This window comes from Amblyomma maculatum, chromosome 3 (genome assembly GCF_055883805.1).
Source record: "Amblyomma maculatum isolate TAMU_Amacu chromosome 3, ASM5588380v1, whole genome shotgun sequence".
In the NCBI taxonomy this organism is placed as follows: Eukaryota; Metazoa; Arthropoda; class Arachnida; order Ixodida; family Ixodidae; genus Amblyomma; species Amblyomma maculatum.
The window spans coordinates 94840277-94984455 of NC_139346.1; the positions used below are offsets into that span (position 1 = coordinate 94840277).

The 144179-nt window shown below is 45.3% G+C and overlaps 3 protein-coding genes, 1 non-coding gene and 1 pseudogene across 7 annotated transcripts in view; 4 read left to right on the forward strand and 1 right to left on the reverse strand.

The window, feature by feature from the left end:
• Positions 1–20267: 20267 nt before the first annotated feature.
• TRNAM-CAU (transfer RNA methionine (anticodon CAU)) lies at positions 20268–20340 on the forward strand. Its single transcript has one exon. It is a non-coding gene; the product is annotated as a tRNA-Met (tRNA).
• A 321-nt stretch (positions 20341–20661) lies between these two features.
• On the forward strand, positions 20662–62703 carry LOC146195365 (caspase-2-like). Of its 2 annotated transcripts, none has more exons than XM_084597796.1 (6): positions 20662–21178; positions 23957–24200; positions 28686–28762; positions 31177–31347; positions 33422–33644; positions 56577–62703. In XM_084597796.1, the coding sequence occupies exons 1-6, from the start codon at positions 21041–21043 to the stop codon at positions 56972–56974; spliced, it is 1251 nt and encodes a 416-aa protein (XP_084453922.1). In that variant the 5' UTR covers positions 20662–21040; the 3' UTR covers positions 56975–62703. The 2 variants fall into 2 exon arrangements, with proteins under 2 accessions (XP_084453922.1, XP_084453923.1); XM_084597797.1 differs by lacking the exon at positions 20662–21178 and adding an exon at positions 21476–21623.
• Positions 38617–40455, reverse strand: LOC146195366 (uncharacterized; annotated as a pseudogene).
• Positions 62704–99516: 36813 nt separating the features above from the next.
• Positions 99517–117555, forward strand: LOC146195367 (uncharacterized). Of its 2 annotated transcripts, none has more exons than XM_084596219.1 (4): positions 99517–99682; positions 110064–110231; positions 114056–114160; positions 117017–117555. In XM_084596219.1, the coding sequence occupies exons 1-4, from the start codon at positions 99620–99622 to the stop codon at positions 117155–117157; spliced, it is 477 nt and encodes a 158-aa protein (XP_084452345.1). In that variant the 5' UTR covers positions 99517–99619; the 3' UTR covers positions 117158–117555. The 2 variants fall into 2 exon arrangements, with proteins under 2 accessions (XP_084452345.1, XP_084452346.1); XM_084596220.1 differs by having other exon boundaries at positions 110064–110120.
• Positions 117556–131031: 13476 nt separating this feature from the next.
• LOC146195368 (uncharacterized) overlaps positions 131032–144179 on the forward strand; it is a 24997-nt gene continuing 11849 nt past the window's right edge. For both annotated transcript variants that reach the window (XM_084596221.1, XM_084596222.1), the window contains exon 1: positions 131032–131316. In XM_084596221.1, coding sequence (XP_084452347.1) covers positions 131149–131316 — 168 coding nt within the window. In that variant the 5' untranslated portion in view covers positions 131032–131148. The remainder of the gene's footprint in view (positions 131317–144179) is intronic.

A 144179-nucleotide genomic window follows, 5' to 3' on the forward strand; every position in this document is an offset into this window, starting at 1 on the left:
TCTCTCGAAAACCTTCGTGCTTCGTACAGACGCATCCACCATAAGTCTCGGAGCAGTACTCTTGCAAACGGGCAACAATAGTATTTTACATCCAGTTGCCTACGCTAGTCGCAATCTGCTGCCCCGAGAAACACGCTATTCAACGATTGAGCGAGAATGTCTAGCTCTTGTCTGGGCAGTGCAGAAGTTTCATATTTATGTGTATGGCAAACATTTCACCATCCAATCTGATCACCAGCCGCTCCAGTACCTGCAATCCGCGAAGCATATGAACAATCGAGTGTTGCGGTGGAGTTTATTCCTCCAGGAATACAACTTCAGCATAGACTACATAAAAGGGAGCGATAACGTTGGTGCCGATTACATGAGCCGTGTGTGAAAGGTGTAGTAGTGTGTTTTGCTGACTGGAACGGGATTTAGAAAAAAAAAACGAACTCGTGTGTTGCATTGTGGATTGTGAATGGTGTGTGGATTGTGACGAATTTTTGTGTGTTTCTGCTTTGTGGTTATTTGTGTAGTTTGTGCATTTATTTCCGCCACGTCTCCCCCCTCCCGGCGCCAGAACAGTTGCAAGAAACTGTCTTGGAACGGGGGGAGGTTGTGATGATGGTGATTGTGGCGAGTGTGCGGGTGGCTCGAAAGGAAGTGAAGTGTGGCCGCGTGCGGGGCGGGCCAGTGTGCGTGAGTTTGTTCCGACAAGCGAACGGGTCGGACGTTCCTGGGCGTCGCTGGCGGCGGAGTTCATCGTCCTGGACCTGGCGTACAAGGCCGGCTCGCCAGCACCTGCCGGGCACCTGGTCCGGGTCTGGTACTGCCCAGCTCCATCGTGCCTGGCCGCCACACTTGTGCTGCCGCACTGGTGCCGCACTTTGCAGTACCCGGGCGTGACGCGGTACCCCGCGGTACACCGCAGTACCCCGGACTGTGAAGCAGACGCCGGACACAGACGCCGGAGCGTGGCCTGCCGCGCTACCGAGTCCTCGGGCGACTGGCGTGAACGGAGCACCGGCGGACTCGCCTGCACCGGCATCTAGTCCACGAGCGGAAAACCAGAAGTAGGACGGTTTTGTGTTGGGACATATCCTATTAGGATAAGCTAGGCTGTATGCATGTCTGTTGCCAGTTACGTTAATTGGTCAAGAAAAGAAAAGCGTCCATGTGTCTGTGAACCTGCTCTGCTACCTGCCCAGAGCTCCTGAACGGACCTGGGCCCATATATAACATCACAAGCACCCTTCGTTATCGGACACCATGATCTCAAGGCCGCTGGATGACACGAAGTCCACAAGTGTCTTCACGCTTTGGTTGTTTCCTTCTTTTAACTTAGTCAACTAGAGATAAAAGCGGAAATAAAAAGGAAAGTGGAGATAAAAGCCAAGGGAACAAACACAAAAAAGAAAAAAGATCAGTGGTTGCCAGATCAACTACCAGATTCGCATTATACCATGCAGTGTGGGAATGGTGTACAGGATACGCTGGACTTGTGGAGCTGTTTACGTAAGCCAGACGGGGCGATGCATAAATGTTCGTCTGAGGGAGCATTATATTTACCTGTAGTTAATTTTGTATATCGATGATGTGGTGTTTCTAATTGTTCGTTGATCCGGGGACACGTTGCAGGAAACAGACGGGACAACTTTTCGACCGTTCAACCGCGGCGACTTTGTCTGCCTCCTAAGACTGCGTGTCGGTTGTGTGTGGACTCCGGAGAGAATGTTCTGCCTCCGTCGTGCAGCCAGTGCTGTGTGTGTCCTGTGTGGTGCCCCGCGAGAAACGCTCGAGCACTTGCTCTGTGTCTGCCCCTCCCTACAACAGCATCGAGCCGCCCTTTAACTGGGATACCGACACCTAGGACTTCCATCTGCGGCCATCGATGACGTGTTGTACCCGAACTGTGCATCAGCGAAACAAACTGCTGCCCTCAGGTTGCGTTTTGCTTTTATGGGAGACACCCACCTTCGCCCCCACCTATCACCGCGTATCACCTCCCCGCTATCTGCCCCTTGCCCATCCCTCCCTCTACTTATCTCTTCTTCCCCTTCCAATGCACAGCCATGTTGTGGTGGTCCCTAAAATCTACTAGGAGACAGTTATAGGGTTGTGCCCCCAATTCTTCACATTCCTTATTTCCCCCCCCCCAAAAAAGAACCTCAAATCTTTCAAAATCAGGGTCGAGACAAAACAAATTACCAAACATACATGAACGCCACTTTCCCCAGCAATATATACACGTGCAAGGGCACACATGGCAGTACGATATACGAGGTTGGTGTCCAGACTCCGCTGGCCGTAAGCAGAGCGGGAAAAAAATTCATTGCTACCGCGCTCATCAACACGAAAACCGTGTGCGGTGGCGATGTTTCCGTCAACTTTAGAACCGACAATGCGGGATGTGCCTTACTGTTCGCCCGCATCTTGGCCGGCTCGGCGACAGCGCCGTGGGGATGTTCACTCGGGAGCCGACGGTGTTTCAAATGCCGGCAAGCCGTCTCTGGTTCACCAGTGTACTAAACTTTTGCATCCTAATTACTGCCTAACTATCAAATCAACTGTTCAGCATATCTTTACCTTTTATTATTTTGGCCTTCTAGGTATTCTCTGCATTTCTAAAAAGGCAGGAGTGTAATTTCATATGGCCTTTTTTTATGGGAAAAAATGAAATTGAAAAAATAGTAAAATTTAAAAAAACCATCTTGCGAAATCAACTGAGACATAACACTTCTTGAATTGATATTCAGCTGTAAGCAAGTTTTCTGGTGCTTTGAACTACAGTAATTGGTACCAATATTTTCTCTTTTTTTATTCACCGAATTACGAAGTCATTGATAACTCCTTTTTCTTCTACAAAACCAAGGGTCGGAATAGCTTAAAGGTGGTGTAATTTCATTTCTGAAGTCGTTTATGTACGTACGTGAGATGTACGTGAGATCTGCCTAGCAAACCAGGGGCATTAGTGGAGGCCACATGCGAAGCCGTGCAGCCGATCCTGACGGATGACGACGACATCGAGCAAATTCTGTCTAGAAGCAATGGACCCCGTCATCCAACTGGTTCAGCGAGTCAGCGACCCCAGTGCCCCCGTGTACCACCCAAGCGACTGCTAGATTATGAATTTACATTGGTCGACTAATGTTATAGTATACAAGAGGACGGACTTACGTGCAAAATGAGAAATGAGATACAAGTCTCTCGCCGTTAGGAGCAGTCTGGCAACCTTGCCTGGTTGTGCGGATCCAGGGACACCAGAAGAGCTACAGAGACTACTGGACATTTGTGCTGCGGGAATGAGCGAGCGTCGACTGAAGTTCAGCCCAGCAAAGTGTGTAGTGATGGCATGGGGCGAAAGGGACAAGCTGAGCGGGCGCAGGTGGGAACTTCAGGGAAATCAGATAGAGAGGGTGGATTCCGCCAAATACCTCGGCGTCCGGTTGTCGGCAGGGGCAAACTAACTCGGGCAACACGAGAGGGAAATGCGGGGGAAAACGGCACGCTGTAGGGGTATGTTGGGCCGTCGGTCGCTCTGGGCGTTTAACCGCTACGAGGTGACGAGAGCCTTATGGAAAATGGTGGCGGTGCCAGCGCTAACATACTCAAATGCAGTTCTGTGCATCTCCGCCGGCACCCGGGAGTTTCTTGAGCGACAGCAGAGGGCAGTCGGCCGGGTAGCTTTAGGGGTGCCCAAACACATAACGGTGGAGGGAATCCAGGGCGAGATCGGATGGTCCTCTTTCTCAGCGAGAGAGGCGGCGGCCAAAGCAAAATATGAGGACCGACTGATGCGCCTCCCGGCAAGTAACCTGGCACATCAGACGCTAATCCACCTGGTGTATGCTGGAATAGCAACGAAGTGGACAAGGCGGCTAGCGAGGCTGCAGAGACGGTACCATCTGCCAACAGTATGCCTCTCGGATGTACCGGCGGTGAGCCAGGGAAAGAAGCTCAAGCTGAAGGTGAAGGAAGCTGAGACAGCTGAGTGGATGCGCAGGGCAAAGGAGAAGTCATCCTTGGCATTGTACAGCGCGCAGAAGACAGGGATTAGTCCTGAATCATGGTATGACAACTCCGTGGGGAGCGGGCTACTGGCTGAAGCCAGGTGTGGAGCCTTGAGGACGCGGCAGTGGCGATCTAGGTTCACTAGCAAGTGCGTATCCGACTGCGCCCTCAGCGGAGCGGAGGAGGAAACTGTGGAGCACGTGACACTTGGATGTGTTGCGATTTCTCCCGCCCCTCGCACGGCGTCGCGGCCGGTCGCCCTTGGCTTCGCAGGAAACACGGCTGACACGGCAGAGGGAAGCACCGACGGGGCCGCGGCGTCACATGAAGAGGGGAGCGGAGCGTTATCCCTTGGTGCAGTCGTGGAATGTACGAAGAGGCGCCTGGAGTTCTGGTGGACACGAGGAGCAGTGCGGCCAGAGCGGCGTAAAGACGTGGAGTGAACTAACATCTGTACTCTCCTTTTTCCTTTTTTTGTGTGTGTGTGTGTCTTTTTTTTCTGGTCAGATCCCACTGGGTGATAGCCCGTTCAAAAGGGTACGACCATATCGCCATCGCCATCGCCTTGGGCGGGAGCACATGGAAGGAGGAGAGCTTCGGCGCCATGACACTCAGCGAGCCGAGATTCAAGAACTTTGTTTTGTAACGTTTGTTACCCAGTTATTGATCGTCTAAAATAAATTAACACGTGCTCACAATACACCAAGAAACTGTACAGGTGAATTCACACTAATACACAAGGTTCTTCAAAGCCAAGGCAAGCATGCAACTAAAGAGAATCTAATGCAAACACAGACTCAGAGTAAAACGGGCTTGTTATAAAATGCATTTAGGCTGTAATGTCGCATGAAAACACTAAATGACCCGCTCAAAGTGAATGCGTGAACACAGATATGAATAGATAGAAGAGATAGATAGATGGATTTATTGAAAGGAAAAGGCAGAGAGGTTGGCCCGAATAATTCAAATCTGGCCTGCTACTCTGCACTGGGGAAGGGGAAGGAGAGAAGAAAGAAGGTCATGATGGGTGACGATGTGGGAGAAGGCATATGAAATATATATACAGACACAGCAGCTTGCTTTACAAACGTGAATCAAGTCCGCTGGCGCTCAAATAACGGCAAAGAGCGCGCACTGCCTGGACGCCCTTCCCCTTGTCCTGCCAAGCGCCCAGCAGCAGTTCCTCCGACAGAGGCCTCTTGTCTAAACGCTTCAAGGAAGCAGCTAGCACATTTCTTTCGTTCGCATACTCTGGGCACACCAATAATACATGGTCCACAGTCTCTGGGATGCCGCAAGTTAAGCATTCCGGTGAGTCCAGCTGTCCAATTAAATGTAAGTACTTGCGCGTGAAAGCCACGTTTACACGAAGTCGATGTATCAAGCATGTCTGATGACGCGGAATATCACGCGGAACATAAAATTTAAATGTTCGATCAAGCCTTCTTAGACGGATGTGTCGGGAGTCTGGTTGAGCCCAGTAAGCTGCTGTAGCAATATTCATATAACTCTTTAGAAGACACGTCGTATCCGCTCTTGAAAAAGGCACAGCTGTTTGGAAGCCATTGATGAGTGCGCTTTTCGCTTCAACATCGGCCTGCTCATTCCCATGGAGGCCGCAGTGGGCAGGAATCCATTGAAACATTATCGTGTGGCCTTGCAGCTGGGCAGATGTGATGAGATCCATAATGTTTAGTGCCAGGGACTGATAGGCAGTGTGGCGTAAGAAGTTTTCCAAAATTTGTAATGCAGTCTTCGAGTCCGTGAATATACACCATTTTTGAGGTGGTTCCCCACATATATAGCGAATAGATTCTCGAATGGCTACAAGTTCGGCAGCGGTTGATGTAGAGGTATGTCCCAAAAGGAAATGCAGAGTCGTTTTCCGAGCTGGTATGACCACAGCTGCAGCGGATGCCTGTGCTGACACAGATCCATCAGTGTATATGTGAATATAACTGGGATATTCTGACCAGATGTGTGCCAGAGTGAGTTGTTTGAGTCCACTAATTGGTACCATTGATTTCTTTAGTATTCCGGGAACACGAAGGTGCACAAAAGGTTTATCCATCGTCCATGGTGGTTGGGTGGCGTAGTAGTGACGTCACCGCCCACTGTGCGCAATTTTGATGTTCGTCGGGCATTGGTCGCGTAGCGCAGCTGTCTGCACGTGCGTACGTGTCTCGCCGTATTTTTGTAGTGCGTCCGCGCTCACTGTTCCTCTTTTGATGAGATCAAAGCTAGGAAACCTGCCTCCAACCCCTTATCAGTCTATTCGGCAAGTTTGTGCGACGCAGATAAGGAGAGGTATGCTGCCAATAGAGGCGTGCGGCGTGGAACCGTTTTCGCTCGACGCTCGGGACAGCGCTGTGGACGTCGATTTGTGGCCGCGGATCAACATGTGTGACATTCACGACTATCTCGTTTTGAAGACGTTTTGTTTATCGCAAAAACAATTGAAAACATACAAGCCGCCGGAGGCCCATAATTACGTTACCAGTGGCTGGGTGAAGGAGCCATGGCTGAAGAAAGTTGGCCAGGGCACTGTCATCGTTTTAACGAGGGTAAACATTCAACATTTTAGTTACGATTCTGTTAATCGTTGCATTTTCTCGCTTTATTACCTGCATAGGGCAACCATTCCCAAAGCCTGTCAACCCATTCTATGAAAGCATGGATTTTGGCTGACAACAACGGGGAAGGCCTGACGGCGCATTATGTGTGCATGGCAGGCAACGGAGAGACATATGTTCGCGCAGCCCTGGTCTTCTTGCTCTTCTATATCGAACACAACCAGCGGGTACGGGAAGAACGCTTGTGCGCAGGCGGGGCAAACCAGTGGCTCCTACCACATGTCCGTAATATTCAAGAGCGACCCATCACAGAGATGAATTTCGCATCGTCGACAATGAAGAAGCGCCGATTAGATGGCGATGTTTCCGCGAGATGTACCACGAGCGACCCATCGAAATCGTCAGCTCCTCCTACAAGCATAGAAGAATTAAACAAATTCTTCGACGACATGGTCGGATCTGGGCGGATGTCTGTTATGCTGAGGATAGATAGCAAGTATACAGTCACCTGTACAAACCAGCTCTTCTAGCGTGCACTGGGACGTATCTCCAACTGCTGTACGATCGCAGTGCATGCAGGATTAAGCTATGGTGCCGTTCTTCAGAAGTGCGACGAGATATTCAACACCTTGAGGATTAGTACCGAAGTCATCAAGAGCATCGAGAGAAGTGAGGCAGCCAAGTCTTGGTTGCACTCATCGAACAGACTGGAAGGGAGTGCCTGCGTCGTACGAGCAACGGTACATTATATCTCCAAAATAATCATCAAGACTGAGTACCCATTGACTCGGTGGTTGGCGCAAAGTCAACCAGCGCAAACAATCAGAACTTAGCTTTTACGCGCTTCGTAAGTGGGCACAGGACCATAGCCGATGTGACGGCGGCCGTCTGAACGCTATTGTAAGCCTTTGTGCGATGCCGCACGCACTTTCTACATTTTTTGTGCTCTTCACGTTCGTTAATAAACATCGCAGACTTAGCTGACAAGAAGTGCCGGGCACACAAGTGGTACTTGTCGGGAGCTGCACTGTTGTTTTGCCTGCTAATATTGTGGACCATAAACCCTGACTGCTCATTGGAGGGTCAAATTCTAAAGTTAATTAGCTCAGCTACTTTGGTCATCTGATGAGAAGAGAGGAGTCGCTGGAGAAAGATTTGATGTTGGGAAAGGTTGAGGGTCGCCGGAGAAGAGGTATAGGCAGCGAACGCGATGGTTAGATGGCATCCTCGAGGCACTGCAGATGAAGTTATGTGATGTTAGGAAGATAATGAGAGACCGGAAAGCGTGCCGTGACATGGTCCATAGGGTCACGAAGAGTCGGACACGACTGAACGACTGAACTGAACTGATTACCAAAAAAGACAGGTGCAGCATCTTTTTCATTTTACATGAACGCTGACCATTACAACTACCACTATTACGGCGCCACCGCTACACGGCTCGGCGGTATTTGATCTTCAGACAGGTTTTGACTATAGACCTAATATAAGATGGACGCGCAGTGCAGGCGCAATTCCCGTCTTCGAAGTTGCCTTAACAAGTGCCTAACGAAGGTGTTCCTAGCGCATGGTGAAATCACGCGCGCAGCATTTTCGAGTATATAACAGAAATACCATGCGCCGGGCTGTTTCAAAAAAAAAAAAAAATACGCACGCCCTGCGGAGAACGGCCCTTTTCTTTTTCAAGATTTCCCGGTCAAAAGATACTCATTGCGATTACTCAAAGCAGCTCAAAGCTCTCAAAGCCACACCGAAAAACGACGGGTAGGGACAGGCTCAAAAAAGCCTCGCAGAACGGACACGACTGCGCCGCTCAGCTGCCGCGGCACTCCGCTGTTTCGGCACTCCTCTGCGAGCGGCGCTGTTCCACCGAGGCGACGGTGGCGCCATACAACGGGCTTCAGGTCCCTATAGCACTTCGCATATAGAGACAATGCTTGTCACTTTTCATTTTTTTTTATTTTTACATTTTTTACTGATCAATACTTAGCATCTGCTAAAATTATCTTTCCATTCTGTGCAGTACACATCTTAACGTAGGTTTCATTTTTTAACTATTTCAATTATTTAATTGATCAATTGCACACTCTGAATTTTACTTATTTAGCATCATAGAGCATTGGCTTCCAATCTGAGCATCCTGACATCATTGAACCCACTTTTTCATACTTTTTTTTTTCAATTCCCCTAATTCCCCGCTCAGTCAGCTTCAGTGATTTCGTTAACTCACTATCGTCCACCACAAACCAATCTGTCATCAATCTAAAGATTACCACGGTACGATTTCTTTTACTCAGGCCCCCTATTATTTCCGAAGCGCGGTGCGGTCTACAACTACTACGCCGACGAATTTTCGACCGGAGTACTATAACCTGTCGGCCTTCTCACGTACTTCTAAAACCTGCTGGTTCCAATATATGACTCACTGTCTCGGTAGTTTTTCAGTGACACTCCTGAATACTTCACTGTGGTTGTTACCCAAGACATGTTTACGAAATTCGCAGGGGTTGTGTGCCACTCTCCATGCCAGAAACCTAGACACTTATTCCAGTTCACAGCACTACCACTCACAGAAGTCCTTCACCAATTTGACAACACTGCGAATGCTTTCGTAGTCGGTACAGAAGGCGACAATGTCATCGGCATACGCGAGTATGCGGACCTCTTCTGCATGCAAACGAAAACCTTGGATACTGCTGCTCTCGATAATGCTCAGACAAAATGGTTCAATATATACAAGCAGAAAAGCAATGGCGACAGGGGGCCGCCTTGACGTAGCGTTGCACTTGCGTTGCGCTCACCCACCTTCTGTTTACTATCAGGCGAGTCGTGTACCCTCTGTACGCCATTGCAACTCCTTTGCAAATAACTGAACCCACATTTGCATGCTCTAAAATTGATAACAAGACATCATGCGGCACTTTGTCGAAGGCTTTCTCAGGTCAAGCTGGAGCGTGGCAACGCTCGGCGTAGCAACCACTCGGCCACACCACTTTTGTGTTTGTTGCCTAATTCATTATCAGATTTTACGCATACGGAACGTTACTCTACACACACACACACAAACAAACACACACACACACACATTGATATGAGCACCCGTATGTCAATTTTGATTACAGGCACTCCACTGATGGGGCTGGGACAGGCAGGTCACAGCCGCTTGCGGCGGGTGCTGGCCTGCCACCGAATTTTTATCGGTTGTAGGCCGTCATTGCACCCGCCACCGCTTCGGTGCTGGACGACGGCTGTTGTTGCGGCGCGCGTCTTTCTCCCCCTCTTCCTTTTCTTTCTTCTCTATTTTCTCTTCTCTCTGCACGAGGCAGCGGAGGTGGATCAGCTACAGAGCCATGGGTGTCAGGCCCGTGCATTTCTTTTCCTTCCACCTGCCCTTGGTGCGATGCCACACCTACACTTTATCATATCACGTGGGAATGCGAACGCAACAAAGCATTCCACCAACACGAAGACCCGAGTGCGGAGCAATGGGAGAGTCGGCTCACCAGCGGCGAGCTCGCGACCCAAAGGGCCTTAGTGCAGCACGCGACTGATGCAGCACGACTCAGTGGAGCCTTGGAATAGGGGCCCACCCTTGCTGACGAGAAGCCTCAAGTCGCCAGCGTCAGAGAAGACGACGGAGACTTCACAACCGCGAAACCCTTGAAATATCCAATAAAGTTTTCATCCCTCACTCACTCCTTCTTCCTACAGCCACAACAACAATTACAAGGCCAGGTTTATAATGGCACGGTGTACAAGCCATTGCTACCGCTCTAAAAATTACAACTTTTTGGCCATCAGAGCTGCCTGCTCTCAGGACTTGCATCTAATGTTCTGGATACCTATGCTCAATATATTGTGCACTGGAATCATTTTAACATCTGGAGTTTCACAGCGCTGGTAAATTTAGGAGCGCCGGCTCTTCGGTCCTGCTCTGCTACCGTGGACGTAATTTTCGCTGAACACGGAGCTGTAGCACAAACATTCAAGGAAAAAAAGGCGACGAAGCTTCAAGACTGGCAAGCGCAGCAGCGAGGGCATTGTAAACATTTCGAGAAGCGCGTTGCGATGACCGAGAAATTGGTCCGTTTATACGCAATGCAAGAAGGAGCGCTAAAGCTTGCGAAACACGCAAAGTATTGTGCATTATAAGCACTCTATGTTGTTATTTTTTCTTTCATGGGCCCATCACTCGATAAATTACTCTCTTGCTCGTTTTATCTATTTTTTTTTCCTGCTGTTTCACGGTGCGGGCTACGCTCTCTGATGCGTTGGCCTTATTTTGAGCCTGCAGTGAACATTTTGGCAGTAATCATAGATAAGCGGCCTCAAGAACAGCTGGGAAGATTGTTATGCATGTAGACCACATTATTTAATTCCAGATTTAGTTGTACGTTAATCGTCAGTTTGCTATGAGCGAGAGCGTATGATCGTTTCATCGTTTCTCTCGAAACGCTAGAAACGACGTAACGAAACGTGGAAACTCTCGAAAAAAAGATACCGCCGAAAAAAGATGTTGGCCCCTGAGGGATGCTAACCGCGGTCGACGCTGCTGGCCGCGCCGGCTGGTGTAGCCAACGTTTAAAGATGAAATTCAACAGAATGGCAAAGCGGGCGAGTTGGTGATACATGGTTTAAAAATAAAACAGCGCAAAACACACAGACGAAAGAATAGAAACAGACACCACAAGCGCTGTGGTGTCTATTCTTTCTATTGTCTAGTGTCTATTTCTTTCTATCTATCTTCTTTCTATTTCTAGTGTCTATTTCTTTCTATCTATCTTCTTTCTATTTCTAGTGTCTATTGTTTCTATTCTTTCGTCTGTGTGTTTTGCGCTGTTTTATTTTTAAACCATGTTTAAAGATGGCTGTGGCTAAAGGTACGTCGGACGGACCCGATCGATGGTCTTAAAGGTACGTCCGACGGACTCGGTGCGTTTTTCTTCGGGATACGACGGACGGATCCGGGAAATATTTTTCAGAGGTACGGCTGACGGACCCGATCGGTAGGGTTCTTCCGACGGATCCAACGCATTTTTCTCCGATATGGGCCTTGGGATCCGTCGGGAAAGCCGGACAGATCCGAGACAAGGTCAATGTACAACTGGTCGCGCAACTTGGAAGAAAACGCGTGCAGCTGCCTACTGCCAGCGGCATCAACTCGATGATGAGGGCTCCTGCGAACTGTGAGGCAAATTACTAGCGCACAGAAAATAAGATCTGCCAGAACTCCAAAGAACTAGAAAGTAAACATAATATTCTCACTCAGGAATGAATGCAGTTTTTGTTTCTTGCGTAAGAAAAAACGTGTCACATTTTTAATAATATTTTAACTTGTTTCTAACGGCCTCTCTCGGCCACTTATTATCCGCTGCGTAGTTGCCCAAAGCTCAGACATGGCGGCTTTTTTCATCCGCCGGGTGGGTGCGTCATCGGCCCCGGTTCAACGTTCATCGTTGCGCGCTGCGTACAGAGTGGGATATCTGTAACAAACAGTCAGTATTTTATTACGCTGGTTGTGGTAGAGCTTTACAGCAAGGCGAAGACTGTGTGTGCTCGATGAGAAACTGATTGCCGCTGCATGTGCGCATTTCCGGACGATGGGACAATGCTGCGTCACAGCTCGGCGGTTCGGCTCGGCCTCCCAGGCATGTCGCAAAAGTGGTGGCTTAATTGTTTTACGGATACCCGTCTGCATGAGCGGCGTATCGCTGCATGTTTTAATTGAACGGTGAAGGTGAGATTTTATTGCCCCCAAGATGCGTGTCGCATTGCTCAAAGCCTTCCGTTCCGCTCCCTTTGCTGCGTGTTTTGCTTACTGCGTCGTATTACCGCACCAACGTTCGCTGAACGTGCTTTAGCTGTTATTACAGTAATGTTCCTATTGTCAATGGGATCTTTCTCATGAACATGTTAAATGCTTAAGTTGCAAATTTGTAACCTCACATTGACTCCTCTCAGTGGCAAATGAAGCGCGAGTAAAATAATGGAATCATGAACAGGGCGAGATTTATTGGAGAAAAGCTATATCGTAGATATTTTGACTTCTCAGCCGCATTAACTTCTAAATACTAGTAATCCCAATTTGAATTGCTTACCTAAGCTCTTACAGGTTGGCGTTCTAGCGCTAGCGTTAGTTATTCCGTTCGTTTGTTTTTGTTGTTCTTTGACACTGATATGTACTTTGTTAGCAAGATTTTTTACCCTTTTATAATCTCACCGCGTCTCGTTAGGAGACCTACGCTGAGGTTATTTTGTTATCACGAGGATTTCATGAAGACCGTGACGAATGAGCGGTGGTCGCTTTCCTACACTTAAAGATTTCATTGTCGTGAATCATCCATGTAAGTAATCGTGAATTAATAAAGCCTGGCTTTCTATGCAGCACAGCTTCACTCATTTATGCCCTTAGTGAATTGCCTCAAGCCATGTGGTTCTATCCATGTGCTTGCCGAAGCCCCAGAATGCGTTTACATGACGCGCGACGAAAGACTAGGCTAACGACGACGGAGGCAGAACGATGCCATGATAAGGTGGTTAAAGATGCCGTAACATTTCAGTTAACGTAAAACTTGACTGTAGAAATCCATGTCAAGTTGGCTGAACAGTTACGGTGTCCATTTTTCTGCCTTATCTGAGCATCGTTCTGCCTCCGTCGTCGTTTGCCTTGTTTTTCGTTTACAAGTAAAAAGACGATCAAATTCCCCGCCAAAATCACGTCGCTGTGACGTCACAAGCAACGTCACGTGTTTGTTGTGCCTCACAGTTCGCAGGGGGCGCTGGGAAACTAAAGCCTCGCTCAGAGTCGACACGCAGGCTTCTATGGGAGTTACGCTACCATTTGTTCTACCATGTCCGAGATCCCCAGATGTGGTTGTAGCAACTAGTAACGTTGGTAGCAACAACATGGTAGCCATATGTAGCCAAATCGAAGTTGGTATGAGGTGTAGTACGTGCGAGGTGCAAGAAGTATGTACTACATACTGCATGCGTGAAATGTGGAATTACAAATAATAGTACAGTGGCAAAAATAGTGCCTAGAATGGGTGATATACTACGTGATAGCATGATGACAGGTTTACGTGAGTTGGACCGCGGCAGGGTGGCAAGCGCATGTAATCGCGGTGTTGATGGCCAGCCCGGCCGCGGCCCGCACGCCCGCTCATTTGGTCCTCGTTTTCATGTGGATTAACGTCTACGACGGTCGTTATGTAGTTATGCAGTTTTGATTCTTCAAAGTTTCGTCACTTCCATCTGTGATAAGATGCGTCACGTAACTCATCGCTTTCTGCTCGCATTGAGGTTTGGTGCTGCAAGTTCTACGTAGTAGGCGCTGAAAAAGCTGGGTGCCGCCGGCGTGTCTCTAGCCCAAGCATCGCGTCATTCGTGTTTGTTGGAGGTGTGGTTTGTGCTTACCGTGAGATGCTGTGATGTACGGATTACGTCCTACTAGAGTGCTGTGTGAGACTACGAAGAGTGCTGTGATGAGTGCGCCGATGTCCGGACGGACATCAGTGTGTCCGTTTATGATCGGCGATGTTGCACGTGCATATCAGTGTTTATTAGGTGCAGTGGTAATTTATTTACACGCGCTGTGCAACAATCAGACGAAAATAAGTCATCGACAATTTGTTAGCCTGCACTACAGAGCTCAAAACTCGGAAAATGGGAATGCACATGATGCAGTTTTCGCATGTTGGAGTGGAACAGAGCTCAAAACTCGGAAAATGGGAATGCACATGATGCAGTTTTCGCATGTTGGAGTGGACCGAAAAATAAGTGCCCAGCCCACACCGCCGGGATGCGCATTACTACAGGTGAAATGGTTCAGGTTTCTGTAAAATAGCTGCCTGGCACAGCACCTTCCTAAATGTTCAGGCTTTGTACTATTGTTGAAGGCCACTTTATCATAATAAAGGAACGAATATGCTTTATGTGTTAATGACTAGTGCTTTTTCAACATCTGTTCATTTTGCCTTTTTTTTTTCTTCGTTTTTCCTTAGTTTCCTTTGTTTTTCATGCTAGACAAACACAAATAGTACACTTTTAAACTTGTCAGTCCAAAGCTGAACATGAATATCTGCCATGCATGTGACAGCTTTAATGCTAGAAAGGTTGACGTGTATAGCATGCACGTAGATGCTGCGACATCTTAGTGGCACGTTCCGCTACTTGCCCCAATGTCGTGATGTTTAATGCCGGTGATGGTAGTCGCACTTTGGTGCAGGTGAAATGCAAATACTTCTGTTTCCTGCAAGATGTCAACGCAAAGTACAAAGTCCGGGCAGTCAAATTAGTCTGGAGCTCTCCACTACGGTATTTTTCATAGCTACGTATGTCACTTTAGGATGTGAAACCCTACATGCCACAGGTAGGCTGCATTGGTTTTTAGATTTTGTAACCTCTCATCTATGTTTTGCAACATTTGGCTAATTTTAGTTCTCAAACAGTTGTTAAAGATGAAACCGAAGCAGTTCTTTGCATGGTTTCCTGCTTGGATTAATTTGCTAATTGCAGTTCTTTGAAACTTGCATCAATGCTGGACAGTTCAAATAGCAGGCAGTTGAATTACAGAAATGATGTGGATCGTGCATTTCAGTTCTGACAATTGGAAAGTAACGGTCCCCTCCTTGCATGCATAGGTGCCCTTAAACAAATACATACTCGGGTGTGTGATTGTGACGCATATCAAGGGTCAACAGAAGGCCATGTGGAGCCAGTGTGATATTCTTCATGAAGGCTAAAGTAAAATTGTACAACAGCTGCTGTACCATGCAGAAAAAAATTGATCATTTAGTGTATGATTAACTGACCATGAATAGCATCTTACTCAGAGTATAATGTGATATATATCTGGTTTAGCATCCCAAAATAACTACGGCTATGAGGAACACAACAGTTGATGGCTGCGGTATAATTTCGACCACCTGGGGTTCTTTTACATGCACTGACACCGCACGGTGCATGACGGCCTATTGTTTTGCCTCTATTGAAATGCCCCTGCTGTGGCTGGAACCAAATCTGCACCTTTCGGTTCAGCAGCCAAGCACTCTAACTACTGAGCCAGCACAACGGGGCCAAGTATCAAAATGCATGCCATTACATTTCCTTCTAGCCGGTGGTTTTCTTCACAGAACTAATGTATACAAGGAAAAGTAAATAGAAAGAAAACACTAGTTTTATTGCACATTATATTCACATTTCAGCAAACATTTTCTAGGAAAAAATTTCTCATAATGTTTGCATGGAAACCATGAACATCTTACAAAAACAAAAGAGTGCACTTACTCCACTCCAATTATTAATGGGCAAGGTTGCATCTATGCTACTACACTGCACTTATCACAAAACCACAAGCCCCATCTGCTTTGGCCAATCACTTGATGAAACTAACGGAGACAGATGTCGCACACCACAGACTGGTCGTCTCGCAACATATCTCTGCATATGTTGCATTTCAATTTCATGCCTTTCCACTTAGCTTCAACTGTTGTCAGCATTACTAGTCACCCATCTTTTCTGAAGTTCCTTTTTACGCTGTTGGGATCAGCATCCTTGTTAACGATGGTCTCTGGAATTTTCGATGCTATCATTTTCACATCTTCCTCATCTGGAAGAACGAAGGAAATGACACGCTTTGAGCAGAAAAAAAATTAGGGAGACTCCTGATCTCCACCTGTAAGGGTATGGTGTGCCAGCGTTAATGGTTCTTGTCTGCAGATCCCACTGTGGATTCCTGTTAATTTACATGCCGTTTGCTACAAACATAATTACTAATTCCTTAATTCATGTCTCTGTTATCTCAGATATACTCATTAGCATACGGTCGTAGGCTGCCCTGTTAGGTGATAGACAACCTGGCATAGACCTCTGTAAGCCTCAACCTTTCTTAATTGAAGCTGAAACCTCCCAGAACATATTTCAAACATAACTTTGTAAGCTTGACTTAACAGCTCCTGCCATGTCGCGTGGCCTCGTGACATTTGGCTCGTGGCACTTTTGGCTTGTGCACAGGGGTCATTTGGTAAATACTGGTTAACATGCATGAAAAATACATTTTCACACAAACTGGTGGCAAATGGTCAAGTGGTGCACTTCAGATTCTGAAATGTATACCTATATGCATGCAAGGATCGCATCATCACATAACATGATCAAGAGTTCTATCAGTACCTGTAGTTACATAGCATTTCAATGCCCATTAAAGGACCACCTCAGACAATGGTTGTTGTTACCACAAGACCGGTTCTAACAGCGTACTGACACCATTCCACTGAGCGATGGACATGTATGTGCATACCCTAGATAGCTCATGATTGTGGATCTCATTTATTTCTATGACTTCCAAGGAGTTCCTGTCGTCAGAAACCCTACATTTTATGAAATCGGGACAGTTGTCTTGAAAGGTGATGAAAAGAAATAACCAGATTACCTTGACACAATACTAAACTACAGAGGGTGAATATGCTGCATGAAGATACCAAGAAGCTTGTACAAAGAAAAGTGAGAGTGAAATGGCAGGATTTTTGAAACATTGAAATAAACTACAAACTATACTTGTCAAACCTGTCATTAAGGAATGGAAATCATGCAGTAATCAAAAACGCAACATGGAGGCCATTTTAGGTCATCTTCACAAAACACATACCCACACCTCACACACAGCTTCAGACTTATGAAAGAGGACAAACCAATATGCAAGGAGTGTGGAGATGAACTAACAATAAACCATATCTTACATGTGCGCCAGAGTCGAGAAAATAAGGGGAAACATTTTGTACAATTTTTCAACAGATCCCTTTCCATCCCAGCATGATCCTAGGAGAGACGTGCAAATTTCCTGCATTTTTGGTTTCCTAAAATGTTCTTAAACAATCTACATCCTAAAGAACATTTTAGTCATTACACACAAAATAAATATGTTAAACCTTGTTCTTGGTGCATGGCAGCATTAGTCGCTTATGCACCATAAAAATCAACACAATGCTGTAAGGTATACCTTGGTTAGCTATGTTCTATGAGACAAGCTTTCGGTTTGGTGTGGTCCTTATTCACGTAACAGTGCTGTCATGAGGGTCTATGTTCCAGCGATCGGAAAGTGACCTATTCCAATAATTTTACAAACTGAAGGCGATTCTACAGATTTCTAAAGACTGGAGTGCTCAAATGTTTTATCAACGTCCGCCTGCTTTGACAGCCTGGAGTGAAACTATTGAAGAGAATACATTTTTGAACATTTAACGCGTTTCTGAAGGCGTTGCTTTCAATTACGGGGCCCACAAAAATCAGCTGAATGTCAAACGCCGCCTAGGTAGGCTTTCTAGCAAGACAGCGGTGTAGTGTGGAAAATCGCTCCGCCGGTCCATCGCTGGCGCCGCTGACTTGACAGGCGAACTGTTCAAACTTATAGCTACTGACCACACCTGAAACACTGAATTGCGCATGATCAAGGCATAATTTCTCTAACACTGAGCACTAGTAGCTATCGATTTCGCGCCCAATATTGTGAAAATCTGTCCTCTCTTAGATCATTGATACGTCCACGGTTGAACATTTATGCGCCTCGGGGTAGGCCAGCCGTTGGAACATGGATGTGTGGTTGTAGCAACGATCACTTGCATGTCACACTCTGCAAAATTCCAAGAGTCAGCTTCTGCAACGAAATGTGCAGCGCACATTTTCTACCGCGTACCTAAGTCCGGCGATGCATGCATGTCGACGCCATCGTTTCAAAGCTGCACGGCCGTTCAGTCGGGTCACGCTAACCTCAAGCATGCGGGGGTTTAAACTACATGTACGCAAAATTCAACAAGAAAAAGATGCAGGCTAAGCACTTTAGTCTAGTCTTCCCCTAAACACCAAAGAACATTGCTGTTCACAGGGAATTCGGATCATTCGCGCTTCCGGCTTTCCGGTTGTGCACTCTTGCGGTGCGGTGCAGTAGGTCTTCGCCTCGACGAGTCGATGTGCAGCTCGCCGCAGTAGCAGCGCAGGCCTCTAGTAGATTCGGCATGTCTTCTGCCACGGCTCTGAAGTAGAATTTAAATGAAGAATTTAGCTAGAAACATCCTGTTTCCTCGGTCTGAATGTGAGGAATGAGCATAATGCCATTTCACATACATACTTTGGACTGCCGAATGTTCTGCACGGCGAGGTGTGTGTGTGTTGTGCCGGCGCTAGATCTTCGGAGGTCGATGCAGGACCTAAGACAGCGTAAATGCTAGGAATAGCTCGCTCGCATTACGGGCAGATCGAGGAGATAGTTTAGTACGAAGCGAAAGCTGCTCGTGAATGCACTCTTCGTAGCACCTCATCGAGAGTCGCGGCTAGCTGATATCATAGAGGATAAAATTCAGCGTAGCAAGCGGAATGTGGCCGCGTTCGACGTGCATATAGCCATGAGCCTATATATCGACGTCCGCCGTATCTTTACGAGAATCGAATGGATACGTCGGACGTACCTTTAAGGCCCGTTCACACTTGCGACTAGCAGCGGTCGCGCGACCGTTTTGGTCGAAAAGCGACAGTCGCAAATGGTCGCATCGGTCGAAAAGCGACTGCCGCGGGCCGATCGGTCACTGCTCGAATTTCTAGTCGCGCGACTACTAGTCGCAAACCATTTCTCCAATCAGCGAGGTCCCGGAGTACTAGATCGAGCACCTTCTCAATGCAATTAAAGGATACCCCTACCTTTTCAACAAACGGCATCCGGAATTCAAAGGCATGCAGGGAGAAGGATATGGCCTGGGAGGAGATTGGAAAGATATTCGTACTATCCGGTAAGCACTATGAACTTTAGAGAAATGGGTTTTTCACGCAGGCGCAACATTTTATATTGACACCGTCTATTCGTCGTTGGCGTTATCGTCTGAAAAAGCTGAAGTGTCTGGCAAGCGGCTGCTACCGACGTTCGCTGTCATCGCGCTGCAGCTTTCCTACTCCCAACTCGTTTTTCGAGAAGGCGACAGTCGCAAGTGTGAACATAGCTCCTCTCCTCTGGTCGCGCGACTACCAGTCGCGCGACTTCATCTAGTCGCAAGTGTGAATAGATTAGACACTTCGTTTAAAAATACTCTATGGTCCTTGGTATGAGCGGCAAATATGCCCCTTTTGTTTACTAGGCCTGCAAATAGCACTTTGAAGCTCTTGTTCCACATTGCGTGGGTCAAATGTGCCATGATTTAGTGAAGAATTGAATGATTGTTTTTCCTTAGCTGTATATGCTTTTCGATCGTGGCATCCGTATCTGCAGTCGAGCTGTCAGGTCAGGGTTAACGGGAGCTCGCAGTCGAAGCGGCGAAGGCGGCGATATGTTGGCTCAGAAATGTGAACGAAGGAGCGTGTCGGCGGTAGCCGATTTCGCTCGCTCGCTCCGCCGAATGCTCAAGTGCGAGGCATCAAAATGCCGGCTGCAAAGAGTCGGCGAGCGGAAAGCATTGCTCAGGTGCTGCATGCATATTTGAGAGGTAGATCGCCGCGCTGTGAGAATTAACAAAGGCATAGAAAACAAGCGCGGTTCTACACGGAGCGATGGCCTCGCTCGGCGCCTCTGCTCTCATCCCCACAACCGAATGCGCATTGTTTGTTCCAGTAACGTTGGTTGAGGCACCGTACCAAGGGTCGTCGACCACTGAACTCAGCAGTGTCAGGATGAACACGTATAACACTTTATATAGCCAAACATTGCCCTCCCAACCATCCGCCTCGGTAGCGCAGTAGGCAGCGCGTCAGTCTCATAATCTGAAGGTCGTGAGTTCGATCCTCACCCGGGGCAAGGCGGTTGTATTTTTGGTAAGCTTGCTTTTGTAATGTTTTTATTATTTCACATTACAAAATTTTTTTGTTATGTTGCTATTATGTTTACGAACACATATTCTTTCGTTCTTCTGCCTTTAGCATGCCTTATGATTTGGCCGTCATTGCGGTAACAGCGCCAGTTGCCAGTTGATACAGAAATGAAATAAATAGCGCTGCCTCACGTTTGAAACATTAAGAACGAAAGCAGGACATGACAGCAAAAGCTCACAGCTCTGTTTATTAGAACACGATCAACAACTTACAAAAGCGTGTAGCGTGGGCAACGTTATTCTAGTAACAGTGAGCGTGGGACACTAGCTGCCGTGTCATTTGGCAACGTTACGTTGGCCATTGGCACCTACAGCAGTTTGAGTAGAACATTTCAGCTCATTAATTTTATCATTAGTTCCTACCTTAGTGATCAGCAAGATGAGCTCTATGGCAAGATGGGAACAAATGATAGAAGTAATGAGCCTAAAAACAAGTCGCTTTAAATTGTTTAGGCTGTGGCAGTTCTTATTTTCACGGCTAGACAACGCTCTCTCTGGCTTTTTTCCCCTTCCCAATGCTCTTCCTGTCCTTTCCACATTGTTGCGTGTTGGTGTTACGTGTTGTGCCGTGCGACCTTTTCGTGGCCCGTTCTGTTGTAGAAAGTGCTGCAATTTTATGCTCGCGTTATGGATCCGGAGCACCGAAGAAAGTTCAGAGATCCCGAATTGGTCAGCGCTCTAGCGGCGTGCATCGATTTCAATGTTCTGGCGCCGAGTTTGCAAACGGGGGGCATCCTGACGACCGCTATGGTAGCCGACATTCAGGTGAGATCATCGGTGTTGCTTATTTGATGTGTTCGTGAGCTGCAGTCAGCTGTGCAAGTTCATACGCGAAACTCTGCTTACGCGAGTTGCTCTTTCTCAAGCGCTGAGATCGCCTGGACGTCGCGGTTTAATTGTGCCCGCGTAGAAATTGCTTGTCAGTTCATGTAACGACGTGCTCTGAATCTTCCTTGCTTGTCTGTTCTTTTCTTGTTTTTTTTTTTTTTTTTTTTTTGTATGAGGTAACGGAAATAGCATAAATATTGGTATTTTGATGTTCTCGAGCATCGCACAGCGACAACTTGTAAACGCACGGACGGAAGTATGCTGTTCCGTTTACAGCCGCACGAATCATGTAGACCGTTGTTTTCTAAATGTATTTACGTTTTCAATGCATTAGCTGTCAGCTGTGGCGCTTGATAAGAGTGGCGATCTGGGTGTATTACCGGTAACGATTTTTTATATTTAGTGTACATGTACAGGGAAAACGCGCAAAAAGCTGCATTCCTGGCGTCAACCTTCAAAAGCGTTCGGAAAAGCGATAGCATGGCTTGATAGCATGGCTCCCTGTAATTTAATGAAACGCTTTACAGTTCAGTATCCACAGGTGTATGATTAGTGCAGTTTAAAACGACTCTGTGAGTCACTTTGACTGACCCATGTATACCAATATGAGCAGTGAGTGAATTATTGCGAAGGAATGGCAGCTCTGCTAGTGTTTTTTGTAAGTTTCGCAGCTACTGAATCCCAGCACACTCCCTCCACTAGCGCAGTATTGTGAGAAACTTAATTACTGCAGCTTTACATCTGTCTATTATGGTAGCGTACTTGGAATCTCTCATTGCCTTGCTCAATTTTTATTTGTAGGCAAGCAGTGTGGCTTTAAAAGAAAGGCTAAACCAACTAGCCAGACTGTGACTGCCTTTTTAAACGAGTTCTTGGTAGTGGCTTCTGCCTTAAAAAGGCATTATTACTATGTTCTTGTATAGTTGCTCAGTATCTATGCAAAAAATAGACAGTTTTCTGTGAAAGAATTGCTGTATTGAACAGTGCGGGCTAGTAAAAAGGGGACCAGACATGGCCTACACTTTCTGTCAGTCAACATGTTTAACGATGCGGGCTACACCAGCAGCCACAGTGCAGAATGTGCCACCATGAACCAAGCCAATAATTTAGCGATAGCTAAAGGAGAGTCAGTATGATTCTTACTGACATACCATTATGTGAATTTAGCTGTGGGTTGACTGATTGTGTGATGGTATAATCTTTCATTCCTTATCAGGTGGTGCACATTCATTCCAGTCCTGCTACTTGCACGTTATTAAACCCTTCGTGTGACGGCAAGAGACGCATGTCCTAATTGTTTCAAATGTCGGCAAGCCGTCTCTGGTCCACCAGTGTACTAAAGTTTTGCTTCCTAATTACTGCCTAACTATCAAACCGACTGTTCAGTGTATCTTTACCTTTCATTATTTTGGCCTTCTTGGTGTTCTCTCCATTTCTGAAAATGCAGGTGTGTAGTTTCACTTGGCCTTTTTTGATGGGGAGAAACAGTTGAAAAAAAAGTAAGCTTTTTAAAAAAGCCTTCTTCTGAAGTCAAATGAGTCATTACACTTCTTCAATTGATATTCAGTTCTAAGCAGGTTTTCTGATGCATTGAGTTACAGTCATTGGTACCAGTATTTTCTCCTTTCTTATTTATCGAATTACAAAATCATTGATATTGATACCTCTTCTTTTCTTGTACAAAACCATGGGTCGAAGTAGCTTAAAATGTAATTTCATGACTTCTCCTTTCTTATTTATCGAATTACAAAGTCATTGATATTGATACCTCTTCTCTTCTTCTACAAAACCATGGGTCGAAGTAGCGTAAAATTAATTTCATATCTGAAGTCGTTCTAAGTGCGATTTTACCATTTTTATGTGTGCAAGACCTGCCTATAAATTGTGTCTTGTAATGGTCTGTAAATATGGCCTTCAACATGCAGATAGTATTTCCCAGTTGTAAAGTGAGAGAGTTGAAGTCCCAATTCTTCAGCAAATCGGGCATTGGCGTCAGTGTTGTTATCATTGTCACTATTGCGAGTGAAAATTTGTTGGGCAACAGTAGCCGGGCACTAATAGGGTGGCGTGTTGCATGTCTTCAGGAAACCATGGGACATGGCTGTATTGGCAGGAGGTGCCAAGTTTGACCCATTCCTTTAAAATGGGAGAGTGAGAGGGTAACCTAGCCCTCTCGAACTGTTGAGTCCTGAGCCAGACATGCTACACAAATAGCAAAGTGATTGGACGCAAATCAGGATAACACTGTCACATCGTACCCTTAAATACAGAGCATATGTGCTCCTGAATATTGCATCTTTTTTTGTCTTCATGCTTTGCATTTTTCTGTCTACAGTACCAACCGATCCATCATTTTGACAGTGCAAGTGACCGTCTTTTTACACCCTGTGTAAATGGAAGGATGGACCAAGGAGAGAGGAAAGCTCAATGCACATAATGTCACATCCTTGATTAGTAGTGCCAAACAGTGGAGCCAAAGCACATATCAGTACCTCCTTTATTTCAGTGCAAGCTCCACCACCTGCTTCTCATTGGAATCTACTTGTATGCCTGGATTCGTTTACTTACCACAGTGTAGCGCTACTTACCTAGGGTGACTAAAGCCCCTCAGTAAACTGAGGGGCTTTTGTGGGCGACTCATAGCACTAGTGACGGAACCGTTCACCCCAGAATCATTGCTTCTTCTTCGCATGTCACCCCTCTGGTCTTGCACAGGAGAAACAAGGTCTGGAAGAGCGAAACTTATGCCTCCTGCAGCGTCTGCCCAGACGTGGGCCGCTAGCCTTCGACCGCTTCGTTAACATTCTCCGTGAAAACCGCATGTCCGACGCTGTCAGGCTGCTCACTGGGGAGGCCCCACCAGAACAGCCCGCCGCATATATGGCACCAGTGGATTCCCGTGCGGACAGGGTCTTTGGTGGTGGTGATGCTCGATTCGTCATCGATTCTACTCCTACCAGTACGTATTATTCTGATCTGTGGGCCACTGCATTTTCATTGAATGGGTACCGTGAAAAAAAGCAAAAGAAAAAGAAAGAAGAAATTACTTTACTGCTGTTGAGCTCCTAGAAAAACTGTGCGTTATTTTTTCTTCTGCTTTGCATTTAATATTCCTTATGCCTGAAAATCATCATAAGACTAATTCTTCTCAATGACAACAACAGAATACATAAAAAAAAAGAAAACATATCCTCAACATTTGCCTTGGACTCGTAGACTGTTGGCCCCTTTCAGTTCTATAATAACGAGCCCCTCATTTTCCCTTCAATTTTCTGCGTAATGCTTGCAGCAAAATAAGTTAACATTGCTACTGCATGACTTTTGCAACCCCTGTAAAGATTCAGACGCAAGAAAACATTTCTGGTGACCTATTGAGTCAAAAGTTGTGCCAATAGTTGCTGTAGTGCACGTTGGATTTTCTTTTGGTGCACCTTTAACTGTGTGAGAAGCCTGCAGTGATAGTTTATATCAAATGTGCTTATAAACTATGTGGCAGGAAATCAAAGCATACTTGATCTGCCCATTCCGTTCACTTTATGTGTCTACACTTTGCACGCGCTTTTGATCTACCATCTGTGCATGGAACGCTTCCAGTAGCTGTGTGATGTTACTATACAGGACAGGATTGCAAGATGACAGAACTTTTCTTATTCTATTAGATGATGTGGTTTCGTTTGGAAGAAAAAAAAATTGTAAGTGCAACAGCAGCCTGTACACTGGTGTACACTACAGCTGTAGTTAAGGTGTGCGTCCAGCATAATACAAAGGAGTTATTTTGTATAGCACTTTTAGTGAATAAAAAATTGTAAATTATAGGGTTTGTTGTCCGGAAAGTGACATGTTCTGTCAGGAATGCCGTCGAAAGCTTAGCATTAGCTTTACCAGATGGCTACAGCCGTAGATAGTAGATAGCCAAATTGACCTTCCTTGTGGCTGAAGCAGAGCCAAGTGCAAAACTTTCTAGCAGTAGCCCAAAATTAGAAAAAAGCTTTGCTTGATTTTTAACTGATTCGTTAGGTGTATTAAATTAATATTCCACAAGCATATCTATGTATTAGTTCTTCATGGTTTTCCTGCAATGCGCGCACCATCACGGAGACTGCAAGTCGTGAAAAGCAGATGCTGCATCAGTTCAAGTGTTCTTTTTTTTTTTTTTTTTTTTCAGTGTACTTTGTTATAATACAGCACATAGGCATGCTTTCGTTTCATCTCTATCAAAACATGGCTGCTCTGACTGGGATTGAACCTGAGTTCTCTGGCTGAGTAGATGAATACTATAAGTGCCGAGCCACTCCAGTGGGTGCTGTGTAACATTTGATGTTGCTGCACACAGCTTTCATTAACCCATTTCCTTCCAAAGCCTGGGATTCGCTGGATGACACGAGACAAAATGGGCATAGCGCAGCCTTTGCACATGAGAGACTACAATCTTCTATAATTACTATGCAAGAAGCAGTGTCCTACATATTGGACACTGGGCATAAACTATAGGTTGAAGCTACTGAACTAACATGCTTTCATGACTCATGTCAGTTATTACTGTGCAGGATGATTACATGGCTCTACTACTCAGATGTTTTTGTAAAAAGATGTTTTTCTAGCCCTGGAGATGGTTTATACTGCAGTTTTATTATGTAAGAATGTATACTCATTTTTTACATACAAACCAAAGTTCACTGGTTTTTCAATACTGCTTAATTATTACACATGTTGATGGCAGTCTTTGTGGATTGTGTCACTTTTTTTTGTCTACTTAAGGTGGGTCTACAGCCATGGTCTTTTATTGAACTTCATGGAGCAGTCATGACATAGTTTTAGCTGTTTGTGTGAGCGTGCAGCAGTATTTTCGATCGCAAACCAAGCAAAACATTCAGTGGAAGCGTCCACATGGTTTTTCAGAAAACAGTTTTTGCTTGTATAGTGCCAACTTGCTCTCTTTAGCTGCATATGCTGTAAAGTGCTGTGAACGAGATTCTGGCAACAGCAGTTGCCAGCATTGAGCATGATGATTGTGAAGAAAAAAATTGGTGGCACTCCTAAGCTTCGCTTTTAAAGGTATGACGCGGTCATTTGTGTACATGCACCTTGTTATTCGCTTAGGCAGTGACCCTTTATCTGTGCATCTGTTATCTCACACATATTCATTAGCATACAGTCATGTACTGTGAAAGCTTATCCAGCTACCATATACCGAGCCCTGCTGTGGTGGTGCAGTGATTAGGGCGCTCGACTGCTGTGCTCATGGTTGTGGGATCGAATACGACCGTGGCGGCCGCTTTTCGATGGAGGCAAAGAAAGAGTAAGGTGCCCTTGTGCTGTGCGATGCCAGTGCATGGTAAAGAACCTCAGATGGGTGAAATTTCTGGAGCCCTCCACTATGGCATCTCATAGCCTCAGTTGCTTTGAGACGTTAAACCCCATAAAAAACCAAACCTTATACTGAAGCCATGTCCATGATTTTCACTGACAGCACCGAATTTTTTTAGAAGGGGGCTTTTAATGTTATCGCATTAAAAAGTGAAGACAGATGACAAAGTTGAGGGAATGTTGCTTGATGTAAGAACCTTATTGTGTTGTAAAAAATGGCTTTGTGGTGCGTTAAAATTGAGCACTGCAGCCAATTGTAAAAGGCAGAATATAGGTCGTACTGTGCTTTTGGTGAAACCCTAACTTACGTGTTGTAAAAACGGAAACAGTAGTGAATAGCTAAAGTAGTAAGAAACACCCTTACCTTGAAATAAAACCGACACAACCATATCGACATACTGATGACACTATTTATTTCTAATTTACAATTAAATGCTGCTCATATGTACTACGTTCTGTGCAAGAAGACCATGGACTGTGTAAGTGTTGCTTGGACTCATGTAAGTGTGCTTGGACTTGTCCTGTGTACCATGCATCGTGTTACAGAGGCTGCATTTCCGAAAATATTTATGCACCATCTCTCCGCGGAGAGACTGCCATTCCAACAATACCCAAGTACACCCAGTCAGATACAGTCGATATCACAGTCTCCCAGCCAGGGTGGCCTAAATTCCTAAACTTTATTTGAGCCTTTGTTTAGTGTCACCATATCACATTGTTGATGATGGTGATGGTGACGAGGGCTGTTTACTTCAGCAGCTCATTGTTGCAAGGTTTACGTAGTTTCTCCACCAATGGTCATTGTGACATCATCTTGTGTGCATGCTTGTTCCACATTTTTTTTTTCTTTTTTTTTTTCATTTTTCGTAAAGTTGCCCTGCAAAGTGCATTGACGGAGCACCATACATACTAGACAGAGGGCCTTTGTTTATCTTTTCGGTGCGGGGTTTGGGCGCCTTTGCTAGATAGGCCATGTGCTCCACCCTTTTTGCTGGGTATATTTGTTTGTAGGGTGATCCCAACTTCGCGTGAAGTATGCATTGTACTCCTGTGCTTTGGTTTTGTTTCTGTTTTTGTAACAGACTTTGGGGGACCACTCATCGTAAATTTTGTGTACCTCTGTGAGAATGGTTTATTAACGTAGCGGGCCAGGGGTCTGATGCCTCAGCAAGCCCAGCCTTGCCTGCTGTATGCAATGTGTGACACTATGGCAATGTGCCCTGTTAGAACGTGGGAGAGTTGCTTCAATAATTGCTTCCTTGGGAGGCACTGTGGGATGGTTGCAAGTAGTGGTGAGTATATGTGGTCGGGACAAAGGAAAGAAATGGACTTTCTCCCGTCCCACATGTTTGCTTAGGATGACAGTGTCCTAAGCCTAAGGGTGGCCCAGTGCAGTATTTCTCATGCTATTGTCATTTTTGTAATTGTGTTGCACTGTTTATTTTCTATATCAACCCATTCAGTTCAGTTAATTTTTCGATTCAATAAGGTGTAATCGAGAGAGTCATTTAGCGAAGCAAGGACACTGGACCTAGCACGAAGAAAGAACGACAGCACCAAGTCGAACAATACACCATTAAAAATTTACTACCATTGTATAAGATGCGGTGGACTCTTCAGGCTGTTCTTGAAAAACATTTCAACATATATATTCTCGTTTTTAGGGTAAGACTAGAGTGCAGCTTTGCTCTTCACCAGGCACCAATTTCTTTTGCAGCAAGCAAGCTAGGCTTTCTGATTGGTGTTTTGTAGCAGTAAGCTTTAGTCACGGGCGGAATACTGCAGTTATTCAGCAGGATAAATAACGCGCTCAAACTGTGATAAAGTCTTGCTTTGGCAGAGCGGTGTTACATGTTTACATGCGCCATCCCAACAGGAAGGACTCACCACAGTCACAGATGGGAGATAATAAACGGATGCTTAACAGAGTGAGATGATCAGCTTGTTGCTAAGATTACATTATATAATGTAAGTATATCGAACAGTTCCTGTATTGAATGCTGAGCGTGCTAGCCCTAAAGCCAGTGCAGTGGGGGGCCTTTCATGTCTCACAGGCCTATGCGTCGTCCTTTTGCAGGTCACAGCACAGTGGGCGAGGCCAGTAATGCCGAGCTGAGGGTGACTCCAGCCGAGGATTGGAAACTTGGAGAGGATGTAAGGTCTTGTTTTGCTGTGTTTGCCAGTGTTATCGTGCTGTGCTCCCTCAGTGTTGACGTTTTGTCTTTTTGCGCGACTCCATCTATATTTGGGTATTCGTAGACCAGGGAGCCATTTTGTGCAAAGAAAAAGCAGTTAATTGGTCACAAAAAGACCTGCAGATTATGCAGCTGGATAATGAGCAGAGAATCATTATTGCTTTTGGGGTAGCTGTCTTCCAAATTTTGGGAAAAAGTAGAATCGATAGCAGACAAGCGGTGCGGTCAGGTGTACACAGAACAAGTGTGACAGATACTGCGCCTTTCCTTTCCTATGAACCAGTTATTATTATTACTGTTATCATTATTATTATCTCATTGAGTGCTGTAGTTTCTGTCCTTGGTTGTAAGTTCGAGCGTTGGAAGCCACATTTTTTTAATCGTAAAATGTGACAGGCAGTGGCAGTCACATGTGATTCGACTCCTTTAGAGCCAAATCCAGGAATGGTCCATGGCATGTCATCCAGTGAGAAATGTCAAGATATACCAGGAAACAAACTCTCGATCTCTCTATCTCAAGTCTAGATTATACCTGTTTAGCCTCTGGCACTCATTCAGCTGAGCTGATGCTGCCATCGTCAAGACCCAAGAAAATGCTCACATTTGAAGCTAGGAAGTAAACGTAGCAGTAAACATGCATTTAGTGACAGCAATGGATTGGGATTCTTTATATATATGTAGATCATTCTTCATTTTACACGATTAGAATGGGCCATGATATGATTTTTCGGACCGCGAAAATGTCCGAAAATTCAGGCAGTCCGAAAAATCGAATTTTGCATAGGAAATCACTTTACATAAACTGCTGATTGCCACTATGGTGGAGGAAGGGGTCACTAGGCCAGTTTGATGTTTGACGGTCTCACTGGGCAGTGCTTACTCAGATAATGGGGCAAATGCACTGGCTTAGATGAAGTCCAGACATAAAAACGAATCTGTCTCTGAGAGTTCACTGAACTGCCGCATTTTGACACCCACATAATCGTATTTACTGTGCAATGAAGCATCATTGAAATGCGGTTTGTAGCTACTGCGCCTGCACTGAGGGGCCCAGCACTGCGTACCAGGCCCCATATTTCTAGCTTAAAATTTGCTTTATATAATCACATTTTGGACCCCCTTGAGCTATGGATTAACGACGTCCTACAAAAAAGAATTGGGGGACACTTAATCTTCGCCTTTAAGATTTCAGTGTGATATCTCCACTGTTCTTGAACCCCAGTGCTTTGAAGATGCAGATGGATGCATAAGGGTTTAAATCAGGAAGCTGCCTGCACCATCTGTTGTTGCAGCACCATACGATCGAAGGAATTTTCCAATGAGTGCCGCATTGCAGGTAATCAAAGCAGAAATGTCCTTTGCTGCTCGCTTAACCATTACTTCCGTAATTAGTTTCTTTCTAATGATGCACCTAAACATTAGCCGACAGCCGAGAAAAGCAATGTAGTTCTGTGGCAGAGTAGTTGTGTGCTCACTTCACACTTCAAAAGAACCGTGTTCGACTCTGCGGGTTCCCGTAAAACATTTATTGCTTCTTTACTTTCTTCTGATTGTCTTCTTTACTTTCTTCTGATTGTCATGTCACAACCATAACGCCGACACCGACTTTTTTGCAATACGGGGCCCTTAATACTATTCTGTTAATACCTGCTATTGGAGGCTTGGCTATTGGCAGTGGTGCTGCGGCGAATTTGAGTGAAGCCCAAAAAATCGACCAATTGGAATTTTTGCGTGGAAGCTCAATATACATTTTATGCAGGATGTCCGAAAAATCAGGTGTCTGAATTTTCGGTCGTCGACCATATTTCGTTATAGAAAGTAGCAATGTGAACCAGTAAATACGCTAATATTGCAGTAGGTACTACTGTGCTCAGTATGAGCTGCAGCGCACGAGATGCAGTAAGAGCTTTGTTCTCGACGCTCAGTAACCACAACTGTGGTCAAAATATATACATTTAGCTTTTGGAAGAGGGTATAAATACCCATTAATTTCATATAAAGTGGAAACCTCAGTTTGTTCCTGCCAGATGCATTGCAACTCATGTTGAGCATGATGGTACGTTGAACTCCCAGTGCGCAGTTTGCCTTAGTGGGCAAGCAAGCAGTGGTGACGCTCCTGCTGGAGGGGAACGGCGAAAACAGTGCTTACTGACGGGACAGCAGAGAAGGCGAACACGTGCTGCTGTCGTTCTCTGCTGTCCTATCTGTAAGTCCTGTTTTTGTCGTTCGCTTCCAATATGAACCAACCTAGCCTGACTCTACCTTCTTCTTTGGAAGCTCCTGGTGCTTCTTTTATGCCACAAGGGCCAACCTAGCGGTTATGCATAAAGTATTGTGTGCTTACTATTTTTTTACCTCTTTCTGCCGTTGCAGATATACAGCATGGTACATTCCCCAAGGGGCATGTGCCTTATCATCAACAACTGTGAATTCGGGGGCTTCGCTGAGCGACGAGAGGGCTCTGAGCATGATGTACGACGCATGGAAGCCCTCTTCAAGGCATTCCACTTCAACTGCATTGTGCGGTCAAACTTGCGTGCACGCGTAAGTAGCCAGATTGGGCGCTGCGCTTTTCTTCTGGATTTTACCTCCTCCTTACGTATAGATTTATTAGCTACAGATTCAACCAGTAGAATTTTTTTTGGTCCGTATCTCCTACTGCCAAGTGTAGCCTCAATTGCAGGCAAAATTACATCTGATCACGGAGTCGAGCCACAAGATTTATGACTGAAAGCCAGATTCAATAGAGTGTGCTTAATCTGGCAAATTGTGGTACTGATTGCATGTGCTTGATGACGCCCACTAATAAATAAGGGTTTGCCTATTGGCGCACCACTATTCATTAGCAAAATTTCCTATTTATTAGTGAAATTTCGAATACGGACCAAATATGCTTGTTATTCAATTCATATCCTAAAAAAACTCGTATTTGGAATATATTCAAATATTCGAAAATTTTCGAATTTGCCTGTTTCACCGCCCTGCTTGCTTGACCGTGTGGATTATGCAGTGAAACATCATCAAAATGTGACGGGGCTGTTTAGTTAAGAGTGACCTTCACTTTTTTAAAGACGGCCTTCCCGACAGTGTGCACAAGTTGAAGCTCTTGATGAAACTGGGAAGAAACTTCATTCTCACCATGGTTTAATCTAAAAAATGCGGACAACCATAGTGCAGGTGTTCATCAAATAAAGTTAGCTTGATGCAAACGGTATTCACCAGTCTTTATGTTTTTTCTCAGGCCCCTTTGAAAATTCAAGGTTTCGATTAATTTGGACATAGTTTTCTGGTCTGATAATTGAATTAGTGAGAGTTTACTGTATTCGGAACTAATGTACCAGCTCATCCGGTTTCGTGCAGGTCCTTCCTGTACTAAATAATGCCATACAGGACCCTTTATAAAATTTATACTAGATTTTCAGTTGGCCATACACTTCGGTGCAATTATAGTTTAATATTGAGCACCATGTGAATTTTGAAACAAACCAGGGAGCAATGATTGCTATTTTTTAAACTTTTAAAATTTAAATTAGACATTTGATTTCTATTTGAAAATTTCAGTATTCGTGCATTTCTACTAATAAACAATAGCTGTTTGATTTGGTGGGGAAATGCCTTTTGTATCCAGATGCACCGTACTACCTATCGTTATCGCTGTGAGCTACTGACAATACATTCTGAAGGTTAATTATTGCGAAAATGTTAATCCGGATGTCCAGAATCTAGCAAAGTTGTCTAACATTTGCATGTAGGCATGTAGGGCTTTCACACTAAAAAAAATAAGAGAGCAGAGTGGAGCAAATTAGAACTGGTCAGTGCTTTTTCTCGTTATAGACAGGTTTAAGTAGGGTTAAAACTGTGCCATTTTTTCATACAAATTCTTCACAGGCTCCGTGCAATCGGAACAAAAACGCGGGAAGAAATAATGAGCAACATGCGAAGGAAACAATGGAAGAACTGGGAAGAACTGGTAAGACTGAGAAACTAATGTCATCGTGAAAAATCAGCTAGAAATACGACATTGATAATTGTGGGTGCAGTTTTCTGTGTCATCCTTTAACTGTTGCGTGTCACAATGACCAAAATGAAAGAAATGAGTCACTGATTGCTTTCCTAAAGCTGGCTAAGTCGCATATATGCATCGGTAACATGGTTACGAAGAGTATGGTGGGAGCGCCAGCAGCAAACGTGGTCACGCATGCCTTCCTACATTGGTTCTGAGAGCTTCCGCCGTGTTCGAGGCCATTTGCCATGGTCTTCCATGTTCCTTCCCTCTCATATTGCTCACTGTAGAACATAGTCCGGTGTATGGGTACGAAGCTTTGAAGGCTTCAGTTCTTGCAATTCGGCGTTGGGATTTTTTTTTTTTCCATCCATAGTTATTTGGAGTGACTCAGATTCATTTAATCAAATTTCTGTATTTGCGCATTGTGTTAATGTTTTGAAATGCTCTTTTAAATGTTGAATTCGTTCCTTAAACTGCCCACTGAGCGTCATCCGGGGCGAACGCCTTTGTCAGGCTCTGTAGTCTTTAGCTTTCGCTGCGGCTTTCTGTAATGGAAAGGAGCAAAGAAAGGAAGAAAGAACTAATGCCCTGCTTCCTACTGTTGGGGCCCAGGACATGAAAGCGCTGCTGTCGTGGGCAGCCCAGCCAGAGCAACAGCGTGGCGCAGACTGCCTAGTGGTGATCCTCATGTCGCATGGGAAGAGGGACCTGATTGATGGCAGTGATGGGGAGCAGCTGCACCTAGTTGATGACGTCTACGCTCTGTTCAACAACGACAACTGCCCTGCCCTCCAAGGGAAACCGAAGCTGTTCTTTATCCAGGCTTGCCGAGGAGGTGTGGGCTTTTTGCGTCATTCTTATTGCTGCCTCACTGCTTTAATGGTGTTGTATTCCTTTCAGTGTTATGTAGCAGGCAGAATTAAGCATAGTGACTTGCTTTTACCTTAATACAGCTTAGTATATAGCAGCTGCGTACTTTCAGCAACAATTTTGTCTATTGCCTCTCTTGTATATTACGTTACTGTTGTGCAAGATAAGCAGTTGGAAGTCCTGGCTTACCATGTGCATGTAAGGGCCTACGCGAATGAAATCTCGTGTGACATGCAGCAAGAATGAAATAATTTAGTTTGATTTGTGGGTTCTAACATACCAAAATGGCTCAGGCGGTGAGGGGTGCTGTCATTGTTTTATAGCGATCAATGTCCGCCTGCTGTAGTAGAGTAGTCCATATAATTTCGACCACCTGAGGTTCTTTTACGTGCACTAACACTGCACAGTGTATCAGGCACTCAACAGCATGATGTCCGTGACAAGAACAATGGTCTGTTGCTCAGCATCATATTTATCGGTTCGCAGTAGCATGGCACATCTACTGGGCATGTCAGGTACACAGTCATCAAGCTACTGCATCAGTCTTTTACATATTTTCATGCAACCTGGGATTATTTGTCCTTAAGACAGTTTGATCTCAAGTCATTCATTTGTGCAGTCTTTCTATGTTACAGTGAGTTGCTTATTTCTTGATCTCGCGGATGAATTTTTCATACGACTCTCCATCTCTTTCTGTTTCTTAAACGAACTGTGTAATATTCATGGACTTCTTTGCGGGGGACACGATGAAAATTCGCGAAAAAAATCTATTTTTTGAAACTGACATTTTCAGAATCTGTAGCTATTATTCCTTTAATTCGCCAGGTTTTATATCTCGCGGTGCAGTATTTGGGCCACAGAATCAATTTATAGCATCACTGTCAGCTGAAATCCGCCAAGAAACGTTTTTTTCTGAGGCGCTTAGGTCGTTTTCTACACGCGCGATCTCAGCCATCTTGGTCTCGTTGGAAAGAGCGGCTTTTCTTTTCCCATTTCCCGCCACAAGTGCCTCTGCCGGCTTACTGGTGACGTTGAAATTCGAGCATAAAAAGAGTCCAAACGCGCGGTTCTATTCGTCGAGCTAGCACACGTGATTGAAAAGCGCACTGTGATTGGCCGCGCAAAGTTCCCGTCGTCTGCTCCTCCGCAGGCGACGCGTCTATCCTTGTTCAGTCGTAGAGTTGTGACGAGTGCGGCACGATGTCGGAAGCAACGCTGAAGTTTGCCACAAGTCACAAGTTTGGCAAAAAGAAGAAACTATCGGCCTACAACTTCAAGAAGCGCTCAGTTCCTTCGGCCGCCACAAGTCACCAAGTTTGGCTAAAAGAAGAAACTATCGGCCTACAACTTCAAGAAGCGCTCAGTTCCTTCGACCGTCGTCAAGAATAGTCCGCCGCCAACAGCAAGTGATGCCGAAGCCGCGGACAGTACCGAAGTGGACTTAGGCCTAACCGGATCGTCGACGAGTGAATGCATTCCGGACAGCAGCGGCATTGGGCGCGACACCGAAATATTGCAGCATACGGAGTTGTTGCAGAGAGAAATGGAAGCCCAAGAAAAGCTACAAGTTCTTTCTTCAATACCGGCCACCAAGCAAGCGAAAGATGGATTTTTTCACTCGCACTGACTATGTTGCGGCCGCGCCATCAGACATCGAGACAGGCTTCGTTGTCGTCAGTTTGGACTCAATGAACGCGTCAATGTCGTTTGTGAAGTGCAAGGTGTGCGGCGGTAGCGTCACGGTAGGGAAAGGTGAACGTGAATATGGCCTCGCCATATAGATTATTATCGAGTGTGCTTGCTGCAGTGATGTTGCGTCGGCATGGAGCTCGCCCCGTGTGAACGGAAAAGAGAAGTGCAACCCGTTCGTTGTGAACGTCCTTGCTGCGCACGCGATGCAAGCCACCGGGAATCAACAAACGGCACTCAATGACGTTTTTACGACCATGAACATTTCGCACCGTGGCCTCCACAACAAAACTTGGCAAAGGTATGTGAAAAAGAAGCTGGCGCCCGCGGCAGCTCTTGCTGCCGAGATGTAAACGTCTCTGTGCGTGCAATCGGTCCGGGATCTATATGATAAATTGCAGGTTGCAAATCCCGGAAACATTGCTGTGTCATACGACGGTGCCTGGATGACGCGCGGCCACTCGTCCCATATCGGCATCGACACGGTCATCGAGCTGTTTACAGGACTAGTTCTCGATTACGTGGTCCTGAGTAATTTTTGCGCTGGTTGCGAGCGTGACCCAAGCGAAGATGACCCGGCATAGCAGGCTTGGAAGGAGACCCATGCATGCCAGAAAAGCACCACCAAGAAGGCTGGTGAAATGGAAGTTGAGGCTGCTCTCACCCTCTTCCAGAGATCACTGCAACGGCACAACCCACCCTACTCTCAGATGGTGACAGACCACCGTCGAGCAGTGGCATCTGCAAACAAGTGCAAGACCACTGCGGACATGCAGCACGCTTTCAAAAAACACCATTTGAGTGGCCATAGTCAGTCTGACTACATCCCTGGTGCCTTCTAGTCACTTACATTGGAAAATATTGCAATATTTTCTCTACATTTTTGATTAAAAGAGAGCCAATCTCTTTTTTCTCGTTTTCTCAAAACACTGATTCTTGACTTCTTGCTTATTTGCAGAAGCGATATCTCTGCCTTCAATGGAGGTAGAACCATAATTTTTGTTGTGGCATGTAGCTAAAAGTGCAAAGCACACAATGTTAGGAGAAGATTTTGCAGTTTACGTTTAAAAAATTTTTAAATTTAAAAATTTGTAAATTTTGCTCTGGGTCAGACAGTAGGGCACCCACATTTGAATGGACTTCGAAATGCTATAACATTGCTAATATTTCCTTTATCAAAAAAGTGCTAACATTGTATACATTATGCTTTATAGTACCTAGCAAAGTGTCAATATGAATTTTTATTTAGTGTGGTTATTTTTTCATTGTTTCTGCAAATTGTGAACAATTAATTTCATCTATCTTTTGAAGTAATTGGCCAATTGGAAAAGTAGTTACATACAGTCAAACCTCATTATAGCGAAGTCTCATTTTGCGCGGAAATTCGTTCGTTATATCCGATATTCGTTGTAAAAGTGCACACAAATTCCTACAAAAAAAAAAATTCTGTTCATAAACCCAAGTAAAGGCTACCCTAAAATGGAAAGCACAGAGCTGAAAAAAAAGCATTTTTTTTCTTTAAAGCGTGGTATAAGCACGCGAAACCTTACCTTTCATTTTGCACTGCCAAGCAAAAATGAGCACACAAATCGGGATTTAGGCCACGCAGAACTGATTTATTTAAAAAACGACGTAATCTTCATTTGGCGGCACTTCACACTATTCGATAGAATAAATTTCTCAACGAAATCGACACTGTGCAGCGCTTTCCCAATGTCAGCTGATTTGGCCACAGGTAGGTTCTCAAGGTACCTTCTCAATTTCCTCGCCATATCGGCGGCCTCGGTGCTACTGAGAGCTCGCCCTTTGCCTTCTTCTTCACTCTCATTGCTGCTCGTAGCATCATCTGTAGGAAGCAGCTGATCGACAATTTCTTGGTCGGTCAATTCGGGCGCCACAGCCAAGTTGTCATCGGCAGCAATAAAGTCCTCGAACGTAACATTCGGAACCGCCAGTTGACGCCATGTCGTCTTGTCGAAATTGTCCGCTTCACCTTCAGAATCGTGGGCGTCGTTGGGCTCAGTCTCGCTGGTGGATGGGGCTAGGCCATCATCAACAAAGCAATTTCTTATTATCGACTGTGCCGCCATGCTGCAAGACGACGGCACGACCTCGAGGAAAGTGAGCACACGCGCGGGTCGGCAAAAAGGGGCAGGGGCACGCGGGCGGTGGTTCGATCACGTGCCGGTCACATGCCAGGCAGCCGTTGATGCTAGATTCATTCGCGGTCCCTAGATGGCGTGGCGTGCGAAAGCGCGGGTGATTCAAACACATTTTAGGTGGAGGCGATTGATAAAACCGAAATTTAGCGTTTTGAAAATTTATTTTTTTTGCTTCTTTGCAGATTTTGAGTCGTGTGAATACGAAATATGCTTCATTATAATCGAATTAGTGTCAAATTTTCAGTTTTTCATTTCGTTATAGATAGAACTCCCATAGAAATAAAGCACAGCCAATCAAACTTTGCTTTTACTTCGTTACATCCGATAATTCGCTGTATCCGTGTTCATTATAACGAGGTTTGACTGTATTTGAAATCAGCGCAAGAAACTGAATCAGACTACCTAGTTTTATCAAGTTTGGTCGAAAATTAAGAAAAATATCTTTAAGAGCCATGTCCCCCCTTAAGGGGAGACGCTCCTCGAAAAAACTTTTTTTTTAATAATGAAGTTAGAAGGCTGAAATTCACACAGCTGGTATAAATTGAGCTCCTGTTTCTATATATGTAATCAGTTTTTTGATAGCTATAGTAGTTCAATTTATATGCTCTATGAAATTTATAATTATCACCTTTCTTGTGCACACAATTTTTGTTAGTAATTATTATGACAGAGCATTTTAAAATACCCTGTGTAGTTCATTACAAGCCACAGAGTGTTGAAATCTAGGTGAAATAATTTTTATCTGCATATTTTTTAACAAAATAATTTTTTGAAATTAGGTTGTCATTTTCTTTTGTTAGTCAGTACTTCGTTATGAAATTATAATACATATATGATGAGACTAGATATATAAACAAGATTTCAGCTTTCTATACACTCCAAGGAACATCTGTGCAAAATTTCATTGTGATCCAAGAACTACAAGAGGAAAAAATTGTGTGCACAAACTTCAAAAATGGGCAAAAACACCAATTTGAGAAAAACGCAATTGAAAGTTTATTTGCATGTGAATGCCAAAGTTCTCGTTCATATCACTTCAAACTTGGTGCAAATGTAGCTCAAAGTGTTCACTACTGCACTAAAACACTAGAATTCCCCTGCTGCATATGTTTTGCCCTCACGGTTCTTGCGAACTGAGTCCTCCGTACGGGCTCGCTTCACCTGGTTGCGGCGATGAGACTGCGCTTCAGCAGTCAGCTTGGTTGACATCTTCTTGATCCTTTTTTGGTCGCTTTCCAAGCTGAGTCTGATCAGCTGCTTTGAAGGGAGGACACCCAGTTCTTCCAGCACTTTTTCAAAGCTGGAGTGACCCCTATTAAACCACAGCACTGCAATGGCGGTGGCAGTCTCCACTGCAGTCCGTGAGGCAAACCGAGTCTTTGGACACAACATCCAAATCTTGCTGTACAGGGATTCAGCAACATTCTGAGTTTTCCCTTGCAAACAGCGGGCAAGCAGTTTGGCATCTGTCAAACGTTTGTAAATTGGCAGCACTGCCTTTCCTTGCGCTTTGGTCAGGAGGGGGGTGTGGTTTGGAGCTGGTTCTCCCAGAGCTTGGGCTCTCTTTTGCTTGCACCACGACTCATTCCCATCAGGGCAAAACTTGTGGCTGTTCGCTTCATTGGTGGAGCACGAATGGAAGTAGGATGCCCAGATTGCACAGAACATGCCCCTTACATTGCCCCGGTTGCTTGTTATTGCGATTTTATAATAGTTTTGTAGCTTTTGAATTTACTTGTCAGTGAGCTTCTGTCCACGTGGGAGCGGAGTCTTCAGCTTTCTTAGGGCGGTACCAAGACTTTTGGCAACGTGGTTGGTACAGTCTTCTTTGGTAACTTCCTTCGACCCATAAACCTGCGCTTCACAGACTGCAGCATATGCCTTGCTGTCGCCGTCACTAAGGAATGTTGTAAACTGCATGTTGTACGACTGCGTCCTGCTCCAGATGCGTAGCGCTGCTTCACTTTCCATTGCATGTGACGTGCAGTCCACATTTTTTTCACACACAGGAGAATGGAATGCACGCCATACTTCCTCCTCTTCATCATCAAGTACTTTGTGGCTGCTACAACCTTGACAATAGTTTGTCGGCACCTCAAAATCTAGGCAGAAGCCAGTGTCCACAGAAATGGCAGTGCCAACACCATTGTGGCCGCGCTTCTGCCAGGTCCCATCAAACATTACAGCAACGTCAGTGTGGTCAGCTTGCAATGCAGTAATTCGCCTCGCTTCTGCAAGGTTGTCAGAGGCTGCTTTGGTGGCTGCAATATGCACTTTCTTCGCAATGTTGTGGAATGTCTTGTGGTACAGTGGCTTTGCTAACCCAAGAATGCCACAAAACCTCGTCAGTTGGTCGTGTCCAACACCAATCGAACGCGCACCAAGCACCACTTTCACATTGATCGCGAAGCTATCGCGGGGGCTTCCACTGGACCGCTCCACGTCGCAGCCTTCACGGCCGTCGGCATCGGTGCGTTGCGACGTATACACAGCCGAAACTACTGTTGCTGGGCATGCACCATTCGTACACCTGAGCTCCAGGAGAGAAGCGAGGCCCTTGCGCTTGTTCACGACCTCTACCACCGCGAGTTCGGACTTCCCGCACGTTCCGCACAAGGCACCGCGCACGAGTCGGGTCAGCTCTTCAAGTTCGCAGATAACGACGCTTGCGCCGCTTCTGCTGCCGGCTCTCTCTCCATTCTGGAACGCTGCCAACTTCCTCTCCGACGCGCTCACGAAAACGAAAGCGTCAGTTATGAAATCGGACGCCGCGCTGCAAGACGGGCTGCCGTTCTGCTGGTGTAGGGGGCTTGCAGCGTCCGCCGCGTTCGTGGCTCTCTTACGCTTCTGTTTGCGCTTCCCCCTGTACGGGCACGCAGTCCGGTTCTTGCGGAGACGAAAGTTGCGTTTCTTCTCGTCGTTCATTACGGAAAACTTCCGATAAAAAAAACGAACGCAGGCTAGTCCTAAGAGGCGATGCGATGCGAGCGGATACGAAACTGCTGGGATGGCTCTACTGCACGGCGGCAGCCAATGGCGGTCTCGAGTTCGCGTCACGTGACGGAAAACACGCTCGGAAGACCGCGGGAAAAGCATTTTTTTTTATATTTTCCCGTGCAGATACGAAACTGATGGATGTACCAGTCGAAAGAAGAAGGCTTTGGCCACATTTTGCAAATAGCCGCAATGGCGGCAAGCGCCGATGCGCTGAGCGGCGGCAGCTCAAAGATGGCCAAAATTTGGCAGCACTCACGATTTTTTCGGTCACTGCGAGTCATTTGGACGTGTTTTTAACTAATTTCTCGTACAAATTTAGTTTTCATATTTCGCTGCATGAAAGTAGGATGTTCAAAGATGATAGTGCAAGCAAAAACAGAAAATCGAAAAATTTCGAAATAATGCCGGTTTTTCGACCCGCGTCTCCCCTTAACTCAGCATAGTTGGCTTCGAAATTTGTGACAAGGGTATCATAATCCTCCTAGTCTCGCTCGGCCTCAAACTTTAGAGCAAGTTGAAGGCGTCAAAAGCTTCCTCCCCAGCAACACTCAACAGGAATGCATCTTTCACCACTCTTCTTCTTGGATGCTCCTTTAATGTGGTTGCTTAGATGAACAGCTCCAGTTTCCATTTAAACCATTTCCAGTACTGAGAGACATTACCAGAGAGCAGCAATTCAGGGACTTTCAGCAGGTCCATGGCCATTCATTTCTATGCCCCGCCCAGCTGGCCACTTCTGACACCATGTATAAGGAATGCACTCGGCAGGGGGATGTTCTGAATGTCGGTTTATTGCTTGGCATTGTATATGTAGGTTCTTGATAGTGTGGCACATGGAGTGTGCATATCCGGTCGCCAACTGATTTTTGGGATGCCCGATTTTCTGGGCCTTCCTGGTTATTCGGGCTCTGCAATGGCGCCATCACGCGCTCTGTATAGCACCGGCCAAAATTTTGGGCATCTGAAACTTTTCTAGTTTGATTTTCTGGACCTTGTATCTTGATCTCTGGCCAAAACCAATTAAAAATTGCCAAACATTGCTGCCATTATGTTATTTATATCCTTAAACCCACCCACATTGCAAGCAACCCGCCGTACCCCTACACTCTCGATAGCATGTACTGCTATCTGTAGCGAGTCAGTGGACCCATTACTACCCAAAATCAAGCGACCTTTGCCATGAGTCCCTACTCCATCCTTCCGATGAGCGGTGGCGATGGAGGTCTGCTCCATGGACAAGCGCCAGTAAGCGCGAACATGCTTCTGCCGCGTGACTTATGTCACAAGTTGCATTTAGCTGCAAGCGAGAGAGCCAGCGACGCAACTCGCTACAGCAACTGCAAACGGAGTCGCGATAACAACACGAGTCCACTTGCAGATGATGATGTGCGAGTATGGAGGGAAAAAAAATGGCACGCCTGTATTGTTTCCTGAAAAGTGCCTGCTGTCTACTGACAACAAATGCTGGTTTTACTTTAGTTTGCAATACACTGGGTGTCCCTACTAAATGACCTCCGAGAGAGCTCATGAGATGGTGTTGCTTTCGTAGCGAAAGCTACACTGCGCTAGGTTTTCAAGCCGTTGATATGGCACCGTGTTGCCGTGGCACCTTGGAAGACGAAGAAGACTAAGAAGAAGAAGAAAAGCTAGAGGAAGAAGGAGAGAAAGAAGAAATAAAAGAGGAAGAGGAGGACAGATAACTCGGTAGTTGGTAGAGGCGAACGACAACAGAGAGTCTCTAGGACAGAAGGTTCGTTCGAACGTTGTGATGGCGGCACATTAAATCCAAGTGTCCGCAGAAAAATTTGCTCCAACACTCGCAGCTTTCGCTCTATCACTAGGTTCAAGACGTGCTTAAACCCCCACAGTTTTTTTTTTAAACACCACTAGCTGCACACACAACTTCCATCGTTCTTGTGTGCCACTTTATATTTTTCTTTTTCCATTTTACATAGGGGAGAGGGAAAAAAAAGGCACTGTGATGTAGAGTCACGTGGGAGCAGCGAGGCTCCGTCTGAACTGGTTTGCCAGTGTCCCGTGCCTCTTATTGTTTGAACATCATACTGCTCCAACCGGTGCGCTGTTTTACCTACCGTCGCCACCGCGCCCGAGAGCAGACCGGCTGTGAGAATGAGGAGATTGACACAGAAACAGGCTGACCAGTTTTTAAAATCGCTCGGTTGTGAAGGGTTGTTTTTGTACTGAATTTGTTTTTTCGGACTGCCTGGTTTTCTAGACGCTTTTTCTACTCCTTGAGGCTCCAAAAAATCTGTTGGCCACTGTCAGGTACACAGTCGTCGATCAGTGGCATGGAACTTGCACATAAAGTACACGAGTGCCTTGCGTGTGACTACTGCCGCTGGGATAGAGCCTGAGTCTCCCAGCTCAGTACTGGCCGAGTGCTGTAATCACTGAGTTACTATGGCAGGACTATGAGCTGGTAGCTACGCTAAAAATGCCTAGTACAAAGTGCTCCCATTGCGATACATTGGGACCTCATTAAATTGAAAGCATTCGGGGCGTGTGAAATATCTGGCTGAGAGGCAGATTTTCGAGTTATCTGAAAATTAAAGAAAAGTGCGGCGTAAAGCATTGTTCATTCTCATGCAACACTAAGGTGACACTGAGGGAAAAGTTGGCTTGTGTCGATCGCTGACCAATTTTTGAAGTAGAACGTATGCGTAAGCACTGATTTTTTTTGCATAGATCCCAGGGTCTGTGCTCCACTGAAATTCCCTTCGATTCAGTGGCAATCTGTCCTTTTCGAAAAGGACGTCAAAAGCTTGAATCAGTCGGTGGGAAGGCTTTTCTTCTATATCAGGTTTCTCAATAAATACATGTTTTGCTGTTTGATGGTCGTCAGCACAAACTGAAAGTGCCAAGGAATCACTGCTCAATCAGAACATTTATCGGATGGACTTTCCTCATTGTTCCTTTAATAGTAGTAAAATCTCGTTACAAGAGACATAGTTACAAGAGACACTTGAAAATGGTTTGGTTGGTTTTCCTATGTTTGCATTGTTAACAACATTGCATACAAGAGACATAGTTACAAGAGACACTCTGTTACTAAAGACAACTTTTGCAGGTCCTTAAAGTAACTTACCTATTCACCATTTATAAGAGACGCAGTTAACCCAGGTACACTCATGCAACGCAGCTGACTTGTACGAACTCGTATGTGTGGCAGTTTAGATTCTCTTATCTGAATTATGTTCCATATCATTGTCCTATTTTGTTGCAATACGTCAGGAACAGAGGAGTGCCTCCTCTTGACTGGGAGGTCAAAATGTTTTTATTGTTTTAGCCACTGTCATCACATTCCTGTGTGACTCAAACAACAGGGACATTTTGACTTTCCAGTTAGGAGGAGGCACTCCTTCTCAGTTCCTGACATATTGCAACAAAACAGGACACTGGTATAGAACAGAATTTAGTTGAAACCTAAACTGCCGCACGTACAAGTTGGTAAGAATTTTTTGTTTCGAGAGATATCCTTTTGGGGCTTCTTGAGTGTTTTGTAACGAGGTTTTACTGTATCTAACATTGCTGTCAACAGAGGTGCGTCTGATGTTTAGCAATCAGCTGCCCCTGCCAGCAGTAGCATGCTTGGAATCATAGTGCCACTGCCATTTGCTTGAGACAGAGAGAGAACTCTTTAATGAAATACAGAGATTTTAGTCGGTGTTTAGGATTCGCTGACATGCTACTCTGCGTCATTTCAGTCATCTTGATACGACTCATTTATTGGCAAAGTTTTTGACTGTTCATCGATACTTTAAACTTTTGAAGTTGGCAGTGCACGCGAGGGCAACAGCCAAAGTCAGGTGCACTGGTATAGTGATGCGGCGCAGCTTTCCAGAGCATGCATAGAAAGGCTTGAGATGTAAGCAGTTTTCGGTTGAAAACGAAGAGAGCTTGTGCTACTCGTCAGGCTGGAGCAGTGCATTCTGTGCCATTGAGTATAGCGCTCTTGCACACAGATTGAAAACCGTAGCCTTCATCTGTGTCGGTGTGGTTTGAGTGTGTCTGATGCCACTGAACAGATTGGCAGTTAAGTACTAGGAAACTGCTAGAGGTCACTTTATTTATTTTTGCCTCACAGGCCTCGAAAAGCATTGCATGAGGGGGGTATATAAAAAATGAACATACAGAAATAATAATCCAGTATAACGGTACATCGACGCGGTAAGTATATAAAAGGAGCATAGTGTAGATCCAAAACAGAGTAGGAATGAAACTGAACACTATCACAGAAAATGCGAAGAACGGAACGCGAACATGAAAAAAATAAAAATAAAAAAGTACAAAGGAAACAGTAGTACATCCAAAAACAGCATTAGAAACAACTGAAACTGATGCAATATTTTGAACAATACTATAGTAAATGCATACACAAGTGCTTTTTAAATTCTCCAGGGTCAGATATAGAAACTATTTTGTTAGGAAGATTATTCCAGAGCCTAATCGCTGTAGGTAAAGCAGATGAATTAAATGAACGAGTTTTGCTATATATGCGGTTGAAGCTAAGGTGATTACGTAAGCACTGTGAAGAGTGGGGAGGTGATTCCAGAGCCAAAAACGAAAGGCGGGTGCAAACATATTTTTAAAATAAACAGAAGGGAAACTGAACGACGAATTTCAAGTAGCTGAATATTCTGAAGGTTTTTAAGCTGGGAGATACTGGCGAGGGGATTATAAACACCACAGATGTACCGGGCAGCTCTGTTTTGAATGGATTCAAGCATTTTTATGAGGTATTTTTGATGGGGGGACCATACTGATGAGACAAATATCAACTGTAGGTGAACGTGTGTTAGATAGGCGAGTTTGTGAATGGAGCTTGGAGAGTTTCTCAGGCTTCGGCGTATGAAACCTAAAGTCCTTGATGCTTTGCTTCTGACTGCTGAAATGTGAGAAGACCGACCACGAAAGATTTAATGTGAAATGAATCCCAAGATATTTATACGGGATAACTTTGGACAAGAAAGTATTATTTGTGCAGCATCACCGTGCTGTGTAATTAACATGCTGCTGAATTCTGCATGACAGTTTTCTGATGGCATGAAGCAATCAGTGAAGCAGCATGCGTCTGTGAACGAGCTCGGTTGCCGGTTTTAAGTGCAGCTATGCAGCATTGTCAGTTGGCACTGAATGTTACCTAGTTCACTCCATCTCTTAGAATTAACATTCCTGGTGCAAGCTAGCAGATGGAACTATCTGATAACACTTGCGTCGTAAACTGTGAGACCACACAGCCTCTGAAAAATATGAAAAGATTTCGATTTCCCTGTCATCAGGTTATCGGCAGTTTATTGTTTTAACAAACACATAAGGAATGTGGCCTGAAAAATCAAAAGTTTTGCGAGAGCACTTAGACTAGAAAAGTGGTGCCCAATAATTGTCAAAAACAGCGAAGGACTCAGAATTACTGATGCCACCCTTGTGCCAAATGCAATTCTGGTAAAAACTGAAAAAAATGACCAAACTCCTCAATACAAATTTACTGCAGCTCTTACTGCAAACTTACCACAACACTGAACGCTGGCAATTCATGGAGACGTAACCTTGGTTGTTGGCACTCTCCCAAAATGTTAATATTTGCTGAAGCCCACTTGTAAAGGGCATAAGAATCTCGTCGTCACATGGAATCGCGCGGGACAGCTTATAAGCAATTCCATGAGCACAATCAGTCCGGTGAAGTTGCGGCACACATTTTGAGTCGCTGCCCTTTGCTTTCCTGCTTGAAAGACATGAGCAGTGCATTCATTTTATAATAATTAAGTGCAGTCGACGTCCTCAGGCTTGCATGTCTTTGAATGTAACTCTCTTTGGCAAGCTCGTTACCACCACAAAACTGGCAGTTATGCCATTTTGTGGTGCAGTGTCAGCTGGAAGTTCAGCCCCTCCACCAATTGGTCACTTCGACACGGTTTGAAGGGTGGAGGGAGCGGTTGGCTACCATGGTCCAACCGGCGCTCCAGGGAATCAGAGGTGACGCATTTCCAGTTTCATTTTCTTACTTTCACTGTGCCAGCCAACTGCGTGTCGTCTTGTACTCCGATTGGTGTGCTGGTTGTTTTTTTTTCTTTTCTTTAGAAGGCGTTCTACTGTTCGAGCACAACTGTGCATTTCCTTTGCTTTTGTCTGCACGCATGGCTCTTCCCGTGCATCAAAAATGCATTCTTGTCATGAGCTGCTCGTAGTTGGTGTGATGAAGCTATCCTTTTTTTGGGTGACATTGCCTATAAGAAAGGTCAGCCACGGCCGTGGTAACCTGTGAATGAGGCCGTAGAAGTCCTAAAGGCGTGAATATAGTCCGACGCAACGCACGCGCTCGCACACGCTGCGTTACGTTGGCAAAAACACTCCAGCACCCAACGTAACCGGCGGCGGCCAGCGTGCCCCGACGGGCCCGACGTAGAGATGGCTCTTGTTCCATTCGCGTCGACCCACAATGCATCGCTCAGAGATGGCGGACAGCCACATAAACAATGTGAGTGGCATGAGTGACACAAACGTTGAACTCGCTTTGGACAACTTGGTGGAGATTTTCATCGAAGCCATTAAACAATAGCTTTGTGTGTACGACACGAAGAGACTCGACTTCAGTGCCCAGCAGCGCAAATACAGCGTGTGTGAACTGACAAGATGGAGCTGCGGTTTCTTGACAGGTGAGCTGTTCACTGCTGCTGTGTTCGGTTTCATTTCTATGCTTGCCGGCTGAAGCGAGCTTCCCACTTGCTGCACGCACCGTAACTTTTGATCTTTTTTTTTGTCTCTTGTGTTCATCTGTAGTTGAAGAATGCTATAAGTTGTGGAAGAGGCTCCAAGATCACTTTACCTGTGAACGGTGGCGGCTGCGAACGGGATGCAGACGGCCCGCGGGTCAGCGATCTTTCTGCTCATGCTCCGAAGAGAGCTGCCGACGACGCGCAGCATAAAGAGTATACATTTCATCTGGCATAGCGAAACCGGCGTAGCGTGACTGACCACAAGTGATGCTTGCGCGTGCGCAGAACACGTCGGACTACAGTGAAAGCTAGCTAATTTGAACCTCGATAATTCGAATTTTTTGGATAATTCGAATTAAATTACTTGGCCCGGCCAAGCTCCATAGAGATCTGTGTATAAAAAAAGCCCGTTAAATCGAACGCGAGTCGGTTCCGGTACGAATAATTCGAACTACGCGCCGCCGCGTCTTGGCGGCTTGGTGCACATCACGTGGAAAAGAAATAAAGTAAAGAAACACCTCCGCAATCGGAAGACATAATTAGAGGCTGCGCACGTCCAAGAAGGGAACAAAAGATGAAACCCGGTAAAACCATAGGAGAGTGCATAAAACTTAAATGGCGCCATGACCAGCACTGCTGCCGGCGGCGTTGTAGGGAGGGGACGGTGGCCGCGGCAAGGTCAGTGCATGGCCGCGTGGCGGTGGCGGCGGCGCCCTAAACCAAATTCAGGAACAATCTAAACAATCAAATGCGGCTCTTGCTGCTATGGCAGAAAGGCAAACAGTGAGAGAAGGGATACTTGACTAATTCTAACATGGGCAAAACGCAACCAAAGATTAATTCGACGGTATGGCAGTGGAACTGCCAAGGATTCCCGCACAAGCGAGCGTTAATGCAACAACATCTCGAGCAAATAGTTGAAAAACCTCTAGCCGTAACTCCTACAGGAAACTGGCAAAGGAGTGATTAAATTTTCAGGATATCAAGCATTTGCTAGTGGCCGGGGAGAAAAATCCTGGGTCACTACATTTGTCAAATGGAACGTTGCAGTGATCGAACATGAAATTAGTTCTCGCAACATTGAGACAGTTTTCGTTGAAATCGTCACGGGCAGGAAGAAGGAACCCAGAATTTCGTCCTAAACATATATAGCTCTCCTCAGCAGCGCAAAGTTAGGTTCAAGACATTATTTTGCAAAGCAATGAAGGCAGCCGGAGCCAACCCTCTGCTAATTGTAAGAGACTTCAACGCCTGCCACCAAGAGTAGGGATATAATAGACAAGATCCGAAGGGCAGGCAGTTATGGGAAGATATTCACGAATTAAACCTCATCCTGCAGACAGACTCTGGCTGCCCAACCAGGGTGGGAAACAGTGTGAGCAAAGACACAACCCCAGAAAGACATTCACCAAAAACATAGAGGAGCTTAGGTGGAAGAACACAGAGCTCAACTTTGGAAGCGATCATTACGTCCTCGAAATAACGCTTAAACGGGGAGTCAAAGTAAGACTAGAAAAGATCATCAGCGCAATCGAATGGGAGAAATTCAGACAAATTAGGGAATCTGCAAACATGGACGAAAATATTCAAAACATCGACGATTGGGCGGAAACCCTCATGCACCACGGTAAATCCGCTACTATTACCCTAGAGGGGGACGATGCACCGAATACAGTCGACAGGAAACTCCTACACACGTGGGAAGCAAAAAAAAGGTAGGGAAGGACGCCTCTGGTGTCATAGAAGGAACCAAAACCTAAGGCGAAAAATAGCCATACACAATAAGGAAATTGAGAAATATGCAAATAAACTCTACGAGCAAAATTGGTGTAACAGGTGCGATGAAATGGAGGGCAACATGAGCCTTTCAAAGACGTGGAGCCTGCTACGATATCTTCTTGATCCCGACAGTTCGAAAACACAGTCAAACACAACAATAGCAAATGCAAGACACTCGTTCGAGGGGAACTGACGCGGAACTAATAACTAAACTTGTAGACACATATGTCGGCGACACAACATCCCTCCCTCTTATGCAATATGGGGCCCTCCGAACGAGGTGCTCGATGCGCCCATCTCAGCAGCGGAAGTTAGAGCCGAAATCCTGAGCTTAAAGACTCGATCAGCTCCCGGCCCCGATGGAATAACAAAATGCTACGAAACCTAGACGACGCTTCCATAACAGCACTCACCAACTACATGCAAGAAGTATGGAGTAGCGGTCTTCTTCCCCAGCAGTGGAAAACTGCAAACGTTGTGCTAATTCCGAAACCTGGCAAGCCACCGAAATTGGAAAACCTCAGACCTATTTCTCTCACCTCATGCATTGGAAAGCTTATGGAACTCGTAATCAAAACAAGGCTAACTAATTTCATGGGGAAAAACGACCTGTGGCCGCACGAGATGGTCGGGTTCCGACCGGGCCTGTGCACACAGGACGTAATGCTCCGAATACAACATGACATAATTGACTCGAAATCAAGAGACGCGAAGGTAATTCTAGCACTACATCTAAAAAAAAGCATTTGACAATGTAAAACACCAGGCAATTCTCACGGGACTGCAGGAATTAGGAGTCGGCGAGAGGACATGTAATTACGTAATTGATTTCTTGACAAACAGGACGTTGAAAGTAAAGTTTCAGGACCTAGAATCCCCCACTGTCCACCTGGGAAGTAAAGGAACGCCGCAAGGCTCGGTGCTCTCCCCTTTACTCTTTAATGTGGTGATGACAGGTCTTCCCGCCGCTCTTAAAGTCATAAAAGATCTAATGTTCAGCATTTACACGAATGGCGTTAATCTCTGGATGAACAATAGCAGCGACGGCAGCATAGAGGAACGCCTACAAGCGGCGGCGGACACCATTGTGTCCCAAGCGGCTGAAAGAGGTCTTGCGTGCTCTCCGCAAAAATCTGAACTTTTCATATATAACCCAAAATCAATGAGGGGCAAGGGCGACTTTAAAGGCCCACTGTCCACCCTCCGGTCGAAAATATTTTCTTCCCCGGTGACTGTGAGACTTCGCCCCTGGAACGCAAGGCCGCAAAATGTTTTTGAAAAGAGTAATTAATAACGCAGTTACAGCCACCGCAATCACCCGATTCTATCCTGCCTCTCTCCTTCCGTTCCCTTGCAAAGGTTTTTCACTCTCCTGCCCGAGGTCGTCTAGCCTCCGCAATACAAGTTCCCCTTCCTCTCCGCGTTTGGCGGGAGGTGGGGTGGGGCTCTCCGCGAGCTCAAAAAAAAAAAAAAAAAAAAACGGTTGAGGGAGCGCGCGCCGCTGGATTCAGTCTGGCCGTGGCGAGGGAAAAGCGCGCTGCGAGCGGTAGACACCCATCCTTCTCCCGTCAGTCAGCGAGACAGACCAATGGACGTCGTTCCCGGTACGTACGTCATTATCGGGGCCCGTCGCGGCCAGCGCAGGAAGCGGTGAAGCTGGCTTCTCAAAGGAGAGCATGAGGGAGCTTTGAATTGTATTTTCGATGCTTTGTGGCGCGCGTGTCACTGTAGAATTTTGCTCAGACTATCTCCGGTACCTGATCGAAACACTGGGCTCCTTTTCTTAAAAGGGCCTTCCCTGGACAGTGGCCCTTTAATGTAGAAATTAAGGTCGACGGCAAAACCGAACCAAAAGTCCAGCAAATCAGAATCCTCAGGCTTTTTATTCAAGAGGACGGGTATAACGACGGAACGATAAATAAACTCGCTATCAACGTAACGCAAGTAACAGGGATATTTAGGAGGATTGCATTCAAAGGCAGAGGCCTCAAAGAGAGAAGCCTCTTGAGACTGATGCAGGCGTACATAATAAGCTGAATATGCTATGCTACACCGTTCCTCAACATCAGGACCAATGTTAAAGATAAGATAGACGCACTCATCAGGCGTTTCATCAAGAGGGCGCTGGGTCTACCCGTCTCCTTTTCTACGGAACAACTGATAGGAATGGGAGTGCATAATAGCTGGACGGAACTTGCTGAAGCAGTGGGAATCGCCCAACATGAGAGATTAAGTAGGTCGAGCACGAGTCGAACGATCTTGGAATGGTTGGGTCAAAAAATAGATAGGGGCACAGCCGACAAGGTTGCCCTACCGCCACAATGTCGCGAGAACATCATTGTCCATCCTCTCCACCGCGACATGCACCCAGAATACCACAAGGAGAGACTGGAGAAGAGAGCAGAAGCACTGGTTAAAAGAGCAAAAGAATTCAGAGTAAAAGAAGTTGCCTACGTAGACGCTGCAAGCGGCCGATCAGGGGCGGCAGTCGCCGCGGTAGTTGATGGTAGCAGCGCACCAGTCATCTCCGCCACCATCTGAAGCAGAAACATAGACACGGCTGAAGAGGTCGCAATAGCGCTCGCTTGCGTCGGAACGAAGGCTAGATTGATTTTTAGCGACAGTAAAACTGCTCTCTGAAATATCGGAAAAGGCAGGGTCTCGCAAGAAGCCGCCTGAATTCTAACAGCTGCAGCTAAAATCGATCGCAAAATCACCCTAATTTGGGTCCCAGCACACACGTCCGTCCCCGGCAACGAGGCGGCCCATGATTTCGCCCGAGATCTCTACTTCCGGGCAAACGCGGAGCCACCCGACTGCGAGGCGATGGACGAACGTTTGCAAACCTATAAAGAAATAATCGAAAATTATAGATTAGGGAGACGTCTGATGCCACCACCAGATCCTAGCTTAAATACTAAAGAGGCCATAGCCTGGCGGCGATTAAAAGCCATAAATTTCCCGAAGCCTGTCTGGTTGTTTCACGCCGAGATAGATGAGAAAAAAATGATAAATGTAAAGCCTGCGAAGCGAGGGGGACCCTCGACCATATACTTTGGGAATGCCCTAAGTCTCCGGGCGCTAGGGACAACATTAAAAGTAGAGAAGCCTGGGTAACCTTGCTTCGAAGCGACGTCCCCGCTGGCCAGCAAAAAGCCGTCCGCCTGGCGGCTGAGGCCGCAATTAACCAATGTATATTCGCCAGTCCTTAGTCGCGGAGGTTCCAGCCCCCATTCCTCAGTCCTGCGGGCCAGGAACGGGGAGTAGGGGGCCTCCTAAATCGGTGGAAAAATAAGTTTTAATCAATCAATCACAACTAAATACTCGTTAATTCAAACCCTGTTAATTTGGAAATGGGATAAGTACTGTCGGCGCGGTCCCAGTCAACGTCCGTAAAAGGCTATGATCTCAGACGGACACTATAGGTTAAACTTTTTAACTTTTTTTTTTCTTGCGATAGCCATTCATCCTTCCATCCATCAGTCGTCAACGCAAGCGCGTGAGTCAGCTGTTGTTCCGATAATTGGAGTCTAGTGAATGTACTGAAAAGGAGGCTTGCACAACCGGACAAGCGCTGGAACTTTGCCATGTTCGCTTCCCCCCACTCTGCTGGAGCTAAAGTCAAAATATAAACGTGCCCTTCTGCTGCGCAGCATCTTGGCGCACTGCCAAGAAATGTGTTGTGGACCAGCGCGCAACAAAAGGGAGGGACACGCTAATGACTGACGCCTTTTTTTTTTTTTTTTTTTCCAGATTCGTAGGCACAAATTGGGGCTGGGTGGGTTCATTATGCCAGCGAGTTCGTTGACTAAATACGGTACATTTATCTATATTTATCGTAATACAAATGATTCTGGTCAGTTTTTTCGAGGCCATTCGATAAATCGAACTTTTTTCCCGGTCCCGTGAAGTTCAAATTAACGAGCTTTTACTGTATATACGTGCCTTAACTATTTTGGAGCACTTCTGCTGTGATAATTCCCACGGTTGATGGGCTGTTCACCATGATTGAACTGCAAAAAATCTTCATTTTCGTGCAGTTCTCACTCGCCACCTGACAACCATTGTCTATATTTAATCAAATTTTCTGCAATGCGAAGAATGTGGATTACAAATTTGGAGCTACTGATGAGATTCCACTAAGGTTGTGCCAGAATACTATCCTGACAACCTGGCACCGAGGAAGATGTGACAGGCTGAGGCTCTCGCGTAATGGACTGAACCTCCTGCCTTACGTGGTCAGGCATGGCTCTGGTTTCTTCACCCAATGTGTGACTAAAAAGATGACTGACAGAATCCAACCCCTCACATTTTGCTTTGTAACTCTTTGCTGTTAGCATGCAGTGTGCTTATGCTTCAGATACCCACTTTGGCATTACTGCCAGCACTGTCCCATATGAATAGAGTGAATGCACATGCAAACAAAAAATTCCTATAAGAGGCTCAAGTTGAGTTACGGTTCGGTGCTGCTAGGATTATTCAGCTCTCGCGGAACATCATCACATACTCCATAATTTCAGTGAAAGACCATGAGGAAGGTTTTGGATGCAATCCTCACTAATATATTCATTTCAGGGACCCCAGTCACTCTTGTTGTAAGATTGCGGTCAGCATCTGAGCTTTCAGTTTGTTTCTACGACAAAACCACATCCAATCGAACTTTTAGCATAGAAAGTGGGTTTGTAAAAATGAGAGTTCTAACTAAAATGAGATGTGTGCACATGTGATCTCATGTCTCCCATCACATAAGCTTGAATTGTGTCACAGTGCAGGGAAATCCGAACCAAGTCCTTTCGTCGCAAATACGTCGAAGAGTAATCAGCCAGGTGCATGGGAAGCACACGGCCGATGGGTGCAGCCATCTTGGACTGTGCGGCCGTGTTGTCTTGTGCAGTGCCGAGAAATGGGGACGGCACGGTCTTTCCAGCATCGCAGCTCTAACGAAGTGAAGTGGCTATACTCATCCTTAGATGACCATTCGACTCGTGGTGGTCTGCTTATTCATCCTGGCATTTCCTATGTTCATTCAGTTGAAGCGTGTTTGAAAGTGCTATCATCACTGAGCAGCATGTGCAGTCTCATGCTCATTTTTAAATCTAGACCAAATTGATGCTGAGAAAAATAGTACCTGAAAGGAGTGCTTCTCATTATTATCTGCAACTTTTTTGTAGAAAAATTTAAAAAAAAAGCTTTGAGAGCACTGTAAAGATCTGCATTGGAGAAATGCAAAAGCATGTGCTTTAGCTTCTCTTTAGCAGCTCCTAGAGTGTCAGGACTCAGCACTTTTGAGTGTCATGACAAGACACTAGTCGTGGTCATGACTTTTACTTACACAAGTCATGGACTTCATGTCATGCACATTGGATCTCCAGTCTGATGACAAGTGGCTATGACTCCTGGCTGCACTATAATGACCCACATGACATGACTAGGCATGGCATGTCATATATATACAATCTGCCATTACATACAGATGCATGACTACTAGTGTTGTCTTAATGTGACGCCGTATCACATGCTATAGTTGGCTTCCATATTTTGCTTCCACGTTTTGCAAACATGTTTTCGCAAACACAGTCAAGTAAGGTTTTCACCTAATAAATATTGGTGCATTAAAAAAAATAGTAATAAACGTGCAGATGTGGTCTAGAATCTGCAGCATTCATATCTTTGCGCAGCACATCGTTACCTACGAAAAACAATCTTTATTTGCATTTTTATTTTGTCATTTTGAAGTTTCAGACCCATACTACAAGACGTTAGGTTTGGGTTTGGTATTGGAGTTTAACGTCCCAAAGCGACCCAGGCTTTGAGAGACGACGTAGTGGAGGACTCCGGAAATTTTGACCACCTGATGTCTTTAACGTGCACTACACCGCACAGCATAAGGACGCCTAGCTTTTCGCCGGCATCGAAAAGCGGCGGCCGAGTTTTGGATTCAATCCCGCGTCCTTGGGCACAGTAGTCGAGCGCCCTAACCACTGCGCCACCCCAGCGCAGCACTACAAGACAAGGAATCTGCTTCAAAATGTTTTTCCTCCTGCTGCAGAGCTTGTTCCAAATGCTCTCGTCTGTTCCTACCACTGAAATCTCCCTCTTCCGGCGGTTGGTGGAATTAGCACAGGAAAAAATAAATGTGCAAAGGAAAGGAGGCGGCCGAGCTCCTAGTTAGGATCTGTATCACTCTTTGCATTTAGAATAACACAGTTGCACATGGACGGACTGCTAATGTTCGGATTTATGGCATCCTTGGTGTGCTGTGGCAGAACTGAGAAAGGTTTGCTGGCATGCTACAGTAGCCGACATGTAATGAAAAAGATTGCTGTTGCAGGATGCAACGTTACATAGGTAGCTAAATTTTTTTTTGCCCTGCCCCCCTCTATTACTGCTTTAGTGGGAGAGGCATGGCCTTTGCCCTCATCATTAGCTTGTCACGACCGGAGAATGTTGCTGGTGGATAATAATTTGAGAGCAGCGTATGCTCAATGACATCTCCTTCTGCACTGTTGTGAAGTTCAAACAGTATGACTGTGAACAGTATCCAACTCGCCCGGTTTTTTGTTTCTGCTTGAAGATTGATGAAGGACCATGTACAGTTGTAAGGGTGCATAGAGTGGTGACACACTTTTCCCTCACTCTTGCGCAAGTCCGTAGCATATTGACGCTCGATACGATGGAGGGTGGCTAGATTCTCACCCAGGCACACGCATCAAGGTGCCCGAAAACTGTGTCGGGCAAAAGTGGTGTCGCTTTGCGGCACTTTCTAGTTGTGTTGTAATGTCAACCCGCTACTCACGTCAAGTGGCAAAGCCTGATTTTGCTTTTTGATTGTGCCACTTTCAATGTCCTGGTCCGGGAAAAGTGTAGTTTACATTCTCCACATTTATTCTTGAACAGTCACTAGCCACAGACCACTGTGTATGTACAGTACATGTTTGGACACATACTTAATGGACGATAACTTTGTTAAAAGTGGGCAGGTAAAACACTACGAGGCACAAATTTTTCTGTAACGGGAGGTACAAAGTGGCAGTCAAAACTTCAACAGCCATTGGTACTTCACAGAGTGATGTCTTGACGCTATATGGCTTTAGGCTTGCTTGTACAGCATGACAAAACAACAGCATTGCACCTTGCGTAGCAGCGCAAACAGAGTATATGGAAGGGACAATGACATAAGTGCAGTGAAAAGAAGAGGGTAAGGTGAACAACAGTACTTTAGCCTAGTGCGATTATTTTCACGCCTCAATGCATGTGCGCTGTGCACTGCGTGCTCACACACTGTGTAAAGACGCATTGGAGTCCTGGTGGCCACTCTTGTAGCGAGTGTGAGCAGTGGGGCAGGCGAGTGCTGCACGAATTTGTTTTGCTGCACAAGGGTGAAATGTGTTGCCACTTGGTACAGTGAGCACCGGACAGAGGTTTCAGTGCAACAATGTGGCCACGTAGCTCCTGCTGTCACCGAAAGAGTTTCCTCATCACCTTGAACACTGCATGCATTTACAGCCACATTGCTTCTCTTTTTCGTTTGTGCAGGAAAGGATGACAGTGGAACCAAGGCCATTGTATACGACACCCCAGATGCAGGACCAATGCCTGCAGATGTGCCTAAATCGTCATCTAGTCACGAACGCATGGCCACTTGGTCGGACATGTACATCGCGTACGCCACCATCCCAGGCTACAAGGCGCTCAAGAACAAAGTGATCGGCTCGTGGTTTTTGTCGGCCGTCTACACTGTCTTCAGCCAGAATGCTTGCACCATGCATCTCGAAAAGCTGATGCACCGTGTCCAGGACATTGTGCTTAACCGTTCGTCCCATGATGGCGACAGGCAGACACCAAGCATGGAATTGCAAGGTTGGAGGAAGAAGCTTTACTTCAACCCGGGACTTTTTGTGGAGCGTAGGCCTGAAGAAGCCATTGCTCAATAGCTGACCCTCGGTGCTTTTGTGACACAAGCTTTGAAGTGAATGCTTCACGGTTGCTCATTTTGGTCTCACAAGCACCAGTGCAATATGGCAGTCTTAGCGCTTTCTCAAGTGCCGTATCGGTCTTGCTGTACTTATATAAGTCCATCACCCTGTGCTATTGCATAAGGGCCTGATTCATTGATGAACTGCATGACTACCAAAAGCAGGATACTGGAGCGACATGACATTTTAAGTGATGAACTAGAGTTTGTTATGTAAATACTGGAATAGCGGTTGGGACAGGTCGAAGGGGCCCTGAAAATTTATTTATACTTCTCTTCTAATGTGACATGTCTGTAGAGGTGGTCTTCACGAGCACTAGAGTGAAATTCAAAAGCTCTGTGTGGACCCTATAATTTACAAAAATTTTTAAAAGGGTGCATCTGGTGGCTGCTTGAAACCTAACGGGCAACATCTCACCGTGCATTTTTGGCCGCCCCTACCTGTCAACGCCAAGTGAGCTTTCTGAATTCGGCTTCTCATTGGGCATGCCCAAGCAATTCGGGCAAGACGGGATGCAGTGGGATGCCATCTGGACCTCAAGAGGAACCTCATGAAAGCTGAAGCTAACTTAAAGGATTTTTGCATTACGGAGACAAATAGAACATTGTTTGTTCTATTGGTTGTTCATGCCCATTTTCAAGTTTCTGCTAAATAGGTTTTCATGGCCCCTTTATTTGAAAAGAGCTACAGCACATTGCTTTGACAAGCAAAATTGCTTTAATCATGCCTCAGAAATTCAGTCATTGTAGTATTTGTCATGCCATCGTGCTTCAGAGCAGTTAAGTTGTGCCTATGACTGCGGTGGCGGTGCACTTTGTTGCCAAAGCAAAGGACTGGAAATGAACAGACCTTTCTCTGCTTTAATTGCTGGCTGCTGGTTGCAGCATGCACTAAGTGCATTTCGCTGTGGCAGTGTCACATTTATGTGCCGCCAAGATAAATTCTATAAATGCTGCAGTCTTTTCCTGCTGCATGCTGCCGTAGCTCCACTACAGACACCATACCTTTGTTTTGGCGTAAAAGGCAGTGCTTGGTAGAATGAGGTGCCTTAAAACTTCATTGTTTCTTTTTGAAAGTTGCTGCCTTATCTACGAGTTGTTCGCATTGAGAACCTATGCCAATTTTATCATTTTCATATCAATTTTTTATCATTGAAAAACTTCTGGGGCTGCTCGTGTGCAATCTTGGTTTGTAGGCATTTGTACGTCGATGTATTGCATTCTAGCCACTGCCTTCACTGTAATGCCAGTGCATTTGGTCCTTGTGCCTGAGGCCAGTGATAGCGAGATTGAGTCAAGATTATTCTCTGTATATATTGTTGACTTCACCACTGCCTCCTTGTGTAGCACTTCTGGTAAAAGGCCTTTCAGGTTGCACCGAAGACGGAAATTACTAGAGACATTTAATTCAGTGCTCCCGTTTATCGCTACTACGTACTGCTATTGCATGAGTGTCAGTACTCATGTTCAGATTACCTTGAGGATGATGTGCCACCTTCCAGTCAAATGCCGGCAGATTTGGCAAGCAAAGACCAATCAGTGTGTGCTATGCTGGCGGTGTGCGCTACCAGTAGACGGCCGCAGTAAACTAAAAGCCTCTATTGTCTCCGAATATGTTTGCTGTCGAAAAGCATGCCAAGTATTTCATCTTGAGTTGTCCGCTACTACAGAAGCTGGTCCTTTATATTCAGAAAGAGAATTTGAGTCCCTGCTTTCTTCTCAAACTGTGGTGGGCAGCCTTGGACAGAGCTTCCTTTCCCACTTGTATTCCTTCTTTGCAGCTGTCAGCTTATCAGGCCCTTACCGACATAATTAATCCTGTGGTGTTTAAGTCCCTACCGCAATTGCCTTATGGGGGTGAAACGTAAAGGATACACCTGTGTGTTGGGTGACATCAGTGCATAGTATGAACCCCAGCTGGTTGAAACCAATTTGTGGTCCTGCACTGCAGTGCCTACCTCTTCTCCTTGATCTGCCTCCAGTCACTTACACCTTCATCCTTGCCATCATTCTTTTCCTCGTTGTGTGGCTTTGGTGTCTTCTGGAAGTCCAAGAATTCCTCCACCTTTTTGTTCTTAACTTGACAAAAGTTAAAAGCGCACAGAAAGACACGCACACGTGAGGAAGACACAGGACAATCATTAATATTATTTATTGCTGACTGCTTTGGTGTGCCTCTTGTAATATGGGAAGCATTCTATTTTGCTCGAAACGGCGTCACTATTGCCTTAACCCAAAATTAGAAAAATGTGTCAAAAAAAATGTGCATGTTCATCCGTATTTAAACTGTGCCGCAATCTTTCTTTGTGCAGCATTTAGAGTGGTGCCGTACCATTTTGATTCCCATTTAGCATCCATCTGCTAGCCAAGTTGGAGGCTAGATTGCGACAGGGATTCTAACCGACGACATATGTACCTCATTTCATATTTTAAGTGTATGTGAAAACTAAGAAGCGAAACAGATATTACTGCGCCTTCCTTTCGCTTAAAAAAGATTTTTTGGGAAAAGTGGCCTTTGAAGTCAGAATGCGATACCGTCTCGATACAGATATTTGCCTCAATGTCCCTTTAACACTTTATCAGAATTTTGTTGTGACCTCAAGGCCGGGGTCACTTTTTTCCACCTCGCAGCAGCCATTGGATTGTTGGCTTTATGTTCGATTTAAACTCGCAATAGGTGTGCTCAGTTTACCTGCACTACGTGAACTGGTTCTCATGGTACTGCACTTTGCCATTCATTTCAGCGGTACAACATGGCACCCTGTGCATGTTGTCTTTAATTTCAAAAAGTGCAGATTTCATCCAGGGCTAGTTCCCGAAATGTCCAGGAAACTGTACACCTCCTCAGCGGTAGGTGCCAAAAGATGCAGCTGCCGCTGCTGCATGGAAGCAGAAGACGGTATGCACAGTAATGGCTTGTCTGTTGTGAAATGATTGAACAGACTCGTCAGCGAGCTCTCCAAGGAAACGACGATGCATACTTCGCACTTCGTCTAAAAAGTAAGAACTTTTCTGAGATCACTGCAGAACCTGCACTGTAGAAAAGCCTGAGTTGCTGTGTTGTCAACGAGATGTGTCAGCGGAATTCCACGAGGGACAGACACTGCTCCTTTCCTTTCCCATAAACAAATTATAGAACACAGGTGAACATCAATGCTTTTAACGGAATGCTGGTTGTGTTCGACAAGGGGTGCGCGATGTACCGTGCACAGTAGGAACGCTCAGGCTTTCGCATTTCTGCACTGAGACATATGACCAGAAGCTGAGAACCAAAACCGGAGGTTGGCTGGTGGCCATCTTGGCTCCTAATTACATGCTTAATTGGCTTTAATTAATGACATAACTAGCCCATCATCAACCACTTTGTCGCTTGCACACCTTTCCTTTGCGCTGTATCCGACGGTACCATTCTTTTTCCGATGTTCCTCTTTTACAATTCCAACAAGGTCACCACCATGCGAAGCCTGCCTACATAGCCATACAATGCTTACGCATTAACAATTGCTTGCAGTTGGGTATGCATGCTGGCTTCAGTCAAGATCAGTAAAAGATATGGTCGTTTCGGGACAGCTGCCGCAAGGTGCATGCATTGAGGCTGGTTCACGGCAACACTTCATTTAGATGTGCTATTCGAAGATTTGTCATGCTATTCGGGATGTTGGCACCAGTTGATGTGAGCAGCGCAGCCAACCGCAGCCTGTTAGCTGCGCCAAGGCTAGCGGACGGTCAGGCCTTGCACTCTACAATTCGTTTGGGAAAGAGCTAGTTCCACTGGTGCACTTTAACTGCCGGAATGGGTGCTGCACGCTTGTGGTACTGCCGCAGAACTTTACGGAACCGATGCAATGAGTGTAGCTGAATTGAATGGACCTAATGATTGCCTGTGTGCTCTTTCTTGTCTAGAACTGAAAGGAAGTTTAAGAAATATGGTGCAGTGCAAGAAGACGAAGTGCTGAACTTGGGCCCACGAGAGGCCACAGTTCGCCCACCCCTGCAGTGAAAGCTTTTAAGATACAGAAGTTCTTTAACCCTCCCATTAAATGCGAGGTGCGGAAGTTTCAGACTTTTTGTGTCTGAGGGCGTGATTTTAGGTACATTTAATTGGTGTACACTTCAAGGTCATAGAAATTAATTTGGAATGGAATTCAGCAACAAGGTGATTGCTGACAATGAGAATCTACCCACCCAGTATGCATTCACGGTGCTATTACTAGATTGAAGTATGGTGCCTCTGGTATGGCTGTGCCTATGAGCACAGCGATGAAGCCTTCCACTTCGGTTTTGTTTTCTCTCATTTGTTATAGAACTGCCAGCCTGCTTTATTTTGTCAGAAATTCAGATTGTTGTTAGTTTTCAAATCATGTTACAAACAAATGTTAATTGATTTGCTCATTGATTGATTAATGAAACTCTTCATCTCTCCATACCTGAGCTTAGAATTCCTCTGTATGCTCCTTTAGGAATCATATGATAGGAACTTTAGCTATGCCCAAACATGCTTGTGTTCGTGGTGTTTCTATTTTAGTTTCCCACTGTGCAGTCTGTCAAGTGACATTTTCACCATTTTTAAAAGCTCTTAATAGCCGTTCTCATTTTTATTGTGTATTCTGCGTGTACTGTTTACAGCAATCTGGGTTCACATTTGTTGCTTCATTTTGTCGTGGCACTTGGCTCATTTGATTTATTCCTTTGCTGTTGGACTTTTTTCTGTTTTTAGCTTTAGTGTAGCAGTGCACTTTTGTGCCCCATTTCTAAATACACAGAGCTGGCTGTCGCATCAGTGAAGGTGACAAGGTGCCTGCATCGATAAAGAAATGTTTTTGAAAGAACTGCAGTCAAAGCCCAATTGCTCAACATTACTTGCTCAATGTGCCAGCTCTTTTTATACAAGAGGCTTTCCTACAAGTGCGAACGTGTGCCAATGTGCCTTGCAATGAAGATTTTATACATTTTGGATTAGGTTTTACGCTGGTCTCTACTGTTCATGTGCGACAAACAACAGTACTAATTACCATTGTGATTATTTTTGACGTGGATGTTTTCCTATTTTTCCGAGCTAGTTGCTCTTTTAATGATATGCATTGTGATGATGCACAATAGGTGATCTAAAGGCTACTTTTAAACTTTTCTATATTTACAAGTGTGGGCCAAGGACATCAAAACAGTGCCATTGATATTTCATATTGTGAATGAACATCATAACAAAGGTCGTTTTGCCTCTGTTGCTGTGCATCCTTAATCTACATTGATTCATTAAAATTAACTACTAGGCTAACTGGAGAGTGCACTTACACAGTGCATATGGCTCTTTCTGCCGCTGAAAACTGCTTCTTTCTTGCGGAAGTTAAAAATATGACACCTCATTCTCATGGTACGAGTTGTTTGTGCAGTTTACATTTACTTGAGGTGCATTTGAGCAGTACTTGTCCTCTCGCTCTGAGTTCAGTTCCATGTACCTTCACAGTTTGTTTGTGTGCCTGCTTGTTGTGTGAGTGATGTTTGTTATATTTTAGAGGTGTGCAAGGGTAGGCATTATTTGCCATTTCTTAAAAAAAAGGCTACGACTGCTGTGCGGTTTTTGCCCGAATGCCTGGAAAGAATGTTGTGCCTTATGAATTATAGCCATGTGTGAAGTCAAAAATAAAACATTCTAGGTTTGTTTATATCCCCTGCTTTTATTGTTGTACAGTCTTCGTGCCATTTGCTAACAAAGCTAGAAAGATGTCCAAGAAATAAAACAAGTAGTTTTCATGCAAGCACACGTACTGGTATTTGCCGTTCATGTGCTATGTCGCACAATTTGAGCAGAATTAATACCTATAGTTTAAACTTCTTCTAACAAACTCATGTAAGCTAGAAAAAGAAGTATGTCTTGCGCAAACGAGGCTGGGTGCACAAGTACAAAAACCCTTTTTCAATTAAATTTCAAGAAACTTTATTTAGTTGAAAGAGACAACCTGGAACAAAATATAGTCTTGCTGCTCTAGAATCCCTTGTCTCAATGCCATGAATGTGTTCTTGCATGACATCTTGAACAAAAACTTACTCATTTTGTTGGCAACATTGGTGTTGCTGACTATTGGGGCCCCATGCCATGACAATTAGGGGTCACCATTGAAAAGTACTGCGTCGTGATAAGTTAGAATGAAATTAGTCACAAAGGTCTTTTCTAAAAGATGTTCTGGAACAAATTTTACCACAAACTGAGTGCTGTAAGTGATGGTCACCTGTGACTAGGTCCATACAAACTGAAACTAGTTTAAGTTTGCAGGGACCAAGCAGAATCTGTCCATTGTCTGTTTTGTCTGGATTCATTATGATGAGTGTAAACTGCATTTTGATTTACTACAAGATGCTAAATTCATGTAAATACTGTCCTAGGCTCAAGTAACTTCCCTGTTCATTCAAAAGCATTGGCTAAATGTGTGCAGTCATCCTTTGCACTGTGGCTAGTCTGCAGATAATACCCCATATACAAACTGTGGCTAGAGTACTGTCTCATGATAAAAAATCATGTGGTTATGTGGCAAGTTTCAAAGAGCCTTCAAAAAAGTTTACAACTAAGCTCTGTGCTACTGTCTGCTTGTGCTTTGAAGAAGCACAAGCAGAAGGGTGGCCCACTGTTGCTATTATGACGTGGGTGGATTTCATGCGTCATGGATAGCGTATATACTGTCCAGTGAAAGACCACATCGAATGTTAGCAAGGTGCATTCACTTTCATTTTAACACCCCAGCAGACATTTACTTTTGTGAGCTAAAATGGTCCTGTAGTATTCATACTGTTATTTGCCAACTGAACAAAAATATTTTTAGACAAATCCTACTCACTGCACACTACACACAGGATGCCACAAAACACAACTGCTGGACTCATCAGGAGCTAGAAGTGAGTAGGTTTGTGACTAGGAGGCTTGGTGAGCTTATAAAAGGGTTATAGTTTCAAGCTTGAAGACACTGCAGGTGATGATAATATGACAGTGTTTATAAACACAACTTCCCACATTCTCACTGCTGCCATTCTCTGAAGAGATTCCTTTTTTGAAGGTGTGAGATGCACGTCAGTGAAACAGCTGTGTGCTAAACAATAAAAAATGAGACCTAGTTCAGTGTGGGGCAAGGCATACACGGTGGATTGTAGGATGCAGTGCCTCGCAATCTGCTGTCAAATTTGAGCTCGGAGATCAAGAGACAAAAAGTCAGATTTAATTGAATAGAGAAAAGACCATGCAGGCATATGAAGAAACTGCTCAACTCCAAGATTCATGCCTGCAATCGCATGGTACTTGAGAGCACAGTAACAAACATCCAGTCCAAAGTCTAAACTTTGCATAATAAAAAAGATGTGAAAAGGTACTGGATGTTTCTTGCAACTTGTAGTGCATGCGCAAAAACACAATGCTACCAATAAATTCATATCACAAGCACACCACACCAATTTCCACCATATGAGAACTACCTAACCAACTAGCCAAGTTTTGAACAGGGTCCGTATTATGATTAGTGTTGTTCTCAGAAGTGTCATTTTTTTCCTGACCGCTAGTCACCTGATTGGTGTAAATACCAGAACTGGATCTCACTCTTTTGATTCAACTTCCGAATCAAAAACACACTAGCATACAAACGACACAAACTAATTGGAATATGGACTTTGTATTACAGCACATTTCCTTTCCCCCTCTCTACACCCTTGGCTGGAAATTTATTCCTCCTTTCACCCTCTACTTCACAGCAACCACATCAAAAAAGAGCCATGTTGTACAGTTAAGTGTCCTTACAACATATTTTTGCTTACAGCAGATACCACAGTGCTGTCCACTGGCACTCTAGCAACTGCAAGTGTTGCATACGTGGGCCACACAGCATAGATTGGTTTAGTTGGACACAAGTAAAGAAAAAAGTGGCAGATGCCCCTTGGAGGGGTCTTTGGTAGTATTCCGATTAACCTATGCACCCTTTTAATTTGCCACAAATCGCTAGCTTAATTGTCTGGGACATCCTGGGACATCCGTCAACGCCGTTAGCTGGGCTTCCTTTGAGCGGCATCTGCCACTATTTTCTCAAGTTGTATCCAACTATATAGCTATACATGTGTCATATAAGACTCCATTTGTACAGCACGTGCACCAGTCTTGTTGATATGAAGGAAGCATTTCAGGAATTTCTGCTGCCTGCGCAAATAAAGGCAAACCTGAAGGGCTCATATGCTAAACAAGTTGGGCTAGTTAGTAACAACTTGCTGGAATCATCTAACGGCAGAAAAACAGACAAAATTAAAATGATTCCAGCAGGCGCATGGCACCTCGTTGCAGAAAGCAGACAGTTTATTTCCTTAGTGTTGCCTTGAACCCTCTACTGAATTTTGCAGAAGGGAGGCACAGTCATTTCAATGGACATGTGCCTTGAGCAGAGAGAACAGAAATAAAAAAGATGTTGGTTTAAGAATGGCTTGAACCTTATACGAGTGAAAGCTTCTTTAAGCAGGCTTTACATGGTTTAGCAGGTTGTAAGTGCTTTAACGATTTGAATCAAGGCCAGGATGCTGAGCATTGATGCTACAAGTAGACCATGGCGATTACACTATTGCATTCCGTCTTCATTAAAACTCAAACTCAGCGGCAATGCTTCGAGGGAGGCAAAATAGAGACATGATTGTTATTGGTCCCCAAGGTGCCGAAATTATTCCATTGCCCTCCAACATAGCGAAGTGATAGCTTAGACAGCTTGTTCGGTCGAAAAGCTAGCAGCGTAGTAGTAGTAGTTGGTGAGTGTCGGAAATAACTGGTGGCTGCATAAAAAAATTCGTATTCTGGTAATATGTAGTTCTAGTGCTTGATAATTTATTGGTGTGTGATAGGCAATGACGAGTGAATGAAATCATAATTAACTGATGAACTGATGAAACGAAAAAAATTAGAAAAGAAATTTAAAATGTGCCAAAATCCTTAATGAAAAGCCAATGCTTGATGATGCTTATGAAGAAAATTTAGAGTGCATAATTGTAATAAACTGAAATAATTGAAAAAAGGGGGGGTCAAAAATGTTAAAATGCTCAGAATGAAAAGCCAATGCTTGATGATGGTAATTGAGAAATTTAGAGTGCATTGATCAATTAATCGAAAAAAGTGAAAAATGCATTCCAATGTGTCAAACTGCTCAGAATGTCAACCCATTGTTTACCCATATGCTAGGTATTGATGTAAACAAAAATTTTAAAAATTAGAAAAGACCGAAAAATGATAGCAAATAAAAAGTTAAAAATTTGTCTGTGTGTTTGAAATGCTGTCGCTATTGCGCCGTACCTTTAACAGTGGAGCTTGTGTCCCCCTAATTTTTAGTGTAAATGCACTGTTTCATAATGTTTAGCCAGGCCTTCAAAATATGTGCATGAAAGATACTGTGCCTTTAATGTAATTAGCCATTTACTAATGAAAGAATTAGTAGGGTATGTAAGAATGATAAATATTTATGATGGTATATAATAACAAATACTAATCTGTGATAATAAGTGAGATAAAAGAATAAACTAAAAACTAAAGGAAAATAAAAACAAATAAGTAAACAGTAAAAACTGCAAAAATGTCGCGGTAGCGACAGTGACTCTGCCCCGAGGTACCCGAGGCAATGCGACTGGCGACTTGATGCGCGCCATGGTTGCCTGCATAGGCGCACCGCGTAATTGCTACGCACGTCACAGAGCACCCCAGGTTTGCGAGTGAGCCAGGTTCTTTGCCGGGCGAGTGAGCCAGGTAGTGGTGGTGAAAATTTTTTTACTGGCGAAAAATATAGAGGGGGGTTTGCCCCGCTTCCTTTAATGGCACTAGGCAGCCCTTAGGGCCGCCCTTACAGAGCAATGGACAGCCCATGGAGGGCTAGCCAGTCAAAAAAAATGCAATGGGTCCAATTGGGAATCTCCCAATTGAAACGAATTGGTCAAAAACCAATTGTGTTTTCGCCACCCATTGGGCCTGACCATTTGATATGAATTGGTGCTTCCGATTGGAAATAATGGGCCACCCATGAAGACCAAATGGTTCACCAATTGAACTGAAATGGCATACCCATTGAGCCCAAATGGTTGAATTCACATAGCTGAAAGAAAAAGAATAGAGATGTAATTTCAATGTTTTCTGTCAAGAATTTACAGGGGAGCCAACTTTTATACAAATGGAATGAAATTACAAGTTTTTACAGAAGTCATGATACAAGCATGCATCACACACATGGAACAACTAACACAGATTCAATTGATATATCCGCAGGATACTTTGCAGACTTATATACTCCATTCGTTGAACAGGGCTGCTGGGATCAGTGACACATTTTTGTTATTCAGAATTACCTTTTTAATTATGCCTGCACTTAAGTGGGCATGATAAAATCCTTTAATAAGATTAAGCGGCATATGCTCTTCATAAGAATTAAAATTGTTCACTGTTGTCTCTGTATAGAGGTGTGTATAAATGTGCACATCTCAGTCAAGGATATCACTCACTTGACTTTCCCAATTGGGAATATTTCCTTAGGACCATTAGAGCCAGTGGGAAGCCCAATTGGTTTCAATTAGGTGTCCCAATTGGGACGCCCAATTGGGAGTCACGAAACCAACTAGCGGTCCCAATTAGGAATGAAGAAACCAGCTTGGCATACGTCATGGAGGAATGAAAAACTAGGAGGGAGCGCGCGGCGATACTCTTGAAGCCCTATTCATAAAAAATAGAAGGGAGCGAGTCAGCCTCCACTTGATTAGACCACGTGACAGCGTGCGGTGATATCTACTACCGCTGCTTATCGCGCATGCGTAAATCGGCGTCGCGCGGGGTTTGCCGCGTGCGCAGCAGCGGGGAATCGGCGCGATAACCTATGTTTGCCACAGCAGACAGCCGCGCGCCCGCGCCAAGGCAGACGCGCGCATAAAGCACACCGACATCAAAACATAGGGACAGACTGGGAGAGCGAAAAAACGGGAGAGGGAGCGGCTTCCTCGGCGCTTGGCTTGAGAAGGTTGGCCGCATGACGTCACGATCCCTCCTATAGTTTTTCCTTCCTCCATGCACCACGTCAACAGAGAGCAAAGTTTCACAATTTCGTGTCTTCACAAAACAGTTCTGCTTACAGCAGATGAAGTGCTGTCCGCTGGCACATCTATCAATTGCAAGAATTGCACGACTTTTTCTGGGATTCGAACTCAGCACTTTTACTGGAACTCAAACCGTTCACTATATTTTGGGACTTGAATCATCTGCTTTTGTCCATAAATCCGCTTTTTTTATTTATTAACGATAGGCAGATGATGCAGACATACGATAATCACAGACTCTGCCGACAGGTTCTGTACAGGCTATACATAAGGCGAGAAATGCTTTCATTTTATAATTGATTTCATTGTTTGCAAATTTGGAATATTCGCTCACCCTTACACCTCTGCCGTACTCAACGAATGGGCCGTCGCGATTGGCCATGATGCAGATAACGTGAGTGCTTACCTTTACCGCCAGCAGGCTGGCCATATGAGCCATCGATTTCAGCAAATTGGAAACATTTCTACGCAACACTGTCCAAGGCAGTTCATTCCTTCCAGCAACGATGCATGGAGTTCGGTGAGAGACGGGGAGATTTATGCGGTCGTCTCGACCTTCGTTGACGCTGCGGATAACGACGGCAGTGGAGACGCACGATGACACTCTCGGATAAACCTCCATTCTAAAGCCGACAGGTCTGATTCCGGGTCAGGCAAAGCCGCAGGGAGGAACCTGGCAGTCAAGTGGCGTTAACCGATTAAAGATTTGTTGGAATAGCGTGGCCACGTCTGAGGGAAAGGTGTAAAAACAAGAATCAATAACCTTTTTGTCTTGATCTTTAAAGAAACGGGCTGATCGTGATGGTTCCGAGTTACTGTTGTCCCAACTCAATTGACCAACCCCTGTCCTCCTCGTCTTTACAAAGCATTAGCGTTTGCATGATAGAAGAACAGAAGAGGAGAGACGCTGTATCTTCTATCCGTTCTTCTGTGTTTGCGTGTGGTAGTCATTGTGATACCTCCTGAAAATCTTATACATCCAGATCGTCTATAAGCTTTTTAAGTCACCTGTTTTCTTTTTTTACAACAATAAAACGAGACTTGCTGAAAGACGCCGTTTAAGTCACGCGCGAAAAGGATGATTAAAAGCAGTGGATTCGCCAATATTAAACACCTTTCTTTCATTGCTCCCCTCACGTTTGAGCCATATACATATAGTGCGGGTACCAGGCCACAGTAATGTGACAGTCAATGAGGTTGCTGATAGACAAGCTAAAGAGTCCTCCCGGCAACAGCGTACGTAACAGAAGCGCGATTTCGTAGGCGCTCCTTATTAAGCACGCAGACTGGATCGATTTTAACATCGAATGACTACCTGCATCTTAAGTATTCCTGGAGTAGGAAACCATGTCAATCAAGGTAGACTGAAGTCTCTCTAACCAGGCTGCGCTGCCATATTCCGCTTTTAAATTTCTATATGCACAGGTCTGGTTTAGCGCTTACTCCCGTCTGTTCATTCTCCGGGGAATCGGAAACAATAGAACATTTCTTGCTGTTTTGCCGCCGTTTTACCATGATGAGAAAATGGCATTTGGAGAAGCCGTTGCAACAACTGGGACTTAATTTGAGCAGCCAGATCCTATTCATTTGGTGCCACCATGGAGGAAGAAAAAAACTCCATGGGTGCCACCATGCTTGTGTACAGCCACACGTCTGTTTTGAACACCATCCAAAACTTTTTAACAGGATCAAAACGTCTGCCTTGCTAATATGCTTAAAATTTTTGTTTATATGTAAATACGAATCTCAGTGTTGTCCTACTGCGTGCGTTATATCCTTTTTATTTTAGTTTTTCATATTTTACTTTCCTTCTTTATTCCCTAGCAATCATTTCTTTTTTTTTGCGATCTAATTATCCATTTCAAAATGAAATATTTCCTCACTTCAATTCTTGGCCGATTCCCCTGTTTGGGTATGTGCCATAAAATTAGAGGAGGATAACAACAACAAAAGCAGATGCAAGACGCGCGAGTAGAAGAAGAAAGAAGTAAGCTGAATCGGTCGCCTGCCGTTGCCTTCCTTCGACCCGGAGCTGGAACCTACCACAGAAGGAACCGAACAGCGGAGAAATGATCGTGCCTGCTCCACTGCCACCTGCACCCGCAGCCGGTGTTCCAGGCCAGCCAGTGCCAGGTGTCGGGCCGCCCGGTGCTCCTCTCGGGCCAGGCGATGACCTCGACCCCATCCAAATGGAGATGATGCTGTGAGTGACTGCTGCAGAGCTTAACATTCAGCGGCCGTATATCCAGCTGAACGCAATAAAAGAAAGAAAAAAAGAAAATCGGCTTAACTTGACAGTGGCTTAGTTAAACAATTCGCGTGAACCGCAGGTGGCTTCTTTGAGCGAACGCTCTGTGCGCTTTCGCTCCAGCGCGCTCCTTACAGCACATACTTTTTTAGAGGACGCTGTTCCAAAAGTTCAGGGTCCACTATTTATGCATTGTCGTCTGCGTCGCTCTCAAGGCCTTCGCAGCACACCACATTCCCGTGTCTCCGTCAGGGGTAGGAAACTCTCGCTAGTTTCGGTGTGAACTACTTCAGCGCCCCTGGCGACTAAAGGAAACTGATATTTATAAATGTATACGACTCCCTGGGTACGCATGCGGACTGATATGATGCGGCGCGCAGGTGGTGGCTCCAATCGCGCACGACGGCTCCTAGCCGCCTACGTTCTAAGGGGGACCTAGCGGGTGCCTCAGGAACTATTCCTCAGGCGAGATCAGGGACGGACGGTGCTTACATTGTCGACTTGTAGAGAGCTGCAGGTACAGGTGCTGCATAAACATTGTGGTCAGATTAAAAGAAATACATATTACCTTGTATTAAATATATTACATGTAAGTAATTACCTTGTCCGCATGCATCTGCATACGGCTCCCACTGCACATGCGTCGTATCTATCTTTCGGTTAAGCGTAACGCCGACAGCGCGGAGCTGCGTTCAAAATGGAAGCTGACGACCCTGTACCTATGTTGATATCAGGCGGCATGTTGTTAGTGTAAACATTTTTGGAATGTACCGTCTTTGCCAAAAGTAACCAGACTGCATTATACCACAATTCTCAGTCGGGTAGCAGAGAATTCATACTACATCTGAAGCTGTAACTGTGCAAAGTAAAGGCGAGCTCCTGTCCCCACTCCTCAACAAGTTATATTCCTCTGGAAATCCATGTTCGCTTTAGAATGCCAGCGAGAAGCAAAACGTGCAGCCTGGTTACTTTTGGCAAAGGCGGTACCTTTCGGGACATGCTCATAGTGGAGAGGTATTTTATGGCATGAGCCGTTTAACCGTTTAACGGAACAAACACCGAATCGTTGCGTAACTGAAGTTAGTCCAAAACCACCGATCGAAGCTGCCTGAAGTCAAAGATAAGAAAATGAAGAGATAAGGGACAGCTTCTGCGCCCTAATGTGAATGGGTGGCAACATAAAAACAAAGTCTTTTCGATAAAAGGTGAACGTGGTAGCTTTGATGACATCGTCGTTACCTTTCCTGTTTGTCGTTCGCTACCGCCAGCTTATTATGGGATTGACTCAGACAACGGCTTGCTTTGGTCTGTACATTCATTTCCTTTCCTAGTTCATTTACAATGAAATTCAACATGAATGACAAGGCCGCATTGTACCTATATACTAGCTCATAATTAGCATACCTTTATTTATTGCTAGTATCAATATATGTCTTCAAAACGAATCGCCAAGTCAAAGACCACAGCTTATCCACTAGGTCCCTTCTAACACGCCTGAACCAAATGCCTTCTTCGTCACCTCTGTGTAGCATGTTCACCCTGCAAGGAAAGGGTATGAGTGTAACCTCCAATAACCGCTCCAAATTATAAAATTCATTTTTCAGTATTTTATTTGCCTATGTTGTAGAATACTCCTCACAGATTCTGGTTTCGTTCGGACATTTCCCAGACTTGTTCTAACATTTTTTTAAGGTTCCTCGGATTATTCGGCTACTAAAGACGCATTCGCTGGCGGCGCAGGTTTTTTCTACTACACAGGGTCCTTAGGCTATTACGTAGAACGGTCGGATAAGAACAATCATTGGCGTCTAACATCGAAGGGATCAGGAACGAATTCAGATCGGAAGATGAGAGAACAGAGAAAAAATAGTGAACGTCTGTGGGAACCTCGCACAAGACGGCCGGCAGAAAAATTACAAGCCTGCACTTAAGCCTGCTTAAGAACGAAAATGACTTAACAGAGCTATTTTCACTAACTGCGTTGTCATTTTAATTCCTACTATCATAATCATCACCATCAGTAGCACCACTATCATCATTGTTACCTAAATGCACCGTTATTGCATCGCTATACGATATTATTAAATGCAGCGTCATTATCATCGCTGCTATCATCGTCGACATTAACGGCATAATCATTTCACATGGAGACGGCAGGAACGCTAGCCAAGGAAAATTAGGATACATATTTCTCACGTGCGCGGCTTGGCTTAAGGCAGCTGCAGCCATACGCCACGCCGCACACGTGAGAAATATGTATCTTAATTTTCCTTGGCTAGCGTTACAAATGGTATTCCAGAATCCTTCGAGCGCAAGACATTGCCACCATCGTTCACCCATGCCCAGACGGTTTCAATACCCACAGGTAAAAATGAAGTTACACTTCGCACTGTTGCGGGATATAGACCCATCGCATTGACAAATGTCGACTACAAGGTTCTCATGAAGGTGTTCGCGAGAAGGCTTCAATCAGTAACTTCAATCAGTAATTAAGGATTCAATCGGACCCCATCAGCCGTGCGGGATAAAGGGCAGAACTACATACACCAATATTAACGTCGCTAGAAGCGTGTTAGAGCTTTGTGACAGCAATTCCTTAGAGTTGCCATGCTCCAGATTGATTTGGCGAAGGCCTTCGATAGAGTGCCGCACGAAACACTTTTCTTTTTGAAGAAGCATGCAGGTTTGGGTTCGGTGATATGCAAAGGAGTAAAAATGGCCTATGTGAATTGTACCACGAGCTTGATCGTAAATATGGAATTAACGAGACGTATAAATGTACTCACTTCGGTTCGCCAAGGTTGCCCACTGTCACCGTTACTTTTTGCGCTCTCTTTGGAGCTATTGTGTCGAAAAGATTTGCAGAATAAGGAAGTTAGAGGCTTCAGTTTACAGTCATGCGAAGTCCGAGTATTGCCTACGCGGACGACGTTGCTTTTTTTTGCACGGGACAGAGATAGTATCAGGGTTATACTGAAAATAACGCAGGAATACTGTGCCAAAAGCGGCAGCATGCTGAATTTAGCTTAATGTGTGGGATTGTGGCATGGCTCATGGGACAGGACACCTGTTGTCTTTGAGAAAGTTTATTGGTCTACTACACCGACCACTTATTTCGGGGTGCCACTTGAATGCTACCGGGAAAGTGACTCTACGTGGAGCAGAAAGGCGGCTTAGATGAAAGAGCTGACGACTCATTGGGGAGGCCGTAGCTTGTCTGTATTGACACGTGCTGCAGTGTGCAATGTTTGTCTTGTTGTAAAAACTATGTACATTTTGCAATGCTTGTACTGTACGCGGGGGAATTTCCGAAAATTCTATCGCATTTGTGCAACATTCATCTAGGGGTCCGGCTGGGAGCGAATATGCCGAACGAACCTCTTTCGAATAGTAGGTGACGGGGGCCTTGGCCTTTGTCATTTATATGTAAGGCAGATAGTGCTGCACTTCATGTTTCTGCGTAGACAACGACATCCCTTTCTCTCTTCTTATATTCAATACATGCTGTCCAACGCCTTGCCGGATTTAATTTTTTCATCAAGTGAGTGGGGTCGTTATGGTGTGCCGGGCTATCTCCGAAAGGTGGTGGCGTCTTATCGCTTTCTTGCAATGCGTTTCACCAGGGAGTACTTGCACACAGTAAAAAGAAAGCAACTAACGAATAATTTATTGACACGATGTTTCCAGTTCCCTTGTATCGACAAATTTTCAAAGCTACTGCTGGTCAAGATGCGTTGAAGAGGGTGAGAAATATGTGGGTCATGCCTGCAACCAAGGCCTTCTTTTTCCATCTAAACACTGGTACCCTACCTGTTAAAATTTGGTTATGTGAAAAAGACATATATGCACCATGGGGGACAGAGTGTTTTCTGTGTAACAAAACAGAACCAATTGAGCTTATGTTCCTTGACTGTAACAACGCTATCTTCTTTTGGAACGTGTTACAGCATACCATTCAAAAGGATCTTCCTCTTACACCGCAAGGTATCAGGTTTCTGCCAAAATACGACGATGCAATACCGTACGATGCCATATTCCTGATGGGCCTGCATTCTGCGTGGCTCAGTGCTATGGATTATCGTCACGGTGAAACTGATGCCAGATCCGTGTATGAATATTTTGCCGAGAGTATTGTGAAAATACATGATGTTTTGAAAGATGCAGAATGTGATTTTCTCAAATTGAGGTGGTGCTAAGAAATCTTGCACAAATGGAACGACTCCATTGTTCGCGGCCGGCCAGCGGCCTGCAAACCTTGTAAATATTCTTTACTGTATATTTTGTCATTATGTACATTTCGCAATAAAGAAAAAAAAAAAGGGTGGCTTGGCTTTTTCGTTAACGCGTTCGGCCGGTGATGTGAAGGGTAGGAGCTCGATTCTCAGTGGAAGAGGATTTTTTTCGTAAATTTCCCGGCTTGTTGGCCACGCATTCCGCAAATAGTCACTTTCCGCGCGAGCCGCTGATGAGCCAAGAAAGGTTTTCGCCGCAATACACTTAAACATTAACGAATGGGAAATCACTTTGCCGCACCCACCGAAGCGGCCAGAAAAGAATCTGAATATAGAATGAGAGTATGGACAGATAACGCTTCGGCATGTTGTACATCAAAACGAATAAATAATAATAATAAAAAAACGCTACACAGCGCCCGCTTTGCATTAGCCTTATGCAAATTTGACAAGAAAAAGTCCACTAACGTGCTTAACTATGCTACGGCTTTGTTTATGAATTGGACAAGATGGGCTGATATGACTGCTTAGTCGTTATGCGATTGAGACCTTGTTACAGACATGAAACCATTATGCTATAACATTCTTGAATAACTATATATATACTCATGCCAAATGTTTAAGTAGGCCCTTGCTTAGTTTAGGTGATTTTTATGAACCTTTTATGGAAGCTAGGAAAATTCTGGGGCTCTCACCATGATGCATCACATCATACAGATAACTTAATTTTGTGGGAACAAAAACAAAAACATCAAAAACATGCAAAGATGTCTTCAAGTAAACTACACTTCAATGCGTAGTCTTTGTCAAAACTATACGTCTCAAGTGGTTTACTTCTAAGCCCTGTACTAATGCACCTAGAGGCAATAACAGATCATAAGGGTAAGCAAGAGAAGAGTGAGAACGAAATTAGTCATCTACGATATTTTCAACGAGTAATGAACGTCATGGCAAGCCTTAGAAACAGACCTTTTGGATCGTATATTTTTCACAAATAGCGCACATGACCAAAACTTGACATTGGATATGCAATCGTTAAAAAAAAAAAACACATTTTTTATCACTCTAATATTCTCTCGGGAGAAAGCGCTATTGAAGCCTTGTGATCTATCTCAGTGCCTGAGAGATGGAAATGCTTATCGCGAACTTGAACTTCTGAAACTATAAACACTGCACGCCGGCATTTTAACCTAGAGGTTGCTGTATGAGAGAGCCCTCTCCATCCTTTCTTTAAAATCTGGATGCCCCGTAGTCCCTCTCCCACTCCATCCCCTTTCAGAGAACCCAACACAAATACAACATAACTGGTCTTTCCTCTTTGACGAATGCTTCTTCTCCACGCTGCAGCCAACAAGCGATGTACGACCTGATGCAGCGGCCCATCATTCCGGATACGCTGGTCTTCATCTGCGCCGCCCTGTATCTCATCATTGTGATGGCTCTGCTCATCGCCGGTGCTTTCTACTTCACCAACCGCCGTGAGTGCTTAAGGAATCCCTACAGCGTCTGCTGAACAGCAGACGTTTATTAAACGCCGAAGACGCATGCACTCAGGCAGTGCGCATTATTTTAAGGTTGCTGAATTAAGACTTAATGTCTTGCTAGCTTGAACAAGTGTCATGTAAGAAAAGGTACTCCCCCTGATGTTTTGACAATAACGTTGCAGGGCCCGCATTCCGAGTTTACGTCGTTATCGAAAGTGTCGCTATCTCCCCGACCTCAAGTCATCTGATTGGTGGAAACGCCGGAATATTGTGTTGCCACCTCTTCCGGTTCCGTAGTGGCAACACCCGGTTCCGGCATTTTGACCAATCAGATAACTCGAGGTCACGTGAGATAGCGACACTGCGGTAGCGACTCAAACTCGGAATACGGGCCCAGCACCCCTGACCCGCACCCTTGAGTGTACCCACGTAACCAGACTAGGCAAAGTTTATTCAATGTGGCTGCATTTGGGGCGCCATTTCAAGGAGTACACTATTTTTACATTCGATTTGCGCATGCTGCACGTGCCTGCTGCGCTTCCATACTCATTTTACAAAAATGCATGCCCATGTAGTGCAACGCGAGTTCTAGGCTGGCTTCCATTTTCCAAAGTTAAAGTACAGCTGTATTACAAGAAGGTGGTGGCCCATGTGCAGTTCAGATAATAGGTCCACAGTTATAGTGCCGATCGAACTCCGTGGAAAATATTTCACTGCATATTCGTCTACGACGATTTCCTTGAGTTGTTTCACGGCAGAATATGACTGATGTTTCAGAATTTTCACACGCGTTGGGTTGTTAAAGGCCTTTGATGTAAGTGGCATGCATCTGGTCGAGATTTGGTTGGCTGTATACGCTAGGCCTGCACTCGACCGTTCGCTTCGGAATTGGTTAGTGCCAGCTGCATTGAACTGCCTGACGTGTCGCTTCACGCCCGCGACGCAACCGGGAAACTTTACGAAGCTGGCGTGGCAGAATATTACGAAGCCAGAATGAACGATCGTGCAGTATGGACAAGTGCCCACGCGTCATTTCTGTTATGACTGACGTAGAGCATAGCAGCCTTTTATTTGCGCACTATGTAATGCAAATGTTTCCATCTGTGTCGTACTCTGACAGTGATCTAGATCGGCGCTTCTGGTGATGTCATTGAGGCCAGTCAGATTTTGGAGGGGGCCACCAACAGGCACACGCTCTGTGCGACACTGTCATGGAATGAGGCTTATTTCGTGAAGTTTTATTTTGTTGTTGCTTCGTTTGATCGTTGCGTCGATAGTGACTAGTGAGCGTATAGCCCTCCATTGTGGAAAATATTGAAGCGGCGCTTTTCTGAGTTCGGAGTTTAATTCAAGGCGCGAGAGTGGGCATCTCGCCAGGGTGCGATAATCTCACTTAGGAAAAGAGTCGCGTGGACTAGGTTTTATTGGTTACGTTTGAATTTACTGGCCAGTGTTTCTCACTGCTAAGAAAGCATATTAAGTAAGGTCTGTTGTTCAGAACCTTTTTTTATCATCTGGACGGTTTTGCTTGCAATAAAAGCCATCGCAACTGATGTTGAAAGCCTTTCCGAGTACAGACGTTTTTCTGAAGCTAGTCGGTCGCAGGAACCCAACTCATCCCACTCGTGAAGTTCATTTGAGCGTCGACCACAATGCTACGCCGCCTGAAAGCCTTTTATTCGATATATTTTGTTTCTGTGGTGCAGAATACTGTTTTGTTTTCTTCCGATTGTACTATATCGCATGATAGCATTTTATTTTTGTTTTAACCAACCTTGTCCGTTCTCACTGTCGCTCACTTTTTGATTTCCTCTCCCTTTTCCTCGTTATCTCTTTGTTTTAGCCGTGCCACTTCAGGTGCTTTGAGATATGAGATACAGAAGCTTGCAAATGTCTTTATGCTTCTTTTTTATATTTCTTAAATGAGAAACCACGTACTACTATTTCATCGAAAATGAGCTTCAGAAGATAATTTACGACTTTTCTGGTATAGTATAAACGTGGGGTGACACATTCGACGAACTTCTCGCGATTAGGCATGTGATGCGCACTCTCTTTTTGGCGCGAACAGTGCAACCACCGCCTCCAGCGACTCCACCGGAAGAGACTGAAACAGCGGCCATATACACGGGTAAGCTGACAAGCTTACAATAACGGCTCAGCAATGGTTCAGGTTTATCTTGATGCCCTTAATAAATGACCGGTTTGTTTGCTACAGAAAACCGGAAGGACACCAGTCTTAGCATCAGTCGTGAAGAGCTAGGCCGTGTTTCTGCCCATTGACAACTATAATCATTTTTAGGGAACGGCAGAGCGATGCTTGGGAGTAAGCGACCTGTGCAACCCTCAGTTGTGACCTTCAATGAGAGCGTTTCAAGTTATCTTGGGAGCCAGGTTTTGTGACGGCATCGTTATTACTCGTGCTTTCACGAGCAGAACATGCAGAGGAGTATCTTTAAACCTGCATTGTTTGATTTGGTTTTGTCGTACGGCGATACCCGCTATCGATTCTTCAAATTTTTAACAGAAAGCGAAATTAAAACTGTTATCGTCTTTTACAGAACCTCCGGCAGTGAGTAAGTTGAACACTTTTCTAAAATATTTCACCCTTCTCTATTCCGTAATTTTAGCTTGGCTCCTCGACCAGATGGTAAAAGAGGTGGTGCTTTGATGCTTGGGATATGGCTCACAAATGCTTGCATTACCTTCCTTCGCGCGCGTCTTGAGGAAATAGTCTTCCGACGACATCGTTGTTTATTTTTCAGTCCTTAGAGCATCGTAATTCTGCGTACAAGGTATAGCGAAAATATTCAGTCCATGACAGCATAACTGCTATCAAAAAGCAAGCGCGCCGACCGCTTTTTTTTTCCCTGCGCATTTCGTGGCGTCATGCGGGAAGCGAATATTTTCAGTGGCTTCAGTGGTGAAATGACATTATACGTTTTAAACCCAAAATATTACATAGGCTTTAAAGCTTCACTAAATGCTACTTATATCTCTTCATTACGCAGCATCATCCCTCGCCCCTCTGCCCCGAAGCGAACGAAATTAAATTAGATATGGCACAAATCAATGTTCCGGTAGAAAATGTGCTTATGTAATACCCCGCGAGGGGTCTTTAAGGTAATAAAATGAAATTAAATGAAATAAAAGAGTGCAGGGCTCGGAAACAAGGGGTGGTTATTGTATGCGCCCACTATGGACCTTTGAAGAAGGGGTAAAATGTTTTGAAGTAAAGGCGTGATAGCTGCCTCGTCCACAGGCCTGAATTAAGCGCACCGAAATGTTAGAAGTAAAAAAGATATCAAACGGGAGGGTAGTAATCAGGCGCTGCTGCAGTAGGACCATTCAAGTTTGTTATGGCCCCAGTTAGGCCACTAAGAATAAAAATGTTGGCGCGACCTTCGGACATTTTCCGTAGAACACATACGCTCCCAAAGTCTCGACGGCCAAGTAATATTCTCACCTATATATTTCTCTGGTACGATATTACTGATTTCTGAGCATGCCCGAGCATTTTACTTAAAAGCCACATGCAGATTGCGAGGCGATTCACAATGACCACGGATCGGGGGCGAATTAAAGTGCCACATTAATATACATGCTCACCAACAATTTGCCAACAGACCTATATAGAGTGTTCTTACGCGAGGGTCATCACATACTTTACTTGTAAAGAGGGCAGATAATCGGGCGAGGGAAAAGGGAACGGAGAAGGGAGAAGGGGGCACGAAGCGATAGACGCAGAGGCAGCAATAATTTTTTCTTTGCCCGTTCACGTTTTCATCCACCCCTTCACTATTTGCTGAACTTCAAGGACATACTCTCTCATCCTAAATGCTTGCTGCTATTTACTTGCTGCCTGGAAACAGCGGCCCTATTGGTACATTTTCATGTAAGAAAAGTACTTCATAAAAAAGTGTTTCTGCGGGTTGCGCTCTCACCCTGTACTCTTAGCAGGGTGCCACTACCGCGTTCACGTTCCGCGATGCTTTGAAAATATGTCAACTTTGAAATGACGTTTCATATTTTCATGTTCAGTTGTTGATACATTTGGTTTCTCGTAACCAAGTAAAAACATCATATGTGCATTGCTCTGCAAGAACTTCAGTGACTTTTGACTACCAGTACTGCATTATATAAGCCGTAACACGAGCTTTTAGCCATAACCAGTCCCGGTTTCGGCTTCGAAGCCAGCGAGTGGCTTTAAGTTTGTAAACGTAGTTTTGGCCACGAGAGTGCAGCTCGATTAGCACAAAGCTGCTGAACACCGCGAAGGAGCTTTTATAAGTTGGACAGGGTTCAAAAACAAAATGCAGCTGCCACCAGCAGCTGCTCTCTTCACACGCAAACGGAGTATTTGGACGCTGAGTTTTGTCCGGATCTCGAGAGGCTAAAGGCTTGGCTACAGCACCCTTCACTTCAGAAAAAAAAAAAAAAAAAAAAAAACGATCATGAAATTTCCATTTTCTTTTCTGCGTATAGACATCAGGAGTTTTAAATATGCGGTATAGAAATATAAAAATTTAAAATTTTCAGCAATAAATTTATCGTCTGCGGCGGAAAAATGCCGTCATCGTAGACGAGTTGGTAAGAACTCGTTCTCTGTAACGGTTTGGTGAACGATAAAATGAGAAAAACGGGACATATGTGAAACCTCGACCTTTAGACCTTAAATGTCAACTACAACCTGTCTCTGGCATGTGGAAGGTTGCAGGTGATATGTCCGGGAACAAATTTGTGGGTGGTTTTTGTGACGTCACTGCTTTTGCGTTTACTTACATTGACCGTGTGTGTGAAGTTAGCCGGGACGTATGTGTCACGTAGTTTTGCCGTATAAACTCGCGTGATGAGCCTTTGGTAAAATCAGGCTTGTTTAAAATGGATAGCGAGCCTCGTCCTTCGCGGTACTTGTCGGGGACCCGACACACTGCGAAAAACGGCGTTAAAGGCAGTACTTTAGCGTGCTGTACTGGTTTTGGCCATGTTAAATTTCTGAAATTAGTTTTTAAATCTAATGATATAGCCCTCTAAAGCGCGTATATCAAGGGCGCATATGGAGAATATACCTTTCACAGGTGTGCTATCTGATTATAACGCGTCCACAAACCCCAGGCAGAACAAGCAATGTCTAAAAAAAAACACTCCCCAGATTTCTTTATGTTGTATAATTCCCTTAAAATGTTACCGGAACAGAAGAAACCCCAAAACAAGGGAATGAAATCCCATGAAGATGGTCTGCAATCTGCCATCAGGCTAGGAAATCGGCTAGCTTGACTTTAATTATGTTTGTGTGTTTTGCGTTGTTAGTCAGAGGTAGCGTTATTTGCCGCATCGATCAATTTTCGGGAACGTTTGTTTTTCATATCTCTTTGAAAAAAATTATTTGTAGTCTGAAACCATTTTCTTTACTACGCATGACACCCTGCTGACACCACCCATGACACTCTGATACTTTGGTATTAAGTGTTACTCATGGTGACGGCGTGTACTTCTTGTAAGTGCACCTAACTGCCACTTTTGCCAAGGGTACTTATTATTCATAAAAATAGAAAATTGCGGAGATTAAACCCCGTTCAACCTAGTTATCCTAACGTCAGCTTTGGTAAACATGGCGAGGGTGTACGCATATAAAGTGTACAGCTACTTTTTAACAGGGACACTGCGCTGCATATGATGGTAAGTTCCGGGCATATGGGAAAGTATAAAAGGGTTTATCCTAAGCCGTTGTAGTAATGGGCAAAAAGTATGAGGGCGTCTGAGAGGCGCACTGCTAGGTAATGATAAATTATTATTTATTTATTTACTTCAGTTACCCACTTGGCCCGGTGGGCATTATAGAGGGGCAAAAAAAAAAAGGAGGGGAGGAAAGAACATGGTTACATGGCATTGTAGGTTATGAAGGCAAATGATGTTTACAATGCAGAATTCACACAATAAAATAATAACAGCAAACAAAACAAATTATACAGGTTGCAAATTATTAAATGCATAAATACAGGATAGGGTGGAAAAAAATGACGGTCACGATATCGCATACAAACAGCAACACTCGATAAAAAAAAAGGGAAGGAGATAAGAAGTCACGTACAACGCGCAACGTGATCGCTGGAAGGCCCAAAGTGCACAACTTCACCTATAAAACTATGAAACTAAAATAAATATTACTATCAATCGTTGGTGCACAGTACACAGCTTTCTTTCATCGACATTGTCAACAAGCATCAGCGTTTCAGGCAGGCAGTTCCACTCCGTTGCTGTTTTGGGTAAAAATGAATATTGATAAGATGCAGTTCGAAAATGAGGTATTCCTGCTTTACAAGAGTTATCGATGTGCGATGAGACGTATGCCGGTGATGTTATAAGTTGAGGCCTAATTAATAAGGCCTAGGGTTTTATTCTATTAAGGATCCGTCGTAAATTTAAATTTTATCTGTCGTCACGTCAGCGTAATGGCAGCATCAGAAAAAAGCAGTAAGACTACATTCACAATAAGAAGGGTAGCGGGTCCTCAAGTTTAAGATATCATTTTTCATTCACCGTACACACTGGCTCATCGTTAGATATAAGTAATCTATTGGAGGTCCAGTCGCAAATGAGCCATTGGTCTGACCGCGTCACAGAGATATTATAAAGTCGCAAGAATGCCGCCGAACGGCAATGACGAATGGTCAGACAAATAATTGTCGCTTATTCAGATATGGACAATGGATCCTCATGTACTATGGTCCCTGGTAAATTAAAACTTGTTAAAACTTTCTACATCTCGATTTGACAAAAGAGCCATAGAGTATGTTTCATGACAAATGTTCGTCTTTACTTTTGTACTGGTACAACAGGGTTATTAGTGTAACGCAGTTGGTTCAATTAACTTCTTTTTCCCACAGCTACTGAGGATCTCAGACTGTGGGATAAACGTAAGTACATCTGTTTTTATCTTCTGCACGCAACAATATGTGCTTAGCTCCTGTTCCAGACAATCGTCTTTTTGACTACTATGCAGTAAAAGTATAAAAGTATCGGTAGAAAGGGAAATTTTGTAATACAAAAGTGCGCACGCGAGCGCGCGCGCGCGCGCGCACACACACACACACACACACACACACACACACACACACACACACACACACACACACACACACACACACACACACACACACACACACACACACACACACACACACGCGCGCGCGCGCGCGCACGCACGCACGCACGCACGCACGCACGCACGCACGCACGCACGCACACACACACACACACACACACACACACACACACACACACACACACACACACACACACACACACACACACACACACACACACACACACACACACACACACACACACACACACACACACACACACACACACACACACACACACACACACACGCACGCACGCACGCACGCACGCACACACACACACACACACACACACACACACACACACACACACACACACACACACGCACACACGAAAAAAAACATGAGAAGTTTACTTGCATTGGAACCGCAATCAGCAGATGCATTATGCCGGCTATTAGGAAGGCCAAAACGGGCTCGTTTTCTGCGACCCTCATTGCTGAACGAGCGAAGCTCATGACACAAGAACGAGACAAAGCTAGTTTTTATACCTCGTGAAAGTGGGCTTTGCAAACCGAGATACAATGTGGGACCTGCATATGCAGGGAATTTTGGAAGGCATTATCTTCGTGGAATCACTTTAGCGCGAGGCATTGCGCAGTCGCTCGTTCTCTGCTGGTGATTCTGGGACCACTGCCTGTTCTTGGCCCAGGAAATGTTTTTAGCAGCAATGGTTTGAGAAGTCTGTATAACTTTAAATTGTTGCCGTATGGCTGCTCTTGCTAGTATAGTGTTGAGTTGAATGCACTCATCCTAAATTAACACGCACAAGTTTACACCATGAAAAAAAAAACACATCTTCCACTCGAGGGAATGTTGCGTACGTACCTCGACGCCGCGAATGGAACAATCATATTACATGCAACAAATAAGTCTATGTACTAATAGAAGAGGAAAGAGGAAGTGAATTGCCTGTTGCTATCGCTCCCGGGCAGTCCGGTACGGCAGACCTCTTTGCTAAAAGCAGGCAAGAATGTTGCGCACACACGATTTGGATTTTAGAGCCGGTCACGATATGAAGGGGATCTGCGGGGAAAAGATGCGCCCTAGTTGTCTTAGGAACCGATCATAGAGTTCTGATGCAGCGACATGCTTTTAAGGCACATTAACTCGTAAATTGGGGTGCAGTGTTCCGTAATCGCTGGGGAAATGACCTCAAACTATTTCTTTTTTTTTTATTCATGTAATTCCACGTTATTTCCTTGACCATAACCATACCAACTAGCCTACTACAGGACAAATTCCGCGCTTTTTGAACTTCGGTTAACCCTGTTCTGCGCCAGATGCTGCCGTCTTATCCACAACAGCTTAATCTAAACCTACCTTCCTTAGTGTCTGATACCCACAACTATGTCTACCTTCCGTCGCAATTAATTTTATTGCAGGAATGAAGAATTGCTTTATATCGGATTTGTTCCTCGCATTAGATTTCTAGCCTATGTCCTTCACTTCTTCCTAATTTCGGATATTAACTCGCGCTTGTTACCTATCCCATTCTACGGTCTTCCTATGTCGTAACGTGATAGATTATCTTCCTTTACACATATCGCTGCGCTGACCATGACTGAAGATCAAGACTTTTCACTTCCTGTCCTATAGGTCGCATATAGGATAATTAGGCTGTCATACTCTTTCCTCTCGAGGGCTACTGGATTAATAGGAGCAACTGCCAAATATGCAAAGTCACTCTACCTAAACGGGAGCAGAATATTAGCGCTAAATAAATAGTGGCTCTAATTTTGAGAAAACAATACTTTTTTATCTTTGATATATAGAATTCCTTTTAACATATAAAGTACGAAAGTCATGCTGGACGCTCTTGGACAAATAATGAGTAATTTTTGTATTTTTACGCAAACTGACCGTTCCCTTTTACATTGAGCGACCCTGTGCTCCACCTCATGGTTATTCTCCCATACGTTTGACCAATGTGGTCCGAATTTATTCGTTACCTGCTGTAGATAGATAGATTTTTTTTGTCCATTTACAATTCTTCGTTGCCTGTCGTATGACTTCTATCTCCTCGGACTAGTATACATGAATATCCTTCATAGTAATTTAAGGCGCTTCATATTGGTTTGCCTTTTAACAGACCAACAGAAAAACTTTTTAAAGACGCAGGAATTCGGGGCGCGCAGGCCCCCGGGTCTCCACGCGACCTCACCGCAACTGAACTGTTTATGTTCCTCAGGCTCATAACACTGGCAGCCCGGCCGGTGGCGACGGCCTGCACGGCCGGGTCCGTCAAGCGCAGCAGGGTCTCCCAGTCTTCCCAGCTAGGTCTTGAAGTACTCTAGCCCTCGCAGGCTAGGGTCCGCCGGGCAGAGGGAGAGGATGTAGCAGGGAGAGGCAAAATGTTCTGTGCATATAGTGTAGAGTCAGGGGGTACAGGCACGAGTGGGGTAGGACGGATGGTAGTGGAATAGGGAAAGGGGTAGGGAACGTTTCTGCTTATTTTGCCACGAGAAAACACGTTTTCATCGTCACAGGGAATGCAAGTGGCATGCATGATGCGGCGTAATTTCATACTCCCTTCGCATTCTAGAGTTCTTCGAGGAACTTTGCATCATATGCATTTGTCCTCATTGCGAAAGCGGCTTGCAGAGGTGTTCGTAGTGTTCAATTGTTACAAGAGCGCACTACTTTTGTGAGTGCGTTTTTTACCATTTAACTCTCCCTCTTTTGATTTCCAGACCAACCGGGTGAAAATCCTATATTCTGCTTCATTGGTCTTCAATACAAAAACAACAGGGCCCTTGTTCAAAGCCTCGTGGGAACGTGTGATTTGTTCGTGATGAAGGACAATTTTGATCTTTCCAATGGGGCCACGACTCTCCAAGGCAAGCGTAAGAGCTTTATGGTCCCAAGTTTATGACTTCAAATTAAGAGAGCGACTGCCGTCCTCTTGACCCCTTGCGAATGGCAGTTTTTCACTCCTAAGCTCGAAGGAACGAAGAGTAAAGACTCTCAGTGGACCTCCGTTTGTGTGTGTGATATGTGCACTGGGAGGGGAAGAAGAATGAACACACAGCCACAATATTACTTTGCCACTAACTTGTGGGCTGTCAGACAAAGCATGCAACAGATTTAATTTATAATCACGTTATCTGAAATGCAAGCCACTTCAGAGGTCGAATTATGTCCACGAAGAATAAGTAAAAAAAATTCGGAGAAAAAATTTGTTACCTTTCCCTTATTTTTATTCTATCTTTCATTAGCACAACAAAAACTTCTACAGCGAAGACGTGGTTCGATCCTGAGGCTGCCATTTCATCACACACATTCTTTCTCTACAACGCAACATTTATTCCGCGGAGAATACGAAGAGCGTTACACAATAGGGAGATTTAGCTTGCCGTGATCCGCGATCCGCCACCGTGACAATTTATCGCGCGTGGGCGGGGCGCACAAGCTGATTGGTCCCGATGCGGCAGGTCTATGTGGCGACATCAAGTATGTGGCGCCATCTATCGGCGTCAAGGGGATCTGGGCATGCGCAATGGAACGCGCGGTGGCAAATCACGGTAGCGGATCGCGGTAAACTAAATCTCTCTAATGTACGTGGGAAAGAAATGCACTGACACACATCGACACACCGCGTCCAACCGGTCAGGGGCGCCTTGCACTCTTTCCTTCGTTAGAGAGAAAGAAGAGCTCTCACCCGGTCTCTAACGCGATCCTCCGCGACTCTGTCTTGCAGGGAGGAGTTATTTACCGGGTCTTCCTGTCAGGCTGACTGGTGTCCCGTGAATTCGGCACTAGCTTGGCGCCGGCTTCTTTCCATTATTTATGCTTCATTAAAAATGGCTCCTTTAAGCGGTCTACTAGCTCGCGTGTCTCCACCTGTGGGACTCCGGCCACACGCTCCAACAGAACTATTCTTAGCAAAAGCTTACGAAGTCGAGGTCTCAGAAAAAAAAAAGTTTTAGTTGTGCCTCTTGATACAGTCGCGTGATATTGTTACAATATGATAGATCACGCACGTTCTCCCCCCCCCCCCCCCCCGCCTCTCCTCCCTAACCGTGACTAACTTCCAGCGATTGGGTCACATGACTTCGTCGAGCTGATTTTCTGATGCACACTGGCGTCTTGTGAATTTTTCCTGCTGATAGTACGGGAACTAAAATTAGTTGATGCAGTTTCCTGGTCTATATGTTTTGCAGTACATAATTTGTTTTTTCATGTCGACCGGTTTCCCCTTTTGTTTTTGTAATAGATGTTTTTTTTGTGTGTGTGTTTTGTTGTGAACGCAGGAACAGCTATAATGAGCATCTCGAAATTTCGCTGCTTCAACATTGAACATACTACGTGCGCTTCTCTCAAAATTGCGCAGGTTTCCGCGTATCGTAGTTGGCACTTTCAAGGGGCAAAGTGCAAGTTCAATAAACGTGACATTCTTCCCTATTGATGAAATCCGAAGCGCGGAACACGATGTTAGTCAAATGCACGTCACCCGCGTGGCTTCTCTGCGGTGTTGCGAGGTCATTCTAACGAGAGTGTATTTCGTACACCAGGGTTTACAGAATAGTTTAGGCTCTCAAATGTTTACCACTGGTCACAATCTTTTTTAAACTATACTACGGAAAGAAGTAACCGAGAACTTAAATGTCAACGCGATTTCTGAGTAAAATAAGTTGCATATTATAAAACATAAGCAATGTATGGATATATTGACATGTATTGTAATTTATTAAAAAAGAACATTTACTTGTAACGCGTACCGTATAAACCTCCTAATGGTGAACGATCAGCTACTTTGTGCCTGCGAGTGGCGCAGTCATTTTTATTACAAAAATCTCCTAATAGAGTGGCGTTCCGGACAGTTATTGTCGAGCCCAATTAACCGTACGGTACAGTAGCGGTAAAACACGCAAACCGTAATGCATTGGAGAGCATTAAGCAACGATGCGGCGCAATGCGCCGAATAAAAATTTAGACTTGAGAAAAGCACGCAACTAAAAGCAGTTTTCTCCCTCCTATAGTGTTTTATTTTCTGGAATCAGGCAGGTTGTCATAACGTTTTCTGTTTTTAAATTCGTCCAGTGCAGCCTTTGTTTTATTCTCATTCACAGCTTACAGCGATGACGAGATCAAGAACATTTTTGAAGTTGAATACGGGGACAAAGTGAACGATATAAACGCCGGCTTGATGTGCTGTTCACTTGCCTACACTTTCGGCTTTCTCGATATAAATTTTAACGGTGCTTGCAAGATTAAGCTGCAGCCAAACGTCGATGTTAACGCCGCAGACACTTATATCAAAGTGAGTATACTTTGCATTGTATTGCGTCTACCGTAAGCATCTTTGCTCACCCTAGCGAGAGAACCCCATGAGTCACAATGACCTCATACAGAGTTTTCATACCAAACTCACACTAAACTCGTACAAACCTCATATCCTCACATACAAATAGCATTCAACGTATGAGAAAGATATGATATTGTAGGAGGTTTGTACGAGTTTAGTATAAGACATCTGTATGAGGTTATTCTGACTCATACGGTTTTTTCGCTAGTGCATTCATTCGAGACACTCAGTTGGACAATGTTACGCTTTCGAGAGTCGTCCAACGAGGAGCTTGGGCATTACGAACTGCTCAACAGCCTTTGTGAATGGCACGGAAGTGGTTCGTGCTAAGCCTAGCTGTTTCACACGCAAGCGGGAAATGTGGCGATTTCTGTCGCGGCGATGCAACAAACTCGCTTTGAGCTGCCGCGAATGGAGGATCCCGGTTTCCGGAAGAAGGCTTTGCAATGCAGTCAAAATCCAGTCCAGAATTATGACATCATCATCATCAGCCTGACTATACCCAATGCAGGGCGAAGGCCTCTCCCCTATTTCTTCAATTAACCCGGTTCTGTGCTAGCTGCATCCACTTGACCCCTGCGAACTTCTTAACCTCATGCGCCCACCTAACTTTCTGCCGCCCACTGCTACGCTTTCCTTAATTCCCTTGCAATCCAGTTTGTTACCCTAAGCGACCATCGGTTATCCTCTCTTTGCACTACATGCCCTGCCCATGCCCATTTCCTTTTCTTGTTTTCCACTAGAATGTCAGTAGCTTGATTCATTTCTCTGACCCACCCTGCACGCTTCCTATCTCTTAATGTTACCCCTACCATTTTTCGTTCCATAGCCCTCTGGGTTGTCCTCAACTTAAGTAGAACTTTCTTGGTTAGCCTCCACGTTTCAGCCCCATAGGTGAGTACAGGTAAGATGCAACGGTTGTGTACTTTCCTCTTGAGCGATACCGGTAAGCTGCTAGTAATAATCTGCGAGTGCTTTGATTTGATGACAACGCGGTCGTTAATATCAACTGCCTTCCGTGAGCAAAAAAAAAAAAAAAGAACATGTGTTTGAGGGGATCTAGATGGAAACTGAAATTCGTCGACAGTAGCGGTGTTTAATTTTATTACAACAGTTTATTTATGAGAGGAATAGAAGAAATGAGACGTAGTGGTGTTCAATAAAACGTGCTTTTGGGAAAGCGAACTCGTGGCACTTGAGAGTATAAATCGTACAGAGACGAAGTTGCTAAACGGTGTAGCTGACTACACAATTTAAGAAATATCGTTTCCTCGACACCGTTATAATGCGTTTTCCTGAATTTCAAATCATTTAGTATACGAAAACTTAGTACGTAGAAAGTTTTGAAGCACAGAGCAACTGCAGATTTTTCGTAGCTCATTTGTGTGCTTATAGGAATTATTGCAACGCTCATATGAGTACTGCGAAGTGCTTTGGAGCAGGTTGCAATGCATGAGATTTCGTGTGTTTTTCTTAGCATTCATCATAAAAGTACCCTTACAGTCTTGCACTTTTTCTAGGTGTCCTAAAGGCAAGATGAGCGATAATCCTCTTTACACACAGACAAAATACCTGCACGGATCCCAAAACTATGAGGTCTTGCTAATTTGCTTTTAAGAGCGTTAGCTTTTCTCACGTTTGGCTATTTTGCCTAGGTTTTTCCGGCTCTGTCACGTGGCCAACAAGAGCTTGAGTAAGTTCGAAGCAGTGTTCACCATGGTGGGATGCCATCCAATATGTCGGCCACCCTAAAACTCACCCTAGGTCACGTGATGCCATCTAAGATGGCGGCCACACTAAGGCCCACCATAGGTCACGTGATGCCGCCCAAGATCGCGGCCACCCATCCACGTGTTGAGATCTGTGATGATGGCCAAACTAAGGCCTACCATAGGTCACGTGATGCCACCCAAGTTGGCGGCCACCCTAACCAACCCTAGGCCTCACATCAGCCGTAGTTCTGCGTAAAGAAAGTAGTAAAATTCTCACAAGGAAAGGTGTTAGGGCAAGGAAACACGATCTCGCTTACTTAGAGGAAGTATTCAGAATTGCAATGGGGGAAGTTAGGGACAAGGATTGATATAGAATACCTCAGTAATCTGCGACTGGCTGATGACATTGCCTTGCTAAGTAACTCAAAGGATGCATTGCAATGATTGATTGATGTGATGTTCAACAGCGTCCGGATGGAACAACAGTTTACAATAGGTACCGAAGCACTGAAAGAGGTAGGCGAATATATCTACTGTAGTAACCGCGGATGTGGACCACGAAAGAGAAATAGCTAAGAAAATGTTTGATATGGAGCGAATTTCGCAGGTACTCGCAGATTGTGGCTAGGACCTTACTGGTATCGCTCAACAGGAAAGTATACATATAAGCGTTGCATCGTACCGGTACTCGCCTATGGGGCTGAAACATGGAGGATAACGAAAAAGGTTCCACTTAAGTTCAGAACAACGCAGGGGGCTATGGAACGAAAAATGGAATATGTAACGTTAAAAGATAGGAAGAGTTCGGTGTGGGTCAAGCAACGCGAGTTAATGAAATTCTCGTGGAAGTCAAGAAGAGGAAATAAGCACGTACAGAACAAGTATTGCGAATAGAGGATAACCGATGGTCGCTAGGGTAACGAATTTGATTCCTAGTGGAGGAAAGCACGCAAAGGAATGGTAAAATGTTAGATGGGCGGATTAGGTTGAGAAGTTTGCAGGGATCAAGTTGACGCAGCTAGCATATCACCGGGTTAATATGAGGAGTATGGGAGAGGCCTTCGCCCTGCAGAGGTATAGTGCGGCTGATGATGATGATGTCAAATGGAGGTTCTTGTTACACATATACCACACATCCTAAAAAGCCACCATTTATTGCACCTCACATCAGCAGCATTAACGCGGTGATATTTTACACAGGTGGGTTGTTACTACCGTCATACGCCCGTGCTCATAGTTTGCTAAACGCTCCCACCGCTATGACCATTTTGCACAACCGTATTTGTGACAATCCGCATTACCACACGTATTCACATTCCGATAAAATCCTTGAAGGAGCACGCACCACAGCGATGAACCTAGGCATTGCAGTCATCGCTTGTGATATAATGGCGCCGCAGCACACATCGAGGACAGCGGATATCACGGCTTGTTCAATACTTCCACCGCTGTTGGTGGATTGCATGTCGTTCGTCGGCGTGTGTGTTTGTGATCGTTTCGTTTGCTTGTATTTTTACAGGAAAGCGACAACGAATGTAATAGTATTTACCTGGAAATCGGAGAGGCCACTGAAGCGGAGGTCACGCGACTTGCCCCACTGTAAGGTTTCAGTACTGTGAGATGAAAACTTGAAACAAACCAGTAATTGTTAGTCACAAATGTGCTTTGTTGTAAAGGTTCAAGGTGTTACATTTCACTGTGCCCGGTTTGTATGCCGGCACATCGCGGTCGAAGCATTACCTCATGCATACAAACGGCTTTCAGTACGATGTAGATAAAGAGGACAATACACTGAATCTTTAGGTTCAGCTTAATGCTCGTAAGGTACAGGTCTTTAGCGACATCTCATGTCAGCGACAAAAGCAATCCTATCTTATAAGGGACACTAGCGTGAAGATGTCTTCCACTGCTGGTGAGCTTAGCCACGTTAGATACAGGATGCTCGTGCAGTATCCTTAAAACACGCAAACATTGCAGCGCGGACAAGGTATCGATAGGCCACACAAGGTATCGAGCACAGTATGCATGTATTATGTGCACAGCACACAAATATATATATATATATATATATATATATATATATATATATATATATATATATATATATATATATATATATATATATATATATATATATATATCGTTGCGTAGGGCCCTCAGCTTGACATTACGGGGCAACAGTATTTGGAGTAGCGCAATAATCGTATCTAAAACAGAACCGGTGTAGAACTGGGCATTGTGGCATGATCATAATATTTCAATAAATGTCATGTAACTAGTTCCTTTGTTGAAATATGACCCTGGTCTCAAATACCGATGGACACTGCAAACATATCGTATGGCTACGGATCGATCACTTCCGTAGCGCCAATGCTGCCGCACTGTTACCCACTGCGCCTTCAGAACTGTAGTCTGCAGTAAACCTTAACCATTGTTCATAACGCATTTGCAAGTTATTGTTGCCAGTTGGAACGACTGAATGTAGTAAAAGTACTTCGCACACGCCCAAAAAAGTCACCTATGGGGCAACCTCCCCGCTGTTTGGGGTCCACCTCTGCACAGCTCCATAAGAATTAAACACTTGAGGAAAACACCGTATAATTGAATTCAATTGAAAAAACAAACAAACAAGAGGATAGCATTCCATCTCTTCCTGTCGGAAGGGCAAGGGCAAATGTCCTAATGCTCAAAAATTGCGTGAAGCAGGTAGAGGCTAAACTGAAAGAAATGGTAAGGCATTTAGAATAATAGAACCGACCATGAAGTAGACTTGATAGAACTAATCTTCGATGAGAATGGAAGTCGTTTCAACATTACGAATGTTGAATGAACGATACGCATTTGACATACGCACCTTACGCTCCCTACGCCACTTCGTACGCGTGCAATACGAAATATTCTCTTGACACCTATGTGGAGGAGTGGTCACAGTGCATCTTATTCTACCTTCAAGAAAAAAGTGTAAAATATACTTTTATGCACGTATTATTTGGAATGGTGTAAGGTATATACGAAGGGCAAAAATTTGCTTTAAACTTTTTTCTACGTTTGCAGCGGGTATTTAAAACTGGCATAGAAAACAATTGAACAGCAGTTACAGAAATAATTGAGGCAGCTGTGAAATACTGAAAAGTATTTAAGCACATATGATATAAATCTCTAAGCTTCCAATATTTATTCTTGAGCTCACAATGAGTTATTAAGAATTTGCATAAGATACAGATACGGAGCGTTTTTTAAATAATTGTAAGGCATATGTGCGATATTTGAGATACCCTTTGAACGCATTTATTAAAATGCTGTAAGTTTCTGATGTGCCTAAATTTTGTTTCTGAAGTTTATTCTGCACACACTGCCATAGAAAACTAATGAGCCTGTTTAGAAAATTGACAGAAAACAGCTAGAAGCCTAACTAGGAGAGGTCTGCAGACATATTGGTTGTAATTTTGATTTTAAAAAACACGTGAAAAAGTATGTTCTGATGCTCTGTATCGAAATGTGTCCAGAATTTCTTGGTTTATTCTTTTCTTGTGTTCTCTAACAGAAGATAGTGAGAAAGCACCTTATTTGTATATGAAGAGTGGCGATTTCAGCTTTAAAAACGAAATCAGTCCATGACGTAGCAAAAGCTCAGTAAATGACACTATAAAGTCGATGCCGTCAAGGTACCCGTGTAGGTCGCGGGCCATCGTTGTGTCAGCCATTATTCCTGTGATGTGCACAAGCGCGGACGCCTTTATAATCACGCACAACACTTCTTGAGGCCCTTAAGACCCATAAGAGTGCTAAGGCGAAATTCTTTGGGGCGGAGGATGATTCTTTTCTTTAAAGTTAAACAGAACCCTGCAGATGTCCCGCGGAACCTCGCGGGCACATCTCGCGAATGCACAGATCCTGCTAACCCTGAAGAGCCCATAGACCAAACCATTTAGCCATTCTCGGGCGCCGCCATATTTTGCCGACTGGAGCGCCTTCTCACGGCCGTTTCTTCGGGGGACTGCGAGGTCACAGTATCGAAGCCTCTCGCCTACACGGTGGCCATGATTATTTCGCCTTCGGGCGCTAGATAATATTGCGGAAATATTTCCCCCGCATGGTTGTGTTATTTGCGTTGTTTTTGCACTTTCCTGAAGTTATAGATGACTCGTTATTTATTAAATTTAGTTCGACATTCACTTAACTGTGTTTGGGGTTTTCAGCCTTCAACCGCGCTAATATTGTCGTTTAGGTGCCTCACAGCAGAGAAAACGTTTGTGAGCAATTGCAAGCATTACTCTTGCCAATGGCTCACATGTAATTCAATTGTCTATGGGCTCTTTTCGGACCAGCCATTGCGAACCTTACTATTTAGGCTCTGTTGTCCTTTGCGGGGTGTGTGCCAGTCCCATCAACAAATCATCGGTGTGGGCTCATATGAGTTGCCAAGTTAACAGAAAAGCTTTTTTTGCGGTTCATTTGTAAACACCGTTGCATTAGGATCGTTTCTTTTTATCCCTGAAAAATCTACAGCGCCTATAAAACTGTTAAGCCTGCATGTCACACATGATAAATCTTTAAACCGTCCTCGTACATTGTCGTACATGCCAAAAGAAGAAACAGCAGCAAAGAAACACTAGTTGGGGCACAACTCAGTTTTCATATGGTAATGGATTTCAGCGTTCAAAGGTGGCGACGGCTATGAGATAACCGTAATATAGTTTCTTGAGATCGATTGTCTGCAACTGGAAAAGTTGTTCCCAAACCGACTGAGTTACGCGAATAGCGGCCGGTTGCGGCAGGACTGAGAGTTGTATGAGCGTTGGTGCCTCTGTCTACTCGCCGGCATCCCGTTCTGGGCAGTGTTTGGTCGTGCGCACGTATTTCCGGCGGCGGCCAGTTTCCCCCTCCTTTGCGGTCCTGACGCCCCTTTGCGATAGAGCAACAGCGCTCCACCGCATCCTTACCGGTCAGGAGACACTGTTCGCGGACCTCTGCCCTGGCAAATGGCGGCTGCATCAAAAGTGCGGCGGCAGATCCGGGGGTGGGGCCGGAGGCGCATAAATCGGCAGTCGGCTGAGATGCGGACGTTTGGACGCTTCAGTTCACGCAAGGTTGACGATAGACGACCATACATCCCCTTCGTCGGCTCCGAAGAATTCCCATTCCAAGAAGAGATGATACCCCAATCGACCAGTGTCGTGGTGGGAGGACCGGCGAGAGTGTGAAGGCAACGCCTTATCGCGGGCGGGTTTCGTCAGCGTACACGATTGGTTAATTAGAAAACAACCAAATTTCGCAAGGTTTAAAATGTGGCCTCATGGAATTCTTCAATTATCTTGATCTCGATCTTGATCCTGACTCACTTTATGTAAATACATTGTCTACATCTTCCAACTTCAGTGAGCCGGCTGCATATTATTCTGCACTTCATTGGGATACCGTGCTCATCCCATCTGTATGCAGGGCTCCAGAAATTAATCGACTATCGGGGGTTCTTTAGTACGCGATGAAATTGCACACTACGCGGACGTCTTCAGCTTTGTTTTCATCAGAAGCGTGGCCGTCGGTACTGCGATCGAAGACATGTTTTCAGGATCAGCAGTCAAGAGCCGCATAACCACTGAGTCACCGCTGTAGACCATTTCACTTCATGTATTAAGTCGAATAAATATGAAGACAGCAGCCAGCTCTCGCGTTTTCTGCAGCCTGAAGACGAGTACATTTTTTTTTATTCGAGGCTAACACTGTGTGTGAATTCTCTGTGTAGCATTTTGGGCCAGAGTCATAGCATGCAATGAAAACGTGCTTGTTTGTTGCGTCTCAGACAGATACTAAAAGCAAAAAAGCTACTACACTCAACCTTTTTCTGCGCCGACTTCTCTCCGAATAAAGGGAATAAAAATATATATTGGCCGTAAAGGAACGGTAAAGGAAAGCCAAAGACGAACCACATGGCTAAAAACACCCGTTTTACTTACGCATCCTTCAACGCGAAGTTCGCCGATCCAGTTACATCTCACAATATGGAGTCAGATAAAATAAATCTACATCCTCATGCATAAAAAAAAAAAAAAAACATGTGTACATTTAACACATGTGAAGGGCAGCCCCAGGAAAAAAAAGGAAGCGCAATTCCGCGCATAAACGGCGATTTACAGTTAGTAATGTGCATGGTTGACTACCCTCGAATATCGCGTCTACGAGGGAACAGTGTAGCACTCTCTTAGAACAGGGTTAAAGTGAGTTGCGAGGCATAGTCCGCACCTACATGCTATGGTAGACCGCTTTAAAGGCAGAATTGAAGAACGTTCGCTCACAAACATGTATTCATACGAGACGCCTGTGCGACCCGCAGTCCTCGGGCGTCGACTCCCGACAGATGGCGCGTAGTGTCGACAGTAGTAGCCCGCTAGAACCCTGCGTGTGAGGTTAAAAAAAAAATTGATCTCTAAAGATTTCGCCTTAAAAACAGGCTCCTGTGAAGGCACTGACTGAGTTCGCAATCCATGTCCAGAGGCGCCATGGCATAGCTCACAGACGATGATAATGCCACCACAAAAATAAAATTCGGGAGGCACACTCAAGACTACTTACGTGCGAGAATGCAAAAGCATCATTCCTTTTCATTACTTTATTTTTTAAAGTGCTTAGTCAACCTACGTTGCATAAGTGCTATCAGAAATGAATGTGCCTAAGGCTGTTACAAACCGTACACCTTACATCACGTTCCATTTTAAAATGCTACTCAGCGATAATACTCTGCACAATGACTTAGTTATGCCTGCATGAGGACATCTAAGCACCGCTGCCGCTGCCAGCTTTTGTGCTAATTAATATAACAGTTTCGCATTAATACACTCCGCCTCCACGGTTGAAATCTGCGTAGCCGGGGAGATTTTTTCTGAGTTTGAGTCGTGTGCACCACTTGATCCCGGTGGTCGAAGTCTTATTATTGTTTGTTTTTATTTGCTTTCAGCGTGTAGCGCCAATGGGCTTGTCGCGAACTTTAATGCTGGGCTTTATTTAAAGACTATTCTCAGCTCTTATTTTTATTTCCTATCACGGTTCCGTATACCAAGGCAGATGGACATTCCGAGGTTGCACGGTCACTACGCGATAATTTTCAGACATCCTCGTGTCATGTTTTGATGTTAGTTAATAATAATGTCAGATGAAGAAGTATTAACCGTGAATAGCCTTTTTATCTACTACCTCCAACAACAACATTGCGAAGGTACAAGGTTGTTAGTCTGGTAAAAGTTGTAGTTCGGCGCGAAGGCTTGCCACTCTGTGTCATTTGCGGCCACCAGTAGACCAGTGCCGTGATCTGTCACAACCTGCGCGCACCAAAATTGTATTTCAATCCCGTTAGTGTCACCAGAGGGCGCCACATGGCCGATAGTATCTGTTCAGTTCAGATACTATGTTGATAAGGCGCTATGAGCAATGGTTATTGTTATTGACCCACTTGAAGCCACTACCAGTAGTGCATCTCTTATAGACAACATATTTGCACGACACCTCGATATAATCGGCATGAACTATGTCTGCTACTTCGTTATCACTTGCCGCTGTTCGCGGCCCTGGGCGACAGCACTGGAGCACACGCGGGATTAAAGCTAAGTTTCTTTAAAATCTGTAATTGGTGTATGCCAACAGAACACGGGCCAGAGTACATGCATTCCTGCAATGAAATAATCTAGGCATAACACGGATCCGACCACCAATTTTATTTTGATTATTAGTTAACTGCGCGCCAGAGTGTAGTGGAAGTTGAGACGCTTTTTATTTTTAGTGGTTACTAGCATCTAAAGCTGGACTGAGTGCAGGACCAACCATATGCTCTTGGTAATTTGTGTGACGAGGCATGGGCATTGAGTAATTGTATACGTACTTGGAAGGGTCGCATTGTCTCATTTCTTGCTCTTCGCCAGTTTCACTGCTTTAATTCACCCCATGGAATATACTTAAATGCCGAATGCTTGTGTTCCTTCCTTCGTACAGCTTGCCCAAATATGCAGTAATGTTAAAATCCAAATTAATTAAAGAATGCCATTCACATGGGCGTTGCAGCTCCTTCGCTGCTTATCTTTTCGTCGTGGTCAAGGTGCCAGCTATCCTTTAGTCAGCATGTCGTGCTCTAAACACCTAAGTCGGCTTTACAGTGTGTAGCATGCCGTTAAACGACAACAGGTATCGCGTGCTGGTTCACCACACTCATATCAGAGCTAGGTAATTCGGATGTTCTCTTCGCATCCGCGTTGCACAAAACCATATTTCTGGTATATTAGAGTGCTTTATTTCTGACAGCGCACATATGAGTGGTAAAAAGTTCATCTCTTCAAAAAAAAAAAAAAAAAGCCACAGTGTATCAGGTGTGCTTACAGAGTTTACACTGTATCCTGTAATTGTGTGATACACACTTGTCAAAATGTATGTATAGGCACAGTAAGCGGAACATAGATTATGGAAGGCAGGGGTCACGCCAATGCTATGTGAACGTCGCTGGGAGAATATTCTTCAGCATCTAGTGTAGCATGGTTCATGCTGCATCTAGTTCAGCTTTAGTTGCAGGCAACCACTAAAATTCATGCTCAAGATTGACAGAAATGAAACTGTGAGCTGCCTGATTAGAGAAATGTGAGATTTCTGACAACCCCTGCCAACACTAAATGATGCATATTTCCCGTTATTCCTGCATGACCATTAGCCTCCCTATATAATAAACGACTTTGAACAGAACTCGAGCCACTATCCTTACGACATGTGTTCCCGAATTCAGAAAATAAAAAAAAAATCCACAGTACAATCGCACACAGAGAGCGCTGCGCGCTCAAAAGCAAATAAAACCAAAGAAATATATGATTACGGCGACAATGGTCATGCGGTGCTCATGAGTCAAACTCCGGAAAGAATCTCCTGCTTTCCGGCCAAACACCATATGCCGGCGGCTTGGTTGCAATTTTTGTGCCTTCCTGCTTCAGTTTATTGAGATATAAAATGCTGTCACATTATTGCACTATTTGGAGTTCCAGCAGCAGGCGATATAAGCCTTGGGAAAATGCGCTCGTAGCTCGAGCTTTCATTTTGTGTTAAGGGCCCATAGCGATAAGCAGCGCCTAAGCCTTTTTTAATATAACTTCCAGGTGGTGATATTTAATGCTTGAGAGATCCCATTTGAATAAATCACATACATATTTAAACGGGATAGCCTGTTTCACTACAGTGTCTACTTCTATTCCATTATGCTTGCGAATGTCTCGGTGAGAATTTGTAATGCTAAAGGAATGGCTTGGCCACTTGGCATACTTGTCCTCAACGCGTCTGTACAGCTTGTTGGGATTTAAGTTGTGTGGTCTCGTTTTTCTTTCTTTCAGTTTCAAAACAGCTCAATTCGTGCTCTACGCTCCGACCCGAATGACAGAGCAAGCCCTGGCGAAGCACCGTATGTCTCTTCTGCCGAACAACTTCCAAGAGCTGGTGAGAATAACTTATCACGGGATCAGACCCCATCACACGCCTATTTCTACTTCGACTAATATGTAACTTTTAACCCTCAATTAACGAGAAATAGACGATTGACCCAGGTCCTTGCAATTGGTGCCATTCTTTGCTATTTGTAAATTAGAAAATAAAAAATCGTGTTCTTTCCGCTCCCTTTTACTAACAGCGGTGTAACTGCGTACGCTTGGCAGAATAACTTTCGTATCGCGCGAAAATTTAATATCAGTCGCGAAATATTATCAGCAAGCACTCCGAAAAATGTAGATAATTAGCTGGTCTTATTTTCTCACTGATATTACACACGACATTTTGATCCCATGTTCAATATTGTGGAAATGGAGGCAAACTTCCACTTTATACCTAAACGACGCAATTGATGTTCTTAATTCCTGATGGGATAATAGTGAAGTGAGTGAGTCAACCAATCTATTGATCGACCAGTCAATCAATCCAATCAATTAATCAGCCCAATCGATCAGTCGGTCCGTCCGTCAGTTAGTTGCCGGTGGGTCCATCGACCGACCGACCGACAAACTAAACCAAACCAAACCAATTGCAATGCAACGCAACCCAACCCAACCCAATTCAACCCAACGTACCCAACCCAATCCAACCCAACCCAACCCAACCCAACCCAACCCAACCAATAACCTGGTTGGTCAGTCGGTCGGAAAGGCGTCACACACAAATGGCTCACTCTCACCTTACGCCTAGTAGCCGGCGGCTACGACAATACTAGTTTGTGCATTCGGCTTGTGTGCTAGAGATGCAGGCTTCAAATCCCAGTGCCGGCGGGCACACGCTGGGTTTTTAATCAGTTTTCCTGAAACTGATGTGTGGGTTTCTCTGGAGAAAACTCCAAAGAAAAAGCTTATTTGATATAAAGACTAAACCTAATTAATGCTATCACGTGGCATCGTGCCATGCCGAAAATAGCCTAATGGAAACAAAGAGATTACGCCTGTTTATTTCATGATTACAAAGCGAATCAGACTGCGATACAGGTAAATTTAGCATAGAAGAAACAGGAACAGGATTCGAACATGATGCCCAAACAGTATTTGATATCGCGGTGGTTGCAGCGAGCAACGCGGTACTAATTGTCGTTCAGTGCGATGTAGTGACGGAAATGGTGTAGAAGCAGGTATAAGGCTAGGGATCGCTTCAGGCTCCAAGTTGATGCTAGCCAACGGTAGACGATCGCTGCAGGGCCGAAAAGTAGTTGAGGGTATGCTGCCAGACTAGTTGGTGATCCATGAAGTCACGAATTTAGCGAAAAAAAAAAGAACAATGGACGATAGTCAATCGTCTTAGGTGCCATTCTCCGCGCTAAATTCTTGACTGAAAAAAGTGGAGCTTTCTCAAGCACTGTTCGGAACTTCCTGGTCGCCTGCAGGAGTCTCTCTGCCTTTCTCACTGTCACCGTAATTACTGGAGCGCTGATGGTTCTCAGCGACCTGCCTGCGATGCGCGGTAGGATTGCGCTCGGTCATAACCAGGAGAAGAAAAAGATTTTGCATCCTTATGTCCTCAGCCGCATGTTATTTTAAGACCCACATACTGAATCGAATCGTTGCTGGAACAGGCATGCGCCTTTTTCTCGTGTTCAAACAACGCAACTCCGTCCTGTGTGTTTTAGTCCACTTAGAGCTCCTTTTTACCGCTGCGAATGCAATTGGTTAACGCATATGTTTCGCCAAGGGGACGGGCTTACGTCCTCTGTTCCGCCAGGTGGCTATTATGGAAGCGATATTACCTTCCCTGCAGGGAACACAAAGAAAAAACACCCCCAGAAACTTAAGCAAGAAAATGGGAAAGAGTCGTGTGTAGCCAATTAATGAGTTCTCACAAAATATGACGCTTCATCCGCACGACATAGACGATCTATGGACAGAGAGTATTCCTCGAATAACCACCTGAAAGAGCTTCGAAAATGACCGTGCTCAGCTGGCAGAGCACGCTTATGGGTTGAAATACTGGCTTAGTATTTTTTCTGAAAGGCACCTGTAGGTCGAATGGGAATCAAATCGAATGCCACCAGCTTGGATGTCAGGTTTATCCTTGGACATCACGGCCTTACTGGTGGCAGACGGTGGCAAGTTGAGTTTCTTATGCACCCTAAGTGAATTCTTGCACGCCACCGCTTTATTTATAACATTGTCGGCGTTTCGTAGCCATTCAACAAACCGAATGACATCCTTGGCGCGGTCTGTTTTGAAGTGTTGCAAGTGAAAGTGATCAACGGCAGAATATTGTCCCAACACCAATGCTCATCATGCCGGCGAGAGGTCTGTAAAGGCACTCACTCAGTTGTTTCGTCTACGGATGTAAATGACAGATTCCTCGGGCGTAGTTTGTCTTAATGTCTTGGTGGGTTCCATGAGCTTGGCGGCCAAAGTGGTGTCTTTGTTCGGTATGAGGGCCAAGACACCAATTAAGCTGTGCCGCGCTAGGGGGGCTTGCTTTCAGCACAGTGCGTCGGATAATCGCTAGCGGTCATTATCTACCTGGTACCAAAAATTGGCCGTGGTGTAGCTCAGATAGGCGAGGATATACATAGCGAAAGCGTGTGTGCCTGCCGCTGGGTGCCTAGTTCTCTGCAATCCAATCTAATCTCATTCAATACAGCTTAATATAATCCAATTCAAACCAATTCAGTCTAATCGAATCCAGTCCAGCCAAGTGTAGTTCATTCTACTGAAATACAATCCAACCAGTCCAACCAATCCTGTCCAATTCAATCCAAACCACTCTAACCATCTTGTCCAATCCAATCTAGTCCAAGATAAGCTAGTCTAATCCAATCCTGTCTAATGCTGAGTACACGCTCGCCCTAAATGCGCTGCTGACTAGCCATGATCCTCACGCTAGAGAAAGAGAATTAAGATGCGCTAAGAACGAACGCGTCTGACACCGACCAGCAAGGTGTGAAACCCAAGCATGTCAAGGGAAAGGCTATCAAAAAAGCATAGCCAGACTACAGAAGGAGGAAATAAAAATCATGGTTCGACCAAGTGGCGGCCTCGACATCGTTAAGGTCGGCGTCCCGACGGTCAACGCCGCAATCTTCGCAGCCGCAGGCATAACTGAAGATGAAGGTGCAGAAGACACGGTCTGTCCCAATTTACACCAGAACATCGCTATCGTCAGCACACCGAAACGAACGAACGCGGACCGCTATGCCAAAATGCAGCAAATTCGCATTCAAGAGAAACCACACAACGTCAACGCATACGAAACGGCACTCGATTATACAACTAAGGGAGTGAGTGATTCATGGCATCCCCATTGAGCACGGACCGCTAGTACTTGAACATCGTAAACCCGTGAAACATACTGGCAGTGGCGGCCAAACGCATAGGCACTGCCACCATGGCTGCTATTGCCTTCGTCGGACTCAAAGTGCCCAACATCGTCAGGTACGGCGCAACACTCGTCCGTTGCACGTTGTATCGCAAACAAATTGACAGTTGCTACCAGTGCGGACGCCTCGGCCACCGCATGGACGTTTGCCCAGATCACACCTACCGCATTTGCAGGAGATGCGGAGACTGCAACTACGACCAGGGACATCAGGGCTCGCCCAAGTGTAACCTGTGCGGCGGCACTCACATGACGGCTGACTAGACCTCCAAAGCAAGGTACAAGACTCTGTACGTGATTCGCAGGCGACGACGGAAACGCCAAAACGCACATGCGCAACTGACACCGCAAGACTTCCCGCCTATCCAGCCGCCAAGATCCACGTCGAGTTCGCATGACAGATACCGCTCCCGCAACCGGCAAAGGTACAGCCGCGATCAGAAAACATCGAGATCTAGGACACCAACTCCCGGAGACAGGGGGAGCTGGGCGGATACTGTCCGAGACACCACGTGGGAGGGGGTCGATCGTAACAGCGCTTGCAGTCTCAGGGCAAAATCGGCAAAATCACAATGCCGATAATGGCATTTTTGAGGTGCTCAGGAAAGAGAAAGTGTTACTGCAAATGACTGATTTGTAATGGATCACGCAGCCCAAATCGCGTGGTTTTAACCTATGTTGTGTATTTGTCGCGTAATATTCTCTCTGATCACGTGTGTGTGTGTGTGTGTGTGTGTGTGTGTGTGTGTGTGTGTGGAATAATGTTCTTTATGTGTAAAATCTGATAATCAATTAGGCAATAAAGAAAAAAAATGGTAATCCAACGGATTAACACTGCTCATCTCAGCACTGATGCCACTGAAACATCTTTTCGAATCCTGTACAGCACTTTTTTGTGAATATTTTGTTTACATTCGCAGCGTTAAAATAACTTCTCAACAACTTTCCTGGGACGTGTGTTCCCCTTTAGGTTGCATTATGTGAGGTTCCTGGTCCAGTGAGTGTATGTTACCTTCAGGTTGCGTTCACAGACACCTTACAGCAAGAACCGCCGGTTTCAGTGAGTGTATATTACCGTTATGGTGCGTTCACAGACACCTTTCAGCAAGAATCGCCGCTTTCACTGAGTGTATGTTACCTTTAGGTTGCTTTCAGACACACCTTTCAGCAACAATCGCCGTTTAACTCGTTGAGTAGGTCGTCTGCTCGAGTGCTCCTACGGGATATGTTTTGGCAATACGCTGCCGGGTCCCGGACGCTGATTGCAGGGGGCGGTTTCAACGCGGCAGACACGGCATGGGGTTACTGATACAGCACGACCTAGGAATACAACTCAGGCAAAATGCGCAGACTTGACGTCATGTTACTTACGGATCAGGCGCACCCGAGAAGAATCGGTAACTCAATTACCAGGGACACGACCCCGGACCTGACGTTCGTCCGAAATTCCGGGGCGACGGCCATCACGGGGAGAAAACACTTCCACCGACCTATGGAGCGACCACATGATCGTCGAAATACATGTCCAGACGGCGGACAAGGCGCAGGGCAGTAAGCAAAAATGCAAATGAACTGACTGGGAGTATTTCAAAAAGAAGCGAGAAAGAAACGAAACAGTCTTCAGGAGTTACGATCAATGACATTGAAGCCTGGACTCGCTCGCTGGTTGCAGACGCCAAAGCGTAAAACAAGACCGTCGAAACCGAGATCTAAACTGACAAGATGGACAGCCGCCTGGCGCATCTCATCGAGGCGAAGAATTCGGTACAGGCCAGGTGAAAGGGACAGAGACTCAATATGAGAATCAGAAAGAAAATAGGGGAGGTTAACTGCAACATCGAGCAGCACTGCCGAACGCTCAACCGCCAGCATTGGGACGAGTTATGCAATGCAGTCGACGGCCAACTACACAACGGGAAATCGTGGAACCTGCTCAGGTATCTGTTGGATGAAATGAAGACCAAGCCCCACCAGACGAACTGCCTCGCACGTCCATTACACACTGAGTTTGAGAATTACGGTGAAGATGCAGTGACCATCAGGTTAAGAGTACTTGCCGCACACTTCGAGCGCACGACACGGACAGTAGGAGGGGGATCCGAATGTAGAATTGGATAAGGACTTTAGTTCAGAAGAGATCAAGATATATATAGCGCTGCACAACCTCCACAGCAGATCGGCGCCCGGCCCCAACGGGATGCCGAATCGCACACTGAAGAATCTCGACGACAAATATATGGAAGAGTTAACACCATTCATCAATTACCGCTGGTAGCGCGGCACCCTCCCGCAACACTGGAAAACTGATAAAATGATACTAATCCCGAAACCCGGAAAAGCGTCGAGCCTCGACAACCTTCACCCCATATGGCTAACGCTGTGCGTCGGCAAGACCATGGAGCATGCATTGCTTAACCGCTGGCAAGCCCACTTAGAGCACAAAGGGGCATACCCACCATCCATCATAGGATTCCGCCCACAATTGTCTATGCAGGACGCGATGATACAACTGAAGCACCACGTTCTTGACAGCAAGACGATAGGCACCAGAGCGATTCTCGGCTTTGATCTTGAAAGCGCGTTCGATAGAATAGCGCACTCGGCGATCTTGCACCAGATATCGCTGCAAAGCCTAGGCACACGCACGTACAAATATGTTAAAGATTGTTTGACAGACAGGTGAGCTGTTTTAGTAGCAGGATACCTCCAACTAGAAGAGCATATGTTGGGAAGCAGCGGTACCCCGCAAATATCCATCATCTCGCTCATACACTTCAACCTTCACAATTAGAATGATCGGGCTAGCAGAAAAGCTACGAGAACTGAAAGACGTCCGGCACACTATATACGCCGATAATATAACCCTTCGGGTGCACAAAGGCAGCAACGGTCACGTCGAAACGACATTGCAACCAGCAATCGATACAGTAGAGGAACATGTTGTGGGTACGGGATTACGATGTTCGTCGAAAAAGTCGAAACTCCTACTCTACCGCCCCATGCAGAGGGGCAGACTCCCCGGGACTGGTCGGAATGCGACCAAGCGAGAATACGAAGAGATCAGACTACGCACGAGAAATGAAGCAACCATCCCGATAGTGCACACAATTAGAATCCTCGGCATGATAATCGATGCTAACGGCGTCAACGGCGGAACGATCACTAAATTAAAGCACAATATGGCTAACGCCATGCGAATCCTCAGGAGGGTCACTACAGAAGAAACGGAATGAGGGAGGAGAGTCTCATACGACTCATGCACTCTTTCGTTATTAGCCATATTGCGTACCGTGTGGCATTCCACAACTGGTACAAGGTAGAAGAAGCCAAGATCAATGTCCTCATCAGTAGGGTGTACAAGATAGGACAGGGTCTGCCCGAGTCCATCAACACGCACCACTTGCTCCAGCTCGGGCTTCACAACACGCTTAGCGAAATCGCCAAGGCGCAGCGCACTTCACAACTAGAAAGATTAACGGGAACGACAGCAGGCCGCCAGATCACGGAAAGTCCTGGCATCCGTTACCACGCACAACAAGGCCAGAAAGTCACCATTTTGTACGCGATCAGACAAGCGCTAAGAGTCGACCCGATTCCACGGAACGTCCACCTGAAACACAACCGGGGAAGATGAGTGGCTAGGGCCAGAGTTCTGCTACACAGCCACGGAGACGACATGGGGACAAGGTTCATTGACGCCTCGGAATACGTAGAATGCTCGCGATTTGCGGTTGCGGTCGTCGATTCATGTAGCAAAACGCGCATAACGGCAAGTGTAGCGTGCGAACGTGCAGAAGAGGCGGAGCAAGCGGCAGTAGCACTCGCCCTCACAGATCCGACGTGCACCGTAGTTTCTCTGCGACTCGCGTCAAATGGTCAGAAACTTCCCCAAAGGATGGATCTCACAGAGAGCGGCCCTAGTTCTGAGTAATCGAAAAGTCCAGCGGGAGGTAAAATTTCAAACCAGGATTCAGTGGTTACCAGCGCACATGGGAGAAGTATCGAAGACGAATCGCAACCGAAACGAGACGGCACATGCCAAAGCGCGCGAGCTCGCGAACCGCGCCGGTTACCGTCGCCCATGGCACATCACCAAAGACTGCTTGACCAGCTACAACGAAATTACCAAGGCCCTCTGCCTGGCCCGTCAAACCTTCCCTTCGCCCAGCGATAAGCTGGACAGAGCGCACGCGGTCCCTCAGACAACTGCAGATGCTCACGTACCACAACCCAGAACAATACCACAGGCTCTACCCCGGCACATACCCGACAAATATATGCAAGGTCTGCCTCGCTGATATAGCCACTTTAACTCACATGCTCTGGGATTGTAACAAAAATCCGCGCGGTGTTAACTCCGGAACCCTCCCGCCGCGGTTGGCCGCTGACTTGCGCAGCCCCAGCCTCGGTGACCAACTCTGGGCTGTCTAGCAGGCATGCGAGGCGACGACGACGCAACACATCGACGTCTACACGTGGGAGACCTAAGGCCCTGTCTGCAAAAGCTCTGCACGACGATAAAGTTGTTACCAACCAAATTCAGTATGTCTAGCTATGCTATTGGTGCATTAAATACGAGACATCTTCTGGTTGCTTCTTTATTGCCAGATGGCGCGGTGAGTGCGTGGCGTCCTCCAGCCGCGGTGGTTGCTAGGCAATGGTTCTGTTTCCTACCATGCGAAACTCCTCGTTCGTCGCCAATGTACATTTCGCTACAAAAATAGGGGCATTTCGGACCACAGAAGTGCGATGAAGCGAAAGCCTTTATAGCGCGGTGGTGCGAAGCCCTCCACTATGGCACCTCTTTCTCTCTTTAGTATTTCACACCCATCTTCCTCTCTTCCCTAAGGCGCGGTCGGGTTTCACGGAGAAGTGTGACTGATATGCGGCTTTTCTTTCCTGCAAACTAATTTGAAACACCGCTGACCGCTAATTGCTGCTTTACTGCGTCTGCTTTTGCCGCCCCAGTTCGGATGCTTCAGATATCAGATAGCAGACACCGGGGCTGGCAAACATCTTTTCCTTTCTTTTGTATATAAATAAAATAACCACTCCCACCACCACCACCATCTGCTTTTGTATGCTGTGTGGTGCTGCGCTCGATGAAGTGCCAAATGAAATGCAGAGCACGGAGGCCTGGATTGGACGCCCGGCGGATTCAGCTTCGTATGTGCGTGGATCTTTAGATGAACTGATCGGCCATGACTGGACGTGGCGTCATAAAGACGTCAGTTCCGGTCATTGTAGTCATTGCCACTCATCGTTAAGTATTGTTACTCAAGTCTAATCAGTTGCAGACATTAAAAATCGTAGTTTGACATACTGATCATTAGAAGTCATTTTATGTCATTATTGATCATAATTATTAGTCATTACCATTGTTCATTAATTTTATCAATGCCTGTAACTGTGATTCATCAAAATTTCTGAACTATCGACAACTTAGCTTTTTTCGCGCACGCATCTTTCATGTCCCGGGGGTTCGAGTTCTCTTATTTAATAACTTCAGCAGTTTTAAGAGAGAAAATATTTTCAAAAATTAGTGTGGGGATTGGCGGTACTGCAAAAGTTATCTAGAAAATGACTTATATATAGTTAACCTCATACGGAGTTAAATCTGGTAGTTAGGGCCAATTACGTGCTTGCATGGACACGATATACGACTTAACGTAAGTTTTGAAGGCGAGAAAGAAAACTGTCTTTAAATCATGCCGAGCGATAAAATGGAGTCTTTCTTCCAGTGCATTCGGCGCGCGGAAAGGGCGCATGAAAAGCGGCATCCGCTGGTACAGTTTTAGTGCCCTTCACACCCAGTTCAAAATTTCCGCACTCTTATCGTATTGTATACATTTTCTCACAAAAAACTACCACTAGGTCGGTTGAGACATGTTTTTTTTATTGCAAAAAAGAAAGTGCATGCCGCGGTACATTAGTGCAGTCTGTCACGATTTTGTACCAACGACATTACTAAACTTCATCAGCAGATGCTCCTTTAGAAATTACTATATTTACACGCCTTGACTTATGACGAGTCACTTTCAGCTGGAAAGTATAAAGAAAAAATGTAAGGAAGAAAGTAGAGGAGAAGTCGCGATTCTTATTCCCGAAATCGCTCTTTCTCTCAGAGATTGAGGTCGACCCGGACTATGCCTGTTCATATAAAGTATCAACTAAACCTGCTGTACAAATGATGCGATGGGGAAAAGCCCTGCACAAGAACAAACGAGCAATTTTTTCGCGTGGCAAGGCGTCAGAGGACGACTTTTCTTCGCTTTTAAGTATCTTATATCAGCGAATCTGATATTAGGACTAGACACTATTCAATGCTAATACATCCAATCTAAGTTCATTTACAGTAGCTCTAAAGGCCCCCTTTTGGGAGCACTATAAAAGTTGTTGCATTTAATCAGGTTTAAGAGGCATTTTCAAACTGCAAGTGTCACTAGCGGCTACACGTTTTTTCTTTTCTCGAGGACTCTTTTTGGTCAACCTTAGAAATGTTAGCTGCGACACCAGAATGTTATATGTATCTAGTGTATATGTTGACGAGATATTACACGTGGATAAGTTTTTACTAAGGTCAAGGCCTTTCTACTCTCATGGTGGAAAACTCCCGTCGGGGAGATTTCTTCGCGAGATGCGTCAGCGAGACTCCGGGAGTGACAGTTTACTGCGCCATACCTTTCCTGTAAACCGATTATAGAACGTCAGTGAAATTGGATGCGTTCAACGGAACGCTGGTTGCGTTCGACAAGGGGCATGCGATGTATCAATTCTTCCTAAACTATATATCTAGGAGGCGTTAGATTTACTTATTGCAGCAGCAAAGCTATGAGGCTGTCGCTTTTCTCCACTACAGATTCTGAAGTGCACTAGGAACATGGCTTTTCCTTTTTTTTCTTTTGCTTGGAGAATTGAGAGGCTTACTCTGATCTGAGCTTTTGTTGTTCTTATTTTTGTTGTCTTCTTTCTCCCACCCTTCTTTCAATCGCAGCCTAAGACTGCCGAAGACAAGGCCATCACAGCGGCGCAGGCGACAGTACAAAAAAAGGTATGCGTCATGTTCACTGTGGCCGCCATTAAGTCGAGCGGTGTCTCCAAGTCCAGCGTGAACCCTGTCAACCAGCCGGCCACCAGCGTGGTAGCGATTAACCAGTCAATGGTAAGCCCTCAGCTTCTGCCAGTCGACTGGGGCTAGCTCTGATAAGAACTGCGAGCACTAGTTCACTCATTGTGAGAAGAGAAGGTGTAGTTACTGCTAAAAAAGGAAGTTTTACAGTCTAAACGCTGCGGGGTTACGTAGGCAAACTACGGCTGGAAATCGTGATGATGACGTTTGAAATGTAAGGCTGTCACACGAAGCTATATTGCAGTCGTAAGAACGGAATGTGAACATATTTAACATCACCACGTCCACTATTCTGACTTATTTGGATTATATGCTTCTAGGGGACAAAATTACAGACGATTCCGGCAGTTCCACGTGCTTTGCTGCGCTGCGAGATGCGTATACATAGCTCGTTCGGTCAAAAAACAATCGGCGTTGTAGTAGTCGGCGTAGTAGCTGGCACAGCGTGTCGGAAAACTAGAGCGGAAAATTCTGATTGGTTAGCAGGATTTCAACATCATAACTGCATGACCTCATGCAGGAATTCCAAACACCCACATTCAAAGCAAAGTGATATATAGCGAATTGCGAGAAGGGTGCAAATAAAGCCGAAATTGGCTAGGATGATGTTCTAATTGAGGAATTTAGAAGTAACTCAACGAAATAAGTGCAGGAATTCTAATTCTAATCTGATTGGTTCACAGGAAGGGAAAGGCGCAGTAACTGTCACACTTGCTCTGTGGACGCCCGAACCGCGCCGTAAGGGAAGGGAGGGAGGTGGGAATGAAAGCGGAAAGAGAGAAAGGGGAGCCGTAGTGGAGGGCTACGGAGTAATTTCGACCACCTGGGGATGTTTAACGTGCGCTGACATCGCACAGCATACGGACGCCACTTCGTTTCGCCTCCATCGAAACGCAGCCGCCGCGGTCGGGTTCCAAACAGCCACATTCAAAATAAAGCGCTATATAGCGAATTGCGAGAAGGGTGCAAATAAAGCCCAAATTGGCTAGGATCTTGTTCTAATTGATGACGTTTGAAGTAACTCAATGGAATAAGTTTGTTGCCCTACGGGTTCGAATTCAGGCCTTCTGCATACCAGAATGATACGAAGGGTCGTTTGTTAGAGGCACCTGGTAAACGCGGTGTGGTGCGTATTACTTACTAACATCTGTTTAGGATGTTTTTTCATTTATTTTACCCCTGTGTACTAATAATACCGCAATAGTAATTTCGAAATTGAAAAGATTTCAATAAAATTTAAAAAATATGTGCAGTTAAGAGGTGGTGTTAAAGGCGCCTCCCGTCGACTGATATCGCGAAGCCTAATCGGTCCCCTAATTTTGTATTTATATTTGCCCGCTGTGGACATTTTGTGTGCTTTGGAATTTCAGTGTGTATCGATACAGTGATAAATGAGATGACGGCAACGCACACAATTAGAAACAGGTGGCCTCCTTGAGCTGTTCAGGCCCATAGGTGTTTGGTTACTTTAACCTACTATAAAAATCGGGACATATCGCACGAAATGACTTTGAGAGCCGGGCAGTCAGCTTTGCGTGGCACCCCACTACTTTCTTTCCTATCCCATTGCCATGCTTCGAGAGGTTCACAAACTCTCTAGATGGTTTGACAGTAGACTGACCCCAAATTGGGGTCAGTACAGTATTGGAACAACGATACATGTGCTTCCACTTTATACTTAGTTGTTCCTTTCAGTAAAAAAAAAAAAAAATACCACGAATGATAATACAAATTAGTTTTTGTTTCGAATAATTTTTAACAATGATTTCGTTCTTCAAACTCGTGAAAGTTTAAATTAAGAAGAAAGCCCGTTGGGCCAGTTGTTTATACAAGTTATAAGTAGAGCGACTGCGAATAATACGTAAAATAAGGTTCTAGACGGGACGAGTGCTGCTAGCAACTGTTAAATGCAGGTGCCATAAAAAGTAAATGAAACGTCAGTCAGTCGACTTAAGCTGCATACCTATATTCGAGGATACATTAAATTAGAAAAATGAACTTATATTTTCGGTAATATTTCCTTCCATTTAGCTGAGACAGTGTCTGCATATTTGCAGTTACGTCAGGGGAGTTAAGTAGGCTCTGAGATGTGGAAACTATGCTGAGGAGGACTTTTTACTTGATATGTTGAACTTGTTTTATACCAGATTAAACACCAGATGAAACACATGGAACAGATATCCAATCAGATTGCTTTTAATCCTAGTTCTCGTGCGTGAGTGCTTTTATGGACAGTACAGTCCACTGTTAAAGGGAACATGAGATCACAAGGCCTAAACACCTTTCAAAGCGCTGCTGCCGACCACTGGCGAGAATGGGCGGTATCAAGTGCATGGTCGGGAAGAGCGGTCGGCCGTGTTACTGCGCATGTACCTTGCACAATCGTTTGTCACTGGCTTTCTCGGGAGTGCTTTGTAAAGCGCAGCAGCAACGGGGCCTTATGTTCCCTTTAAAAGTGGCCCTGCTGTAAATCCTATCCAGCGTAATAAATGCATCCCCAAAATATAATAACAGTTTGGGAATGAAACGGTTATTAAACCACTAATTACCGTAATCAATGAACTCCGAATTTTCTTATAATGCCTGCGCCATGGACAACATGTACTACACACTCATATACTCTCGAAAAGCATGGCTACACACATAATAATTAGATCTTGGAAGAAGTCAAACAATTAGAGAACGGACCTAGAACTGATCGATTGTTTGCTTGTCTTCGTCCACTAAATTGCACAAACTGTCTGCTCTGGCGATTTTGATGTCACAGCTGGCATAAGCCGACCCTAGGGCCACTGCCTCTCCTCGCTTCTCGGTCACGTTCTATACTTGAGGCTTGCGTGGCTGTATCACCCTCCACGTTCCCGCAATGGTTGCGGGTGATACTGGGCATCAGTCTACGATTGGCTACATTTACCACAAATGCACTCTCAAGCACAGAATGCGACCGCTGCCGCAGTCGGTCATTCGTAAGAGCGTTTAAGTAGAGGTGCGGATACTATTAATTTGGATGCCATCTATCCCAACTGGCCGCCATGATGACGTCTGCATTAACAAAAAAGCACTACATTCTTCACTAATTCCTTCTATGGTTTCACTAACTTTAGATTCCTTGGTATGCATGGTCAGACAGCAGGTTCAGAAAACATTTTTCGCGTGACAGTTTTGTGAGTGCCTTTAGGTTTTGCAGTACATGCTGCAACGAGGTCCCATTGTCACTTTCATTATTTCGTAGCCGTATTTTATATTTGGACATCACAGAATTGTTGCATTGTTTGTTTTGTATTTGTGTATATTTTGTTCGTTGTATACTGCCCATTATGCTGCCATTGAAGCCTTGCAATACCTTTCAATAGCATACCGCATGCACTTTTTATATAGCTCCAAATTTCCATATTCCATCTTTTTCATGTCCCTCCCACATTCCCACAGTAGTGTCCTGAACGGCCTTGTAAGGGTCATCTATAAATAAAAATAAATAAATAAATAAATAAATAAATAAATAAATAAATAAATAAATAAATAAATAAATAAATAAATGAATAAATAAATAAATAAATAAATAAATAAATAAATAAATAAATAAATAAATAAATAAATAAATAAATAAATAAATAAATAAATAAATAAATACGACGTGCTTTCCGGATGGCTGCAAAGAAAAGCTACTATCAGTTGACGGCATTTGATAACACTGGTAACTTGAGGACTAGCAACCTTTGCGGATAAAAGTCTTACTTTACCTGGCGCACCTAAGAGCCATGTGGTGGCTAGGAACAACAGGTAACGACTCCCTTATTTTATAGCTCTAAATATCAAGAATGCACTCATTGGACAGCTGACAGCTTTCTCTTGCCCAGGTGTGCGAACTGGCTGGCTTGATCAGCGACAAGCCATCATTGTCATATTATCGGAAGGGGGACGACATGGCCAGCCTCGACACGCCAGAGACCCTGGCGAAGAAGGTTCGTATGCACATTTTAAAGTTAATGACTCATGTTTTAGGGAAAAGGTATATTGGGGCGCCTAAATAGCTTCTCAAAGCTCTTCTTCAAATGCCGCGTCATAATTTTTGCGCCACCACCCAGAAAGACGACAGTGTTACTGAAATAACTAGTGTCAAGAACTAATTATAAATATGATATAATTTGTATTGTAATAATTTGGACCTTCTGGTACAGATTCTCGCCGTACGAAGCATGCAGTACAGTTTACGTTGTGCTTACAAGGTTTAAACTGTGTGGAAGACCAAGGTCATCTCTCCTGAGTGCTTTCATGAATTTGCACTAAATCACTGGTATAGGATGCTAAAACATTCGGCCCACACTTCGGGTTTCTATGTACGAGAATGCGAAGTAATTAAGTTAATTGCATTAGGTTATTTGTATAGTGCTGAGTCATGCTAAGTTGCATAATGACTATGAATGCGAGTCACGAGTGCGTAACGTAATCTTCGTACTATAAAGAACGTTACTTTGTAAAGTATTGAGTCATGCTATGACCGACGAATCAGTGCCTGGGTATGACAGCTGCCAAATATAGTACCTACCAGAGACATGATTATAACGAGGACAAGGATGTGTGCTGCCCAGGTTGGCAAGAGTGGCATGGATATAAGGCCGCACTTTAAAGAAGCCTTACGCACGTGCCTGCGCGCCTTGGAGTAGGGTGTCAGAATTCAAATCCAGGGTACTGGTGGATTCGACTCGTCTCAAATGCGCGGCTTAAGTTGGCAGCGTCTGCCAATTCGGCCATGACATGGGGTCTCATGACTTAACAGAAATCGCTGACCAATCAGCGCCGTATTCTGTTACCTGCCGACTACCGCTTGCCAGAGAAAATCACGTGATTTTTGTGTGATAGACGAATCCACCGAGGCATCCTCAGCATCCTCGGGAAGTGGAACATGCCATGGAAAACATTAAGAGAATCACTCAAAGAGAAAAGAACCGGCACCACTGGTGGCGATTAGCAATTTATTAGCTTTGTTAATCTGTCCTGCGCTAAACATGTTATGACATTCTACTTTGCGGCGGGATTCGAAATAGAAACGTCCCCGCCGACATGGTCGCTGAAATATACAAAGTGTATCGTTGATTGTAGTGTGTGCAATAATCAATGGGCCCATCGTCGAAATGGCTAACTAGCACTGCAATCCGCATCAGAGCAGTGGAGTGGCGAAAAAGACCCTGGCCGAATATATAAATGAGAAGCGTTTTGCGCAGATGCGGAAACATGCTCGCGATCACAATCAGGGAACGCGCTTCCTGTTCTTAATGCTAATTTGGCCTGAAACTGCCATAATTAATTTTCCGACTTTTACATTTCAACGAACTGCGTTAAAGGTATTGTTCTGCTGATAATTCTGGCATTTTTGGCAGTGGGAGAGAAAATTCTCGAAGGTGGCAGTCGGATGGTGACGTAGACGGATATTGATTAACCGCTGGTTTATGTGACTTCTCAAGATCATCTAACATGGCAGATGCTATCAACTAGGACTTCTACTTTGTTCTGGGCGGGTAAAATAAGAATCGAACCCACTGGGATCTTTGGGCGATACGCAAGCTATAAGCTACTTCAAGGCTAAGCACGTGTGTCCGTAGGGCTTGGTTAAAGCAAGGATTTATGGGCATTTATGTCGCATGGTTTTGGAGTGAGGCTCCCCCTTCTCGCTTGCAGAGCCAGTGGTCAAATCAGGCTTGGAATTGACCTCTAACGGGTGGGCGCGCATTCGCCACAACTGTGCGCTTCGCAGTCACGCCCGCTTCTGCGTCGACCGTCGCTCTAACCACTTGTTCTCACTAGTTGCCACGCGGTTCACGCAGTGACTCACTCTTACTGGGCTCGCCGCATTGATAACGCGAGGCAGACAGTGGAGGAGCGTGGCATGCGGCGGTGGTCCTCTTACAACTTAGTGTTTCTGTTCATGCCATTGTCGCCCTTGTCGCTTTGCCGGCTAAGCGATGGCTGCTGTGAGGCGCGCCTATTGCCTCTGTCCTGATATCATTCTCCTCGCTTTCTTATCCTCTGCAAACTGCCTCATGGACCATAAGAGTGTCGTTACCTTATCTTGCAGAAAGAACCACGGCTTGTCAAGTGTTAACACTAGAGAATAACGTTGTGTTGTAATATAGATAAGATACCTAACTGTGTAACCATGTTTAATCCAACTTTCGCTCAGTACAATCTTGTTCAGCTAAGTTGATCCACAGCAATTTGTTCACATTGTGATTATGTGCTAACGAATGTTTGTAAAAATAGAGGTACCAATTAAGAGATTAGTAATTAAGCGAACAGGATAGTAGATATAAGCGAACGAGAATTCGCAGGGGGAGCCGAAGACGGGAGCCATTAATGGCATCGCGCCATACCATTAAAGGCGCCGTTTTAGTATCAACCGACCTTCGATCTAATTGCGCGTAGCGCTAACTGCCAACGAAACGCTGGCAAGGGAGCATAAGTCAGAACAACAAAATTAGCATATGTGAAGATGGGATGTAGAGAAAAAGTGCTCTTCCTTTCCAGTGAACCACAATTATCAAATATGGTGCGTCAAAGTTCATCAGGCAGATCACCCCCCTCCCCCCCCCCCCCCCTGACAGTAATCCTGTCATGTTTACAATCTGTTGCCATTGTTTGTTGGGATTGCGGAATTTCCACTTGCTAATCGGTGCGTGGTGCTTCATTAAAAAAAAAAAAATGGCACTTTTGCGCAAACTTTAAAAATTTTTCCTGTCAGTGTAGCTCCCAGTTATAGCCCACGGCGAGAGCTACAAGCGCAGTTTCATGATGCGCATTTGCATTGGTTATATCCGACGCAGGTGAAGGCGGTGCTCAAGGTGAACTTGAAAGTCTGCGTCGCGGCATACGACGTGCAGTTCGATGACTGTCCGGGTGCGGCAAAAAACCCTCTGACGACGACTATCGCCAGAGTTTTCAAAAAAGAACTACGGCGCCGCTGATGTGGACTTGCACTATGGGTGCAAACTCCCGGGAGCCTAGCTGATAGGAGTAATCCATTGTAATTTAAATGCCTAACTTAAACTCATCTGAATGTTCACGTTGGGCATTATACTGTACCAACTCGTTGCTATAAGATTATATGTCTTGTGAATGCCACGGTGTTCTATCGCGACTTTTGAGATAGAGCTTTTCTTCGCGCGAAAAAACAAAAAACAAAAGACAAGCGAGATAGTTACTGCCTGGGGCCTTTACAGTTAGCTGAATGCGGCAAGAATGATCACTGATGGCAAGCTACAGTCCAGGGAACGTTCGAGTTTAATGATCGAATTAAAAGAAGCTGAATGAGATTACTGTGGAATAAACTGAAATTGACTAAAACTGTTATGAAATAAACAACTGTGAGTAAATTCTTGTCCCGTCTACCTTTATTAACTGTGCTTCGCTGTTTGCTTTTAAGCATGAGCCAACTAGCCCGCCGCAAACGCAGGTAATAAAGCCATCAAGGCATGAAGTAATTAAGCGACAAAGAAAAAAACCACCGTAACATCGACACTCTAAGTGCCTCCAGTGTTGTCTTTGTTAACCTCGATAAATCGAGAAAAATGACGAGAAATCGTCATTGAGTATCCCGTTCTTGGCGTTAGACTAGCCCGGTTACAGAAAAGAGCTATCGCGGCAATATGTTTACTGAGATTAAATGAAAAGGGCGACGTTGAGTAACTATACCAAGATAGTTGTTATCTAGAACGGTCTGATTCTATCTTATACTAGCTAGGAACGAACACGTCCACAATTCCCCTATAAATCGCGATGCAAAGCAGAAAAGAACGAAAAAAATTTGTTGGAAATGGCGGCAGAGACGCTCCATTGATGTTAGCGAACTTGTTTAGGGGATTGGTTTTGTCGAAAAAGAGTGCGTAATGGCTATGGTTTAAACATGTTCACCTTCCGAGACGTGCATCACAGACTCTGATATTGTGCATCGACGGTCGTAGGAGCCCATCCTATGCGCCGGTCTACTTATTAGTAACGCGCCGATGTTGATATGAAGGAGCCTTTGCTACTAAGCATACACTTAGAGGACCATGCTCAATTAATGTGTTTTTTGTGCCTGTGTCGGAGTCTCCATTATATTTAATGTGAAATCGTGTATAGAATACTATACCTTCGTAGCTGCTCTAAAGTAGTCGATCGTTGTGACGACAACTACCAGCCAGTGCTACGTGGGAATATGCCGTGTGATGGTAGCCACGTCCGAGCAAAACTAAAAATAAAAATAAAGGTAGCCAAGAGTCGCCACTTTGCGGTTTGCTGCGAGTAGCCGTCTCTGGATAGTCCCTTCTCGGTTCAGAAAAACAGAGTGGTACTTGTCTTGGCGAACGCTGCCGCGCCTTGGAAGCCAGGACAGCGGGATACCCCCCACAGGCGTGCCACAGAACAGCGAGCGATGCAGGTAGACAACATCGTGGTGGCCTGTTCAGCACTGCGAAGTTCAGTACGCTAGAAACGTGACAACACATACGCAGGGCTGTCGGGAATGCCTTCGCCGCTGTTTTTTTGAAATTTTTAAACTGGTGAAGTACCCAGGATCGAATGCGGCCCTTGGTCAGAAATATATATTGGAATCCGTCTTGTACACGTTACAGAAAATAGGTAACCGATTGCAACTATGATTGGCCTATTTAAACTATAACTGATTAGAGTGGTCAATTCCAGCTGGAGAAAACTAACCGATATTAAAAGAGTAGTAATCGATTACAATTGTGTTACTTTTCTTTGAGCTTTCCTGCCATAAGACGAACTCGCTTCCACTTCAGTGCACTAGTGCGGCTTCCTTGAACTTGTTTTACAAGCAGTTAATTTTCATATGGAGTGTTTTTCTTTAAGTTGTAACAGATCTTAAAACATTTTCCCGTGAACACATAGGCCACTACGCGGAACATACTCTACATGGAAGCGTTAGAAGGGAGGGACGCGCTATGCCGTACGAAAACGTTGTGTACCCGTGCGTAGTTGGGCAATGCTTCAGTGTCACTTTCTACACCCTCTATGACCAGCCGCGAAGGTATCAGGGGTCATGACACTCGAATGCTGAACCTAAGGAAACGGGATCGAATCTCGGCCGTGGGGGCTACTTTTCGATGGAAGCGAAAATCAAGGCGCCCGGCTATTGTACGATTTAGGTGCCACTTAAAGAGCCTTTCACTACGGCGCTCGTATTCTTAGTTGATTTGCGGAGTTGAACCCCTCCTCTTTTAATCGCCGCGCTTCGTTGTCGGCGCCGCGAAAAGGCATTGTAGGTGAGGTGGCCAAAAACCTGAGAGCATCATGCAATCGTTTCTTTGGACGTGACTTTCATGTGAAATTATCTCGTGGCTGGTTTTATTTTTCGGGCAAATGTGGTAGTGCTCCGGACGTCGTCCTTCACAAGATACCCGTCAATTGGCTTCAATATCCGGGAATTGAAATAGAAAAGTGACCGCGGCGAGTGCAATATTCCACGCAACCATGTGCACCGTCGGGCAGCCAAACAATTTGACACAACCACGTCGTCAGAGCCGCTTCGCCTTTTAGCCTTTTCGGCACACAAGTAATTCATAAATGGTAATCAATTACACAAAAATATCTGTTACCCTAAAAGTTACTGTTTCCAAAAGCAATGACCTGATTACAGAATTACTCAGAAATGCAATTATTTGCAAGTAATAAATTACGTACAGCCGTGGCTGCTGCGATCGACTATGTTTTCTTCCACCCACTAATGCACTGTAATACACCCTAATCCAACTGAATACACCTTAATCCACTGATAACACAACTCGCCCTTATCCATCGTTATCCCGCTTGTTCTGCCGCGGTTCATTTTAAACCTACTACGATGTCTTGTGCAAAGCGGTCTGAAGGCTAATATTGGTGGTGAGGTCCACGTGTAGTGCGATACCACTGCGCCATCTGCATGCATCTGATGAAAATATCCGCAGTGTTAGGCCAGTTGACATGAAAAAGGTAGAGACGCCATGCTGAACAATATGGCTGGCAGCACGGACCCTTGAGGTACACCTCTCCACAGTGAACACAACCTCAAGTTTCGCGGCGCGACTGCAGCGCTCGCTTCTCCCCAAGCGTCGAAATTTTGCGCCGCTGACCTGGTACGACGCCACCGCGTCGCCTGCAACTTTCTCTCCGCGCCTTCTCTCCGTGTGCTGTTCGCACCCGCTGCGCTCATTTCCTCTCGACCGGGGCGAATGCAAGTAGATGCCGGTTGAAACACCGCACGCCGATTACGTTGGTCAATGGACAGTGTTTTTATTCCTGTAGCGGCGCGTAACGGCTGCCGAAAAGCGGTGATGCGTCTTGATTCAGTTGCTTGCTCCCCCTGCGCCTTGCTTTACTCAGATGACGCATTTATCTACTGGATTGCGTGTTATGCACTGAAACTGTGTAGGGGGCACGAATTGTATATGCAAGTGAAATATCAAAAACAGTGGGCCACGAGCTTTAAATGGGAAGTAACTGGAATGATACATCGCCTGCGACAACTAGCACGCCGGTGGTTCTTCACTATGCAGTTTTCACTTGTTAGGCTTCTGTAAACCGGCAGTGCGTACAATTTCAAAGGCAAAAATGGTAGACGCCATCTCATATGCAAAGTTTTGTCGTGCACAATGGGTAGCAAGTAGCGCAGCTCTGCAGTTTGTAACTCATGCAGTTTATAAATTTCGGCTTGACTGAGCTGCTGAATTAAGCGTATGGAAGCAATGCCATGGTAGTAGTATTTGAGATTACCGACCCAAGAGGAACTGCAGCGAGCGGTCAAAGCCGCCTTGGAGGGCTTCGGATCAGTAGACATTTCATAGAGCACCCCATGATGATGATGTTGGATTTTAATGGCGCAAGGGCGACTCAGGCCAAAGAGCGCCAAACTCAAGGTTAACGGTGTACTCAAGTTTGCGTAATGTGATAGTTGTAATGTTTCATGAAGGGATAAAAAAAGAGTGGTGTATAATGCCTAAAAATGTATTTACTCTGTAATATCACTAAAAACAGTGCTGTATAGGGCCTAAACTTCATTTGCAATGAATAATGAGCTGGGAAAAAATTTAAAAAAGTATATGTAGATGCTTTAAAAGATCTCATCCGTCCTCTCAAGGAGGAACGGGCTGAGACCCATGTCGATAAAAAATTCCATGTAAAAAACCTACTTGTGAAATAGAGCACCCCATATGTCAAACACGCTAATCACGACCATGAATGAAGGCAGCACCGGTTAAAGTTACAAGGGAGCCAAGTACTCCGAGTAAATGTCGGCTTCAGGCACTGTCATAGATGGTTGGTGGCCGCTGAAGCAGAGGCTGATCGAACTTTAGGGAGAAAAGATTTATATGATGCGCGATCAGGCAGATAACTTTCGACTTTCTTTTTAATTCCCTGTGCACCTGTCATGGAGAATATTTATACAATACTTACTCAGTAATCACTTCGGTTTAGTCACATGCGCGGCCTTAACAAAATGCTTTCACAAAATCGCCTTAATAAACGGCGTATTCTCTCCTCTCCGATAAAATTCTGACTCAGAAATAGTGATGACGGGCTCGTAAATAAGAGTGGTTATTGCTCAAGATTGGTCACATCGCAGCGCTCAAGCGTTTTCATCGTTGCGCAAGGATACCGAGGAGGAGGTGAGGTGCACTTTTAATGGTGCGAATACGCTGGTGCCGTTGTGTGTGGTTTGAGAGACACAGCTGGGGCCAGTTGATTTCTCGAAAAAAAAAATGGGGGCACTGTTACTGATGCTCATCGACCTGATCGAGAGTATGCAGCATCGTACCGCCGAGCTGGGTGGTTCATGCGGTGTGAATTCATAGGCGGTCGAAGTATTCAGTCAATCCAGTACAATTTCCTATTCCAGAGAACACCTGGGAAGTGTTTTTTCTACCTCACCGAATCATGACGCCTCATTCTGAGCTGCTATACGGAGGGGGGGGGGGCAACTCAGACGGTTACGTGGAATTTCGTCAGGCTAGCGGACGCGTCCAATGCAGCACCGCTCTCTCGATGTGGACAAACGGTGGAAACATGACTCCGAAATTTCACCCATCTGCGTTTATACACGCGCCGCGACCTCACAAATTGCATTTGCGTATTTCGTTCACATCAAAAAGCGCCCAGTGTCAGTCAGGGACATTCGGCTAGATTCGAATAAAGCACCCCTGAAACGAAAAGCAAGAAATTTGTAACAGACAAATGCAATCAGGACAACAACAGGGAGCCGAGCAAGTACGGTATGATGACATGAAAAAGCGAAACTCATTCCTGCCGAGAATGCGTTTAGAGCAGCCTATTATATTTCAGTTAGTATGCAACGTGGTTATTCCCTCACGAAAAAAATATTGGCTGACAAGATAAGCGCAAAATACCAATTCTCTAAACCACGAGAGTGCGCATCAAGAAACTCTTTCACGGCGGCCTCACCGCCCACGGGAGAAAGCACACGCGCGTGCCCGCAATACGTTTCTTTTACGTAAGACGCAGCACGCCCACTCAAGTGAGTAGGAGAGTGCGTCGGCGTGCACGATAGGTTATGCGGAGCCGTTCGGAGATGGTGCTGTTGGCTGGCGTCCGCAGCAACCTGCTGCAATGCTTATGTCCCCTCTAGGCTGCAAAGAACAGTTTATGCGTGATTGGTGGATTGACCGTCAGCCCCAGGAGGGGGACCGCAAGTGGATGTTGCCGTTGCGCCGATCCTTGCAATCAAGAAAAAGCATAGCACAGCAGGGAGATTCCCGTTTTCATGGACTGTGTTGGCATCTTTGCCTATTGTGATGAACACGCGTAACTTTCGCCCAGCATCGCCCTACAAACGGCATTCATGCTCTGAAACTTGTACCTTTCACTGGCCTAAGTATTGCGTGCTGGATTCGACACTGCTAAATCCTGCGACGCAGTCGAAGAAGATGCAGTAATTAGTTCAGCACACAAAGTATATAAAAAAGATGATTGCTTCATTAGAGCGGCTGCGTTTCAGTGCGAGAACAATCCTCGCGAGCGTTTGAAGCCTCGCAGTTTCGGAAATCGAGGTGCATATCTCAGGTAGATATTGGCTTGTAGGGGACTTGCTATCTACGTATGATGCACCGCGTCCTCGCGAGCACGCCTTTAGTAGGTTGTAGTTAGGAGACAACAAACACCGAGAGCTTTGAACTCTCATTCGAAGTCTCGCTGCCTCGAAAACCTGCAAGCATACATATGACAGGTGTTAGTTGGCTGGTGAGATGACCGGCAACTATAGGTCGAACGTGCAGTGGCGCACAGAATGTCAAGTTGCTTTTTTTCACTGATGGCGATAAACGTTTGATGGATCGACAGACTGAGCTACCACAAGACCATTTGATATGACCTAGTTGAAAGGAGCTGCGAAGCTATGCAGCTGCTTTCATATGGATGCGTGAGATAAGAATCGAGCACATGGGACCCTTGCAACCAACCTGAAAGCCTCGCTGCCTTAACAAATGACGAGCATACACCTGGAAGGTGGCATGAGAGTGCGCACGTTGTTGACTTCAAGCTTGTGATTGAACTCAGCTCGAAACCTTATGCTGAAAGAAACCTCGACAGGTACAAGGCATCCAATGTGGTCCAGTATGAAAGAGCACTGAACTAGGGTCAAGGAGGAGCCTCAGTTCGCAAGCCAACCCGATGTATTGACAAGGGTTCTTGTCTTTGTCTTGGCGAAGACAAGTCCCCTTGTCAATACATTGGCTTGGCTAGCGAACGAATGCTCCCGCTGAATTCTTGCCCGGTTCTCTTTGATAACACATGGTTTAGGAAGGAGAACCACACATACGTCTACATGCTGTTCAATGGTAGCGAAAATTGTCCTTCCACACAGCGTATGGAAACCAGATGCGATAATTTGATCGCCACATGGGATGCAAAGACGAGTAGCGTGAAAAACTTACGAATGAATCAAATAATGTGTAAAAAGGGAAATAAAAAGCCATACTAATAGGTAATGTAGTTATGATGACCAGGCAGTTGAAAGCTTCCACGAAGATGTAGAACCGGCAATGCGAAAAGTAAAGACGCAGTATACTGTACTAATGGGCGACTTCAATGCGAAGGTATACGAAAAAAGCAGGCAGGAGATCAGGCAGTAGGTGACTATGGCATTGGTTCTAGGAATAGCAGGGGGGAATTACTAGTTGAGTTTGCAGAGCGCAATAACTTAAGATTCATGAATACCTTCTTCAACAAACAGAAGAACCGGAAATGGACATGGAAAAGTGCTAACAGGGAGTATAAAAATGAAATTGACTTCATAATCTGTTCAACCCCCGCCATTGTGCAAGATGTAGAGGCAATCGGGAAAGTGCGATGCAGTAACCACAGGATGGTGAGGTCCCGAATTAGCCTAAACCTGATGAAGGAACGCAACAGATTATTAAGAACCCAATAACAAATTAGCGGTAGGGAGAGGGCAGAAGAACTAAGGATCTCGCTACAGAATAGATATTCAGGCCTAACCGAGGATGACGACATTATCCTAGAAGCAATGGACAATAATTTAAGAGATATCCTTACTGAGTGTGCGGTAGAAGTAGGCGGTAGGATAGTTAGAGAGGATACCGGTAAGCTGTCTAAGGAGACGAAAGACTTGATTAAGAAACGCCAGAGTATGAAAGCTTCCAATCCAACAGACCGGATCGAATTGGCCGAGATATCAAAGCTAATCAATAAGCGCAAGGTAGCTGATAAAGGAAGTATAACGTGGAGAAAATTGAGCATGCTGTAAAGAACGGGGGAAGCCTTAAGGCGGTAAAGAAGAAATTAGGCACAGGCAAAAACCAGATGTATGCGATAATGGACAAGGCGGGCAACGTCATCACGAATATTGTCACGTAGTGGTGACGAGGTCGACGACACAATTGAAGGGTCGATGATTGCACTAAAGAAACTGTTTATTTGGGCTGACTTGCGCCCGCAAAAGAACTAAGCAACTCGGCAGCGGCAATAGAAACAAACGTGCTCGTCGATCGTCGAACAAAGAATGCCCGTCACACTCGGCAACGCTCAATTTAAAGGCTGCACAGAACAATCTAGATAACGTCGCAAACAGCTACCAGCACGGGCTGGAACATTGTGGAAAGACACCCAAGTGGCCGGAACCTTCGAGACAGGTCTCGGTGCATCTTGCGCTACAACAAAACTGATAAAGGTGCGACTCGCGACATCGAGCATTAACAAACAAAGATTACGGAACTGATACGCGGTCCAGAATCAGAGTGATAAGCCTGTATGCCGGCGGCCGTTAAAAAAACAACAAATACAGTTTTGAAGGTTTCGCGACATTACTCCCCCCTTAAAAAAACATCGCCTCGATGTTCCAGAACAAAGAAACTTAAACACTGCAAAGTTTAAACACCACAGATTCTTTAACACGCGTAATATGGCTTAAGTCGTACAACATGTACAATTTCTGGGCGTGCGCGTCGCCGTTGTGATGCTGACGTTCCGTCGGGAATAACTTCATAGTCCAGTAGTCCGACGCGGCGAAGGATTTTGTACGGCCCAAAGTATCGACGCAACAACTTTTCACTTAATCCGCGACGGCGAATTGGTGTCCAAACCCACACTTGGTCTCCTGGATTGTACTCTGCGTGGCGTCGTCGTAAATTGTATCGTCTGCTGTCGGTGCGCTGTTGGTCCTTAATACGCAGCCGTGCGAGTTGTCGGGCTTCCTCTGCACGCTGCAGGTAGGCGGCGACGTCAAGGTTGTCCTCGTTGGTTACGTGCGGCAGCATTGCGTCGAACGTCGTCGTGGGCTCCCTGCCGTACACAAGCTTAAACGGGGTCGCTCTGGTCGTCTCCTGGACTGCCGTGTTATACGCGAAGATCACGTACGGCAAGATGGCGTCCCAGGTCTTGTGTTCAGCGTCGACGTACATAGCGATCATGTCCGCGATCGTTTTGTTCAAGCGCTCCGTAAGGCCATTGGTCTGGGGATGGTACGCAGTTGTTCGTCGATGGCTTGTGTGACTGTATTCAAGGATGGCTTGCGTCAACTCTGCCGTAAACGCCATTCCCCTGTCCGTGATGAGCACTTCTGGGGCGCCGTGTCGCAAGAGAATTTGTTCGAGAAAAAATTTGGCGACTTCTGCCGCGGTACCATTTGGTAGTGCTCTTGCTTCGGCGTAACGGGTAAGGTAGTCAGTGGCCACGATGATCCACTTGTTACCCATAGACGAAGATGGAAAGGGGCGAGGAGATCCATCCGCAATATGGACAAGATAGTCAAAGTAGCCGAGGAGTTCTATACAGATCTCTACAGTAGCCAAAGTAGTCAGGACCGTAAGGAGATTGGCGGAAGGGAAAAACAGTCAGACGTTCCACCAGTGACGAAGGACGAGGTCAAGAAAGCACTAGAAACTATGAAAAGGGGGAAATCAGCTGGAGAGGATCAGATAACTACAGATTTGCTGAAGGACGGGGGGGATATCGTGCTAGAAACACTGGCCACCCTGTATACGCAGTGCCTGGTGTCATCGACGGTACCAGAACCATGGAAGAATGCAAACATTATTCTCATTCACAAGAAAGGGGACTCTAAGGACCTTAAAAATTACAGACCAATCAGCTTACTGTCTGTTACGTATAAGGTATTTACTAAGGTAATCGCTAATAGAATCAAGACAACTTTAGACTGCAATCAAGCAAAGGATCACGCAGGTTTTCGGAAACGGTACTCTACTATTGATCATATCCATACCATCAATCAGGTGATAGAAAAATGCTCGGAATATAACCAGCCCTTATACATAGCATTAATTGATTACGAAAAAGCATTTGACTCAGTTGAAACATCAGCGGTGAGGCAGGCATTGCAAAATCAGGGGGTAGACGAGCCCTACGTGAAAATGCTGGAAGATATACATTGCGGCTGCACAGCAACCATAGTTCTGCATAAAGAAAGTAACAAAATTTTCATAAAGAAAGGTGTTAGGCAAGGAGACACAATCTCCCCAGTACTATTCACAGCTTGCTTAGAGGAAATATTCAGAGACTTGGAATGGGAGCAGTTAGGAATAAGGGTAGATGGAGAATACTTCAGTAATCTGCGATTTGCTGATGACATTACCTTGCTAAGCAACTCCGGGGATGAACTGCAAATAATGATTGATGACCTAGACAGGAAAAGTAGAAATGTAGGCTTGAAAGTCAATATGCAGAAGACTAAGATAATGTTCAACAGCCTCGCGAAGGAACAGCAGTTTACATTAGGTAGCGAAGTACTGGAAGTAGTAGGCGATTATGTCTACTTAGGACAGGTAGTAACCGCAGATCCGGACCATGAAAAGGAAATAACAAGAAGAATAAGATTGGGATGGAGCGCATTTGGCAAGCACTCGCAGATTATGACTAGAAGGTTACCGGTATCGCTCAAGAGGAAAGTATACGACAGTTGCATCTTACCTGTGCTCACCTATGGAGCTGAAACGTGGAGGCTAACCAAGAGAGTTCTACTTAATTTGAGGACAACCCAGAGGGCTATGGAACAAAAAATGGTAGGGTAACATTAAGAGATAGGAAGCGTGCAGAGTGGGTCAGAGAAATAACTCAAGTTACCGACATTCTAGTGGAAATCAAGAAGAAGAAATGGGCATGGGCAGGACATCTAGTGCGAAGAGAGGGTATACCCGATGGTCGCTTAGTGTAACAAACTGGATTCCAAGAGAAGGAAAGCGTAGCAGGGGGCGGCAGAAAGTTAGGTGGGCGGATGAGGTTAAGTTCGCAAGGGCAAGTGGATGCAGCTAGCACAGAACCGGGCTAAGTGGAGAAATATGGGAGAGGCCTTCGCCCTGCAGTGGGTATAGTCAGGCTGATGATGATGATGACGCTGATGATTAGGTGATACTTCCGTTATTTTTTGTCAAATGTTTTACAATTTGAGTGCAAACGTGACAGAAGATGCGATGCGCTTCAGGGCGAAAAGAAACTTACCACCGCCTAATTAAACAAAGCATGCATGGTGCCCGCAACTAGCTTCAATTTTTCTCCGTTAGCACACTGTTCAAATACACGCATGCACGCAAACACGGACTCATACGAGCGCACACGCACAAAGAAAGCCTGGCAATTTCTTGTAAAGCTCCTGACGCCATCTTGAACCACCGCAGCGTAAATAAACTAAGCTCGCTTGCATGTCGCGCGGATTAGTCCGTTCCTAAAGTTTTCTGTTCGGAGTGTCTATCCACACAGGTATAGGCAGATCACAAAAGAATCATTTTGCTTAAAATTGCGTTGCGTCTGGACAAAAGTCTTGTCCGACTTTTAATTCCACACTGAAGTTTAGCGCAAGTTGTAATTCCATATAGACAAATCTATATCACATATGGTTCCATCTAGACGAAACTTTGCGGCATATATGGCTGGCAAGAAGTGAAGTGGCATACACAGTTACGTCTAGACTGGTTGCACCTTTAGATGAGTAATAAGACGAAGAGGTTGCATTTAAACTGACTGCCTACCAACAGTTCCATTTTGTAAGTTCAAGCTTGTGCACACAAACTAAATCGCGACAACTAGTCTGGAACCGTGAAAGTCTAGACAGAACTCAAGTGGCACAGAGAGCTCCGTCTGGACGGAACTCTTGCGGCAGGTACAGTTCCATGTGAACGGAACGCTAACAGCAGCATTATCCGTTACCAGCTTAGTCGTCTGAGATCGCAAGATTCGCGGAGTTCACACAAACACAACCTTTTACTTCTATTCTTTTCTTTGTGAATTCCTCTATAATGTAAGTACAAATGTGAGAGAAGATGTGGTGCACTACAGAACTAAAGGATTATCAAAAAAGGTAGCCGACTGCTGAGTAGCTACATAAACTCAAACGCTTAAGCATCGTGCTCCCCACGAAGTTATTTGCTGATAGTTTAGCATTTAAATGCTGTGACAGTCTAAATGCAACTGCACCACTCATGACAAGAATGGCAGGCACACGAAATCCTCATGGCAACAGTGGTACATGACGAGCTATGAGCATTTCCCTACCTTTTTGGGACGGAGCTATTGATGCTGTGCTCATAAAGTTTTACTGGTGCCTGTGCATTTCACTGCCTTCAAAATCTGGCGATTTCGACGCGGATGTCTGTCAAAACTCCGCGCTGGCTGAAAATTGGTTGTGATTTTGTCTTTTTCAAATTGACCGGTTACAGTGTTGTTCGCGTTGTTATTGTGTTCGCGTAGCCGGTCATTCAGACATCTACCTGCTTGCCCATGTAGTGCTTGTCGCCCAACTGCGGAAGCATCCCCTGAGAAGGAGATACAAAGATAAGTTTGCTATCAGGATGTCACCAGGTGTTGTACATGAGTGTGTAAGTTTGGTTGCGCTGCGTGCTTGAGCGAGTTCTCCAGGGTGTTACGGAAACGTACTGTACGCTTGATTGGGAACTGACCTGAGAAATGCGCGATGCTGATCATTTGTCACTGCCGTCAAACCCACATTTTATGTCTGCGGTTCGTCTCATTTTGTTTCGTTTTGTTTGTATATTCATCTCACATGATTGCCACAGTATTGAAGCAGTGACAAACACTAAATAAAAATACGTTGTAAGTCAGCGCCGTGTTTCTGTACTTGTATCGTCCTTGGTTTTTGCCTGCACGGATAATGACAAACCAACTTCCCTATGTTTCCACTTTTAAGTATCTCTCTGCACATCGTTTCAATACACTACACATGCACTGCACACCTTATGCGTTTGCGCAACCATGGTTGCGTTCGAGTCAAGTTAGACACTGACATAAAGAGATTAGCAGTGGTGTAGACCACACTGGCGAGCGGTTCTTGTCAGGTTGAAATGCGCTCGACCGATGCGATACAGCCGTACACCATCCATCGAACCGCACTTCGTTCGTCGGAAGATATGGCGAAGAGCGTCACCAAACCTATTGCGCCATCTGTAAATGCAACAACTGATCAACCCATACTTGGAGGCATGTTAGTTGGGGCCATTAATCGCGCGCACGATAGCGCAAAGCCCCGCAAACAACAGCAAACGCTCAAAACTTCTCGCAGTTCTCATCGTGCCGCAGACAACCACTCAATCGCATTGCAGTTTGTGCAACATCGTAGATGTCGTTGAAGTCGTGAGTTTTCACTCGCTTTTTGGGAGCAATCAAAGGCGTGACAGAAATGCAGATAATTTTAGTTACAATTATAATATAATGCGAAGGCGAGGTTGTAAGAACTCTTTGTGGCTATGGTCCTGGTGCGCTAAAGTTTCAGCTGTACATGTGATGCCATCTGAGAACCACCATTCAAATTGAGGAGGTTTAACAGTGACTTCTGCGATCAGCTCCAGTACAACAGCACGCTTGATCGCGGAGACCATAGATTTACCCCTTACTTGTGTCATCTGGGAGAGACCGCTTCGAGTGGCGGAGATTGTTTAACCTCACTCAAACGGGGTTATAATGAGCGAAAGCACTCGCCCGGTCTCCCAACTAGTGAGCACTCAGTCGAAAAAAAAAACTACAAAAAAGTTTCTCTTGTCACAACGTGAACCTTTTTTAACAACAGCTGTAGTAGCACCACGAGTTTGTATTGTTAGAACAGAAAAGTACTACAGAACTACAGACTACAGAAAAATGCTACAGAAAAACTGCAGAAATGTACTACGGAAAAACAAAAAAGCCCGACGTCACGAGAAAACTAATTAGTAATGTATGACATTTCTGATATGTCTCAAGATTTTTTTCTGATTGCGATTAGATTTTAACAACCGGAAATTTCTAGACTACTTACTGACTTAAGTCGCGCTGTCAATTTTTTTTGTGCACGCCGGAAGCTCCGCCCACCAGTTCAGCTCGTGGTAGAGTAGCACTGTGCTGGCGTTTCTATCACTGTGTTTCTGCCGGTGATATCGCGTGTTAGATCGTGACACAAGCTCCATGGTGTCTCCAAGAAGCTGTAAGACGTTTGAAGCTTGCACCTATGCTTTCTTGCCTTGAAATTCAGTACACATGGACGCGTCCTGAGCCCCAGCACGGTTTGTTTACTCGTGTATTGTCCGAAGTTGACCTGCTTCGAGATTTGTTTCAGCGCGCAGGCCTGAAAACGTCGCAAGCGAACCGCTATGTGGTGGAGCAGATAATTATTGTGGTAATTATTTTTGCAAACACTTTCTTCTGCTTTGAAGCGCAGCCAGCTGGCCTACTTCGGCCTTGGGATAACTTCGCGACCAGCAACGGCAAGTGAACGCCGCCAAGCTGAATTCTACCAAAGCTTCGCATTTATGCACGTCGCGCTCCGTTCGCGAAATTTATCGACTGAATCGCGCCTTTGATGTTTATCTTTAGTGCTTCACGCTTGTCAAGAGATAAACATGCGCCTGACGCCCCTGCGAGCAAACTGCGTCGGAGTGAGCGATGGCTTGTATCGCCTGCGCTGCAGTGGACGATGGCAGAAGCCTGAAAGCAGCCCCAGGAAATCAGATAATGTGACCATGACGCTGCTTCCGGTGAGAGCGAATGCCGAGACCTATCAGCAATTAGCCCGGGACTGGAAATTTGTTTATCCCTAGTGGTTCAGATTCTTTGCTACTGAACCCGACCGTTTCGAACCCTTTCAGATTTTTTGGTGCGAAAACACTGCTACAGATCATATTGAGTCATTGACCAGTCAGAGGCTCGATCCCCTCTCTGTTAAGGTGGAGATTCTGACAGACCCGTCGGTGAGAGTAGCGCGTTGGAGCCGCTGTATTTTGAATTACCCGCGCGAGGCCACGTTGCTGTGACCTTAAGAAGTAGCGTAGCCAATGAGAGTGATGGCATTGCTACACGATTGTGCTCGGTTGTACCCCTCCAGATCAGTGTTTTTGCACTAATACTCTGTTCAACTCACGTAGAGCATGTGCGAAGGCTAGCCGATGGGGAGTATGAAAGTGATTATGAACGGGGTTTGCTTTTCAAATAGGCCGTGTCTAGCTGAAACTTAAAAATAAAGGAGCTGTCCTGTCTTATGCTACCTGTGGCCCCGTTAAAAATGAACCTGCAATGATTCTTATTTTGGTGAGCATTCGAGTCGCATTTGAAAGATTTGCGTCGGTGCTATAATTTGTAAATAACTTAGAAATGGCACACCTTCAATTATTAGCGTGAAACTTCTCAGTGTGTTTACCGCGAGACCGTTGCAGCTCGTTCGGTTAAGGGTTGTTTCCGTGATCAGGAGTTAAGAAAGCATATCGGAAAAAAATACGGACGTGATCTCATATAAAAAATTGTGACGCTACTTTCTTCTACAGCATCCACAGCAGTGTCATATCATTCCGATTCCCATTTAGCATACACCTGCTATTCAAGTTGGAGGGCAGTTTGCCAAAAGGATTCTAACCGACGAAGTATGTACAACTAATCGCATGCCGTCATCTGTAAGCGTAGGTGGCCTCGGGGAAGTCGGACTGATACTGTGCCTTCCCTTTGTCCCCAAAGCCAAACCTACTAAAAACGCATAATATTTTGCCAAACTCTGCTCCCATCTCCCGATGCAAATCGCCAAGCAAAATTATGCCAAACAGTGCTTTCGCAAGCCGTTATTGGTACAAGTGGAGTTAAAGGCCGAAAAAGTTTACTCTCGTTGCGCCGAAAGGGTGCGGTTATCTTGACCTGGCATTCCGCCAGACGTGTCGGCAAAACACACGTGCTGCCACATCAACTCTCAGATGGTGGCTAAGCATGTCACAAGATTATTAGCCGCCCTCGCCCCATTGACGTAAAGTGGAAAATGTGAAAAAGTGTTACAGCCTTCAATGAATTGACCCGCTTCTGAAACCTGAGCGCAGTTCCAGATCATATAAATTAAATCGGCCCTATTATCAAATTGTTTGCATTCGTCAGATATCGTCCTTTATAACAGAAGCTACATAATCGGGGTTTTGGAAACAAAGTGATTTAGAGTGAACTCCAAACGAATGTCTGTTGTTTAGTAAGCGATTTGTCCGTAGGTGGGTATTTCAGTCTGGCAAGCCTGTAGGGCTGCAAAATTTCTCTATGCTTGAGTAGCCTTTGTTCACTAAATGCGTGACTGGCCAGGATTGACCAGCTAGGAAAGTAAAACCTCGAGCTAGATCATGGGCTGCCTGGCTCCAAAGAAGGGAGGCGTGATGAGCAGGAGTGCATACTATGTGAATTTGCTCACCAACTTGGATGTTACGTACCTGTGAGGAAACTCGTTTTACCATGTAATGTTTGATTGCTGTTTTGGAATCGCCAACATAGGATCTTTGACGAGGTTCCTGCTATGGCGAGGGCGATAGCGACACCTTCCCCATATGTGTATATGAGTCCTGGAAACCACAGTGCTAGCAAGTAGGATGTCCTGTTCGTCAGTAACGGCCGCGCGCCTTCTGCCTTCGTCACAGCCTGGCGCGTCAACGCACACCATCAATTTGTCAATATGAGAGTTTTTCTATGTTCTGGCGCTATCTGCTTCGCGCTCCGTATGGTGTTCGAGGTGTTTGCTACTAGGGATGGGTGGAATTATTAGCTTGCTGCAGATCTCATTTGACACATTCATTCTGGTTCTACCCTGTCTTTTGTAGTGGATATTTAGCTTAAAAAAGATGAATCGTGCAATTTACATTGCAGAGGCGTAACACTGCGTAATCCTAACTGCCTTCTAGCGGATATCTCTTCTACGTATTGTATGAAAGACCACTGAACAAGGGTAGAGTGCACAGTTCACAGTTCACAGAGTTCACAGGCCTCAGTTCACAGGTCGAGCCAATATTTCGACAAGTGGATTTGTCTTCGTTTTGGAAGCGAGATAATCACTGGCAGGGGTTTAAATAAGCTTTTGATTCCGAAGGCAATGAAAAGTAAAAAGTAGGTCAAGGAGTGAAAAATATGTTTATTCGGTATGTAATTCTCACGAAGAGTCGGACACGACTGAACTGAACTGAACTGAATTCTCAGTCTGGAACCGGTGATCCTGTGGCCTGGAAAGGAAAGCAAGCAGCAAGCAGCACGAAAAAGCCCGAAGAGGAGTTTCGCTTCGACATGAGGTTGATGTATTACACAATTATAGAAAAAAAAAGTTTCGTATGAAACTCATGTCGATTTTCGGTCACTTTCAGAGAAGCCCTAATTTTTAAAAATGTCAGTGGTCTGCCAAGGTCTGGCTAATGCAGCATTCGTCGGAACCAAAAAGACGAAATAGCTAACTCTTTGCCGTTATCTGTATTAGACATCTTATTTGAACACTAGTAGACCATGTTGAAACTTACCCACGGGCTGTTATATTTAGAGTGAATATTGTCACGTGGTGGTGCAAGGTCGATAACACAAATGAGTCTGGGTGTGCACTGAAAAAAAAAAAACGCTCTTTATTGGGCTGACTTGCGCCCGCGAAGGAACTAGGCGATTCTTTGGCGACGATAGCAACAATCGTGCTCGGCGGGCGTCGAACAAAGAATGCCCGTTTCGCGCGTCAGCGCTAGATTTTAAGGCGGCGTAGAAAGATCGAGATAAAACAGCTAACGATGACTAGCATGCCCTGGAATATTGTAGAATCGCATGCGGGTGGCTGTAATCTTTCTAGATACACCTCGAAGGATCTTCTACGACAAAGAAAATGATAAAGCCATGTATAACGACAGCGAGCATGAACAATAAAGAAATACAAGAATCGATCTGCGCGCTAGAATGACAGGGATAAGGTCGCATGCCAGCGGCTGTCGAAGAAGAACAAATCAAAATTCGAATATTTTTGGCAATATAGTACAACTATTTTTTTTTTTTAGCTCAAAAGCACGACACAAGATTGCAAACTTGCCACAAGACCATGTCGTTCTCTCATTGTAAATTTTAGCTCTCTGAAAAGCGACTCGACTGAAGATGCATTAGAGCGAAACCACTTCGACTAAACACGCCATCAGTTGCACGCATGATTACGCAACAAGCGTGGGCACCTCATTTTGCTGGAGTCACAATGCTGCAGCGTTGCCACGCCTACGGATCATGGCGTAGCTCAATTTGTTGCGGTTCAAAGTTGCGCGCCTGTGCGGCAGCATATTGACTCTAGCAGAATGAAGTGGTCGCTCTTGTCATAGAAAGATCACTGTGACAGGCCCGTTCAGACACTGCACTTTGTGTAACCGCTTTTATAAGTCGGAACGAGTTTGAAGGATTATATTGCGAGACGGCTGCAGACTCTCATGTCAGAGTCTTTAAATCTCGCTGGATTCAGGACAGGCTAGAAACGGGATACCAGGCTAAATCTATCCAGAGAAAACAGCTTAAATAGTCGTTTCTGAACGTGTTGTGCAACGCTACAATAAAATTCACGGATATTTAGTAACTCGAAAGCTGTTTACTTGCTCAATGTGATTGAGAAACTAGCGCAAATTAAAAAAAAAAAAGTATATATATATTTTGACCAAGTCAAGGTGTCTACAGAGCGGCTTTGCTGCTTTGTTAGAAGCTTCGTAGAGTGCGTGGTGCATTTTTAAGAGTTGCCTTAAGTTACCTGAAACTCCAAAGGTTTATGCAAGATGCAGTGGATAAGCTGCACATAGAGGATGCACCTGCTCGTCTAAAAAGGCAACTTCATACATTATAGAATGTAACGGGAAGGCTTAATACATCAGTTGATGTTTGCGTACACGATATTCCAACATCCATACTTACAGCGCTGGCGCATTTATTTGGCTGTAGTAATGCGCACAAAAAATGCACTGAGCTGACTTTTTCGCACTGCGCGTTTATGAAATGGCTCCTATATCATTTCCTGTGCATCAAATGCTGACGCCATTTGTATATTTCATAATATTGAAGAAGTTAATTTGATTTTGGCCCGCCCGCGTAATGACGTCATTACCATACGTAATAACATTTTATATTTATATACTACGGGAAAGCAAACTCAACGAGCTTTCTTATGCGCATTTTTAACGTTCTATAATTCAAACCGCACTGGCGACTAAAAAATTTAGGTTGGAGCTCGTCTTTGATGTTGATGGCTTCAAAACTTCGAATTATACTCTAAGCTTTAAAATGAAAAATGAAAACGTTGATTAAATAATTATAATAATTATTTATTTAGTCAATCAGATCTGTCATGTATGTACCATCTTTGCCAAATGTAACCTGGCTGCGTGCTTCGCTTCTCGCTTATATTCTCCCAGAGGATCGCAACTTGATAAGTAGTGAGGACAGGAGCTCGCCTTTAGTTTGCACTGATTTACAGCTTCAAAATCGGTATCAATTTTTTACTACCCGTCTGACAAGCGGAACACGCAGCCTGGTTACTACTGGCAAAGACGGTACATTATGTCCGCTTTGCTGGAAGGTCTACCACTACAGACTTCCCGGAGTATATCTCAAAGGCTTTAAAAAAAGTTTTTATAAAAGGTCACAAAACTACGCCCCGTGAGGGAGATCTACTTTGTCGAAAGGAATGCCTTGGAAATGCTTGTCACTTCTTTAGAAAAAGCGAATCATGCAAAATCTCTTTTCAGGAAATCATTATATTCGACGCGGCGACCTCTTTTCAATACAGGCGAAACGAAAAAGCAGCCCGTATACAATGTAAATCAGAATATCAGCCCAAGTCTTTTCATGACATTAAGCCTACATTGTGTCATATACAATTAGCTCTTTGTTTCAGCTATGGCTGGCCGTTCCTGAAATAAGAGAACCAAATTTGACATCATTGTCGCAGCACGCACGTCGCAGAATTGTCGCTGACCAGTATGCATTTTAGTTTGCATGATGCTGGCTGTTTTTGTTTGTTAAGAAAATAACAGATGAGAGCACTTGCTGCTGTAAATGTCTTTTCTTTTTGAGGCAAGAATTTCGAATTCACTCGTGCAATAGATGTGCTATTAGTGCTCTTGTTCGTCACCGTAGCCAGTTTTCCTACGTTCACATAAAATGCATATATATATATATATATATATATATATATATATATATATGCTTTGTGCATATGTATATGCAAAGCATATTGTACTCATAGTGCTGATCGTAGTGCGGCGAGAAGTTAGCTGGGCGTTAGTAGTAGCGAGGCGGATGGCCAGGGCTATCGAATCTTGGCGTCGTGATATTGGAGCAAGCGTCGACTTGTGCCGTATTGATAGAATTCAGAACGGGCATCGAGGGGAGCAAGGAGGGAGGCCCTCGAGAGCCGACAACGTCAGAGGGCAAGAATGATGGACACCGTGCTGGGGGCTCGAACCGCTGCAGGTCCTCGCGAACTATTTGCCGGATCGTCGACGACAGGTCCATGAAGCTGTCTTCAATGCTCGCCACAGATGGAACTTTGGCGAGCCGCCCAAACTTTGGCGTTATGCGACGAGTCTTCAATGTCTCGAATGTGCCAACGTGCCTAATTACATCACAGACGGCTTTCAGGTCATCTTTGCCAATTAGAAAATTATAAACATCATCTGCGATGCCCTTCAGAAGATGTCCTACTTTATCTTTCTCGGTCATATTAGCACTTGCTGTTTTGCATAGCTTCAGGACCTCCTCTATATAAGTTGTGCATGTTTCCCCCGGTAGCTGAGTTCTGTGTGCGAGCGCGTGTTCAGTCCGCTTCCTTCGTGCAAGGCAGTCGCCAAAGCACTGGCGCAATTCGGTTACGAAACGGTCCCAGGTGGTAAGAGAGTCCTCGTGGTTTTCGAACCAGAGAAGAGCGGTGTGTTTGAGGAAAGAAAACCACGTTTGCAAGCTGAGCGGCGGCGTCCCATCGGTTGTAGCGGCTCACCCGTTGGTAGTGGGTCAACAACTCGTCGACGTCCTCGCCTGCCGCTCCCGTGAAAGTCCGAGGCTCCCGACAGGGATGCGAGGAACCGTTCGCTGCGCCCGCAGGCAGGTCTTCATTCTGGATCACTGCGTCACCACGGACTGCTTGTGAATCATTGGCCGATTGTATGGTGCTGGTTTGCGGTTCTAAGCCCGCAAGGCGACGACACCGGCAAGGCTCCAGTTGTATTGGTGCAGAGTGTAGTGCCAGGTATCGTCACCCAGCACCTCCACCACAATGTTACACCCTTAGCGTCACGACCGAGACGTTCTAGCCGGTTCAGTACGTCAGGGACACACGGCCAGCGGGAAGCAACACAGGTGCCACAAGACAAAGGTCGAACGGGCGCGCACTCTTCTTATTCCTCTTCCTTCTTCCCTCCTCCGTGCTCTGCTTGAGACCAAGTCCGTAACAATATCCCAACAGCTCACTAGATTCAGGTCATAATCACGCCACAAGGTTGATTTTTTGCGTTGTAATACGGCACCAGTGTATAGCGCGTCAAAGCACAATCAGGCACATCAGGTATTGTCCATCATCGCTAAGCTGCTCTTCATCTGTCTCAGACGTTATTCGTACAGTTCAATTAATCGACGACTCTTTATTTGCCAGCCAACCTCGCGCAGGCACATAGCACAGTCCATCACCACTGTCGCGATTCCCACAACCTTTTTTCTTTGCAATGCAACCGTCCGGAACTGTCTTTACCATGAACTACCTGCCATTACGTGCCCATCAAAGTTTTTTAACAATGTGCGTAATCGCTCAAGTGATTGCATGTCACCCTTCTAACCAAACAATGCTGCACTACAATACATGTACTCTATTTATCCGCATGGTCATCCTTTCAGTGTTAATACCTTGGCTCAGGTAATATGGGGCGACCTGTATATACTCGCACGTCGCGCTTCAGTAACGACAGTTGGCGATTCTGGGGAAGCTGCATTGATTTTGTGTTGTGGATTAGAGTTCCACAATTACTCAGGTGATGCACAAGAGCGGCCGTAGCTGAGCGTTCGTTTCATTTTGATCACCGGGTGTTTATTACGTGCATTGGCATAGCACAGTACTCGTGCGCGTTGCTTTTCGACTACATCAAAACGCTGCCTCTACAGTATGGTTTGAAACTGGGCCCATGGTTCTGTAGTCGAGCATACTAACCACAGAGCAATCGTGGCGTATGGACTTTGTAATGTTGCTGAATTAAACAAATATATATTTCATTTCACTGTTTTTTTAAAGATAAGAATCGGCCTTTTAAAAATTCCTCATGCATGGGCACGGCATTTCTAGGAAGTAGGAACACAGATTCGGCGGTATTCTGCGGGTGATGTTGCATACATGTAATGTGATTTTTTCTCGGAGCTTTTTTTTTAAGTCGAGGCAATCTTCGCCAACAGACAAGCTGCTAGAGGCTAGCTTCTCAGTGGAGCAGTTAAATTCTTCTTTCGGTGATTTTTGGCAAATTGCGAGAAGATAGGGACTAATTTCGCGGTGGAACATGACACAAGCATTGCATATATGATTTGGATGTGCATTGTCACAAAGCAGAATTTCACTTATCGAAAAATGAAGTTGTGAAAGAAGTAGACGCACACGTGGTAAATAAATGGAAAACTGCACTCTGTAAAGATGTTTTGGCCATTCAGCCACACCATAAAGGGGATGAGACATAAACCTTAAATCCAAGCAGAAGTGGATTTTGACTGCTCTATTTGGGTGCTATGTACACTATAAGTTACATCGCACCAACTCCAGCAAGTAGTGCTTTCCTTCCTCCGGTTTGTGAGAATAGGGCTTGGTGCAGCTGCATAGTACAGTGACATATTCCTCATGTAGATGGCTAGCTAACTAGCCGGGGTTGGTGTTGATTTTATTCAGCTAGTACCATTGTGAAATCAATGTGCTAATTAGCCAGTATTTCTCGATGTACGCTCTGATCAGTCCGCTACAGGATGAAGCGCCTTCGTATGTTTACTTCTGTCTTCTGTCAGTCCTGGTCTTATTGTTTCAGCAAATTTCTTACTTTGACTTCTTATTAGTTGGGGAGGGTATAGTGACACATTATTGACATGCGATATCTGCGTCTTTTTGTTAATGGTATTCCTGAACGACGTTGCATTCTTGCCCTCCATGTACATGCACTAGTACTGATTTCAATGAAATATTTCTATAATCAAGGTGTAGCTGCTACCTAGTGCCCAAAACAAAATATTGAAAAAGAAAAAAAGGCCTAATGACCAGTTAAAAAGAAGTCATATCCTGCGACCTTTTGCATGAAGTGAATAGAACTGCTTCTAGATTTCCACCAGGAACGTTTGGACAGTAAAGAAAAGCTAGAGTAAAGAATATGAAATTAGTTCTATGCTTGTACATACCATATATTCTCATATTAATATGCGGGCCAAGTTGTGTTTTATTCATTTATACATATTTGGTGTGCAAGCCTATTTTTTCACGGGGGTGAAGAATGTCTGCTGCTAGATCTTCTTTTAAAAGAACCTTGCTGTAAAAATGTGATATAAACCATAGACAAACAAAATGAACCTGTAACTGTGCCAACCACGTAGTCGCGCGAAAGCTCTCAATTTGTGACTGTCCAGAAATATTAACGGATTCTCCGGCATAAGACTGCTCTACGATAGACTCAGTCCTGCAAGTCTGTCACCGTTTGGAACAGGCAAAGCAGCGCCGCATCGTCCGTCGGTTTGAGCGCCTTCCCATTACGGCGACTACATCCTCATGTGACGATCTGCCTACTTTGCAGCAGCCTTCAAGTCAGAATAACCTCACTGCCCTCGTCCGCAGGGAAATCGAGGCCTTGACTACTGTTACCCTTACATCACCTTCTGCAGAGGCAACAATAGCTACGATACAGGCTGTCGTCCGCCAAGAATTAGCGAATGTGGGCCTCGTTTCCAATCCTATCAGGCCACCCCCTGCACCACAGCCAATACCAGTGGTTGCTGCGGCTACCATAACCCCGCTCCACACACCGCGCTACCCTACCCGCAATCCTGCGGAGTGGCGCACTTCTGACGATAGGCCTATTTGCTTCGTCTGCTGTCGGGCTAGCCATACGTCCCACTATTGCCGCAGCCACCCGGCTCTTCCCTCTCGCCCCTATTACAGCCTTGTCCGCCATGCCTATTATGCTCCACGGCGCGTTTCTGTCACCTCAGCACAGCTTCGTACAGAGAACATTGAGCAAGCCCGTCCTCCTAGCCGTTCGCCATCCCCTTAAGCCCACCGTTCCAGATCACCTACTCCTCGCCGCAGCTTGTTCCAAACGTACCAAGGGCCCTACTCGGGAAACTAGGCAACGCCGTACCCGAACGTGACGCTGCGATACCAACTCAGGCAGCAAACTGTGTTTCGACCATCGCACCACGCCGCAACCTGATCAATGTCCTCGTAGGAGTCCCTGCGTAGGAGTCTCATTGAAACTGGAGCCCATATTTCAGTCCCTAGTGCGTCCTTCCGCCCGCGCCTCAAAAAAGTTCTTACGCCCGCTAACACCTCTACAGTTCGTGCTGCTGATGGAAACACTGCTACCATAATCGGAATGTGCACTCACGCGTTAGCATCGCCTGCCACCACGTACCTGTGCTCTTCGCCGTCCTTACTACTTGTCCTCTCGACGTCATTGTAGGCCTAGACTTTTTAACAGCTCATTCCGCTCTCATTGACTGTTCCTCCGGATGTCTGCGCCTAGCTCTGCCCCATTGTGTTCACGACCCTAGTGTTGGCCATTCCCAGCTTCGCCTCCGCTCCAGTACATTTACTCGCCTACCTCACGAGGCGGCAGTATACGTGCCCATGTCACCTTTTCCCTCCCTTCCTGACGATGACTACGGTGGCAACCCCATCACCGACGTCACTCTATACAGCGCAACATCGTCCTGCCTCATAACATTGTACACGTCGATATTAACCTCACCTACATTCCCGTACTAAACTTCAGCTTGTTCTCCCGGAGGGCATTTGTCTTGCCGAGCTGTCACCTTTGTCCAGCTTTACTATTTCTGCAGTGCTGTCCGACCGTCACGCCGAGGTACCTGCACAACCTGTCCCGTCGCATAGTCCGGAGGACCGCATATCAGTCATGGTTGGCTCTGACCCGCGTTCCGAATATGCCAGTGCCCTTGCCGGCCATTTGCGGTCATACAGCGACATTTTTGATTTCGGTCATGGATCGCTGAGTCAAACGTCCGTCGTCACACATTGCATTGATACGGGAGATGCCCGTCCTATTCACAGACGGCCTGACAGAGTTGCTCTTTCTGTACTCCGGATCATTCAGGAAGAAGTGGAGAAAATGTTGGCCAGCAACATTACTGAGCCAGCTGCCCCTGGGCGTCTCCGGTAGTACTCGTCAAAAAGAAAGACAACAGCTGGAGGTTTTGCGCAGACTATCGACACCTAAACAAGATAACAAGGAAATACGAGTACCCTCTTCCAAAGATCGATGACGCCCTCGACTGCCTGCATGATGCCAACTACTTCTCCTCCATCGAACTCAGTTCTGGATATTGGCAGATCTCTGTTGACGAAAGAGATCGCGAAAAGGCAGCTTTTGTCACCCCGGATGGCCTCTGCCAATTAAAGGTGATGCCTTTCGGCTTATGTAATTCCCCTGCGACCTTCGAGCGGATGATGGACTTCTTACTACGCGGGTTCAAATGGACCACATGTCGGTGCTACCTCGAGGACGTCATCGAATTTTAATCAACTTTTGAGGGCCGCCTCCACCGTGTTTCGGCTATTCTTAGCTTCTTCCGACGAGCTGGCCTTCAGTTGAACTCCAGGAAGTGTAGGTTTGGTCGCCGGGAACTCAAGGTCCTAGGACATTTGGTCAACACCCATGGCATCCAGCCGAAATCCGACAAAACTGGCGCTGTAAGTGGTTTTCCTATACCGAATTCTAGCAGCGACGTGCGTAGCTTCCTCGGAGTTTGCTCATATTTCTGGTGATTTGTACCGAACTTCGAAGGAAATCGCCCGTCCACTCACGCAGCTTTTGAAAAAAGATGTCTCCTTTTCCTGGGGCCACGAACAATCGGCCGCCTTCGTGGCTCTTATTGCCCACCTCATCGGTCTACTAGTTTTGGCTCACTTTAATCCGTAAGCGCCCACAGAAGTACGCATCGACGCAAGTGGTCATGGAATTGGTGCCGTTCTTGCACAACGCGAGCTCGGTTCTCCTCGCGTCGTCGCCTATGCCAGCTGACTTATCTCTGCGGCCGAGCAGAATTGTTCTATCACTGAACGTGAGTGCTTAGCCCTAGTTTAAACTATTACAAAGTTCCGCCATTACTTGTATGGGCGGCCATTCATAATAGTCACTGACCACCACGCATTGTGTTGGCTTCCTACACTCAAAAATCTTACTGGCCGCCTTGGACGTTGGGCCTTGCGCCTTCAGGAGTACAATTTTTCACTACTTTATAAGTCTGGCCAGTTGTATCGAGTCGCCGATTGCCTGTCCCGTCATCCAGTCGTCCCGCCAAGTCAACCTGAATGTGACAATGACGCTTGCATGCTTTCTATTTCTGACTTTTCCTGCATTAGATGTGAGCAATGCAAGGAGTCTCAGGTTCGCGAAATTATCAATCGCCTCAGCGCCGATCGCCATGACCCTTCCCTTCGTTTGTTTGTGCTCCACGACGGCACCTTATACCGGCACAATTAGCGACCTGCTGCCCCGACCTTCTACTAGTAGTCCCTCAGCACCTACGCACAGCCGTCCTTGAACAGCTTCATGGCGTTCCCACAGCGGGTCATCTAGGCGTCTCTCGCACATACAACAGTGTGCGTCGTCTGTTCTTTTGGCCAGACCTATATCGCGCAGTCCGACACTACATGGCTGCTTGTGACCGCTGTCAACGCCGGAAAAAGCAATCAGTTTTACCAGTTGGGCTTCTGAAACCGATTGACATCCCCATAGACCCATTTTCTCGAGTGAGCCTGTATCTTCTAGGGCCTTTTCCACTGTCAGCATCGGTGAACAAATGGATTGTGGTGGCCACTGATTACACCGCATGCTACGCGGTCACACAAGAAATGCCAGCCAGTTGTGCAGCTGATGTCGTTGCTTTCCTCCTGAACGATGTTATACTCGTCCATGGAGCTCCCCGCCAACTGTTCACCGACCGTGGCCGTCGCGTTCTTGCGCTTATAGTCGACGAGATCCTACGGTTGTGCAACGTTGGTCGTTCCTT

What these genes read in the sequence shown, in the direction of transcription:
- LOC146195367 (XM_084596219.1), top strand. Translation starts at nt 99,620, where the DNA reads ATGACAGAGCAAGCCCTGGCGAAGCACCGTATGTCTCTTCTGCCGAAC. An exon ending in TAGCGATTAACCAGTCAATG is followed by an intron (nt 110,232 to 114,055) that starts GTAAGCCCTCAG and finishes TCTCTTGCCCAG; the next exon opens with GTGTGCGAACTGGCTGGCTT. An exon ending in CAGAGACCCTGGCGAAGAAG is followed by an intron (nt 114,161 to 117,016) that starts GTTCGTATGCAC and finishes TATCCGACGCAG; the next exon opens with GTGAAGGCGGTGCTCAAGGT.
- LOC146195365 (XM_084597796.1), top strand. Translation starts at nt 21,041, where the DNA reads ATGGATCCGGAGCACCGAAGAAAGTTCAGAGATCCCGAATTGGTCAGC. An exon ending in GGTCAAACTTGCGTGCACGC is followed by an intron (nt 31,348 to 33,421) that starts GTAAGTAGCCAG and finishes GTTGGGGCCCAG; the next exon opens with GACATGAAAGCGCTGCTGTC. An exon ending in TATCCAGGCTTGCCGAGGAG is followed by an intron (nt 33,645 to 56,576) that starts GTGTGGGCTTTT and finishes TCGTTTGTGCAG; the next exon opens with GAAAGGATGACAGTGGAACC.